At 48.6% G+C, this 144,179-nt stretch overlaps 1 protein-coding gene and 1 long non-coding RNA gene across 2 annotated transcripts; both read right to left on the reverse strand.

Annotated features, from left to right (window-relative positions):
* Nucleotides 1–17,193: 17,193 nt before the first annotated feature.
* CUNH3orf56 (chromosome unknown C3orf56 homolog) lies at nucleotides 17,194–17,628 on the reverse strand. The gene is made up of 3 exons (XM_045063246.1): nucleotides 17,548–17,628; nucleotides 17,278–17,348; nucleotides 17,194–17,206 (listed from the first exon to the last, which is right to left on the reverse strand). The coding sequence occupies exons 1-3, from the start codon at nucleotides 17,626–17,628 to the stop codon at nucleotides 17,194–17,196; spliced, it is 165 nt and encodes a 54-aa protein (XP_044919181.1).
* Nucleotides 17,629–61,837: 44,209 nt separating this feature from the next.
* On the reverse strand, nucleotides 61,838–119,554 carry LOC106005606. Its single transcript, XR_001179102.2, has 7 exons — nucleotides 118,775–119,554; nucleotides 118,005–118,145; nucleotides 113,815–113,870; nucleotides 113,189–113,716; nucleotides 92,814–93,021; nucleotides 91,724–91,818; nucleotides 61,838–65,889 (listed from the first exon to the last, which is right to left on the reverse strand). It is a non-coding gene; the product is annotated as an uncharacterized LOC106005606 (long non-coding RNA).
* Between the last annotated feature and the right edge of the window lie 24,625 nt (nucleotides 119,555–144,179).

Consider the following 144,179-nt stretch of genomic DNA (forward strand, 5'->3'; position numbering starts at 1 on the left):
TTTTTTTAACTTACTTCATTTGGGATCACTCATTTTCTTGAATCTGTAGGTTTCTGTCTTCTGCCAAATTTGGGGAACTTCCTGCTATTATTTTGACTCCTTTTTAAGCTCTACCCTCTCTCTCCTCTACTGGGCCTTCAGTGACCTAAATATTAGATCTTTTGTTATAGACCCACCTGTCCCTAAGATTCTGCACATTTTTTTCCCCTCACTGTTCAGACCATGTCATTTTTCTGTCTTGGAGTTTATTAACTCTTTCCTCTGTTCTCTCCATTCTAATTTGAGCCCATCCACCGAGGTTTCTTTTTTAAAATTTCAGTTATTTTTGAGTTCCAAAATTCCCATTTGGTTCTTTTTTATATCTTCTATTTCTTTGCTGATACTTTTCTATTTCTGTTTCAAGGGTGTTTTTAATTGCTCTAACTGCAACAAGATACATTAAATGGAAACCAGGAAGAGCAAAGACAGGACTGAGTCCTAACAATGATAAAAGCTTCTCTTCGGATGGTGGCTTCCAAGGGTCAGGTAATGTCTTCTTGAGTTCAGCCTGTTGATCAAATTTTTTCATTGAGATGGAGATTCTTGTTCTTAACATGACAAGTGATTTTCGGTTATATCCTGGATATTTGGGATTATGCTGAGACTCTGGTCATAATTTAAAGCTTCTGTTTTAGCTGGCCTCCTCTGAAACCAGGCCGCTGGTGGAAAGGGGAATCACCTTATAACGGCCAGGTGTGGAAGGAGGTCCAGGTTCCCTATCTGGTCATTCTTGACAAAGGTGCCTTGCTCCCCCGCCCCCCAGGGTGGGAGCAGGTTAGGCTCTCTCTAGGCCTTCATGGATATGACCTTGCTACGCCCAGGTAGGGCACCTCCTTATAGCTAGGCAAGGGTAGAAATCTGGGCTCTCCATTGGCCTTTGCTGATGAGCTGGGGGCCATGTTTGTTTGTTGTTGTTGTTTCCCATGGTGCTCTGCTGGGGGAGGACAGTTCCTGACACCTGTGGTCTCCAGAGGCACACCTGTGTTTACCACCTTGGCAAGCCCTTGCTCTATTGTCTCTTTCACCTGAATGTAATCCTCTCCCTTTCTCTTGTATGACAGTTCTCCTTGTGTAAATTCTATCTGCTGTAGATCCGATCGCCTCAAATTCAGTTCCATTTTGCATTTGCTCACTCCGTAGTTGTACCTTCGCGCCCTTCCTTTCTGAATCCCTATGTTGAGGATATTCCCCCTTAAGAGGCGTTGCTGAGTCAGGGTTTTTTAATGACCTGAAGTCGGTTTGCATTTCTCCTCATCGTTTTCAGGGCTCAGTCCCGTGGTCGGTCGTCCTGGTTTCTATCCAATGCGTCCTGTTGCTGCTTTGCTCTCTGCTACCTTCCCCGCGGGTGCATCTCGTTTCCTTCTGCTGGTTGGTATGCTCTTCTCAGGTTTCAAGGGATAACGAGTAACCTTGAAGACCTATGTTATAGTGTCTCTCTCCCCGCCAGCTTCCTAAGCTTCTCCTCAGGCTTATCACCTGACAAGACAGTTCCTCGAGCACGCTTTCAGCCCCACCAACCTGCAGGCATCTAGACTCCATTCTGGATCTTTACAGATTGAGTGCTGTCTCTCCCTCCCTCCCCTTTTACTCTTTTAAATAAAAGTGTTAGTATGTTACCAACTCACTCCTACCCTGCCCCCCATCTCAGCACTCTCTCGCTTTATTTTTTATTTTGCTCTATTCTTCCCACGTGCTTCCCAAGGGGGTCCGTGTGGGGCGGGCCCCCTGCAGCCATGGGCTGCCCTCATGGTCAATGACCTCTCAGCCGTAATCTCAGGCTCCGTGCATCTTCTGTCAGCACGCTGAGAGTTCAGTGGACCCTTGAGCAACACAGGTTTGAACCACGTGGACTCAGGCCCAGATTTGGTGCAGTACGGTGCAGTAAATACAGTTTCCCTTCCTTGTGATTTTCTTAAGTTCTTTCTTTTTGCTACCTTACTTTATTGTGAGACTACAGTATGTAATGCATACAACATACAAAATATGGGTTGGTTGGCTCTCCTGGCTATTCCAGGCAATGGTAGGCCATTAGTGGGTAAGTTTTTGCAGGGGGTCAGAAATTATCCACGGATTATCACCTGCGTGGGAGGTGGGTGCCCCTAACCCTGGTGTTGTTCAGGGGTCAACTGTGTTTGTTTTTCATCTTCATACCTGCCGTGGTGGCGGGGAAGTCCTGCTTCTGGTGGGTGGGAGAGTGTTTCTCCCAGGAACCTCTAGGTAGTCTTTACCCACTTAAGGATATAAAGCTCATCGTGCGTCTGCAGGGTGGGTGTTTTCATTCCCCATTCTTCTGTTTTTCAATCTTTAATCCTAGAAAACTTGGATCGTTTCTTGGCTCGTTTTTTCCTGCTCCACTGTGTGTCTTCTGCTGAGAGCCCAGCGCTTCGGTGTTGGAATGTCTATCCTCCACATCTCTGAACTTCTCTCTTATATTTTCCAGCTCTCTCCCTCCCGCCTTCTGAGCGTGTGTTCCTCTACCTCATCTTCCGGCTCATTAAGTCTGTTTTTCCGATCTATTAAGGTCTTCATTGTTTCCATTTATTATATTTCCATTCCGGCATTTTCTTAAGGTCTTCTTTTAACTGCTTGTTCCTGCTTCATATTAGCAACATTCTCTTGTCCCCCAGAGGGTATTTGTCACGACTAGTATGACTGTTGCCAAGTCCGGCTCCAACACTCTGGGTTTCCAGAGTTGCTTTTCCTTCCCGGCCTGCACCTGATACCTCGACTCTTTCCCTTTGAGCTCCTTACCTCTGGAAACAGTGGCCACTTTCATGGTGGCCCAAGTACTAGCTCATGCATGCCATTTCTACGTCACCTCCTCCACCTTGGGTCTCAGGGTTCTCACCCCTGTGCATTGTCCTGTCCCCTAGTATACTACCCTGACTCTGATCCCCATCCTTTGGGGTGAGTGGGTCTGGGAGGAAGTCTCTCTGCACTGGGGTTGTCTTTGTCCCTCCCTAGCAGGGCTCTGGCCTTTTGGGAGGGGACCAGCTTTGCTGTTCCACTGTTGCTCTGAGCAGAGGGACCCTCCTGGAGTTTTGTGACAGTGAGTGGCCAAGGCTTTGTCTGGGGCTGCGAAGCCTCCCAGAGACATCCTGAGCAGGAAGTGAGATCATTTAGTGGAATCAGTGAGGGAGTATATCAGCCTATGTACAGCGCTGTCTGGCTGCTTTTGTGCCGCATGAGGGTGGGGGGATTGACTAGAACATTGGAGGCGTGTCCAGGACCGTCCTGCCGGGGATGCTATCTCTGTGGCACACTCACAGTTCCCACCTGGCTGTGTGCAGAGCACCTCAGCGAAGGCAGCACCCTACAGACCAGCCCACCTTTGGCATAACAGTAATTCAAGTCCTCACTGAAAGTCACGGGGACGCCTTGTGTGTGACAGAGGCAGGCCTGGTGTTCCATCTGTCCTCACCGACTCTGCTCCTCCTCACTGCCTCCCCCTGCCTGTCCGGACCCTCTGAGACTCAGGGACACCACATGATGCTTACCTTGAACCTGCATGTGTCCTTTGTATCCCATGTCACTTGCTCATAGTCACATCTCTTCACTGAAGGTGTTCTTTCAAGAAGTAGCTTGTGTCTTTTGGGGAAACAGAGCTCGTGTCTATTAGCATCACTTGTTCTCAAGTTGCAGAAGTGAATATACTAGAAACATTGTTAATTCCGGATAGAAGCTGTCTCTGGAGGCCCAGCACATATGGAGAGGGGAGAGAAGACTGTGGGTCCCTGAGCTCACCCCTCTGAGCAGGAGGATGGGGAGGCAATAGGAAGTGTGTCGCCGCGTGAGTCAGTGGCCGTTAGCACATATCTGCACACCACCAAGATGCCTCCTGCCCTGACCTCCTTCCCCTGCCAGAGATCAGTCCTGACCTCAACCCAGAAAATGTCCCCTTTTAGACAAACCAGGCCCCTGGGCTGGGATGGTGGCAGATGGGTCTGAAGATCGGATCCGGCGCTTGCTGGCTGCGTGACTTGAGCATGTTATGAACTCTTTCCTGGCCTCCTTTTTCTTGTCTGTAGAATGGGGAGGCTGGTGTGGATTTTATTCGTACCTCCTAATAGGGCTGGAATGACCCATGCGGAGCTCTTACACTGTGTGCCTGATCAAAGCTAGCTGTGGCTTTCATTTTCCCAGCCCCTGACCCCTCCCACCCCCTCTCCTCCCTGCCCCTGCCCACAATCCAGTGATCTCAGGGGCAAGTGAGACTCATTGATCGCATCCGCCCAGGAGCCATCCCACCCCTTGTTAGTGTCCTCTGTTGCTGAGTTAGCCCACACCGCACCATCACCACACAGAGAGCCCACAGAATGGACTATATCACTGTGTGCCCAGCTCTGAGTCTGCATTGACCTGTTTATTTCCCCTGAGAGCCCTGTCATGCAGCTTCTGGAGGGACCCCACCTCCAGCTGAGGAGACAGCACCAAAGTCACACAGAGATACAGAGCCCCGAGTGGGACCCCCAAGAGCCTGCCCCCAGGTTCCCACTGCCACTCAGACTTCTCCAGGACTCCCCATGGGTGACCGCCCCGCTCTTTCTGCAGGAGGGAAAGGTGAGGCACATGTGGAAACTGGGCCCCACAGGCAGAGAGCCGAAGGGTGTGCTGTATACCTTATCACATTCCGGTCCCACGTCCTGTCTGCTCACATGCAGAGGGCTCTGTGTGGGGCCTGAACGTGTGGTGGAGGCCGTGCGCCGGGGGCTGGTGGGAGTCCACTGGCTACACGCAGATGGTCGCGGGAGCCCGAGGAGACACAGCTCCCTCCCACTGCTCTGGGCAAGCACGGCGACCCACAGGATGACGCGGGCTCAGGCTCTCAGCTCCAGCCTCCCTTATACCAGGTGACAGCAGAATTTGACAATCCCTATCCCCAAGTGTTAAGATTCAGTGACATCCGAGCTCTCAAAACCCCACTCACCAGCCCCACCGGCCCAAAGCGTTTCATTAACGAGCCTTCCCTATGTTCAAGCCCGGTGGACAATACAGTCCTCCCTCTGCCCATCGCCCAACCTGACCACCCCCTCATGTGGTCACTACCAGGCCACCGGCCACCTGGCAGTGCTGCCTGAGGGACAGGTGGGCACAGCTAGTTCTCAGCTCCTGGTAGGGCTCCCCTCAGCGCCTCTGAGGCCAACTACCTCACGCCTGTCCAGGCTGAAGGGCTCCAGGTAGACTACACCCCACTCTGGCTGGTTAGCGGTGGGGCATCCTCCCGAGGCTAGGCCAGGGCTCCAGCTATGTAGACAGGCTGAGGGATGGGCTGAGGACAACAGTTTACACGCCATCTGTAAGCTAGATAAATTCTCTGTGGTGCCGTGCCCCCAACCTAAAATCTCGCTTGGCAGCATCTTCACACTCAACAGCAGGGAGCCAGCATCCTTCCTGTGAAGGCTGGACAGAGGGCAGCTTATGGGTGGAGATGGGGAGAAGAGGGTCCTTGAGATTTGGGGCAGTCCACAGACCTGAGCCCCTGATGGTTTCTCCAGGGACAAGCAGAGCCTGCTTTTAGCATTATGCAGGCTAAGGAGTCACAAGTCCCACCACTGACTGCTCACCGCTAACCTCAGGAAGCCAATAGGTGAGGTGGAAATGGCAGCCATTTCGCAGTGCGGCTCTTCTTACAAAAGGATGGCTGCCGGCCAGACCTGAATTCTTAAATAGGCCAGCAAGTGCCCCTGAGCCTGGGCACAGTGTCAGACCATCCCATGTAGTCTCCTAGCCCTCCTGGCTCTCCGGGATGGGGCTAGGAGTTGGGGGCCCCTGCCTACTGCTCTGCCCCTCCAGCCCAGGCTGGTTCCTGGGGGGAGTGAGACCCCAATGATCCATCGGGCTGTCCAGCTCAAACTGGCCACCAGAGTCCATGAAGTCACAGCCCTTGTCCCTGCACCTGCTCCCAGCTTCCCGTTCTCACTGCAGCCCGAATCCGTAGCCTCATGTGTGCACCAGGCAGACCCTTTTCCTACTCCTATAAGCACCACGCATGACAATCTGTTGTCTACACTCTGCTCATACCCCGCACAGGGCCCTTGCTTGCCAGAGCAGCGGGGAAGGTGGACCCAGGAGCAGTAGCAGGATGGGTAGGAATTGTGGTGTGGGGGCAAAGGGACTGCACATGGGAGAGGGTCTCCCTGTGGGGGCAGTGAAGCCGGTCCTGCAGAGGGAATGGACTGTAGGCTGCTGGGCTGAGGGGGCCCCAAATATGGAGCCACCTTGTGATTTGGCGTCGACATCTGTGAAATGGCAAAGGAAACCACTGGGCTGCGGTACAGCCTGCGAGGGCTGATTTGGGCCAACTCGGCCCCGGGCACACAGCAGGCTTTCAGGTGATGCCAGCAGCTATTACAACGATTACGACCATCACCACTGTTACCGCTGTAAAGCTAAGGCATTCAAGGCAGTGGACACAAAGCACAGAAGCACAGAACTAAAGAAGATGGTGAGAGTCTGGGGCACCAGGGGGTGGGGGTGCGTGTGACAGTCAGGAGCACCGAGTCTGGAGTTAGCCATCCTGTCACAGAGGCCCAGCTTGGTTACTTTCTAGAACATGGCCCTGGCTCTTGTGCCTAGGTTTCCTCATCTGGAATATGGGGCTGATGATATCAGCCACACCGCCAGGGTTGCAGTGACGATTCAGTTAGCTGGCATAGGTGCTGGCATTGCAGTCGTCAGTCTGTGAGCCTGGCGAAGGGGCACCTGAGCTGAGTCCAGCTGGCCACACAGGGCCTTGCCAGGGCTGGAGCGGGGGGAAGGCCATACTCAGAAATGTCTTATATGATCCCTCTTGAGAAAGGGAAAGCAGCAGCTCCGCCATCCAGAAGCTGGTCTGGGGCAGCCAGCTGGCAGTGCTGGTCTCTGTGGGACAGAAATCTCGCAGAACACCAGCCTCAGGTGAGATCCCTCTGAGAGCACTCCTGGAGTGAGATGGCCAGACCACCCCACAGTCATGTCTCCTCCCAGATGAAACCCCCTCTTCTCATAGCTAACATGAGTTTCTGTCTCCGTGCTGGTTTCCCCTCCATGTAGATACGATTTATCCAGAAGCCCATCATGGAATGGTCTCTGCATTCTGGCAATAGCTACACAGAGTGACTCCACTTCCTTAGACGCCCCCACAAACTACCCAGCCAAAACCTGAATCCAGTCATGGTTTCTCACTGACCTCCTCCACTGAGACACCCTGTGGCCTCTGTTGCTGGAGACGAGAAAGAAGCCCACCTGTGCATGGCAGCTGTGCCCCTGGTGGCCTCTGGCTGGATGGTGGCCATGCCCTCCAGAAGCTGGTTGTGCCTCGGAGCACAGCTGCCCTGACTTCTCCCTTCCTTGCACAACATTTTCCCACCCTGATACTGCACATGGATTAAGTGCTAACTAGCCGAGGAGCACTGGGAGAGCCTGAAGGTTCTGGAATTCCTCAGACCCAGAGTCCAGTACCACAGCAGGGCTGTCCTGTCTTCCCCAGCCAGCGTCCTGTCAAGGGAGCAGGTGCTCACCTTCCTTCTTCCTCCTTGGCATTTCCACACAGTGCGGCCAGTCTGTCAGGGGATAAGCCCCTGGGGTCTTAGAAACCAAGGGGATGTGTTTCAGAGAATCAGTTTCATAGGTGATGGAAGAGCTGAGAAGCCTGGTGGGACAGCAAGGCAAGAGCAAGAAGCCCCCACTCTCAGCTGAATGACAAGGGTAGTGAGGAGGTTATCAGAACCCAGAACCCAGGGCATCAGAATGGCCTTAGAAGGGGCTGCCCAGGGGAGCTCAGGCCCAGGAGGCACACCGACTGGGAACAATCCTGCTTTGTCCCTTCTTCCATCCCTCTAAGGTCTCCCCAGTGCCTCCCATCAGCTGACCCTGTCAGGGAGCCTTAGTTCTTTGGTGTAGAGCAGAGCAGAAGGACCGGCACATAAGCCCAGCATGAGGCTCGCCCACCCCAGCCCCTGCCCCTGTGAGTTGTCCTCACTCAGGCCGTGGGAGATATGGGCATCAGAGGCAAGGTAGGTCAGCCCAGGCTGGCAGTGACAGTGTGGGAAGCCAGCTTCCCAGGACTAGGGGGTCAGCATGTCCAAGATGAAGTAACTGCCAGTGAGGGAGGGCATCTCGTTTGCAGGCCTGGCTTCAAAGGCCAGCAGGGTGGTGGGAGCAGGGACAGGGAAACCAAGTCAGAAACCTAAGAGGAAGGGAAATAGGGTGAGGAGCAAGTGGCTCTTTTTTTTTTTTTTTTTTTAATTTTTTATTTTTTATTTTTTATAAACATATATTTTTATCCCCAGGGGTACAGGTCTGTGAATCACCAGGTTTACACACTTCACAGCACTCACCAAATCACATACCCTCCCCAATGTCCATAATCCCACCCCCTTCTCCCAAACCCCCTCCCCCCGGCAACCCTCAGTTTGTTTTGTGAGATTAAGAGTCACTTATGGTTTGTCTCCCTCCCAATCCCATCTTGTTTCATTTATTCTTCTCATACCCACTTAAGCCTCCATGTTGCATCACCACTTCCTCATATCAGGGAGATCATATGATAGTTGTCTTTCTCTGCTTGACTTATTTCGCTAAGCATGATACGCTCTAGTTCCATCCATGTTGTTGCAAATGGCAAGATTTCATTTCTTTTGATGGCTGCATAGTATTCCATTGTGTATATATACCACATCTTCTTGATCCATTCATCTGTTGATGGACATCTAGGTTCTTTCCATAGTTTGGCTATTGTGGACATTGCTGCTATAAAACATTCGGGTGCATGTGTCCCTTTGGATCACTACATTTGTATCTTTAGGGTAAATACCCAATAGTGCAATTGCTGGGTCATAGGGCAGTTCTATTTTCAACATTTTGAGGAACCTCCATGCTGTTTTCCAGAGTGGCTGCACCAGCTTGCATTCCCACCAACAGTGTAGGAGGGTTCCCCTTTCTCCGCATCCTCGCCAGCATCTGTCATTTCCTGACTTGTTGATTTTAGCCATTCTGACTGGTGTGAGGTGATATCTCATTGTGGTTTTGATTTGTATTTCCCTGATGCCGAGTGATATGGAGCACTTTTTCATGTGTCTGTTGGCCATCTGGATGTCTTCTTTGCAGAAATGTCTGTTCATGTCTTCTGCCCATTTCTTGATTGGATTATTTGTTCTTTGGGTGTTGAGTTTGCTAAGTTCTTTATAGATTCTGGACACTAGTCCTTTATCTGATATGTCGTTTGCAAATATCTTCTCCCATTCTGTCAGTTGTCTTTTGATTTTGTTAACTGTTTCCTTTGCTGTGCAAAAGCTTTTGATCTTGATGAAATCCCAATAGTTCATTTTTTCCCTTGCTTCCCTTGCCTTTTGCGTTGTTCCTAGGAAGATGTTGCTGCGGCAGAGGTCAAAGAAGTTGCTGCCCGTGTTCTCCTCAAGGATTTTGATGGATTCCTTTCGTACATTGAGGTCCTTCATCCATTTTGAGTCTATTTTTGTGTGTGGTGTAAGGAAATGGTCCAATTTCATTTTTCTGCATGTGGCTGTCCAATTTTCCCAGCACCATTTATTGAAGAGGCTGTCTTTTATCCATTGGACATTCTTTCCTGCTTTGTCGAAGATTAGTTGACCATAGATTTGAGGGTCTATTTCTGGGCTCTCTATTCTGTTCCATTGATCTATGTGTCTGTTTTTGTGCCAGTACCATGCTGTCTTGATGATGACAGCTTTGTAATAGAGCTTGAAGTCCGGAATTGTGATGCCACCAACGTTGGCTTTCTTTTTCAATATCCCTTTGGCTATTCGAGGTCTTTTCTGGTTCCATATAAATTTTAGCATTATTTGTTCCATTTCTTTGAAAAAGATGGATGGTACTTTGATAGGAATTGCATTAAATGTGTAGATTGCTTTAGGTAGCATAGACATTTTCACAATATTTATTCTTCCAATCCAGGAGCATGGAACATTTTCCATTTCTTTGTGTCTTCCTCAATTTCTTTCATGAGTACTTTATAGTTTTCTGAGTATAGATTCTGTGTCTCTTTGGTTAGGTTTATTCCTAGGTATCTTATGGTTTTGGATGCAATTGTAAATGGGATTGACTCCTTAATATCTCTTTCTTCTGTCTTGCTGTTGGTGTAGAGAAATGCAACTGATTTCTGTGCATTGATTTTATATCCTGACACTTTACTGAATTCCTGTATAAGTTCTAGCAGTTTTGGAGTGGAGTCTTTTGGGTTTTCCACATATAGTATCATATCATCTGCGAAGAGTGATAATTTGACTTCTTCTTTGCCGATTTGGATGCCTTTAATTTCCTTTTGTTGTCTGATTGCTGAGGCTAGGACCTCTAGTACGATGTTGAATAGCAGTGGTGATAATGGACATCCCTGCCGTGTTCCTGACCTTAGCGGAAAAGCTTTCAGTTTTTCTCCATTGAGAATGATATTTGCGGTGGGTTTTTCATAGATGGCTTTGATGATATTGAGGTATGTGCCCTCTATCCCTACACTTTGAAGAGTTTTGATCAGGAAGGGATGTTGTACTTTGTCAAATGCTTTTTCAGCATCTATTGAGAGTATCATATGGTTCTTGTTCTTTCTTTTATTGATGTGTTGTATCACATTGACTGATTTGCGGATGTTGAACCAACCTTGCAGCCCTGGAATAAATCCCACTTGGTCGTGGTGAATAATCTTTTTAATGTACTGTTGAATCCTATTGGCTAGTATTTTGTTGAGTATTTTCGCATCTGTGTTCATCAAGGATATCGGTCTATAGCTCTTTTTTTTGGTGGGATCCTTGTCTGGTTTTGGGATCAAGGTGATGCTGGCCTCATAAAATGAGTTTGGAAGTTTTCCTTCCATTTCTATTTTTTGGAACAGTTTCAGGAGAATAGGAATTAGTTCTTCTTTAAATGTTTGGTAGAATTCCCCCGGGAAGCCATCTGGCCCTGGGCTTTTGTTTGTTTGGAGATTTTTAATGACTGTTTCAATCTCCTTACTGGTTATGGGTCTGTTCAGGCTTTCTATTTCTTCCTGGTTCAGTTGTGGTAGTTTATATGTTTCTAGGAATGCAACCATTTCTTCCAGATTGTCAAATTTATTGCCGTAGAGTTGCTCATAGTATGTTCTTATAATAGTTTGTATTTCTTTGGTGTTAGTTGTGATCTCTCCTCTTTCATTCATGATTTTATTTATTTGGGTCCTTTCTCTTTTCTTTTTGATAAGTCAGGCCAGGGGTTTATCAATTTTATTAATTCTTTCAAAGAACCAGCTCCTAGTTTCGTTGATTTGTTCTATTGTTTTTTTGGTTTCTATTTCATTGATTTCTGCTCTGATCTTTATGATTTCTCTTCTCCTGCTGGGCTTAGGGTTTCTTTCTTGTTCTTTCTCCAGCTCCTTTAGGTGTAGGGTTAGGTTGTGTATCTGAGACCTTTCTTGTTTCTTGAGAAAGGCTTGTAGCGCTATATATTTTCCTCTCAGGACTGCCTTTGTTGTGTCCCACAGATTTTGAACCGTTGTATTTTCATTATCATTTGTTTCCATGATTTTTTTCAATTCTTCTTTAATTTCCCGGTTGACCCATTCATTCTTTAGAAGGATACTGTTTAGTCTCCATGTATTTGGGTTCTTTCCAAACTTCCTTTTGTGGTTGAGTTCTAGCTTTAGAGCATTGTGGTCTGAAAATATGCAGGGAATGATCCCAATCTTTTGATACCGGTTGAGTCCTGATTTATGACCGAGGATGTGATCTATTCTGGAGAATGTTCCATGTGCACTAGAGAAGAATGTGTATTCTGTTGCTTTGGGATGAAATATTCTGAATATATCTGTGATGTCCATCTGGTCCAGTGTGTCGTTTAAGGCCTTTATTTCCTTGCTGATCTTTTGCTTGGATGACCTGTCCATTTCAGTGAGGGGAGTGTTAAAGTCCCCTACTATTATTGTATTATTGTTGATGTGTTTCTTTGATTTTGTTATTAATTGGTTTATATAGTTGGCTGCTCCCACATTGGGGGCATAGATATTTAAAATTGTTAAATCTTCTTGTTGGACAGACCCTTTGAGTATGATATAGTGTCCTTCCTCATCTCTTATTATAGTCTTAGGCTTAAAATCTAATTGATCTGATATAAGGATTGCCACTCCTGCTTTCTTCTGATGTCCATTAGCATGGTAAATTCTTTTCCACCCCCTCACTTTAAATCTGGAGGTGTCTTCGGGCTTAAAATGTGTTTCTTGGAGGCAACATATAGATGGGTTTTGTTTTTTTATCCATTCTGATACCCTGTGTCTTTTGACAGGGGCATTTAGCCCATTCACATTCAGGGTAACTATTGAGAGATATGAATTTAGTGCCATTGTATTGCCTGTAAGGTGACTGTTACTGTATATGGTCTCTGTTCCTTTCTGATCTACCACTTGTAGGCTCTCTCTTTGCTTAGAGGACCCCTTTCAAGATTTCCTGTAGAGCTGGTTTGGTATTTGCAAATTCTTTCAGTTGTTGTTTGTCCTGGAAGCTTTTAATCTCTCCTTCTATTTTCAATGATAGCCTAGCTGGATATAGTATTCTTGGCTGCATGTTTTTCTCGTTTAGTGCTCTGAAAATATCATGCCAGCTCTTTCTGGCCTGCCAGGTCTCTGTGGATAAGTCAGCTGCCAATCTAATATTTTTACCATTGTATGTTACAGACCTCTTTTCCCGGGCTGCTTTCAGGATTTTCTCTTTGTCATTGAGACTTGTAAATTTTACTATTAGGTGACGGGGTGTGGGCCTATTCTTATTGATTTTGAGGGGCATTCTCTGAACCTCCTGAATTTTGATGCTCGTTCCCTTTGCCATATTGGGGAAATTCTCCCCAATAATTCTCTCCAGTATACCTTCTGCTCCCCTCTCACTTTCTTCTTCTTCTGGAATCCCAATTATTCTAATGTTGTTTCGTCTTATGGTGTCACTTATCTCTCGAATTCTCCCCTCATGGTCCAGTAGCTGTTTGTCCCTCTTTTGCTCAGCTTCTTTATTCTCTGTCATTTGGTCTTCTATATCACTAATTCTTTCTTCTGCCTCATTTATCCTAGCAGTTAGAGCTTCCATTTTTGATTGCACCTCATTAATAGCTTTTTTGATTTCACCTTGGTTAGATTTTAGTTCTTTTATTTCTCCAGAAAGGGCTTTTATATCTCTTGAGAGGGTTTCTCTAATATCTTCCATGCCTTTTTCGAGCCCGGCTAGAACCTTGAGAATTGTCATTCTGAACTCTAGATCTGACATATTACCGATGTCTGTATTGATTAGGTCCCTAGCCTTCGGTACTGCCTCTTGTTCTTTTTTTTGTGTTGAATTTTTACGTCTTGTCATTTTGTCCAGATAAGAGTAAATGAAGGGGGAAGTAAAATACTAAAAGGGTGGCAACAACCCCAGGAAAATATGCTTTAACCAAATTAGAAGAGATCCAAAATCGTGAGTGGGGAGAAAGGGGATAAAAAGAGGTTCAAAAAGGAAGAAAAAAAAAAAAAACAAAAAGAAAAGAAAAAGAAAAAAAAAAAAGAAAAGAAAAGAATTTTTTAAAAAAGAAAACACCTAAGAAAAATGTAAAAAAAAATATATATATATATTAGATAAACTAGTAAAAAATCGTTAAAAAAGAAAAAGGTAACAGTTAAAAAAAAATTTTACCCGAAGGCGAGAAAAAAAAAAAAATGAAAAAGAAAAAATTAAATTAACTGCAAGACTAAAAAAAATCACAGGAAAAAAGCCATGAGTTCCGTGCTTGGCTTTCTCCTCCTCTGGAATTCTGCTGCTCTCCTTGGTATTGAAACCGCACTCCTTGGTAGGTGAACTTGGTCTCGGCTGGATTTCTTGTTGATCTTCTGGGGGAGGGGCCTGTTGTAGTGATTCTCAAGTGTCTTTGCCCCAAGCGGAATTACACCGCCCTTACCCGGGGCCGGGGTGAGTAATCCGCTCGGGTTTGCTTTCAGGAGCTTTTGTTCCCTGAGCGCTTTCCGTAGAGTTCCAGAGGACGGGAATACAAATGGCGGCCTCCTGGTCTCCAGCCCGGAGGAGCCGAGAGCCCAGGGCCCCACTCCTCAGTGCGCCCTCAGAGAACAGCGCCCAGTTACTCCCGTCTGCCTGACCTCCGGCCGCGCTCCGAGCTCACCGAGCCTGCGACAGGTTCAAGGTAACACGGAGCTGCGAGCTTACTGTCAGCTCTGCCTCTGTAGCCGGCTTTCCCGTTCCAATACCCGCAAGCTCTGCGACACTCAGACACCCCCGATCCTTCTGTGACCCTGCGGGACCTGAGGCCACGCTGACCCCGCGTGGGCTTCGCCCCGGTTTAGCCTCTGGAGCGATGTCCCTCAGCGGAACAGACTTTTAAAAGTCCTGATTTTGTGCGCGGTTGCTCCGCCGCTTGCCGGGAGCCGGCCCCTCCCCCCGGGGTCTATCTTCCCGGCGCTTTGGATTCACTTCTCCGCCGGTCCTACCTTTCAGAAAGTGGTTGATTTTCTGTTTCCAGAATTGCTGTTCTTCTTCTCTTCGATCTGCCGATGGATTTTCAGGTGTTTGCAATCTTTAGATAAGCTATCTAGCTGATCTCCGGCTAGCTGAAGCAGTCTCAGCTTGCTACTTCTCCGCCATCTTGACTCCTCGCAAGTGGCTCTTTTTATGGGCCTGAGTCCCTCCTGGGAATGCAGCAGTGATTTCCATTCAGCCCCTGCCCTAGTCACTGGGAAGAACTGAAACAGCTCGTGGGGAGCTTGGATCAGGCAGAGGCAGGTGTGGCGAAGTCCAGATGTCCCCAGTACAGTCTGTCAAAGAATAGTTGGGGATTGGGGACTCACAGGTGACAGTGGAGAGAGAGCCAGGCGTGGGGTGGTTGGCTCCAACTCATACACCTGCCAATCTCACTATCAAAGCAAGACCAGGCTGGAGACAAGACTTAGAGCTGCAGACATCTGGCCACAGTATTCTCACTCTGTTTTCCTTGCATCTATTTATGTATCATATGCATGGCGAGTGACCCTGAATTCTCATTTTCTTAGGTGATTATATGTAGTATGTAAGGCAGCCCTTGAAAGTGGAATAACTGAAGATACAAAAGCTAGTACGAAATAGAGTACAAGGTATAGGAATGTGGGAAAACTAAGGTTGGCATAGGAACAACCAGGCTTTATAATGAGTCTAGTGCCATGAGCTCAGAGGGTGAGAAGGGCTGGGCGAGGTGGGGAAAGCAGGCTGTAGAGCAGGACAGAGACAGGTGCCTGCATCCACTCTACAAATTAGGTGTCCGTTTTTGGCTTTGGTGCTCATGGCTGCACCCTTCCTTGTTTCCTCCCCTCCCCTGTTCTAAGGCTCCCAACAAAGCAGCTGCCCTTGTGTTCCTCAGGGAGGTCAGGGGCTCAAGGGGGGTGGCTGCACACCTCCCAAGCAGGGGGCAAGGGTGCAAATTTTATATGGTCCTCCACCTCCCTGCCAAGCAGCTCGACTGAGGCTCCTGTCCCAGCCAGCAGGTGACATTAGCAGTTCTCTGTGCTTCCTGTACTTGGTGGAGCTGGGTCTGTGGTGGGCTGTGGTGACAGAGGCTCCCCAACTGGGTCCAGGCTGGTCTTTGAGACACTGCAGGGGCGGGGTGGTGACGGCCAAGCAGTGACACCTCCTGAGGCCAATGCCAGACCCGTGGCCTCCTTGGGGTGTGTAGTCCCCATGAGCATCGGCAGTCTCTTGGGTCTGTTCAGACTTTTGCAATCTGTGCAAAAAGAGGAAGGTACCTTCACAGTCTGAGAGAAGCCTTAGTCTGAGTCAAAGGCATACGTACATCTTCTTTAGAGAAAGCATCCTCCAAAACACAAAGCCTAGACGGAAGTTGTAAAGAGAAGGAAACTTCCAGGTCGAGGACTGCGCAGGGTGAAGGAACGCTCACAGCTTGTGGACCCTCCCCCGAGGAAGGGACCTGGCCACTCCGGCTCAGGGTCTCCTGTCCCAGACCCCTTCCCCTCACACCCTGCGGAAGCCTGAGCGGACACCCCACCATAGGCTCGATTTGCCAGGCACCTGCAGATCCTGAGAACAGAGGCATGTTCTTCAAGGTGAATTCCACCTTCTACCAGACCGATTATATCAAATTCCAAATATATCTAATTTTAATGATCTCTCTTTCAGGATCAGCATAAGAAAACACCACTACTTACAGGATTTTAAGTTTTGTTTAGTGTGCTGCTTGATGGAACTGTAGCACGGGGTGGTAGCACACATGCTCTTGGTGTGTGCATGGTAGATGTGAACAACTTCGATGTTAACGTGCTAGCTATATTACATAATAAACATTGCTTTCACTTTATTAGTAGTCTATGGTAACAGCTCCAGCAAATGGAATCCTGATTGGGGTATTCTAGAGATCTACGGGAGACATTTAAAACCACAGAGAGGATTCTGGTTTGTCTGGAACAACAAGACCACTTAATGGTGATTGTTTAAAAAGATCCACAAATAAACATATCACATATCACTACTGCAAGGTGCACTTAAAGTGGTTTATTTAAAAGGAAATTTATAGCATTAAAAATTCATATTAGAAAAGAATGTAAGGGAAAAATGAATTGACTGAGTGTCATCTTTAAGAAGTCACAAAAACAAGAAGCTCACAATAAAGATGCCAAGAGACACTTCAGATGACATGAGAAGAGAATCAGGTCAACAGTGGGTTCTAATAAAACAAACCCACAGCAAGATTTTCTTTTCATCTATCCTTTAATATACACAATATTAGGAAAGAAAAGTGGAATACAGCAGATAATACAAATGACAGGAAGTATTAGTATTGAAAACCTTACAATAATAAATTTGAAAACATAAATGAACTGTACTGTATACATACACAGGTAAGGCTAGATCTTAAAATATACTAATAGATGAAAAATAAGAAAGATACAAATGCTAGCACACTAACATTTATTTAAATTTTAAAAACACAGTCACTATTCAATAATTATATGAATGTCTGTTTTACCGCTATCCGTTACAGGAGGACAGATGTACATTAAAATAAACAGTGCAAACACTCAGTCAGAGTGCACCGTAGCCCTCCCTGGGTCCCACAGGTCCATAACTGTTAGAGTGAGTGGTGCCCAAGAACCCCTGGGAGATAGAAGAGGCAGGGCAGGCCCTGCAGGGTAGCTGAGGGGAGCGGGGACAGAAGGGATCAGGCTGAGGGTCTGCAATGGGAGAAGGAGACAGAGGGCAGGGTTCTGGGCTGAAGGGAGGTGCAGGTACACAAACGTTGGACCTGGAGGCCCCTTCTGATGGAAGGGCTTGGCACCTCTCCAAGGGAGGAGTCCCTCTGGACAGTCCCTCCCACTACAGCCAGGGAGGCGGAGCCTGTGGGAATCTGCCATTCCACCTGGGGACAGTGGCCAGAGACATCCCCACTCCAAGCTGGAGGTTCTGAGCAGTATGGGGGTGGGGGGGTTCCTATGGGGTAAGGAAATACACTGGAGGTAATGGTGTCCAAGTGCTAGATCAAAGCTGGAGAAGTTCCAAGGCCAGACTGAAACACTGGGGCAGCTGGAGGGGGAAGCCCCATCCAGACAGAACTTCCTAAGAGCGCCCATGTGTAACTCCAAGGGGCTGGATACATCATCTAGGAGTGGACAGCACAGGGGATCCCCATAACCATCAAGAAGGTTGGGCCAATTGCAGACTGGGCTCCCAGACAGGCATAGAAGGCACAAACTGTGTGCACATGTGCCCAGGGGGTGGGGACAGCTGGAATCATGTGGTCTTCCTTGGGGATCTGGGATGCGGGGTGGATGCTGTGCTTGGCTGTTTCCATAGACACTCTCGCCCCCATCTTAGATAGAACTGCTCTCCAAAGCCAGACGGCCATGCATTTCCCTCCTGGGTTGATTGCACACGTCACCTCCGGGTGGCTACTTGTTGTTTGTGGGGTGAGCGGACAGTGTTAGAAATGGGGCAAGGAGAAGGATGTGAAGGGGACTGAAGGAGAGGAAGAGTTCCAGGTGAGGTGGTCACAGAGCCATATCTATCTTGGGGAGGATGAGGAGAGAGGGAATGCTGTGACAGCACTGAGTGACCTTATGCACAGTCCCCACATTGATTCATAATGGAACAACAAAATCAGAAATACACAGAAAGCCAAGTCTGCTTAGAAAGTTCCTGAAGAATTCCATCCTTGTTCCCTGTCCCTACACTTCCTCTCCACAACCAGGGTCTCCCCCAGACAATTTCCTCCGAAGGGTACAAAACATTAGGCCATACTCCCAGTTTTCTCCTGGGATGTTCTGGAATGTTCTGAATGGCATAACCAGCAGCCACATGCAACACAATGAGGAATTGGTATAAAAGAAGTAATGAGATGGTCCAGGGACCCAGAGGGCCCAGGAGAGGACATACTAGCTGTCCCAGCTTTTTCTCCATATAATAAGGGTCCCTCGAACCCCCGAGGAATTTCCGTACAATTTGGAGGTTCCTGAAGTAAGAAATGGTGCCCAGTTGTCACTGGGGTAGTCCCAAGTGGTATGAAATGGACAGATGGTCAAGAGGCCGGTGGCTAGGAGAGAACACCCAGCCCCCAGCACCTCAAGGAGCAGATGTTGGTGTGGTCAGGGCTCCTGGGGTCCTGAGGGGCCAGAGCAGCTGTAAAAAGTGGGTTTAAACATAGCAGAAGAGCCGCACCCAATGAACACATGCTGGCTGCACAAGACCCCACGTAAGAAGGAAACCAGTCAGATCCCCCCTATTCCCTGTGTATTCTCAGCAGGAAGGAAGGAGCTGACAGTTGAGCAAAGCCCAGAGCAGGTGAGGGCTCTGGCATAGAGGGAGGCAGATTGTGAGGGCCTGTGAATGCTGGCGAGACCCTCCTGTACACAGGATAGCAGGAAATGGGAGTCTAGAGAGGCGGTATGACCAGCTTCATGTTCCAGAAGCCTTTCTAGAACAAAGAGTGGACCCCAGGCAGGAATGGCAGGCCCGAGGGAGGATGACAAGCTGGGACACAGACTGAGGGACAGTGGTATTGGAGCTGGAAGAGGGAAGGCAGGTGGAGAGAAGCAGGCCCGTCCAAGATGTGTTGGGGAGGCCGGGATGACAGACTGGAGGCTGGAGGGGGCCAAGGGAGCAGGGGTGGGAGGATTCCAGGCTGATGCTCCTGTTGTGGCCTAGCAACAGGGTAGACCAAGAACGAGTTCAGTGGGACAGGGACACTTTCAGGAGAAAGACCAGAGTTTGGTCTGGGTGGGCCCCGTGTGATCAGGGTTATTCCTTTTCTTCCCCACCAGGGAAGAAGGAAGATTCATTGGGGAGACGAGGTCTGAGAGCTGCCTTCCTCCTTTTTCCTGATGCCCAGACTGAAGGACAGATTGGAGGGAAGCGAGGTTCAGTGCTCTTTCCTGGTGGGGCCTGGGAAGCAGGTGTGGCCCTGATGTTAGGAGCTGGAATTGCTGGGGACGGCAGAGGTGGGCTTGTCTCACCAGCCCTAAAATGTGTGGCTGGGGCACCTGGGTGGCTCAGACAGTTGAGCGTCTGCCTTTGGCTCAGGTCATGATCCCGGAGTCCCCAGATGGAACCCTGCATCTATCTCCCTGCTTAGTGGAGAGTCTGCTTCTCCTTCTTGCTCTGGCTGCCGCTCCCCCGGCTTGTGCTCTCTTTCAAATAAATAAATAAAATCTTTAAAAGAAAATGTGTGGCTGAAGAAGCAGCTCACCCCCTCCTGACCAAGAATGGGCTGGGGTTAGGGGGGCCTGGGGCTGAGGAAAGGGTAGCAGCCCCACAGAGGGACCTCTTTAGGGATAAAAAGGAGGCAGAGTAACAGCCAGAGACAAGAGGGGAGGTTGGTGTGTCCTCAATACCAGCAGGGACCAGAGGGAGAGGGGCCGAGACAAACACCAGATAGGGACGCGCAGACCCGCGCTCCCAGCATCTATATACAAAGCCACACCCACTCCAGGCCTGAGATGCAGGAGACCCTCCCAGAAAAGGGGTCTGAGGAAGCCCAGAATATGCTGGAAAGACCCAAGTGACAGGCTAGCCTGCACTGAGGAGGAGCCCCTTTTCCACAATGGTCCAAAGGAGGGCTCTAGAAGGAAAACAGGTTCGGTTCCAGGAAACCGTACCACTTTGTATCCATGAACTTGTGGGCTGTGACATGGGCACCCCATTGCAGGTTCAGAGCACCCTCTATGGAATTCATGCTCAAAAATTCCAAGGAGTGTTCTCAAAAACTGACTATGATGGAGGAGGCCATTTTGCATGATACTAAAACCAGGAAATATTTAAATTTAAAAATTAAATATCTAGTTAAAAAATAAAAGTCTGAAATTGGCATGTTCAAGATCAAAAGGCAAACCACAAAATGAGTGGGATTATTTCCAACATATGGTGGACAAGGGCCAATAATCTGTCTAACAAAGTGCCTATTAGTCAATAGTGAGAAAATAGGAACCCATCAATAAAAACGGGCCAAGGGCATCTACAAGCAAGTCACAGAATAAGTTACTGCTTGTCATTTATCCTTCACCAGCTGTTTAGATGTTTGAAAAGTCAAATTTTGAAAAGAGTGGAACTTTTACTTTTACGACCAATTTGATAAAGAATAAAGTCTTGTGGGATGCCTGGGTGGCTCATTCGGTTAAGCTTCTGCCTTTGGTTCAGGTCATGATCCTAGGGTCCTGGGATCGAGTCCTGCATCGGGCTCCCTGCTGAGCGGGGAGCCTGCTTCTCCCTCTGCCTGCTCCTCCCCCTGCTTGTGCACATGCGTGTGTGCTCTCCCTCTCTCTCTGTGTCAAATAAATAAACAAAATCTTAAAAAAAAAAAAGAGTAAATGAAGCCTAGAGATGGCATTTTAAAGGCTATGGAGAAAAGCTCCTGCTGTTTTGTTGTTAAAAGAGCACACACTACTCTTTGGGGTTCAATATAGTGATAACCATCAAAACAAAATCCTGACTTGCAAATTCCCCTTCTCTCATCCAGACACTGGGCATGCCTCAAGTGGGATTTCAGATTAACCTGACCTGGGCCTCCGGGGTGGTCATGAGAGCAAGGTTCTTAGGATCCTGGTCTCCAGAGAAGACTCTTTAGGGAATCACACCCATCTGGGACCCAACCCCTTTCTCCGAAGAGGCCCAGACCCCAGGAAAGATTGACCCTCCTGCACCGGGTACCATCAGACTAATTTGTTCTTCATCACAACATAGTTACTTGATTTTCCTAGAATATTTCCTTCCAGTGAAGTCCCTGGAACCCTGATTCAGTGGCTAAAATGGTCTCTGAAGAGGCCTTAGATTCTGCAGCAGCACTGTGGCCCCAGGTCCCAGGTCCCAGGTCCCAGGTCCCAGGACCCAGGACCCAGGACCCAGGACCCAGGTCCCACCCAGGTCAGGCTCTCTATGTTCCACAGATGTATGGTTGCCCTGCCCCAGCTTAGAGTAGGAGGCCATTCCTGAGCACTCCAGCTCCTTCCCACTCTTCTGCTCTTTTATAGAAACATGTGCCATTGGGGGTGGGACTGGGTTTCAGGAGTTCCTATCAGATGGACTCCCTCCATGTGATTCAATCATAGGAGTGTGAATGCATTCAAGGGTGGGTTGATTGGGTCATTTGCTTATCTCAGAAGCAGAAGGCAGAGCTAAACTGATTTAGGGGCAGGGTGTTACCAGAGTGTGAAAATGCCCTCTTCCTAGTGTTAGGTCCGTTATTATATGAAACAAGACTGAAACAAAGTTAAAGTTATGCAGAGCTTTATTTTATGACAAATATTAGAAGTCAGACTGACTGGCCAGGGCTGTCTCCAAAGAGAGCGACCACCCCCAGCTTACAGGCTTAAGAATTGGCTGACTGACTGGTCAAGCCCGCCTCTGAAGAGGGCGACCCCTCCCAGCCTCACAGACTAACTTTTATAGAGCAAAAGCCTGGGCACACATAGGTGGCCAATGAGATTGTAACATTGCATAGTCATGTTAGGCCACACGCAGGTGGCCAATTGAATTACAATTTACCCACTTTTAGTAGCTGTTTGAACTAGCCTATTACTCTGGTCAGAATTGGTGCTCAAGTTTGGCACCCATAAGGCAAGGTTTACATTCTTTGGTGGTTTGGGATAAAATATGTGTGCTTTTTACTGATTGGATGTCTCCACCCGGCCTGACTCATCCTTGTATTCTGGGCTCTGTTATCAGGAAATGGCCGACCTGGCTTTGTATTCTGGGCTCTGTTCTTAGGAACTGGCTGACCATATTTTACTGGTTTCCCAGACTTGCTTCTAAGTAAGTTTCTCTGGCGGGGGGGAAGGTGGGCAGGGTCAGTTTAAGTTTACTGCACAAACAACAAAATGGCTTTTAACCAAGATGGAGTCGCTCTGGCTAAATAGGTCCTTACACCTAGAGAAGTGATCAGCAAGTAATGGGATAGAACTGCTCCAATTTCTGTGCTTCTAGTTGAAACATCATAGGTATACAAAAACATATAAAGGTAAAGTTTTTACATGTCCTGTCAAAACCTTTTATATCCTGCACAAAATGCCACAGCACATGTCAGGCAGCCCTCCCTCAGAGCCCTGCTCCCTGTGGGTCTTCATGCCATTGCCCCTTCCCTGTCCTGTGTGTTGAGCAGGGGTCAGTCCTGCCTTTGACCGGTCTGAATGCGAATATTCTAAGTGTACATGCCCAGTTATCCCATTCCCTGCCCATTGAAGACCCAGAAATGGCAAAGACTCCCCACTGTCCATAGTCCCTGGGCATTTTACCATCCCTTCTTGGTTTCCTTACCTCTGTCTCTGCCTGCTTCTCTGCCTACTTGTGATTTCTGTCTGTCAAATAAACAAAATCTTTAAAAAAAAAGAATTTCTACAAATCAATAGGAAAAAGACATACAGCTTAATTTAGAAATGGGTTTGACTTGATAAAAAGAATATCCAACTGACCATTAGGCACATGAACATATGGTCAATATCATTAGTCATCAGGGAAATGCAACTTAAATAAGATAGCACTATACACCTGCTGAAATGGCTAACATCAAAAAGACTGACATTATTTGGTGTCATTAGGTGTGTGGAGGAACTGGAACCTCAAAAATTGATGGTGAGACTTTAAATTGAAATAATACTTTGGAACACTTATTGCCAGTACTCTATAATCCAGAAATCATGCTTCTAGGTCTATATATCAGGGGGAAAAGATAACTGCATGAGTCCACAAAAGATATGTACAAGAATGTTTATAGCTTATGTTTATAGTTTAAGATTAGTTTATCATTATGTTTATAGTTTAAGAATATTTATCCACAAAAGATAAAATTGGAAAAAACCCTCAAATATCTGTCAATAGTAAAATGCATAAATAAAACCAGACATAAAGAAGTTCATTCTATATCATTTCAGTTATATAAAATTATTATATAAAATATCTTACAGTGATAGAAGTTAGGATAGAAGTTACTCTCAGATGACTATGGGGATTTTGATAGGAAGGGGCACATGGGAGACTTCCAAAGGCTGGGGACAATAACCACCTGAGCTGTGGTTACATGTGTATCTAAATATATAAAATTCATTGATATAGGAGTCCCAGAGAGAGAGGAGAGTGGAAAAGGAATAGAAAAAAAATATGTGAATAATGGTTGAAAACTTAACAAATCTGATGAAAAACAACTCCATATCCAAAAAGTTCAATGAAGCCCAAGTTTAATAAATTCAGAGATCCACACTTAGATAAATTATAATCAAGCTATTAAAAGTCAAAACCAAAGAGAAAAAAATCTTGAAAGTGGCAAAAGAAAAGTAACTCACTATGTACAAGAGATCCTCAATTAGATTAACAGAAACCATGAAAACAATAACATGAGATATTCAAAGTTCTGGGATGAGAAAAAGGACTATCAATCAAGAATTCTATGTCCAACAAAACTATCCTTCAATAAACAAAACAAATAATTCATTGCTAGAAGACCTGCCCTACAAGAAATACTAAAGAGAGTCCTTCAGGCTGGAATGAAAGGACACTAGATAGTAACTCGAACTAGATAGGCAACAAATAAATAAATAGCACCAGGATATGTAACTACATAGGTAAATACAAAAGATAGTACAAATATAATTTTTGTTTGTAGCTTGCTCTTTCTCTTATCCATTTTGAAGAACAACACCGAATCCAATGCTTATAAATCTCTATTGATGGGCACACATATAAATATATAATGGGTACAACAATACGATAAAGGAGGGGGAGGGAATAGAGTTTATAGAAGCAAAGTTTTACATACTGTTGAAATGAAGTTCATATTAATCCAAACTAGATTATTATAATTAAAGGTGTTAAGTGTAACTCCTGGGTAACCACTAAGAAAATCACTCCAAAAAAATGACAAGGAAATTAAAATGGTACAGTGGAGGATACATATTTAACACAAAGGAAGGCAATAAGGGAGGACTAGAAGAACAAATGAACATATGACATAGAGCAAAATAGCAGACATAAATCCTACCACATTATGGATTACAATAAATATAAATGGACTAATAATTTCAATTAAAAGGGGAAGGTTGGCAGAATCGATTTTTAAAATTTAAAAACATAATCCAACAATATTCTGTGTACAAGAGATACACTTTAGATTCAGAGACACAAATAGCTTGAAAGTAAATGGATGGAAAAATATATACCAAACAAACAGTAACCAAAAGATAGTTGGAACAGCTATACTAATATCAGACAAAAGCACTTTGACATAAATTGTTACTAGAGACAAAGAAGGGCATATTATAATGATAAAAGACTCAATCCATCAAGATGATATAACAATTATAAATAGATATGCCCATAACAAGAGTCCCAAAATACATGAAGAAAAAAACTGATGATATTAAAGGGAGAAATAGACAATTCAACAATAATAGGAGGCTTTGATATCTCACTTTTAATAATAGAATAACTAGACAGAAGATCAATAAGAGAACAGAAGATGTAAGCAAAACTCAAAATCAACTAGATTTGACAGAAATCTATAGAACACTTTACAGGAGAGTAGTAGAGCACACTTTCTTCTCAAGTGCACATGGAACATTCTCCAAGATCAATCAGTTGTTACAGCATAAAACAAATCTCAATAAATTTAAAATGATTGAAATCATACAATGAATGTTTTTCAACCACACTGGACTAGAAGTGGAAATCAACAGCAGAAGGAAATTTGGAAAATTCACAAATCTATGGATATTAAACAACACACTTCTTTTTTTTTCCTTTTTTTTTTTAAATTTATTTTCAGCATAACAGTATTCATTATTTTTCACCACACCCAGTGCTCCATGCAATCTGTGCCCTCTATAACACCCACCATCTGGTACCCCAACCTTCCACCACCCCCCCCCCGCCACTTCAAACCCCTCAAATTGTTTTTCAGAGCCAATAGTCTCTCATGGTTCACCTCCCCTTCCAATTTCCCCCAACTCCCTTCTCCTCTCTAACTCCCCATGTCCTCCATGCTATTTGTTGTGCTCCACAAATAAGTGAAACCATATGATAATTGACTCTCTCTGCTTGACTTATTTCACTCAGCATAATCTCTTCCAGTTCCGTCCATGTTGCTACAAAAGTTGGGTATTCACCCTTTCTGATGGAGGCATAATACTCCATAGTGTATATGGACCACATTTCCCTTATCCATTCATCCGTTGAAGGGCATCTTGGTTCTTTCCACAGTTTGGCAACTGTGGCCATTGCTGCTATAAACATTGGGGTACAGATGGCCCTTCTTTTCACAATATCTGTATCTTTGGGGTTAATACCCAGGAGTGCAATTGCAGGGTCATACGGAAGTTCTATTTTGAATTTCTTGAGGAATCTCCACACTAAACAACACACTTCTAAAAAACCAGTGGGTCAAAGAAGAAATTACAAAGGAAATCAGAAAATACTTTAAGATGAATGAAAATAAAATGGGTTGCAGCAAAGGCAGTGCTCAGAAGAAAAATTTTACCTGTATGTAAGAGCTGAAACTATAAAACTGTTAGAAGAACATATAAGTGTAAATCTGGATGACTTTGGACTTAAGCAATGATTTCTGGGATAAGACATATAACACACAAGCAAGCAGTAAAAGATAGATTGGACTTCATCAAAACTAATTTTTTTACGCTTCAAAGGACACCATCAAGAAAATGAAATAATCCACAGAATGAAACAATATATTTATATATCATATATCTGATGAGGGACATTTATCTAGAATAGATTCATTGAAAACTACAGCTCAACAAGAAAAAGCAAAAAAAAAAAAAAAACCAATTTAATAATGGGCAAAGGATTTGATTAGACATCCCTCCAAAAAAGATATAAAAGTGGCCAATCACCTTCTAAAAAGATGTTCAATATCATTGGTCCTTAGGGAAAAGTAAATCAACCTCAAGCATGTCATAGCCACTGAGGATGGCTATAATAAAAAGACACTAACTAGTGCTGCTAAGGATGTGGAGAAAGTGGGACCCCCACACATTGCTGGTAGGAATGTAGAATGGTGCAGCTGCTGTGGAAGACAGTTCCCCACTTCCTCACTGAGTTAATTGCAGAGTTAGCATATGACCCACTAATTCCTCTCCTAGGTTTATACCCAAGAGAAACAAAAACATCTGTCCACACAAAAGCTTATACATGAATGTTCATTGCAGCATTATTCATAGTAGCCAAAAAGTGAAACAACCTAAATGTCTACCAGTCATGAGTGGATAAATAAAATACATCCATACAATAAAATATTGTGTAACCACAAAAAGGAATGAACTCTACCTGCTACAACATGGACAAATCTTGAAAATATTATCCTAAGTGAAAGAAGCCATGCATTTATATGAAATGTCCAGGGCAGACAAATCCATGTAGAGACAAATTAAATTAGTGGTTTCCAGGGGCTGAGGGGAAGTGAGAAAGGAGAGGCACAGCTAATGGGTATGCAGTTTCTTTTTTGCAGTGATGAAAATGTTAGAAAATTAGGTAGTGGTGATCCATAAGCACAAGCTTTAAATATAATAAAAACCATTGAGTAGTATAGTCTAAAAAGGTGAATTATATGGCATATAAAATATATTTCAATAAAACATATTAATTGAGCTGTACACTTAACATTAATGTACTTTACTGTATATATGCCATTTTGTAGAAGAAAGTAAAAAAGGGAATATATTTAGATTGATCTAAATTAAAAGAGGAGAAAAAAGTCCAAAGATCAATGATCAACTGCAATGCATCATTACTGATTGATTCTAGGATTTTTTTTTTTAGTCTATAAAATATGTTCTGAGAACATTTATGCAAATTTGAATATGGAGTAAAGTAAGTATTGATGCTATCGTGGAACTGATCACTGTTCCAGGTAAGAGAATGGTATGTGCAAACGTGAGAGAGCATCCTGATTGGTTGGAGATACCTCCTGGTGTATCTTAATATTTCTGATGTATTTTTCAGTAGTTTAGCATTGTGTATGTGGAAAGAGGGACAGAGAGAGAAAAAGGGAAGGCAAATATAGAAAAACGTCAATGTTTATTGAATTCAGACAATGAAGCATGGATGTTCTTTCTACTTATTCTCATGTTTAAAGGTTTTGTTTTGTCTTGTTCTGTTTTTAAGAGAGAGAGCCCATGTGAGCAGGGGGGAGAGGCAAAGGGAGGGGGAGAGAGAGAATCTTAAGCAGAGCCCAGTGCAGAGCCCGATGCAGGACTCAATTCCATGAGCCTATTTTGTATCATGACCTGATACAAAACCAAAAGTTAGATGCTTAACCAACAAAGCCACCCAGCAGCCCCTGTTGAAAGTTTTTTTATGGTAAAAATGTTAAAAGGAGAGAGAAGAGAGAGAATCATTGTGAATGTTTGAGTTCTCCTCCATGACCAACCCCACGGAAGGTCCTGTCCTGGTTGCCATGTATGGGTTGGGTTTCAGGCAGAGCACTGACAGCCTCTCCATCCTGGTAGTGCCCAGGGGAGCCATGGCTCCTGGGAGAGCCTTGCAGAACTGGCTCCACACCGATTACTGGGAAGCAGTGGGAAGTACTGGTCAGGCTGCTCCAGACCTGACACCTAGGAGTAGGGAGTGGTTGTGCTCCCACCTGTAGCTTTTGGCCATCATGGTCCATGTTCATTCAGATGAGGGCATCCATGAAAGGAAATGCAATTTTTTTAAAACCTTGTGGCCCTCATTTAGAAGTGAAAAATTCTCAATGAGCCTGGGGTCTGTTCAGAAATAGTATGCCACACTGGAGTCATCTCTAGAGAATGGAGAAAGACTGGAGAAAGACTCACCAGGAGAATCAAACCTGGAAGAAAATTATGAGGAGCTGGAGGATAAACTCAATCCCAATGGAGGAATCACCTTCCCAAAAATGAGAGGTGAATGGAGACAGCCCAAAGCTCAGCATGAAGGTTGGGGATGGTCCAAAACTAAGGATGATCCACCCACCAAAAGTGACTTGAGGTCCTGGCAGCACAATAGTCTTCTCCTGGGGGAGAATCAGGTCCTGGAGCCATCCCCAGCATGACCCCTCACCAATGCTTTTACTTCTGAGAGCTGTCTTCTTCCCTTCATCCTTTCTTCCTATGGATTTGAGGGAACCGTTCCTGAGAACTTCTGCCCTCTGTGTCCTTCTTAAGAAGGGCCTACGAACCCTGCCTTAAAACCCCCTTTCAGTCTGGCTGTCCATCCTCCTTAAGACCTTGAAAATGGAAATGAGTTCCTTCAGCTTAATTTAAACTTCAGAACCCAGAAATGCACCCACAACACTTTAGGTTCCATCTTTGTTTTATACTTGTTTTTACAAGGAATCTCGAGCTGCCATTAGATTTTGAGAAGCAGCCTGGATGTAGTGGCTCAGAGCTGGAGGGACTGAAGCACTGGGGAGGAAGGGTCCCATGGGGTAAGGAAATACACCAGAGGCCAGGGGGCCAGATGCTGGATTCCCATTTGGGAATCAAAACTAGAGAAGTCTCAAGGCCAGATTGAAGGTGCTGTGGCAGCTGGAGAGAGATACCCCATTGAGAGAAGACAGCCAAAGGGCACCTACATGTGTGTTCAAGGGGCTGGGCGGGCATGCAGTGGGCACCTAATGTGGGGTCAGTGACTTGGGAAGCATCCCCATGACAAAGCTGGTTACATGTTGAATTCCCCGGCAGACTGGAGGGTTACCATGGGGGCTGGGGCTGCTGCATGTCTGTGGGGTATCTTTGAGGGCTGAGAGACCAGCTAAGATCTGGAAAGATGTTTTGCTCACTAACAAAGAAAATAGAAGTTAAAAAAAAAAAGGAAGATTGGCTTTAACCAATTAATTTGGTAAGTCATAAAAGTTTGAACCCACCTGTTGATTCACAAGCTGGGGAGATAAATGATTTTCAGTGCATTGTTAAGGTATAAAGGGGAGCGTGGAGAAAACTTGGTGAAACACCCCAACCCTCAAATTCATAGACCAGGGTAGGAGGTGGGGAGGCAAGAAGCCAGGATACCAGACTTATCTACACAAGGGTCTCTGAGGACATTGCAGACCATTTAGAGGATGGGGTCTCCAGGGCAGGAGTCTTGGTGGTCCTGGTAGCTGCCTGGGTGGGAGCAGATGCAAGGGGACGGCTGAGCAGGTAGCCAAGAGGGGAAGGAAGGAGAAGGCAGTCTTGCAAGGGGCATGTGGAGAGGGAACTGTTGAGCAAAGAGGAGACAGCTGGGAATCAGGGCTGTGGGAGAGTGGCCCTCTGTCCAGAGTAAATTACCCCCATTCCATCCAAACAGGATCTCACATCTGACACCATCAGACAAGATGGGGTCTGATGTCTGATATCCTAGGATGTTCTTTTTTAGCTCTGTGTTTGGAAGGATTGGCCTCGAACATTCCAGGACAGAGAGGTGGCAACCACCGGGGCATTGTGAGCTCCAAGTAGCGCTGGCCTCTGCCCTACTTGTTGCCCTCACCTAGGGATAGAGGGGCCCAGACATACCAGGCAGAAATGAGACAGGTATGTTTGGGGGAAGGTGCTTTCAGGTGTGATGTAAAGGAGAATATAGTTTCAGAGTCCACTATCAAATGGTGTACCTCCCCTAACTTATTCACAGCCAAGAAGCTGGCTGTTCATCCAATAATCTATTTATTCCAGAAACAGAGGTACAGACAGAATTATGTTGGATCCTGGCAAGGAAAGAGTCCAGGATATGTAACTGATCTAGTTACCAGAGGTCAGGGAAAGATGATCAACCAGGGGGCTTTGAGCTGGGTGTGAAGGAGTAGGAATCAACCTTACTAGGAGAAGGGGTCAAGCAGTGAGGGCCTTATGGACAGAGGGAGGCCCATTTACCAACTCCCCAGGAGAGGAGCAGACCTTTCTTTTTTTTTTTTTTTTTTTAAGATTTACTTATTTGAGAGAGAGAGAGAATATGAGTTGGGATGGGGGGAGCGGGAGGTAGAGGGAGAGAATATCAGGGAGACCCCACTGCAGGGCTCCATCTCACAACCCCAAGGTCAAGACCTGAGCAGAAACCAAGAGTTGGATGCTTAACTGAGCTACCCAGACACCCCAGAAGACCTCTTCCAGGAGCCCACAGGACCAGTATGAGTGGAGCCAGAAGCTAGATGTGTGGAGTTAGACCAACAGGATGCTGACTTCTCAGACCCTCTGGCTGATCGCTGTTCTGCAAGGAGCAGTCACTGCAGAGTTTTAAGAAGGGGGTGATGCGCTCAGCAGGCTATGTCTCGGGCCTGAAGTTTATACAATTTGGGGGCCACTCCCCTAAAAATTCTTCAAATTTAGGAATGTAAAATTGCTAGCCACACCCACTGACCCTGGGCCTGGGAAGGGGCTTTGCCCTGACCTAGGACCCTATTTCATGCCCACTACCCCTGGGAAGTAGCTGCTGCCATGACAATTACCCCTCCCAGCAGGACTAAACCAGAGGGATCAAGGAAATAACCTTATTATTTGTTAGAACACATGGACTGCCACTCTTGTGAGGCTAATTCCTAAAATAGATATTTTCAGACCTCTCTCATGTCCCTAAAGCCCAAAAGTAAAGCGTTGCTTGCACTGTGAGAAAGCCGAAAGGCGCAAAGGGCAGAGACAGTCACTTCTTGCCCTAGTCCCACCCTCAGAGGTCCACAAGACAGCCTCCATGTTGGGGAGACACATGAGGCCAGCAGAGTCAGGAGTCCATCTCCCATCTCCCTAGCCCTACATGTGCATTTGAGCTGGTTCCAGGGTTACTGTCTCATCTCAGAGCTGGGATTACAGCCTTTGGCTCTGACCTCCCTGGGCTCACCACTGGTCTGCAGGGCTTGCGTGTGTGCTAATACCTTCTGTCTTGAAAAATGGAAGCTTTCATCCTTTCTCTCTTGTTTTTTACTTAATCTGTCACTTCCTGAGAAGGGTGTGTTGTCAAATCCCCCATATTTACAGTTTTATTTAAATATTTTGAAGCTTCTTTTTTATTTAGGCCAATAGAGGTGATTTTTTTTTTCTTGGTGGAATGTGTCTTTCATCAAAATTAAGTACACTTCCTCATTCTTGTTAACACTTTCACCCTCAATTATATCTTCCCACATAACTTGGTTACACTTTTTTTTTTGTCGACATTTGTCTATTGTATGTTTTGTATGGTTGTCTTTTTCCCATTTTTCTTTATCCCGTTTTGGGTACATCTTTTGTAAATGAAGCATAGCTCGATTTTGTGTTTTAATCCAGTTTGAGAGGCCCTATCTTTTAATAGATTAATATAATCTATTTGCGTTTATTCATCCTAGTTTAATTTTTCTGCTTATTACTTTTACCCATCCTCACATTTTTCCCATCCTCACATTCCTCACTCTTTTGTCTTTTGTTCCGTTTTTCCTTTCTACTGCCTTGAAAGTCATACCTTTTATTTCTGTTCTTCTAGTCATTATCTTTAAATTAACACAATAAATACATATTATTGAAATTCTGGTGTTAACTGACATCTCTACTCTTTCTCCCAAAATATACTAGTCTTTCAAAATCCTTTCTTTTACTCCTTCTCATCAGCTCCAGTGTTATCACTAGAAACTTTCATCTAGTTAGTAACATCTTGCTTTATTTTTTTCATTGATACTATTTGATCATATCATGAAGATTTCTGACGTTCTCACTATCTCAGTGTGAACGTTTATGAGAGAGCCATGTGGATTTTCCCACTTCTCCTCATAGTTCTATTAGTTTTGCTTTATAGATTTTCAAGTTTGTTATTGCATATGCTAAGAGCTGTGCTCATGATTTTCTTCAGTGGCTGTTCCTTTCATGTATGAAATGTACATCTCGTTGATGATTTTCTACTTTCACCCAAAAGCCCCCTTTTCTGTCCTGCTTTGTACCCCAGAGGCTGGCCTTGGATGGACTGCAGCTTCTGACCCCTGCCCTCTCTGGCTTCCAAGAGACCAGTAAATGGGAAGGGAGTGAGTTCAAGTTCCAGGTTCACCTACCACCCTGAAGGGGTGTGGGATGGCCAAAGCTGCAATTTTTATCAAAGACTGAAGCCAATGCACCCTCTTACAGCCACAACTTCCCTGGGTCCTGAGAACATCACCCTCTCCCCATCCTCTGGAGACCTAGGCTAGTCCTTGGGTGTCTCATCATCTCTTGCTGGTTCCTTTAGCCCACAAATACCTTTGCAAATAAACTTTAATTGCACTAGTCACTCTTCTGTTAACCCTTCAAGTGTTTCCTTCCAGAACATGACTGATCCGTTATCTTTGTGACTTTAAAATGGTTTTGCCTTACATTTTTTGTCCTATACTACTATTATACCTCCCTTCTTGTGTGTTACGTTTATCTGTCAGCCTTTATCTTTTAATAGACATGTTTAATCCATTCACATTTGCTACCCTTAATTTGTGACTCAAAACCATAATTCTTCCTCAACAGACTATTTTCTTGGCATTGTTTTACCCCTCTCTGCTCTTTTCATATATCCCAAACTATTTTCAATCAGTATTTCTGTAAACCAAATACCTTTAACATATGTCTCTGCTCACCTCTGCTTCTTGTCTTTCACAGCTTCCTCCTGGATTTTTTGTCATTACTCCAGTACCTGCTTTATTAATTTTTTCAGTGAGATCTGTGAGTGTGGCAAACATCTTAGAATACTTTTATATACAAAAGCACATTCACCTCATTATCAGCCTTTGCTGATGGTGTGACTAGATATAGAAAGCTAGGTGAAGAGTTACTGTGTCTTAGCACTTGAAGGACGCCATTCTTTAACTTCTTCCCTTCGCTTTTGCTGATTTCATTTGACTCTCATTCTCTGTAGATAGTCCATGTATTTTACTGATAACTGTCAGGGTTGAGTTGTTAATCCTTGGTGTAATGAAATTTTACCATTATGTGTCTAGTTCTTTGTTTTGCAGTGATCTGCTCTTTTTTACACTGGTGTGTTTTCAGTTCAAAGATAAATTTATCTCTTTGGTTCAACAGGTTCTCCACCTTTTTTTTTTTTTAATATTGCTTCCTGTATAGTCTTTCTTTCCTTCCATTCAGGAGTCCCTACTAGCTAGATATTAAAACTTCTAGATTCAATGTCTTCTAACTGTTCTTTCAAACTTTCCATCTATTTCATTCCATTGTGCTGCATTGTTCTGCAGTATGACCCATCTATTAGTCTTTCACATGAAATATTATATACTCCATTTCCACAATCTCTACTTTTTCCCCATATCCTCTGCCTTTGTTTTATAGATAAAGTAGTAGTCCTTATCTCTCTAGTGGTATTACTGATAGTGTTTGATGGGTGTTTTTTAATGACAGCTTTTAGAAATTCCTAAAGATTAGTCTCTTAGCTCCTCTTCAAGTGGGGGTTAAGGATGGCATCAGAATCTCCCAAAGAGCTTCTGACCCCTGCTTGCATTTCTCTGTTCTGGCCAAAACTCCTTACCCTCCTAGGGTGGCAGTTCTTTCCATTTGGAATATTCCTCACAGTTTCAGGGCCATCGTGGACTCTCCTGTTTATTTGCAAGAGGGATGGTCCTTTTTCTTCTAAATTGTTGGATATTTTCATTATCAGTATGGATATAGCACAAGAAAAGGCAACTCTAGCCTTTGGTTGTCCATTGTCCTGAACCAGGACTCTCTGCCTTCTTTTAATCCTTTCTATGGAAGTCTCTATGAAATTCTTTGCTATTTTATGCTTTCTGTTGCTATTGGAAATGGGATATTTCTCCATAGCATCATTGTTACATGTTGGATTTTCCAGGAAGCTGGCTTCTGGGACCACTACCATGGAAGAGAGAGGAATGAAGAAAGAGGAGGCAGAGAGAGGGCAAGCTGTGATGTTGGCCGCATGGTGAACCCATCAGAACTGTCTTGGTGACTTTGGTCCCTGCCTCCCTCATTGATTGGATGTGTGCCTCCTTGGATAGGATGTGTTCTTGATTGGATGGCTCTTTGCCTCTGCTGCCATCCCTGAGGGGCTTTCATCTGAAGGCTATCTGCTGACTGCACTCCCAGCAGATGGAGCAACAGCTCTTCTATGAAGGAGGCTCTGGGTGACACAATTTTTTAACTGGCTATGCTTATCACAGTTTTTTAACTGGCTTTTTATATTTATAGGGGGGTTATTTACAAGTGTATATTTAACCTTTGTTCAGCTACCTTACAGAAGTCCCTTAAACTGTAATGAACTTTTTATTTATTCAGGGAGATGTAATTGTACACACATTAATTAATGACAACTTGGCCCGCTTGTTTACAAGAGTAATACCTCCCATTGCAGTTTCTTATGTTACTGCATTAGCCAGAATTTACCCCAAAATAACCGTTTATAAAAATGGTCATATAGAGCCTGGGGGTGTTGTGGGAGAAGTGGGTGAAGGATGTCAAAAGGTACTAACCTCCAGTTATAAAATAAATAATTCATGGGGATGTAATGTTCAGCAAGGTAGAGATAGTTAATAATACTATGTTGCGTACTTGCAAGTTGCTCAGGGAGTAAACTTGAAAAGTTCTCATCACAAGAAAAAAAATTTTTTGTAACTATTTAAGGTGATGGATGGTGATCATTTTGAAATATATATAAATATCGAATCACCTTGTACACCTACAACTAATATAATATTATATGTCAATTATACCTCAATAAAAATTAGTTAAAACATAAATGGTCATAACTGAGAGCTCTGTTTTACTCTTGATTGCCCATGAGAATCTTGTATTAGCTATTGCCTTGAAATGTTTCTTCTCACCATTTAAAGAAAACTCCTTTCAAGCCACATAAAAGTTCAGTAGGTGGAGATTGAGAGCAGCTAGAGCAATATCTAGTGAGCGGCATTGTTCTCCTGTATTTAGTTGATGGGTACTGTCTACTTGCGGCAAATGATACTGGTTTCCAATCGACACAATCCTTAGTGAACCTGTGAACTCCTGATGATTGCTCTTTGACTTCTAAGTGTTCTTAAACTGTGTGTGGGATGATCTATGCTAGAATTGGGGGGGGGGGGATATCCTCCAGCTCATGGGGCTCTAGCCCCTCCAATCTACCCCTTGAAAGACAGAAGCATCTTTTGTCCATCTCCATCCTGGTGGTGACTGTGTGCTTGCTTCCCTCACATGGAAAGACTGGAAGAACATTGGTACTGGGAGACGTTGTTCCAAGGACATGATTCAAGGATTGGAAATTCTGGGATCTGGCTGGTGCTCTCTCCCCATCTCAGTCTGCATTTCTGTGACCCAGGTATAGGCCTCTCCCTTCCCATTTGAGGATAATTCCCACCAAAGAAGAAGGAGAATCAAAGCTGGAACCGACTCTTGCAGCCTCGGCTATACTGACTGGCAAGGCAGAGTCAGGCCCTCAAGATGGGAGAAGGAGATGGAGAAAATCCCTTGAAGGTGTCCCTCCCACCCCCACCGACACCCACTGCTGGTCTCCCATGGGTCAGCTGAAGGCTCTCACATCTTCCTCTTCTAAAGGCTCTCTCATCTCCATTTGCTCTCCATGAGTCAGACCATACTTTCCCTAGTAACGCACTCACTGGTTGTATTTTCTTCTTGCTCACAACCCTGCAGTGGCCTCGCAGTCCTCAGAGGCTCTGCCGTCAGTCCTGTATCTATCTGGCATTAAATCAGGCATCACGTCATGGAGATGTAAAGATCCTCTTAATTCTCACCCAATCCTACTTACTACCTTCCTCAGAAAGTCTCAGTTTGCTTCTAAACTGCCTTTAACATCTCTCTAACACGCTTTAATCTCCTTTTTGACACACAGAGAGAGTAGGCATCCGGCCCAGGGCCTTGGCAGGGTGGAAGAGCTGGCTGGACTTGACTGCTGTTGTAGGCATTTACTGTGTTTGGTTCACGCTTACCTTCAGCAACGGTGGTACCAGCTTTCGAGTTTTTTGTGAAGATCCACAGACACTTTCATTTAGGGTGTTTAAAGCAAACGAAATCAAAAAGAGAACTTATGGAATCAATAAACACGCAGGAGGTCCGATGCCATGACCAGACACACCATGACAGAGGTGTGGGGGACGCTGGTTTATAGACCAAAGCCTGACCAAGGATGGTCCCACCCCAACCTGATTTTCCCACATTCCCACCACACACAACCCCGGGTGCCAGGTAAGGGGGGTCCCTGACTTGGGCCTCCCCACCTAGGGTCCCCCTACCTGGACTGCTTGTTCCTCTCATTTTCTCGTGACAAAGCCATGCCACCTGCCTTGGTCAGCTCGAGGGTCAGCATGCTTCTTCCAGTTGAGCTGCAAGTGACTCCTGCTGAGACCACAGAGTGATATGGTCTCCCTGTCCTAGAGCTTCTCCCATGCCACCTCCCACTGCCAGGCTCTGGCCGGGTCCTGAAGGGCCAGCTGTGGCGGGGGGCACATTCCATGGCCAGTTCTGAAAGAGAGGAGCCTTGGCAGGCTGGTCAATAGATTCGGGAGCTGGGCTGGTGTGAGCAGACAGGTGTGTTTACCGAGCACCTGCTTGGTGCAAGGCACTGGCGTGGGGACTCTGCTTCTTGTGGGGTGGCATCACCTCATCTGTTTGGAATGCACTTGGCTCTAAGAAACAGAAGACCCCCAGCTTCAGAAACTTAAGCCATCAGGGGCTTGTTGCCATACAGTGAGATGTCCAGAAGCAGCAGTGTGGGCTCGGGTTTTTTGCTCTCTGGGGCAGATGGGAGGCTCATTCTCTCCATCTCTCCTCCATGCCATCATTACTTAGCATTCTGGCTTTGGCTCCCAAACCCGCTCCCTCGGACATCACATTCCAGTTGGAGGCAAGGAGCGGGAAATTGGGCACAGTGCCAGGCTTGACTTCCCAGAACCCCCAGAAGACACAGATGGCATTTCATTGGTTGGTCGGAGTCCTGTGACTACCCCCCAACTGCAAGGGAGCTTGGAAAAGAGAGGTTTTTTTGCTTTTTGGGTTTTGTATGTTTGTTTGTTTGTTTGTTTTTAGCTGTGCTGAGTTAATAGCCTTTTCTCCCCAAAAATGAGGAGAAAGAAGAGGAGAATGGATATTGAGCTCGGGGCCAAGGGTGCCTGGGTGGTGCCCATTTTGCAGATGAGAGCACTGAGGCTCAGGGTTGCAAATTGGAATTCTAACTGGATCTGCCTGATCCCAGGCCTGGCAACTGTCTTGCACAGCATCCCTTTTTATCTTATTCTCTGGGGCCCAAAGAAGGCCAAGAGGGAAGAATTCACATCATTCATTCATCATTCTTCATTTATTCATTCATCCAAGAAACGTATAGTCCCTGTACCTGCGTGAGGTCTTGTGCTGGGCACAGCAGACATGGAGGTGAATCGGTCTAGGCTCTGTCCTCAGACCTCCCAGGCCAGGGGATAAGCTGGACCCAGCATGTCATGCGTGCTCTAGAGGCTGAAGGCTGGCTGCAATGCCCTGTCAACGCAGGGGTTGCAGGCATGGTAGGAGGCAGGAGGGCCTTCCAGTTGTGAGTGCAGAGAGGATGTCTGCTTTCTAGGCTTAGGCCCAAATGTTCTGTGAGCATTAACTCATGTAATCCCTGAAATAACCCTACCCGCAGATACAATTCCTGTCTTTCCACACAGAGGTGGAGAAACTGAGGCACAGAGAGAGTAAGAACTGAGTACACAGACAAGTAGTCCAGGCCCAGGCAGCTGGCTCTGAAGGCCACGCTCCTGGGCCACCCCGCCTGGCCCACCTGAGTCAGCAGAGGGAAGTATGCGGTGAGCGGCATGTCACCGGAAGAGTGCAGGCAGGAGCCTCCATCAGAGATGCTATGTCCTGGGCAAGAAAACGCATAGTGTGACTTCCTGGTTGCCTCGTGGCCTGGCTGGTGTCTGACACAGGGAGGCAGGGGGCGGCTGCTGGGGCCCCGGGTGTCCAGCCCTTCTTGCAGACATGCAGGGTGATGTTTTATGTCTTAATTAAACGGAGAGGAGTTTAATTGATGAGCAGCCGGCTGGCCGCGCCAGCTTCCTGGCTCCCCACCCCAGTGACTCATGCACACAGCGGCCCCAGATGCCGAGAGCAGGCTAATAGATTTGCAACGCTGATCACTGCTCCAGACCCACTTAGCGAGGCTCCAGGAAGCCTCTTGCCACCCTGGGATTGGATTGAATTGCTTTTCATTTCAAGCATTGTCCCATAAATCCCTCACACATCAGCCCACCCCGCAGAGGAGCGGCTGCACTCAGGCCTCCTCCCACACCGGCACAGGGACCTCCAGCTCCGTCAGAGGGGCAGCTGGCCACTGGCTGGGAAGAGTCACTCTTGAAGGAGTGGGAGGTGCTGGGGACATCCGTGGCCCAGCCCTGTGCAGGGTATTCCTACCACAGTTGTCCAGCCCACCCTCACGGGACCCGCTTGCTGTCCTGTGTTTCGTAAATGACTGGGGAGAAACCCAGAGAGGGCAACTGACCTGCTCAGGGCTGCTTGGCTAGGAAGGGTCTACCTGGAGGTTTCCACCATGCCATTGAAATCACAGCACCTCACCCCCATGTCACAGGGTGGTGACTCTCTGCTTCCTCACGGGAGACCAAGTGGTCCAATAGCCCAGCCCCACGGTGTGGGGGTTTAAAGGCACCATGGATTCGCTCTGGGGAGGCAGTCTTGAACCAGACGGATAAAACTCCCACCCACGAGGAGCTGACAAACCCGTGGGGAGAGGCAGATGATAAACAAGCAAACCAGAAACACGATCAGGGTAATTAGAGGTTGTGGTGTTATGAAGACAGCCAAGCAGGTGATGTGATAAGGAGTGCCTGTGGGTGGGGTGTCTGAGAAGCGGGGAGCAGAGAGGCCTCTTTAGGGAAGGAGCATCTAGGCTGACACGTGAAGGATGAGCAGGGGCTCCCGTGGGAAGAGTGCTCTGGGCGGGGGGGCAGCACGTGCAAAGGCTCAGAGCCCTCGGGAAGGGAGAGACCCGAATGGCTGGGTCAAAGTGGACCGGGAACAGTCCCAGATGAGTCAGAGGCCACTGAGGCAGATTGCAGAGAAAGGGATTCTGTCATTTCAAATGCCAGCAGCAGCAGGTACAGTGTCCTTAAGGCTCTCCCTGAATTCCTGAGTGACTTCCCACCTCCTAAGTGCCCTGTGCTCCCCTCTCTGGCTCCATCCTCCCACTGAGTGCTGGACATGCACTTGCTCACATGGTCCTTTCTCCAGTGTCCTGCCTCACGATCCTCTGCTTCCTCCTCTCCAAATTCTCCCTGCCATCTGCAGTCCAGCTCTGAGCCCTGGCCTCCAAGGACCCTCCCTTCCTTCACCTGTGCCACCCCTAGAAGTCCCTCCAAGGAGTCCTGTGGCCCTTCTTCTGCCCCCTTGCTTGCACTGTTCCTGTCTCCCCACTGGCACAGCCCTAGAGGGCCTCATGCCCCAGCCTCTCCAGCACTATCCCAGGGCCCTCCATCACGCTGGGGTCCTGGGAGCTTTCAGTGTGGTCCCCAGTATCTCTCTGAATAGTCCTGGACCCTGGGGCTTTGGCACGGAGAGGTGGGAGCCTGACAGCCTTCCCTGGGCTTGGCATGATGCTGCTTCCCTGCCAGGATGGGACAACTCGCTGGTGCCCCCTCTCCTCGCACCCTGCCATGGCAGCACTCAAGGGGTGGGGCGGTGACTCCCGAAGTCCACACAGTTAGTGGGGGATGGCTCCAAAGGAACAGCTTCTGCTCTCTTCTGGAGAGAGCTTCCAGGCAGGAAAGTGTTTGGCTGACAGCTGCTAGCTCCTGGGCTTCAAGGATCCAGCACACCTTCCGCAGAGGGCAAGGACCCAGGCCAACAAGTCCTGGAGGCACCGCTCCTGCCCAGCCTGGCTTCCCACAAGGGCAGTCTGAGCTCTGGGGGTGTCCATCCAGGGTGACCAGGCTCTCTCTAAGCTGCCCTGCAGTTTGTGGCTCTCCCTCCCCCGTCCTCCCTCCTTCCCCCTCTCTTTTCATGGGTGCCGGCCCCAGATACCCCCACCCCCATCCTAAAGCTCTTCCCTGCCAATTCATGCTCCTCCCCTCTTCTCCTCATCCTCCACAGACACTTCCCCACAAGTCTCTTGCACATCTTATTTCATCTCTGTCTGCTCCTCAGAGAACAGGACCAACACACTCCATGGCCCTGCTTGGCTCAGCTTAGTGACATCCCCCACCTGGGGCTTGTGGCCCACCTCTGCTGTCCAAGAGGGACATACAGCCCAGTCATCCCCGCCCTGTGGCCAGTCACACTTCCTGTCCCCTCTGTGTCAATATACCTGGGTGCTCCTCAGCCTCTGACACATTCTGAGGTGGTAACCATAGAAACAGGGTCATCAGCAGCTATGGCTCCCTCAGGTGGGAGGGACAATGCCCAGGTGGGAGGGACAATATGGGACAGTGCCCTACACCTGAGCTGGTATCCATACCCCAGCTCTATGGGCTGGCAGGGACCCCCTCACTAGGGTGTTCCCAGCATTGCCAAGAGGGACAGAGGAGATGCCCTTGACTCCTTCTAGGCCCATCCAATTTGCAGGCTCAGTTACCCCCAGGGGCTGCTTTCAAACCCCAAAGTGCAAGCATGTGCTGAGTATCTATGAAGTACCAAGCATTTAGTGTGGGTGACAAGTCATACATTGCCTCTCTTTCCAGGTGGGGCTCAGAGAGCCTATGGGACTGCTCCAAGCACACTGCTGGTGGCAGAAATGGGATTCGACCAGAGTCCCTGATTGCAGGGCAGGGCGCTGAGGACCGTGGGGAGGTGCAGGAGCAGTTCTGAATCTGACAGGGTAGGGACTCCCAGGATTGCCAGGAGTCAGGATGTACTAATGTAGCAGTGACCGAAACAGGGTGTGGTGCTGGCCCCCAAATTGAGATGAGGCTAGAGGAAAGAATTCAGAGCCCTGAAATAGACTTCCATCAGTTACAGGAGTTGTTCATCATTCATGAAATAATCAAGACTAAATGATGGTGAAAGGAAAAATAATTGACAAAATGATGCTGAGACAGGTGGAGATCAAACTTGGGGGAAAGGATCCATACACCAAAGACTCAATTAAACCTGAGACGAAGATGTGACTATAAATAATCCGATCGTAGAAAAGCAAGTGTAAACACACTTGAAGTTTTGGCAGGTATTCGCAGGAGTTAACAGCTCTCTTGCAGTCAAAGAAATTAAAGAAGGAAATAATAGAATTAATAATGTCAACAGGGAAATTCTGGGGACATCAGAAAGTAAAAAAGATTAGGAGACATTTGCATCAAAAGGGTAGAAGGTCAACATCACCTGTAGGTCACAAAACAAAAGATGCTTCAGGTAAAGGTGTATGGGGCCAGGGACGCGGTTCAGGAGTAAAAGCAGTTACTGGTTCTCACCAGGCTTCACCCACCCCTTACCCAAGGGACTGGGAATGAAATAATGATAACTGTATACCTGTCGAATTAGTGACAGTGGAAAGTTGAAATGACTGCCCAGCGAGCTTGCCCACCCCACCTTCCCATGCTCACAGCTGGGCAAACCTGCACGGTCCCATGGAAGAGCGACTTGATGGCCTATTTCCAGAGCCAAAGTCTCCAGCCCTGGACCTAGCAATCCCACCCCTGGGGACTCATCCTTAGGAAACAGTGCAAAAGGAGTGCAAAAAGCCATGAGCAAGAGTATATTGGTTGAAGTACTTTCTAGCATTTTATTATGGAAAATGTCAAACCTGCACAAAAGTAGAGAGAATACGATAATGAGCCCATATGTCATCCTCAGCTTCAACCGTTATCAGCTCACAGCCAATATTGTTTCATCTCCCCCCTCAACACACACACACACACACACACACACACACACACTTTTTTTCTTTTAGTATTTAAAGCAAATCCCGGACATCATTTTATTTTATCCATACATAATTCAATTTGTGTCTCTAGCAGATAAGGACTCTAAAATCTAATCATAATATCATAATACCCAGTAAAATTAATAATTCTTTAATATCTTTTCATTCACAGGCCATGTTCAGATTTTCCCAAATGTCTTGAGATAACTTCTTAGGGTTGGTTTGTAGGAATCAGGATGCAAACAAGGGCGAAGTGTTGTGTTTGGTCGTTGCACTTCTTCTAAGTCCCTTTTATTCCATAATGGTTTCTCCTTCCTTTCTTTTTTCTTTATTGAGGTACTTTATAATTGTACCCCCCAAATGGGAACCCATCAATTTGCCTAATGCCAGGACCACTTAGGCAGCGTATGGTGCCTCTGCCTGGGACTTCCCAGTGCCCCTGCTGTCCTGGGCAGCAGCAGCTAAATATAAACTCGGAGCAGCTGGCCATCGGCTCCGGCCCAGGCTGGCCGTGGCTCACCCTGCTCTGCCACCCGCAGTGACTTGGCTCTTGGACTTGGCTGAGCCCTCAGACACCCTCCCTCAGATCTGGCAGCTCAGCCGCAGCACATTCCCTCATGGCATGTTGGGACCTGGCCCTGTTTCGGGACGTCCTTCCTTGGCGGTGACCATGCTCTTGTACTCAACAACTGTAGGTAAATAGCCCCCACTCTGCTCCCCTCTGTGACAGCACTCGGCCATCAGAATCCACCAACTGGGAGACCAAGGAGCACCACAGGAAAGGTCATGATGGGGATGCTAAGTGGAAGTTCACCACCCCGCTTTGCTCACGGCCAGCACTTACAACCCTGTATGTGGTGGCTATAGTGGATAGAATGGAAATGTCTGCTGAACAAATAAATAAGAACAAAAGAAAAAAACAAGTAAATAAACAAAATGGAAATGCCCTTTGGAAAAATAAAAGTAAAATTCAGAAAAAGTTTAAGGAATAGGGAGGCAGGGTAAACAGGCTTGGGTTGGCATGTTTGAATAATCTCAGAGCTCTGTGGCAGAGGGGGTCCTGCATCCAGGAGAAAAGAAAACAGTGGTTGTGTTAGAAATGGGAACATGAGGAGTATCTCCAATTTCTCCTGGAAGGTTTTTTAATGTAGAGCAAACTACAGCTATAAACCACCTAATTAAGAGAAACAACCCATTCATCCACTCTCCATCCCTCCATTCTCAGTTGAGCCCACTTGCTGGAGAAGGGGATTGGCCGTTGTCACTTGGTTGCCATGGGAACACTCCCACTGGAGAAATGGTCAGTGCAGCGGGGAGGTTATGGGTGGACTCAACACCACAGCATGGGCATTCTGTACCCTTTCTCTTCCATCCTGGAGTGCCAAAGAAGGCAGCCAGTTGGTGAAAAGAGAAGGCTATCTTCCCCTGACATAAACACCTGGGACAACTTGCACTTGGTGACTACTGTAATGTGTAGATTTTATTATTATTCACGTATGGTGAGGCCAACAGATCAGAAGATGATCATAACAAGAGATAGCTTGTTATTCTCCCTGATCCCAAAAGGTGGGGCAGGGTCCTCCACATAGGGCCAGAGGAACAGCCCCAGGGATAGTCAGGAGGCTGCGGCTAAGGGAAGATGGGCAAGAACTCTACTGTGGTGTCTTCGGAAGAAACAGGAGAAGCACGGTAATGACTTGCATAATATCAGGTGGCGGAGGGCTATTCCACATTGTCAATACCTAGCCCTGGATGATTAGGGCAGGTGGCTAGGAACCCCCAAGTGTGAGAGCCTGATATTGGAAGCAGGGGTGTGTGGACTCTGGATTGATTTTTTGTACTGGAAAAGGCACATTCAAAGATGTTCTTTTACTATCTAGGACTTGGCTAAGCCTGGAAGAGGCAGTCTTTCCAGGGTCAGCATGGCCCCGAGATGTTGAAGCATCAGAAGATAAAGGCATTGTTAGTACAGTGGCTGGAGCCACAACCTTGGGAGTCTTTCTTAACCTCTTCCTCCTCCTCACCCCATGTACTCAATCACCAAATTCTGTGGGGGCTACCATCCACATCTCCCTAACCTGTTCATCTCCCCTCTTCCCAAGGCCACAAGCCTAGCCCTGCACCCTCAGCTCTCTGGACTAACAACCTCCAGGTAACCCTCATTGTCACCCAGCGCCCCTTCACTGCCTGTGCTCTTCTACAGTGTGGCTCGCTGTCCCACCCCCATGAAGAGTGACGTATTCCTGCACCCCCTTGGATCCAGGCGGCCCCCTGACAGCTTCAGCTGATAGAATGTGGGGGGAAGTGAAGCTGTGCCAGGTCAGGATTTGGCTCTCACCTGGCCTGATGGCTTCTACTTCTGCTGGGTAAGAAGTACAAGCCCCCTTCCAACCCCTGGAGGGGAGCCCACTGTATTCAAGAAGCTCAGGACACTCAGGGATGCCCTGGAGGGTGAGCCCTGTAGGAGAGGAAGAGGCCACAGGAGCACCAGACTTGAGATGAAGAGGCTGGTACCTACCCATACCACAGGCAGCCCAGACGAACCATCCAGCCTCCCCAAATTTCTGACCCACAGAGCAGTGAGCAAAACAAAATGGCTGTTTAAGAGCTCTCAGAGTGGGGGTATTTGGCAAGTTCAGGTCCTGCTCCCCGCACTGGGCCCATTGGGGCTCCAACTGTGTACACAGCATCTTCCTGCTCACCCGCCCTGCTGTGGAGCTCCCCACCGCCCCCCATCCTCGTCTCTGCTCAGATGTCCAATCTCCCACTTCCCTAAGATGGCTACCATCAAACAACAGACAGCTGCATGTGTTGGAAGGAGGTGGAACCCTCCTGGAACTGGAGACCTGCCCTATTAGTGGGAATGTAAATGGTGCAGCCGCTGCCAGCCATGGGATTGTGGTCCTCAAAAAATTAAAAATACAGTTACCCTGTGGCCCACCAGCACTTCCACTTCCACCTCCACTTGGAGAGGCACTGGCACACCCACGTTCAAAGCAGCATCATCGGCAACAGCCAAGAGGTGACAGCAGCCCAAGTGTCCATCGACGGATGAATGGATAAACAAAATGTGGCCTGTGCATACAATGGGGTACTATGTGGTTTTTAAAAGGGAGGAAATTCTGACATAGGCTACAACATGGATGAACATTGAAGACATAACGCGCAGTGAAAGAAGCCAGTCAATACTGTCAGATTCCACTTCTGCAAGGTCCCTGCAGTATTTCCACAATTCACAGGGATGAAACGTAGAGCGGTGGCTGCCAGGGACTCCAGCAAGGGCAACGGGAAGGAAGGCAGTGTTCAGCAGGCACAGAGTTTCAGCTTGCGAAGATGGGAAGAGTCCCAGAGATGGATGGTGGGGATGTCGGCACAACAGGTGGAATGTGCTATGGAGCACACCCACTGAGCTATACACCTGAAAATGACTGAAATGGTAAATATTATGTTTTGTATATTTTATTACAATAAAAAAATGTAAAAAAAAAATTAATGCCACTTTCTCAGAGAGCTCTTCCATGACCACTCGATCCTATTCTTTCCAGATCTTCATTACTGGTTTTTGTTTTTTTGTTTTGTTTTTAAAGATTTTATTTATTTATTTGACACAGAGAGAGACACAGCAAGAGAGAGAACACAAGCAGGGGGAGAGGGAGAAGCAGGCTTACTTCCCACCGAGCAGGGAGCCTGATGTGGGTCTGGATCCCAGGGCCCTGCGATCATGACGTGATCCGAAGGCAGAAGCCTAAACCACTGAGCCACCCAGGCGCCCTTCATTATCATTTACTGAGCACACAGTCTATGTCAGGTACTTGGTCAAATGAGGAAGATGAAACACACAAGAATCCTGCTCTTGGGGCCAACATTCTCATGGAGGAAAACAGGCAACAGGCAAGTAATCTGAATAATTACTGGCTTTGACAGACACCATTGAGACAATAAAAACAGTGATGGGTTAGGGAATTGCACGCCCAGGCATGCCCCTTGCTCCACTTTTCACAAGCTATGTATCGTGGGCAAGTTGCTGACTCTCCCGGTGCCTGTCCCCCAACTTGAATGCTGAGATGATAATGCCCTCCTCATGGCATGGAAAGAAGACTGAAATGAGAGTGCACCTATTCCCACCCGAATGAGTAATTCCGACAAATATGCTGCACTGAACTTGCTGGCTAAAGGCCCAGTGAACTGGCCTCATCATCCCTCTCCCACAGGGAAGCCTGTCATCTCACTGCCTCATTGCCCAAACCACAGGGAAACGGGGGCCCAGCGGGAAGGTCGGCAGAATAGCTGAGACCCCCACACTGGGTGGTGGGGATACAGGGTTGCTGGGAGCGCTTTTGGGTGGCAAGGGTGGTTTCACACAGATGAGTGCTGCAATGGGGCTCTCTGGGCAGTCAGGAAGAAAGGGGCAGGCCCACATCCCAGTGAATCTGGGGCTTTGAGGGCAAAACTGGGACCCAGGGAAACAAGCTTCTAGCTGTCTCCAGTTTGTGCTTCTGCAGCTGGGAAACAAAACAGAAGGTATATAGATTCATATATATTGGTGCTGTCTGTAGTTGATGAAATGAAAAACAGGAGTGGTGCAGTTAGAAAGAGAAGCAAGGGTTAGAAAGTGAAGCAAGACAGCGACCAACAATAGTGGCACGCACAGGTGAATGAAGAAGGTGGAAGCAGAGCAGAAAGCAGAATCCTTCTCGGAGTTCGGGACACAGCCAGGGATGTAATGGATTAAGCCTGCTTAGGACATTTCCACAGCTTAAGGAGTTAAGAGGATTCCTTCAAGGGAGAGAAAAGGTGGACCAGGGTGGGGACCCCCTGCTCCTAAGTTCTCCATCCAATTTGAATTTGTAATCGTTTTACTCTGATTAAAAAATAAAAATCCAAAGTGGTTTTAAAATACTTTAGCAACTCATGATAAACAAAGGTTGGAAGTTCTGTTTGGAGCGTTTTATCTGAGGAGCCCTGCCTCACACCTGCTGCTCCACCTTCCTTCTTGCTAGCCCCTTGGGAACCCCAGGGTTTGAAAAGACCCTGTCAGAGGCAAGGGGACAGGCAGTGTTCTTGAGTGCGGGAAGGACTTACCAAGGCTGGAAGGGATGGAGCTGGGGTTGGACCCAGGCAAGGAAGGGGGCCATTCTTAGCCTGAAATGGGGCAGGTGGTTTTCCCTGACGACAGTGCCAAGGGGAGGGCCTCGTGTGTCTCATCGTTGTGGTCCCCCAGCCCTCAGAACGGTACCTGGGTGTGTAAAAAGCTGAGGGGTGGAAGGTGGCCCATTTGACCACTGCTGTGTTCAAGGCCTTCCGGTGTTCTAGACAGATATATGTGCTGACCTTGCCAGCCTGCTGGAAGCCTCCTGTTTACCACATTCTCCCACACCTGCCACCGGGGTCACACAATTTACTGATCTAATTATAGGCTGTTTCCCTTCTGAAAGCCTTGCCCCTCTCAGGGAAAGAAGCTGCCTTTAGGGCAGGAGGCCTCCTCTCTTCTGCTCGTGTGTCTGGCATAAAGCATAAGGGGCAGGACTCAGAACGGATTTACTGACAGAGTCCTGGGGCCACTCAACAAGTCATTGGCCTGCAAGGTCGCTGCCTGGCTGCAGGAGTGGGCCCTTTTTAGCACCAGGGAGTGAACAGCTCCATGGCTGTTTCTCCCTTCTCCACCTCCAGGCCCAGGGCAGGAGTTAGCTCCCTACATATAGGGAGCCAGGCCCCCCTGCAAGGGAAACACAAGACAAAGAAAATCCAAGCCATGTTCCATTCCATTTTCTAAAACAGATGTGTTCCATTTTTGAAATAGGATGTCCTAGCAGCCATACTTAAAGGAACATAGCAGAGGTGACATTAATTTTAATATCCAAAACATTATCATCTTAACATATAGTTAGTACAAAAATTACCAGAAAGCTATTTTACATTCTTTCTGTGTGTGTGCTAAGTCTTCAAAATCTGGTGTGTATTTTGCACACTGACAGCACATCTCAATTCAGATGAAGCATATTTGATGTTGTATCAGAGAACAAAAGATGGCATATGAGGAAAAATTCAGTAGAATAGCCAAATAGTGAGCGAGGAGGACATGAGAGGTGGCATTTAAGCATAATCTGAAAGGGACAAAGGGAATAGGGGGTGAAAAGGCCCTGAGGCAGAAAAGTCCATGGTGTATTCAAGGTGGTCAGTTGGCAGAAACAGAGCATGTTAAGTGGAGTAGGTAGGAGATAGTTCTGTGGAGGCCAGCAGGGCCAGGTCAGATAGGGTCTCTCTCGTAAGCTAGGGAAGGACACACAGCTCCATTTTGAATGAGACTGGAAATGACTGCAGGGTTTTGAGCAAAGGCATGATGAGGTCTGGATTACATTTTGCAGCAGGCACTATGGCTGCTGAGTAGACAGTAGACTGAAGGGGGTAAGGACGAGGCAGGGAGATGAGTGCAGAGTGCACGACTGCAAAGATCAAGTAGGAGACTCTGGTGGCTTGGACTAGGATTATGGCAGCAGAAGGGCTGAGAACTGGCTGGTGGTTTGAAGATGGAGCCAGAGGACTTTTGGATGAACTGGATGAAATATGCGTGAGAAAGAGCAAAGCAAAGGATGACTCCAAGATTCTCAGCCCAGTGTCAGAAAGGAGGGAGCAGGTCTCCGCTGATATGGGGAGACTGTGGGAAGAGCAGGTTTAGACAAGGGAGAGGGTGTGTCACCAGGAAGGAGATCAGATTGGGCCATGTTGAGTTTGCAATGCCTACTGGACACCCGAGTGCAGGTGTCAGAGAGCTGACATAACTCTGGAGGTTGGGGAGAAATGAGAGCTGCAAGACTGCATCTGCGAGTCATCAGGTTAAAGTTGGCATTGAGCCCCGAGGTTTTCTCTGGGTAGGTTCTGTATGATTCTTGCAGGAACCTCAATAGAACAGAAGTTCCACAGGGAGAGCAAAGTATTGCCTTGGCTTACCTGCAGGGAGCACTGAAGTGAATGTGGCCAGCCAGATGACTCCTTGTTGAGCTGAAATAGCTAACTCTTTCTGCAAAGGCTCTGAGACAGAAAAGGTCACTCAGCCACTGGATACAGGCTGATCTGGGAAGGGCAAGGCTTTGAGTGAGCTCTCTGTGACTTAGGCCAAACTTGAAGGAGTTGACAACCAAAGGTCATATGCTGTCCATCCTCAGAGTGGGGAGGACTGTTGGCCATTGTCTTGGGCAGAGCAGTGCCTTGGAAACAACGAGTCAATTCTGCAGGTGAGAACACAGACACAGAGAGGTGAAGCCACATGGGCAAACTCACCCAGGGCAGCACCCTAGTCTTCTCCAGTGCCAGGCATGAGGGGCAGGGAAGTCTGCTGATGTCCATGCCAGGAAGCACCCAGCCTTGGGCTTGGCACTGGGCAGGCACAGATGAATCCTCAGAGCCCCCAGGAGAATGGAATTTTGTCTGTGCCTTTCCAAATAAAGGGATGACTTTTCATAGCTAATATACACACACCAGGTAAGAATTCAAATCACAGCAATAACAATTATGATTACAGCTAGTATTTATCAAGGAAGCAGCTAAGTGCTTTACCAATATTATTGCATGCAATCCTTGTAGCGGTCCTAGGAGCAGAGCATTACTCTTATTCCTATTTTACAGCTGAGGATGCTGAAGTGAAGGTGGGTAAGACCCTTGCCCAGGCTTCCTTGGCTAAGTGTTGAGTTTTGGCAGCCTGGAACACAGCCCACTTGTTACAAAGGGGTGCATGGTGGACACCTTATCTCTCCTATGAGTCTCTTCTGCAGAGACCACCAGCTGCCAACTTCCTGCCCTCTCGGCACATTGCAGCACATCCCACACCTTTTTCCCTGGGCCGTCCCACTCAGAGGGAGCATAAGTTCACACCAGCCTGCCCTTTGTTTCTCTTACCAACACATACCCCACTTATGAGAAAACTGAGCTTAAGACAGTGAGGCTAGTCATTCAGGGTTGCAGAGCAGAGGCTGGGGGCTGAGCCCCTGGAGCTGCCTTCTCTGCCTTCCCCACTTCCCCTGGTGGCCTCCAGAGCTGCCAGACCCTTTCACCCTTCCCCCACAAGCCAGCCCCCTGCTCCCAGTCCCTACCCCCTCCCTCATCTCCAGTTCATTTTTCCCTTTTAGGGCATTAAGCACAGAAGTATTAAAAGGGATTGTTCAGGCCGGTTAATTAGCTTGGAAGAGGCCTCTGCGGCAGCCCAGGTCACGGCCATCCACCTCTCTTTATTAGCCGAATTGATGGAGACAGCAGGGCCCAGATGGGAATAAATTGAATCCGATGGCAAAGAGGCTCTTGTGCAAGCTCTTAACAGGGAGAGAGCAGGCCTTACACTTTACTCACCAGTTTTTTTTTTATAACACTTTTCTCCTGCCACTGCCAGAGCCTTCCAGATGCCCACTCAGCAAGCCCCTCCCCCCTCCATGTGGGGAGCAGCTGTGTTCCAGGAGAGCTCCACCTGTGTCCTAAAGTCCAGCCATGGGTTGCAGGGCAGCAAGAGGTGCCAGCCCCAATAATTGAGGGACATGTTAACCTCCAAGGAGAGAGGCCTTACCACAAAGCCAGAGTTCCTGGACCCCCCTGACAGAGATTGAAAGGACCCAGGGAGCCAGCATCCCTTGCCCTTGGGGGAGAAGTGCAGCTTTGGCGCACACACACACTCATTTGTCCTCCTGGCACCAGACTCAGGAAGCATCTTTGTTCCCACTTCCATGAAGGGCAACAGAATTGGGGGCCAGAGAGGGTGAGACACCTGTCCAGGTGGCACAGCCAGGAGAGAGAGTGGCTAACAGTAGCCACTAGCCAGTGATGTGGGCCTGCTGTGGGTCACGTCTTCCTCTTCTGTAACAGCTTTGGGAGGGGAGGGATAACTGTCACCCCCATGCTGCATAGGAGAAAACTGCTCACGAAGAAGCTTGAGGACTTGAACAAAGTCGCTCAGCGATAGGGGTAGAGCTGGTTCAGTGGCCAATGCGTGAGCCGCAGCCCTGTGGGGGCCTTTCAGCACCCTGGACGGAGCTCAGCATTGCCTTGGCATTGAGAAACTGGAGCAACCTGCCTTTCAGGATGACAAACTTCAGGTGACACCTACTCCCCTCCCCCACCCCCACCCCCACTCCTCACCTCCCACCCTGTGTGAGAGACATGGACACACACGCTGACACACACATTATTCTGCCACGTCCACTTCCTCACTTTTCTAGAATGTGCCAGCCCTTTCCTACCTCAGAAGCAGAGAGGAGGGTCTTGCCTTTGTAGCCCCAGCTGCCAAGATGCACCCATTCCCCTCCCTCTGCTCTCAGACACCCCTCCCCCAGGTGAGAGAGAACAGAGGAGAGGGTCACATCCAGGGATTCTGGACTTTCTCCCAGGTAAGCAGCTGGGGGTGCTCCTCTTGGGCACTGGGCCAGCAGGGTTAATTGCTCATACAATTTCAGCTTGCACAGGGGCCTCATTCATTACTGAGAAGCATTTCCTTGGGAGTGTTTACAAACCACCTGGAAAACCAGTGACAAAGAACCAACTCCCCACATTTTCCAACCAGCTTCCCACAGAAGACAGAACCAAGGATTGAGGGCGGATGGAGTCCAGAGCTGATGAGGGATGGGGGGAGGGGGGAGATTTCTGCTCCAAAGACAGCTGACCCCAGCAGGAACTGGGGGCTGCCTTAAGGACAAGAGCATCTTGATTTCCTCAACCAGGGGCTGGATTTTGAATGATGGTTTGTATGAGACAGAAAAATGGTGCTTGTCCAGTTCAGTTGTAGTGGAGGAGAGGGCAGAACAATAGTAGGAATGCAAACAGGGGGCAGAGATGAGCCCCAGGGAGTGGACTACCTAGACATTAAAGGCCACTGAGGCTTCTCACCAGACCTTGTTATGGTCACTCTCTATAGGACATCACCCTGTCCTTAGACTGCTCTCATCAAACTCAGTAGGTATACCAACACATGTCTGAATTCCACTGGATCAGGAAATGGGGAAAGAAAAGGGACATGGAGGGAGGGGAGAGGCAAGGAGAGGATGGGAGGGAATGAGGTAGGGCTTTTGTCCTTGCTGGTGAAAGGCACATTGCGGAACTACTCTGAATCATGACTGACCATTCTCATTCCAGAAACTCACTCCCACACCCCCCAAAATTATGTGCCCCGGGAAATGTGTCTAAGAAAGCACACAGCAGCATCATTTTTAAACAGAAAAAAAAATCTTGGAAGCAATCCATATGTCCACCCACATTAGAATGGACAAATAAATAATGGTATATTCAACCAATGGAATTCCGTACAATCCTGAAGATGATTGATCTGTAGGTATACACATCAATGCGAAAGAATCTCAGAAACAATGTCACCCAAGAGAATGAAGTCACAGAAGAATGCACAAGTCTGGTTTCATTTATACAAAGTTTTAAAAAAATGGAAAGCCTAAACAATATGTTGTTCAGGGTGCATTCATAGGTGGTAAGCTCTACAATACACTGAGGTGAATAACACAAACTTGACAACAGTGGTTACAGGTTGAGGGGTAAGAAACATGAGCAGGGAGGGTGCACAGAGGATGCCAAAACCTAGGAATATTTCTATTCATTATGTACTCATTTTAGTATTCTTTAAACCATACATATACATTTTACACCCTTGAGTGTGTGATATATTCCATAATAAAAAATTTTTAATAAGAAAAGAATATAAAACTGGGGGTGGTTTGAAGAAGAGTCAATATCAGAAGGGAGAGGAGCAGGGGAGAGGAAATGACAGAGACAGAGCCCAAGAACTACAAAGTGCATACACACACACAAACAAGATACAGGCAGGCAGCCTTAGAGGCTGAGACATGGTCTGGTCCCTCTTCTCTCTCACCTGTCCTCAACCTATTTCCTGCCAGCATTGGTGTCTGAAGAACTCTGCCCACCACCTCCCAAGCCAATCCTCAGTGTGTAGTGGCCAGGCTTTCCTACCTACCCCACCATGATGCAGTGGTTTCAACTCTGTGTCATTCCCCAGCTCTGTAATCACCTTCCCCCTTACCCTGCTTGCTTGCTTCCTCAGCCCACCTCCCAGCAGGGACACTATCTGAGGACTCCTGCTGTGCCATGCATCTTCTCCTGCATGAAACCCCTTTAACTATGGATGTCTACTCTGGCTGGGCCAACACTCCACCACACCTGTTCAGCATCCCAATATTGGCACACTTAACAATATTTAAGGAATGTCTTCTGCGTAGTCCTTCACCACATGGATGGATGGTGTCACTAGAGAAGAGAAACAGCTTTCCCCACATAGTGAGTTACAGGCAGCACTCCTAAAGCCACACGACTCCATGGACAATGATCCATAGCAGATAGGACTGGAGTCCCCACTATGCCCTCTTCAGCATCAGAACTCCAGCAAGGAAGGGAAACCACAAGATCTTCAGAAGGCCAGGCTGAAGGGCAGGAGGACCAGAGCAATCTTCCCACCCCGACACTAGCTCAGCCAGCGACCCTTGGGCCTCTGGGACCCAGAGTCACTCCTGCTACTGCCCTCCCCTGTGTCAATGCCTACCCGTTGTCCTTTGAGCTATGGTATAGGAGCCTGAGACAGCATAGTGTGGGTCACAGCCATGTGGTAACATTTGACACTATAGTCCAGCCAGCTTTGGTCTGCCTCTGCTCTGCACAAAACATGTACCTTGGCTGACCAGCATGTGCCCCATGCAGGGATCCCAGGGAATAGGCCAGAAGAACACTCTGGCTGGTGAACACCTTCAGGGAGCCTGAGGCATCCCTACTCTACCTGGGAGCCAGCTTCTCCCTACGTGACCTGAAGCTCCTGTCTGGGAGGTCCACATAGGTGGGCCAGTCACCAATTCCTAGTTGCCAGCAATGTACAGCCTCAGGGCTACAGTCTGGGATGACTGTTGATTGGTCTAGGTGGTTCTCAAGAAAACCCTTACAGAGAATTCAGGGCACATGGAGTCAGGCTAGACTTGAGTATGTGTAACAGAGCTCCTCATTTCTCAAGGATAGCCAGTGGCTCTCCTAGATAGCCACGTCTACCCCACTCCCCAAGATAGATGGCTACAGCTGCAGAGGAAGTCTGGGGCCTTGGCCCTACCTGTTTGCTTCTACAAGGAACGGCCTAACACCCCAGAAGCCCTGACACTTGAAAATTTATCAAGATACAACATGCATTATTGCACAAATCTTAAGGCTTTTCCCAAATAGAAGCTTACATGTGTGTACACTTACATAGCAATTGCCCAGATCCATATTTAGAACCCTTCTGGGCTCTAGGAGTGGCCTGTGCTTACCTTCCCACATCTTACCTGCTTCTGAACACGATATAAATGGATTCATGCTGAGTGTGCTTTTGTATCTGGATTATTGTTGCACATCATTCCTTCTGAGGCTTTCAGTGTCTCTTGCAACAATAGGTCAATCTCTGTCACTGCTGTGCAGCAGGCATTGCATTGTTCCATCACAGTCAACTTCCCCATCGTACAGTTGATGCACATTTTGGTTGCTTCTATTTAGTGGCTTTTACGAATAAGGCTGCTAAGAATATTTTTGTCCATGTTACTCTGGTGAAAAAAATCTGTTCACATCTTTTGGGCATATTCCTGTTGGTAGAATTGTATGTCATATAAACACACATTTAATTTTAGAAGGAAATGCCGAACAACTTTGCAAAGTGGTTGTATCATTTTACATCCTCACCAACAATGGAAGAGCTCCAGTTGCTCTGCATTCTTGTCAACACTTGGAATTGTCATTTCTTTTTTTAATGGAGCTATCATCCATGTACTATACGATTCATCTTTTTGAAATATACAATTCAGTGTTTTTTAGAATATTCACAAAGCTGTTGTTGTCACTACTATCTAGTTGAAAAACATTTCATCACCCCAAAAAGAAACTGTACCTGTTAGCAGTCACATAGAATTGCCCCCTTCCCTAGCTCTTAATAATATCTAATTCTTTTTTTGTCTCAATCATGGATATTATATATAAATGAAGTCATATTATATATACATGGCCCTTTTTAACTGACTTCTTTTAGTTAATTTTTTTGAGTTTAATCCATGTCATAGCATGTACTTCATCCATTTTTTATGGCTAATTAATCTTCCACTATATAGATATACCACACTTTGCTTATCCATTCATAAGGTAATGGACATTTGAGGGTGCCTGGGTGGCTCAGTGGGTTAAGCATCTGCCTTCGGCTTAGGTCATGATCCCAAGGTCCTGGAGTCAAACCCCACATCGGGCTCCCTGCTCAGAGGAGAGCCTGCTTCTCCCTCTCCCTCTGCCTGCTGGTTTGCCTACTTGTGCTCTCTCTCTCTCTTTCTCTGTCAAATAAATAAATAAAATCTTTTAAAAAAATGGACATTTGGGTATGAGTCTTTGCGTGGACATACATTTTTGGTTCTCTCAAGTATATACTTAGGAATGGAAATGCCAGATCATATGGTAACTCTATGTTTAACTTTTTGAAGAATTTCCAAACTGTTTTCCATAGCAGCTGCACCATTTTATTCCCACCAGCACTATATGAAGTTTCCAATTTTTCCCCATCTTCACCAACATTTGTTGTCTGTCTTCTGAATTATAGCCATCCTGTTGGGTGTGAAGAAATATTTCATTGTAGTTTTTAGTTGCGTTTCCCTTATGGATAATGGTGTTGAGCATCTTATCACGTGCTTGCTGGCTATTTGTTTGTCTTTGGAGAAATGTCTATGCAAGTCCTTGGTCCATTCTTAAAAACTGAGTAATTTGTCTTTTCTGTTGCTGAGTTATGTTTTTTAAAAAATATATTCTAGACCTCAATGTGCGAAAGGAATCCATCAAAATCCTTGAGGAGAACACAGGCAGCAACCTCTTCGACCTCAGCCGCAGCAACATCTTCCTAGGAACAATGCCAAAGGCAAGGGAAGCAAGGGCAAAAATGAACTATTGGGATTTCATCAAGATCAAAAGCTTTTGCACAGCAAAGGAAACAGTTAACAAAATCAAAAGACAACTGACAGAATGGGAGAAGATATTTGCAAATGACATATCAGATAAAGGACTAGTGTCCAGAATCTATAAAGAACTTAGCAAACTCAACACCCAAAGAACAAATAATCCAATCAAGAAATGGGCAGAGGACATGAACAGACATTTCTGCAAAGAAGACATCCAGATGGCCAACAGACACATGAAAAAGTGCTCCATATCACTCGGCATCAGGGAAATACAAATCAAAACCACAATGATGTATCACCTCACACCAGTCAGAATGGCTAAAATCAACAAGTCAGGAAATGACAGATGCTGGCGAGGATGCAGAGAAAGGGGAACCCTCCTACACTGTTGGTGGGGATGCAAGCTGGTGCAGCCACTCTGGAAAACAGCACGGAGGTTCCTCAAAATGTTGAAAATAGAACTGCCCTATGACCCAGCAATTGCACTATTGGGTATTTACCCTAAAGATACAAACGTAGTGATCCAAAGGGGCACATGCACCTGAATGTTTATAGCAGCAATGTCCACAATAGCCAAACTATGGAAAGAACCTAGATGTCCATCAACAGATGAATGGATCAAGAAGATGTGGTATATATACACAATGGAATACTATGCAGTCATCAAAAGAAATGAAATCTTGCCATTTGCGACAACATGGATGGAACTAGAGCGTATCATGCTTAGTGAAATAAGTCAAGCAGAGAAAGACAACTATCATATGATCTCCCTGATATGAGGAAGTGGTGATGCAACATGGAGGCTTAAGTGGGTATGAGAAGAATAAATGAAACAAGATGGGATTGGGAGGGAGACAAACCATAAGTGACTCTTAATCTCACAAAACAAACTGAGGGTTGCTGGGGGGAGGGGGTTTGGGAGAAGGGGGTGGGATTATGGACATTGGGGAGGGTATGTGCTTTGGTGAGTGCTGTGAAGTGTATAAACCTGGTGATTCACAGACCTGTACCCCTGGGGATAAAAATATATGTTTATAAAAAATAAAAAATTAAAATATATATATATATATATTCTAGATACATAGCCTCTTTCAGATATAATCTGTAAATATTTTCTCCCATTATATAGGTTGTCTTTCCACTTTCTTCATATGTCGTTTGAAGCACAAAAGTTCTAATTTCAATGGAATCCTATTTATCTATATTTTCACTGGTTAAAATCAACCAAAGCAAAGACGCTTTAGTTGTCATTGCCAGATCTAAGATCACAAATATGTACATGTTTCCTTGTAACAGGCTTCTAGTTTTAGCTCCTACATTTAGATCTTTGATCTATTTTGAGTTAATTTTTACATATGCTGTGAGGTAGGGGTCTAATTTTATTGTTTTGCATGCAGTTGTCCCACGATAGTTTGTTGGAAAAAATGGACTTGGCACCTCTGTTGAAAATCAGTTGGTCTTAGATTTAAGAACTCATTTCTGGACTCTTGATTCTAATCTGTTGTTTTGGTGGCACATTTAATCTCACATCCCCATTGGATAAAAGATTTGAGCGTGCTTATCAATATATGTACACTAATATATGCACATCAATATATCTTCTGATGTCTATCTAAAGCTCAATTTATGTCATTTTATGAGAAAATTCTAATACTATCTTTCTGCACCTTCACAGAGTGTGGAGGTCCTCCTAGGCACATCCCTCTCAGAGGTCTATGTCTATTCTATGCCAGAACCATATTATCTTGACTACTATAACTTTGTAGAGAGTTTTGTAATTGGGATACTGTGAGCCTTCCTACTTTGTTCTGCTTTTCCAACATTGTTTTGGCTATTGTTTCCTTGCATTTCTATACAAATTTGTGGTGACTAATTTTATGTGTAAACTTGACTAGGCTGTGACACCCACAGTACCCACTTTTTGTCAAACACCAGACTAGGTGTTGCTGTAAACATAATTTTTAGATGTGATCAACATTCAGATCAGTACACTTTGAGTAAAGCAAACTATTTTCCATTATGTGGATAGGTTTCATCCAATAAGATTCAGGCATTAAGAATAAAAGACCAAGGTCCTCCAAGGAAAAAGGAATTCTGCTTCCAGACTGCCTTCAGGCTAGAGGTACAACATCAACTCCTCCCTGAGTCTCCAGCCTGTGGGCCTACCCTGCAGAATTCAGACTTGTCAGCTCACACAATCACATGAGCCATTTCCTTAAAGTGAATCTCTGCCTCAGTAGATAGGTTGGTAGATAGATAGATAAATAGATATCAGTTTTATTGTTTCTGTTTCTTGGAGAAGCCTGACTAATACATTTTTTGGATCAGCTTCCTAACTTTTTCAAAAAGACAGCTAGGATTTTCATAGAGGGATTATGTGGAATCTGTTGAATCTGTAGAAAAATTTAGAAAATATTGCTATCTTAACAATATTAGATCTTCTAATCCATGAACATGGGATGCCTTTCCTTTTATTTTGATCCCCTTTAATTTCTTTCAATGGTGTTTTTATAGTTTTTAATGTACAGGTCTTACACTTCTTTTGTTATATTTACTCTTAAGTATGTTATTCTTTTGAATGCTATTGTAAATGGAATTTTTCTTAATTTTATTTTTGAGTTGTTTATTTCTGGTGTGTAAAAATATGTTTAGGGCGCCTGGGTGGCTCAGTGGGTTAAGCCGCTGCCTTCGGCTCAGGTCATGATCTCAGGATCCTGGGATCGAGTCCCGCATCGGGCTCTCTGCTCAGCAGGGAGCCTGCTTCCTCCTCTCTCTCTCTCTGCCTGCCTCTCTGCCTACTTGTGATCTCTCTCTGTCAAATAAATAAAATAAAATAAAATATGTTTAATCTTTATAAATTGATCCTATATCCTATAATCTTGATGAACTTTGTTTTTCAGCTCTAATAGTCACTTTGTGAATTCCTTAAGGTTTTTTGTTTGTTTTACGATTTTATTTATTTATTTGACAGGCAGAGATTACAAGTAGGCAGAGAGGCAGGCAGAGAAAGAGAGGAGGAAGCAGGCTCCCCACTGAGCAGAGAGCCTGACATGGGGCTCAATCCCATCATGACCTGAGCCGAAGCAGAGGCTTTAACCCACTGAGCCACCCAGGCGCCCCACCTTAAGGTTTTCTATATGCAATATCAGGTTGTCTATACACAAGAATAGTTTTACTTCTTCTTTTACAACTAGATGTCCTTTATTTCTTTCTTTCATTCCTTCTTTTCTTTAATATCCTTGGCTAGAACATCTAACATCATGCTGAGTACTAGTGGTCAGTGTAGTTCCACCCTTTTAGTTCTAACCGTTGTTTTGGGTGTGGCAGCTTCTCATTATAGCTTTAATTTGCATTTCCTTGCTGGGTGGCACATTTAATCTCACATCCCCATTGGATAAAAGATTTGAGCGTGCTTATCAATATATGTACACTAATATATGCACATCAATATATCTTCTGATGTCTATCTAAAGCTCAATTTATGTCATTTTATGAGAAAATTCTAATACTATCTTTCTGCACCTTCACAGAGTGTGGAGGTCCTCCTAGGCACATCCCTCTCAGAGGTCTCTCGGAGATACTGATGATCCATGAGGGCTTTGATCCATGGGGGCTTTCCTGAAGGAAGCTGAGTACTCTGCAGTGGAGGTGAATGGTGGAATCATCACAAGCCCTTCATCTGAGCTTTCCCTTGTGAGGTGGATGGCTGATTGGACTTAGGTTGCTCAGACCAGAATCTGGCCCCAGCCCAACCCCATTTGGCTCCTGGAGAGCATTCTTTCCCTGGCTTGCAGGCAGCCATTGTCTCACTGAGTCCTTATACAGCAAAAACAGAAACAGAGCTCCAGCCTCCTCTTCCTCTTCTTCTAGGAATGCTAATCCTATCATGGAGGATCGCCCAAACAATCTTACCTAAACTAGTCACCTCCCAAAGGTCCCCACATCCGAATGCCACCATGATCAGGGGTTTGGGCTTCAGCATATGAATTTGGGGAGGAGGTACATAATCATTCAGTCTATAATAGCTTAAAAGAACAAAATCTTCAAATTTCAATCTCTTTATATGGAAGACAGGACTAAGATGCCACCCACCTCTGGAAATTAGCTGGGAGGATTCGAAGTTTGGATTGGAAGTTTTGTAGAATAGCTGCTAGCCAACTGGCACTCTCTGCTGTTGGCTGTGCCCTTCAAGCCAGCCACAACAGGATCCCCAATCTCACATGCTCTTGCAGTGGCCTACCAACACTCTTCCCTTCAGGGGGTGGAGGAACCACACAGAGCCTCACCAATGTCCAGCTGACAGCCGGATCAACTAGCAGACATAGGAGGAAGTGACCCTAAGATGACTCCACCCCAGCCCCCATATGACTGCAACTGTGTGAGACCCTGAACCTGGGCGGCAACCATGCAAAGGAGCTCATCCAGCCACAGAACCAGGAGAGATAAGGATTAAATGATTTTATTTTTTTTTAAATATTTTATTTATTTATTAGAGAGAGAGATCGAGTGAGTGAGAGCAGCCACGTGAGTGGAGGAGAGAGGGAGTCCCGGGGTAGAGGGAGAGAAGCAGACTCTCTGCTGAGCAAGGAGCCCAATTATGGGCTCCATCCCAGGACGATGACCTGAGCTGAAGGCAGACGCTTAACTGACTGAGCCACCCGGGCACCCCTGATTCTGTTCTTTTATAGACTGAATGATTATGTACCTCCTCCCCAAATTCATATGCTGAAACCCAAACCCCTATCACGGTGGAATTCGGATTTGGGGAACTTTGGGAGGTGGCTAGTTTAGGCGAGATCATGTGGGCAATCCTCCATGATAGGATTAGCATTCCTAGAAGAAGAGGAAGAAGAGGCTGGAGCTCTGTTTCTCTGTTTTTGCTGTGTAAGGACGCGGTGAGATGGTGGTTGCCTGCAAGCCAGGAAGAGAATCCTCTCCAGGAACCAAATGTGTCTGCACCTTGATCTGGGATCCTAGATCTCCAGAACTGTGTGAAATAATTTCTGTTGTGTTAGCCACCCAATCTAGGCAATTTATTATAGCAGCCAGAGTTAAGACGTGAGCTGTTAAACATTGGGATGGTTCACAGATAGCCAGAACAGTAAGGGCTAGATATTGGAATACTGGAGTGTGGCAAATGGCTGGGTTTATAGTTTTAGCTGTACTGAAAGACCCGCGGATCCCCTTACCCAAGAATCCAACACTGCCACTGGATGCAATCAGCAAGAGGTTCTTTATTGTTACGCAGGCGCCTGCGGGTGGTCAGCGCGCGCCTGCGGGTGGTCAGCGCGCGCCTGCGGGTGGTCAGCAGCTCCTGCTAGCTGAGCACACCCAGCTGGGGTGGTGCCGGGTTTTTATAGACAGGTACAAACAAGTTTTGGGTGGGGCACAACTGATTGGTTGACAGAACTTTTGAAAAAGGCATACGTGGAGTTTGCTGATTGGCTTTGGGGACCCGTGCGTGTGAAAAAGAGAGGCGGGAAGGGGGAACAAGCTGATTGGTTCTGAGGGCCCACGCGCGGGAGGAGAGAGGCAGGGAGGGGGAACAAGAAGGGGGAAGGTAGGAATGCCATCATGGCGTCTTCTATTATTTCTATAAGCCAAGCAGTTACAGAAGGGCAAAAGAGCAATTAATAACCTAATTTACGCCTAAAAGCCAGCGGTTCACAGAAAAGCAAACAAGCGGTTAGTTATCCTATCTATCTTCTAGGGGAGGGGTCTTTCAGTACCACTTGCAAACACCAATTGGGCAAGAGACTGAGCCTCTGTTTTCTCATCTGTAAAAGGGGGTAATAACTGTTCTTCTCACATTGCCTGATGGGAGGGTAAAATGAGTAAATACGGGTCAAGTGCTTAAGAGGGCACCAGGCACATAGGAAATATGCCCAATAAATGTTGGGTTGTGATGGCAGATGACAGAGGGAGGTATGAGCAGCAGCAGCCTCATACGGATTAGAAATGATGTGTGGGCGTTCTTTGAAATCAGTGAGTCCGCTATGATGAGGGGACCAAGCATGAATGATAGGGTGAGCGCTGGGTAGGCAGTTTATCATGGAGAGGGGGGGTAGAAGGACACAGGCTTATAAGGCAGGAGCCTCAACTCAGGGAGTTGGCCCAGGGAGGTGGGAGTAGGGGGCTCTCAGGCCAACCTGAGCCCCAGACTAACTGCCCATCCCCTTGACTATCTCCTAGCTGTCCTACTTGCCTTGGGAGGGGTATACCTGCCCAGCCTGAGGCACAAAATAGGGCAAGAGACCTGTAGCTGGCCCCTGCTCTGACCTGTGCCCCCAAATTCAGACACCTGAGCCAATCTGACAACCTCTGAAACAGGGGCTTGGACAGAACATCTTTCCTGGGACTTCCTGCCAAAACCTCGGTGACACAGGTGGTCCCGGCAGGAGTCTGGAGGAGCAGAGAATATTTCCAAACCTGCTAGTAATTTACTATGTTTATTAAGTGGTTATTGTAGGTTAAATAACCAACCCTGCCTTATTAAAAATACTTGAAGATGCTAATCACCCAAGTCTACTGTTTGCTCCCGGCAGCCAGAAGCGAGCTGTCCTGCTGGGAGCGTCTTTAACAATGACTCGGCACAGAGCAGCACCCAGCAAGACTTCAGGAATCTCTGTCTCCATCGGCCTGACAGCTTTATGCTCCATAAATACTCAGAGATTATTAAAAACATATTTATTTAAGATGAACAGCTCTCCTGCAGATACAAATCTAAGCCGAAAAGGCTCATAAGCCCACTTACAATAATCAATGAGAGTATTTAAACACCCGAACAGCTTTGCTTAAACTTGAGGCCCCAGGCTTCATGGGGCAAGGGGAGGCCAGGCTAAGGGCAGGGATTACCCAGAAGCCAGCAGATCCCGGGAGACCAAGCCCAGCACCTAAAAGCTCTCCTCCCTCACCCCCTGACCATCCCATCTTTCAGGGCCTTGGTTGCTCATCTGAAGTGAGGCCCTTCAGCTCTCAAACCCTATCAGTGGGAAAGAAAGACCACCCGACAGAAGAGTGATGGTTAAATGAGGACATGGGTATTAAAGCCTTCAGGGCTCTTCAGACTCCTCCCTAAGGTTGGGTCCCCTTCCACCTCCCCATATTCATCCCACCCTTCTGCTCCCAGGCAAGACTATACACACATATACCTCCCCTCCCTAGAACACCACCACCATCACAATGTACACCTTGCCTGGTGTATACAGGTCACCTACAGATCCCCAGCAAGAACCGCTTCTTCCAAGAAGCCTTCCCAGGCACCTCACCCTACCACCCCCTTCCTGTGTGGCATGCCCACCCCATTTTTTCATCATGGCTCATCATCACCATTTGAAAGTGGCCATACAATTATTTTGTCCCCCGTGCTGGGAGCTCTGGGACCACTGTGTGCAAGCACCAAGCCCAGGGCTGGTTGGGCAGTCATCACTCAAGCTACACTGCCTGCATGAACGTAGGGCCAAGGTTGCTGAGCACACAGAAGGGCAGCTATGTTAAACAGGGACATCTGACACCTGCCTGTGCCAGGCCTGGGAGGATTTTTAGACTCATGTTCTGTGCCTGTGCCTATCTCTGTCTCTTAATGACCGTAGCTTTGCAAGGTGCACTTGAATCCGTTAGGGCAGGTGGGCCCTCTTTTCTCAGCCTTTTGAAAATAGGCTTCACTGTTTAAACAATTTGATCTTGTAGATAAATTTGAGAATAACTTTGTTATGTTCCCTAAATATTTTGCTGCAATTTTTTTTGTGATTGGTCATTTTTTGTTATTTTCGTGTTTTGTTTTGTTTTAAAGTAGTTGGACTTCAGGTGTAGAGGGTTGTATTAATGACAGTCCTTGATTTATAGCTAATTAGTATTGTCAGGCCCTAAAAGGCTCCTCTCTTTTGTTCTCTTTCGGGTTATGGATCATGATTCCCTTTCCGCTTTTCCTGCTTCACTACCTAAAGGTGACCAGCCTGTGTTCAATGGACTGTGTACATGTGCTTTCAAAATGAGCATTGCTCTTTCGTGTGTATTTTTAATTTACAGAAATAGTACTATGTTTAGATCTCATGCTGTCTTTTTCCCCACTCAGCACTATTTTTAAGATTGTTCCATGCTCATCTGTTGTGACTCCCCACTCCCCACCCTCCGTTCCCCTGTCTACTGCCTATGTGCGCATGTGCCCCATCGGCATGGTGTGAGGTCTCTCTGAGATGTGTACCAGGGTCGGCTTGCAGTTCAAGTCCTGGGTGCATATTCCACTTGACCAGGTACTATGAGATCTCCTTCCCCCGAGGCGGCACATACCCGCCTTCCCACCCGAGTTCCCGGGAGCCCACAGCCCCACCACACTCAGCAGCACCCAGCATTCCCATTTTTGCGTTTCACAGGTGAAGGTGACCTCTTCCGTTTTAACCTACATTTCTCTGCGTGGTGGTATGAGCCTGCTTGTGTCTGAATTTCCTGTAATTCTGGGTCATAGCCTTTGGCTATTTTCCTCTTTTGTTCTTGTTGATTTGCAGAGCTTTCCCTTGGAGATACTATACAGTCCAGCCGTGCACAGACCAGACTAGATTCACGTCTCTTGTCAGTTTCAGACATCACAGATATCTTCTTCCGGTCTACTTCCTGTCTCTGAACTTTCTTTAGTGTCTTTCAATGAACAGAAGTCCTTAATGCGGATGCTAATAAAGTCACTCATTTTTAAAAATCTTGCAGCCTATGCTTTTGGAATTGGGTTTAAGACCTCACCCAGCCCTTTATCACAAAGATATGCACCAAGATGGCTTTGAACTTAACAGATTTGAGGATAACTGATATTTTTTCAGTCTTAAGTGATGCCACCCAGGCCTGAAGTCCAGACAGAGGAAAACAGTGTTTTCAGTTGAAGCTATTGAAGGAATAAGGGATCCTGTAGCTGCCCCACCTGCAACCACGGGCCCTGGCCATCCCCTGCCCTGGACAGCCCAGTGGGGGCTGGGAAACTGGCCCTATCCCCAAGGTAGCCTCTCACATCTTTGCTCAAACAGAACTTACTATGTGCCCCCACGGTGATGGGGTCATTGTGGAGACAGAGAGCTAGCTTGGCCATTAACAGGGAGACAGACACTGTTGAAAAATAGTAAACACAAGGAGTATAATTTCAAATTGTTTTGTCCATCTTGACAGAGGCATATACAGCAGTCTGCCTATGTCCAAAGTCTCTGAGCTGTATACTTAAAATGTGGGTCATTTCCTATATGTGTATCATTTTTCCATTAAAAAAAAAAGTTTAGGAGCTCTCTCCCACCAAAGAGGTCATCAACAGGGAAGACAAGTCAACAGAGACTTCCAGAAGAAAACAGAACGAGAGACTCTCAGATGCCAGAACCTCAGAGGGCCTGTATCCCAAAGGGTTTATGGAGTCCTACGCAGAGGCAACTGATACAGGGGTAGGGGAGTCAGGCTGGGAAGTCATGCCCACCTGGACTCCAGTCCCAACTCTGCCGCTCAGCAAGTGTGATCTCAGGGGAGCTGGGTAACTCCCAGAGCCTCAGTGGCCCCGTCTATGTAATGGGCTGGCGCCATCTCCATTCCGGGTGACTGAGCTGAGTATCTTCCACAGGAGCAAGATGAGCTGGGGATTCCTCCTTAAACTGTGACATTTCTGCCACAGCAGGCCCTCCTTGTCCCCTTGACACCCGATGTCACTGGCAATCTTGCCTCCTCATAGTGAACAGCTCCTGGTGTTAAGAAAGATGTTAAGAAACATAACACATCAGCTTCATCTACAGATGAACCACTCAATAACTATCTGATCAGTCCCTTTCCAGAAATAGCCTCCCCAGAGGCAAAGACTTTAGGGCAGGGTCTTGTTTGCATATTGGGCCGGGCATGGCTGGGAAGAGCCGAGAAAGGCTGTGAGAGTAGAAGTGGGATGCCCCACCAGCAGAGGCAGCTCTCCTCACTCAAATGTTGCCCCAGGCAACAGAAAACAGTTCCCAGAGAAAAAGACCATCTTTCACAAGTTGCTGAAATATGGCTTTTTAGGAGAAATTTCCCTATTTTAAAATTTTGGCAAGTCGTTGAAATTGTTTATAACACTGTGGACCAAACAAAATTCATGTCTGGGCTGCCAGATTGCCACGTTAAAACATGTCTCTACCACCCCTATGCTATAAGGGACACACAGAAAGAATGGCCATCTGGGCCGGGGTTACACAGTGAGCAAGTCAGCAGATAACTGGCACCTAAAATCTATCCCTCCATCCATCCCTCCATCCATCACCCATCTATCCATTCATCATCTGCCATCCATCCATCACCAACCTTCCATCTATCATTTGCCATCCATTTATCATTTATCCATCATCCACCCATCATTCAACCCTTCTTCTCTCCCTCCCTCTTTCTCTCCTTCCCTCCCTCCATCTAACCAGCCATTCAACCATCCATCCATCATCCATACATACATACATACATCAACCATTCATTAATTCATTCAGGTATTTGTTGAGTGTCTACGGCATGCCAGGGTCCTTAGGCTAGAGGCAAAGGATACAACAATGAACAGATAAACAGATGAAAATAGGCAGATCCTTCTACCTATGCTATTATTTTCTGGGGGAAGCTAACATATAAAACATTAAGTTATAGAGTGTATCATGAGGTGATGATGTTGTGAAGAAAAATAAAGCAGGGAAGAAGTAGAGAGTGGTAGGGTAGAGTTGCAATTTTAAATAGAGTGGCCAAGGAAGGCCTTGTTGAGACGTGGCATTAGAGGAATCATTCACTTCCCTCAGGAAGTGAGAGAGAGAAGCTGGCAGGGCAAACACTGAGAGTGAGTGCCGCCACCATACTATGGAGGGAATGGTAAGGAGGCTGGGTAGGGGGAGACAGCAGGGGTGGGGTTGAGGGGGTGAAGGCAAGAGTGTACAGATCACGCACAGGTGTTGTGAGCATGGCTTTCAGTAGAAGCGGGACTTTCTGTAAGGTGCGACCAGGATATCTGTGCGATGGGAAGATGGGTCGGAAGGGAGTGGAGGGGAGGAGGAACCCAGGGAGGAGGGACAACTGCTGTGTGTGACAACTGGTGGGAGAAGGCAGTGGCTGAGAAGACGGCGGAGCAGCTGATATGGGGAAATTAGAGTCTTGGCAAGGTGAAGGTGCCCAACTGTGGACGAAAGAAGTCAAGGGTGGCATCAAGATGGCACCAAGTCTTCAAGACTGGGCATCTGGGGTCAGAGGGGTAGAGCAAGGTGGGCACGTGGCTCAGTCATGTGAAGGTAGAGAGGGCAACCTGGTGTTCCAAGTGGAGCCATTCAGGCAGCAAGGGGCACTCAGGGAGGGTCTATGTCACATTCCCTGGGCCTCCCCCTGGGCTACCACACAGTGGTGCCGAATTAATTCAGCTATCTCCCCAGAAGGCCAGGGCCCCAGCTTACCCTTATTCTCCAGGACAGCCAGCATCAATTCTTTGCCCTGCGCAGGGTGGCCAGATTCAGGGGATAAAAACCCAGATACCCACTTACATTCAAATTTCATAAAAGCAATAAGGAATTGGATAGGATATCCTTCTACTTAAAAAAAAAAAAATTGCTCTTTGTTGATCTGAAATTCAAATTTATCTCAAAGTCCTTTGTCTGGCAACCCTACCCAGAATCCCCAAGGGACAGGCCACACAGATGCCAGACAGTGGTGGTGCTGAGTCCCTCCCCAGGATCCTCACAAGGACTGGGATAGGGACGTCATTTTTCTCCTTTGAAGATAAGGGAGTTGAGCCTCAGAGAGAGGGCAAAATCTGTGAGGGCTTCAGAGCGGTGAGGAACAGGAGAGGGACCTGGGTGCAGGGGACCCATCTCTAAAGTCCAGGTTGGGCAGCTTGCCTGCACTTAGGGATCCCAGGTCCTGGCATGGACCTCTCCCCAGTGTTGGAGGTGAATGGCTACATAGTCCCGCACATAGAATACAGATTCACAGGTCACTGGCAAGTGCAAAGGGGCTGCCCAGGGGTCAGTCGGTACCAGGAAGGATCAGTAGAGACAGTGAGCAGGCATTTGGGAACTGTGGATGCCTTGCCTAGAAACACGGACATGGAGAAGACCAGTGTGGATCTCTGAAGATCTCTGAAGCTGCATTTGTTACTTCCCTTATAGGTCCTATACACAGTTCCCCCACTGAGTTCCCCCCGTCTCCAGACTGCCACCATTAGGCATGACATCAGGGTAGATTGTAAAAAGGCTCCAATCCTCACCCCCTCCTTCTACCCTGTCCTCTGCAATGGGATTGTGTAGCTCCTCCCATCAGTTTCCCCCACCCCTTTAACTAATAGAATATACTGGAAATAATACTGGACCTGTTCTAAACCAAGGCCTCAAGAAGCTTACATGTTTCTGATCTCAGTCTTCGAAGTCGGCCACCAGCATGGGATGAAGCCCAGGACAGTTCCCTTGGAGGTAAGAGGCCCCATGGAGAAAGTCCCCACCATTATAGCTGAGGCCCCAAACATGTGAGTGTGCCTGCCAAGAATGGATCAGCCCAAATGTCAAGCCACAGAGTTATGAGCTAAATAAGTAATGGCTATTTGAATCCACAGAATTTGTGGAAAGTTTGTTATGCAGCAAAAGCTAGCTGATACAGCCTCTACCTTCTCTCTGTTCCTCAGGTTCAAAACTTTAGACTCCTCTTTGACTGGCAAGAGCCCTCACTCTACCTCTCTGCTACCAGGCCTCTCCTTCCCACTCTAGGCTGAGTGTGCTCCTTTCTCTGAGCCAGCCGAGATCACACAGCTGGCCCTGAGCTGGCTAGGATTCAATGCCCCACACCCTGTCTCCAGAGCCGCCCTCCTGAGTGCTCTCCAAAACCTACCTCAAGGAAAGGCTGTGCACTTGATGTGCCCTTGGGTTCCCCAGGAGACCCTCAGCTCTGCCAGCCAGGGGGAGGACTTGTCTTGATCATCTCTGCTGCCCCAGGAGCAAGACTGGGGCCAGCTGTGTGTGCAGGGGGTGGGGGCTTTAAGGGCTAATCATACTAATGATACATCCAGGTGGAGTAGTGGGAAAGAGCAGAGGCAACAAGCTGCCAATCTTCAGATCCTGGCTCTGCTTTAAAACTGGGTGCCCCGGGCAGGTAGCTAAATCCTAGAGCCTTGGTTTCCCTCTCTGCAAAATGGGGAAACTAGTGTCTTCATCAAAGAGTTGTTTTCAAGGGGTAAATAAAGGAAATACTCGAACAGTGCCTTGTACACAGTAAGTTAGTTCTGACGGTTGTTGTCTAACAGACAACTACGTGGCTGGTGAAGGGTCTTGCTCAAGTTCACTCAGCAGTGGCAGAGGCATGCGGCTCTTCATAGCCCCGTCTCATCCTTGTTTCATCTTTGGGGACATCCTGAAATATGGGTCCTGCTTTTGGGTCCCAGCTGTCGTGAGTCAGATATCCAGACAAGGGCCCTCTCCCTTCTCCCCGGGGGTGGCAGCCCTGGCTCCCCCACTGCCCCCGCCCTGGTCCACTGCTGGGCCCTGGCTATCCTCCCCTGCTCCCTCAGCCTGTCAGCTCCCCTCTGACATCCTTCCTCCCCTCCCGTTCTCACCTCCTCCCAGGAAATGTCACTGCAACAACATTGATAAATATTTATAAAGGCAGCCGAGGAGATAGGGTGCAAACAAGCCAAATAAATAAGCACATTTTAAAATACTGTGCTTGACAGTTGACTTCCCCCAATTGAGGATCTGTGTGTGTGCATGAACACACGTGCACACATTCACACACAAGCTGCACGTCCTCACACATCAACTCACAGAATGCTGGCTCCTATGAGGTCGTCTGTGGGGACCCATGGGGGCTGCTCCCTCCACAGATGGGGAAACTGAGGCCCTGGGAGTGGGGGGGCGGCTGCCCAGGATGGCTTAGCTGGACAGCGGCAGTGGGGACCTATGCCAGCTTCATGCATGCTGAGGTCCCTGCTTGGCCTGGTGTCTCTAAACAGAGAACAGCTGTTAGCAAATGCATTAAGGGATTTCGTGTTTACTCTGCTCTTATCTGCGACAATAACTGTGGGTTTAGGGAGATAGCCACAGTCTGTTCCGCAGCCCTGCCCGGCAGCCAGCGGCCCGCACTGGCTTCTGTGCGCACACCCGAGTTGCCTGCAGCCTCCCGGTGGGGTTTTTTCAAGGACAGTTCCCAGTAGGGCTCAAGGCCGCATTATCCTTCTCAGGGGACCTGCACGCAGGCTTCCCTGTGCTTGGGAGGAGGCCTGGGGCCTTGGAGAAGTCCTTGCACCTGGGCCTATGTTTTCCCATTAGCTGGTGAGGTTTCTTTCTTTCTTTTAAGATTTTATTTATTTATTTGACGGAGAGAGATCACAAGTAAGCAGCGAGGCAGGCTCCCTACTGGGCAGAGAGCCTGATGCGGGACTCGATCCCAGAACCCTGGGATCATGACCTGAGCCGAAGGTAGAGGCTTTAACCCACTGAGCCACCCAGGCGCCCCTAGCCGGTAAGGTTTCTAAAAAGGCACCAAAGCTAACAGCCTCCGTGTGGGTTCCCTAATCACCATTCTGTCTCCACCCTCACCCCAAGAGGAAACCCAGGGCCATCTACATCTAGTTCACATCAGATACTAGTCTTTGGGCTCCGCGACCCCTGGCCACCCAGACCCCACCGGGCAGCTCAAGGAGAGGCCTGGCAGGGTAGGCAGGGTCACCTCTGGCTGATCCTGATGAGTGTCTTGTGCCAAGCTCGGCACAGGAAACTCATTTACCAACACTCTGCGACCCGGCCTTATCAAAACCAACCTCCACCCAATTAACAGAGAGAAGCCAGGGACTCTGAAATCCCCCAGGGACCCAACCCCCAGCGGCAGAGAGCCCAGCAAGGATGCCAGGCATGCGTGCCCAGAGCTTAGGGGGTGCCTCTGAGTGCCAGACCCACATGCTGGCCTGCTTCCCACCTGAATTGAACAGGGCAGAGTGACACTACTGTCGTTTGATCAGGTTTTACAGAAGGGAGCCCGGCCTCCAGGAGTCTGGGTCATTGGACAGGTGGGGTGGAGACACCGGTGCTCAGGCTTCCTGGGCAGGAGTGGCAGGCCTTTGCTTGTGGATAGGAGAGCCAGAGCCTGAGATGAGCTGTGTGGGAGGTGCCAGCATAGCTCTGGGGCCAGGACAGGCAGGACTAGAGTTTGCTCTGTCCTTCTCCCCAGATATGAGGCACAGGCTCCCACAGCACCTCGCCCCAGACTCTGCTCCCTCTAGCCACGCGCCCACCAAGTTAGCCCGCCCTCTGTCCCCCACCACATCCAAGGCACCTGCCACTGCAGAGTCTCCCTAGCATACACAGGCCCACTCTTGCTCACCCTCCAGCTTGCTCCCACCTACCCTCGGGCTGCAAGCTGCACCTGCCCACTCCATCCCCCCACCCACCACCACGGGACCCCAGTCCTGACTCCCATTATCTTTATTTCTATTTTTTTCTTTGTTTTTCTTCTTTCAAGATTTTATTTAAATTCAAGCGAGTTAACATACAGTGTGGTATTATTTTCAGGGGTAGAATTTAGTGATTCATCACACATCGAACACCCAGTGCTCATTCCATCAATGCTCCCCTTAATGCCCATCACCCAGTGACCCCATCTCCCCACACACCTCCCCTTCGACAAACCATAAGAGACTCTTAACCATAGGGAACAAACCGAGGGTCGCCGTTTTCTTGAATCTTCCCAGCCTGTCTTCACCAGGGCAGTATGACTCTGGGTGTAGAGATGTGGAAACAGTTTCAGGGAGGAGACCAGCAGCCCCAGAAAGCTGGGATGGGGATGGGTGGGGAGCAGGGCAGGCGAGACAGGGACCGGGGCAGCAGAATCCTCCAACCTGTCCAAGCCAGGACACTTCTGAGGTACTTGCAGGGGCAGCGGGCTGGCGGTGGGCACACCACCGCGTGTCACTTGGATCCTGTGGTTGGGATGTCCACAACAGCTGCCCTGGCAGAGGCAGCCTGAACCAGGAGAGAGAGAAAAGACCAGAGTAGGGGAGGAAGGGGGAGAGTGGAGAAGGGGAGAAGGGAGAAAGGCAGGGAGGATATATGCCCTGGGCGCTGGGCACAGGGCCCTATTTCAGTTCTGGTTCTCCGGGCGCTTGCCGGACTCCTTTGGCCTCCTCCTCCCTCAGGCCCCACTTTTCAACTCCCCCACCTCCACAGCACCCTGAAGTCCATCCTCAGGAGTGCCCCCTCCTGCCCTTCACCAGGTGGGAGTCCAAAATGTCCCATGTCTCCTCCCAAGCCCCCCTACCCCCGCTGGCTTTGGCTTCCTGTGGAGAAATGCAAGGCAGCTAGCTTGCTCCTGGCCTCGCCCACCCATCCATCCAGGGACAGTGCACAGAGCCCTGTCCTGGGCTGAACCTGGGCCCCTAGACATAGCAGAGGCGTAGTGGACACACATGTCTCCTGGGTCCTCTCTGTTCTCAGGATGGGGGAGGGCATGTCCTGGAAGAACTGCCCAGAGCTTCCCCTAATTGCCCCTGTCCTGGACCCCAGGGCGCATCCATACCCTTGAGCACTAGTCACTGGATTCCTGCCCAGTAGCTCCGAGGGGCCCACATAGCCTATAAGGCTGCGTCCCCAGGCCCCTCAGTAGCCCCATGCTTTCAGCCATGGTGCACAGCTGCTGCACCGGCCCCTGAAGGCCCCAGTCCTCCGGGGAGATGAGATTCTCTTTTATTGCCTGATTTTTTGTTTTTAATAAGGAGGTTATTTTAAAAGGACAGCAGCTGTGTGAAAAACAGGCTCTGAGCTTGCTGGGACCCCCTAGACAGGCCCACCCCATGCTCCTTGTCTAGGAAGAAGGGCAGAGCCACCAGAGGCCCCCCATATGTTCCTTTATGCAGCAAATGACCTTGGGGCCCTGGGGCAGCTTTCCTAGGAAGGAGCCCTGCGGGGGTCTGCTGCGGTTGCTTTGCTTGGGGACAGAGGAAGGGAGGGAGGGAAGGGAAAGGGCAGAGGAAGAAGCCGGGAGGTTCCAGCTACATTTGCCTTTGCCAGATCTGTGGGAGCAACGGGAGCCTGAGATGACCGCAGAGCCGTCCCGGGCGGGGAAGGTGCCGCGTTTGGAGTTTCGAACCCCAAACCCCAAATCAGTCCGTAATTGGCAATACACCATCCACCCCGCAGGAAGGAGGGGAGTCTCAATGCCCCAGAGGCCTCTCAGCAAGGAGGGGCCTATCATCCCTGACTGATGGGAGAAGGGGCAGCCGTGAGCTTCCTAGCAGCCGCCCTTCCCAAGCCCGGGAATGGGCCTGGGGCACCACCAGCAGCCATTACTGAGCCCTCCCTATGCCTGGTCCCACCTGTCCCCAGGTCTCAGGGAACACACACGTCCCAAGGACTGAGTGGCAATGGGGCATGGAAAGAGAGGCAACCCCAGCTGTGACATTTAACAGAGGCCGGCCAGCTCTGCAGAGAAGGCCTGACCCCAGTCCCTTCACTCCTTGCAGCGTGGTCCACGTGGTCCATGCAGCCTCCCAACCTGCCCTCCTCCCCAGAGCTGTGAGCCAACAGGGTCACCGAGAAGCAGTGCCCAACTCACCGCCCCCAGGTGCCTGCACCCAGCCCTCCCTGGGGAAGACAGAGTTCCCTGGCATTCATCCAGGAAGCCTTTGGCAAAAGGAAGACACTCACAAAGGACACCCAGAGAGGATACCACAAAGCTCAACAACTCTCACTGACCACGTGGCCAGGACAGGGTGGGCTAGGCTCAGGAAAGCTGCCCGGGCCGCTCGAGGGCTGGGCCCCAGCAGCTGATGGCCAGCAGTGACCCCCTTGGCACTCCTGTCTATCCCCAAACCCAGGCCTGGGATGCTCTGAACAACCAGTTTTGGCTAGGTCCAGCAAGGTGAGCCGTGAAGCCCATGTAGTCTCCCTGACCCTGCCGGCACCCCCGCACCCTAACCTGCCCCACCCCCGCCTCCCTTCAGCCCCAGCAGGGACTCTGCCTCCTCGGTCTCCTCATGCCTGGCCCCTGCAGTTGTCCCTCTTGGCCTCCCTGCCTCCCAACTCTTCCTCCTCTAATGCAGCTATAAGAGAAAAGGAGCCCATACCGAACAGGGCTCAGCACCCCCCCCCCCGCCCCCGAGCCCTCATCCGCTCCCTACTCCCAAGGCCCACTTTCCTCCCCAGCCTTGCTCCTCCCCACACCAGGCCCAGAGCCCATTCACTTCTCTGGCAGAAGGTGGGTTGTGCTAGAACAGGCTCCCCAGCCTCCTTTTGGCTTCAGCGCCCTTCGGGCAACCTGCCAGGTACCCAGGTACCCAGTCTGCAGGACTCCCCGGAAGGTGCTCTCCATAGGTGAGATCCTGCGTTTGTCTGTGTTGCTGTTTGTTCAGCGGCTGCCTTCTGCTCCCCCCCACCCCCCCGGAGAGCATGAGCTCCAGGCAAGCGAGGAGATTCCCCCGTGACTGGCCTGTTGCCCAGCCTTGAGCCTGGTGCAGAGAAGGGACTTCAAAGGTGAGGGTGGCTTGAAGCATCTACCCTTTGAGGTCAGAGGTTCCCTCCTCCAGGCCCCTCTGGTGTGACCCAGTGTGGCATTAGGGTCCACATAAGGGCACACTGTGGGTGTGTCCAGGATGTGGGCAAGGGGCTCCAAGTTTACCACGGGACCGGTGCAGGTGGGCCAGGATGAAGCAGGAGCTCAGAGGAGGGGCTGGCTGATCAGAAGGGCCATGATCTCCGTGGGGATCCAGAGAGTGCCAGCTGTCTCGGGGCCACAGCTGAGAGGGACAGGCCTCCCACTGCTACATAGGATGGGGTACTCTGCACCAGGGAGAACTCCAGAGCCACAAACACGCATGCACACACGCGCATACAAATTCAGGACATAAACACATACACGTAGACATACACACCCAGGGCACAAACCTCACCCACAGAAATAAATACATACACAAGAACCAGGACACATGTCTTAAAAGCTCGTTCTTGGAGACACACAAATTCAGACACAAACACATAGACACACCTAAGGCACAAATGTACTCACGCTCACAAAACACACAGAAATAAATAATATACAGGCACATGCCTGCAGGATACCAAAGACAGAAAGGCATACACACACGTGTGCAAATGCATGTATAAAACTTGGCCACAAACCTAGGCCGATCCACACACACACACACACACCTGTACCACGTGAACCTCCGTCTCTTGCTCTCTGTCTGTCTCCCCACCCCACCCCCGCCTCCCCCGCCCCCACATACACACTCGCTCACCATTGTCATGAGACAGCCTGGTGCCTCCAGTCTGAGCCCAGAATAGAGTGTCCCCCACCTCTGGCTCCCCCTCCCCTTCCCCAATTAGCCCTGGAAACAGGGGCTGCAGGAACAGCCGATTCAGCCTGGGCCCTGGGCGCGCCTGGAGCTAAGAAGCACCTGTCACTTCGAGGATCCCTCTCTGCTCGCTGACATCTCCCACCCCAGCACAGCCCAGAAATGTTCATGGGGCCAGAGCAGTTTCAGAAAGAGAGGCAGGAACACTCACTGTGGGAGCCCTCCCCAGCCCTTCCACAGCCCAGAAATCCTCCCTGCAACTGTCCATCCATCTAGCATATATTTACTGGGCACCTACTGTGTGACAGGTACTCACCAGGCTCTGGGGACAAAATGGGGAGCAGAGACAGACAACGCAGCCCTCACAGAGCTTAGTGCAAGACGGACAAGCTCATCAAACCATCACAAGAGCGATGGTGGGATCACCACTGGGCCTGGAGTGACCCCAGCCTAGGAGAGGTCAGGGTCGCTCTCCCTGGGTCTGAAGCACTGCCTGGGTGAGGAGGGTTGAAGAGGATGCTGAGAGATGCTTGGAGGAGGTCAGCGTGGGTGCACAGACCTTGACCTGGTTTGAAAGGAGGGAGAAAACTGGGCAGCCATCTCTCTCTCTCCTCACCGCTCCTCAGAACTGCAGGCTAGGCCTCGTTTTGCATCACAGCCCTGTTCTTCAAGACCCTCCCCACCTGACCACACGGCTCTGGTCCTTTGTGATCCGGGAACTTACCCCAGCTCTGGGAGCCAGGCTGGAGGCTTGGAGCTGGGAGATCCATCGCAGAGATGTGAACACTGAGACCCTGAAACCCAAGCGCCAAGGCACAAGTTCACAGCAAGGGAAAGAATCATCTAAGACAACAGAGCCAGTTAGCCATAGTGCCTTCTGAAGAAGCTGGTCCAGTCTCCTTGTTCAGATGGGAAAACTAAGGCCACGTCCACTCTCCCTACCTGGAGGACAGGTGGGTAGCAGAGACACAAGTGAGACTGGCTGGTATGGGCCTCGTGGGATGGAAGGGGTCCCAGTGGGGCACATATGTGGGTACATGTGTGCACGTGTACGTGACATGGCATGGAGGAGCTGGGGACATGAGCAGGCTGGTGTGATCCGATCGGTCCGTGCTCATACCACGACCTTGCTCCATTCTTGGCTCAGCACCCGGTCCCAGGATCTAGGGAGCCTACTGCCAGGGCATTGGGCCCCTGGGCCAGCTGAGACAGGGAGCTGTGGGACCTCAGCAGGCCAGGCACAGAGCGTGTGTGGGCTGCCATGTTTAGGGCCAGTGCTAAAACACACAAGCCCTGCGGAGGTCACGTGTGGGGAACTTTCTGAGTGGACTTCCCTGGAAGAGTCCTGCTGGGCTTCTGTGCACCCAGAGCAGGTATGAGATGTGTGGCAGAGAGGTCCTGACTGTGCATTGTCCATGTCCCCTCCTAAGTGCACAGTGCTGGTCAGCAGAACCTCTCCTGTAGAATTAGAGGGTCCCCTGGATAGGCTGGATTCAAGCCCACATGGGGACAGGACTGCCGGACAGTCCCATGGGAATGGTACTGGGAGGAGGGGGTGCCAATTGCCCTGGCAGGAGGAACAGAGACTTCTCCTGGGAGCCCCTTCTTCTCTAGGGGCACTGCTTGCTTGCTGGGCACAAACACAATACAGCAGCTAGTTTTTGCTGTGTAACAAATCATCCCAAAACTCAACGTCTTAGAACAATGATCCTTTCTTATTTAGCATTCCACTCTGCTGGTCAGCTGGGTGCTGGTCTGACCCCACTCTGCCAGGTGTCTGTGATTAGCACCAAGTTCAAGAGTGGCTCACTGTCATGTCTGGTTGGTAGCCATTCTTTTGGCCATTGCACTTTGGCTCTCCATTGGCTTCTTAGTCTCTGGCTGCAAGTTAGCTCAGGCTCATCCCCATGACAGTCTTGGGTTCTGGGGTAGCAAGAGAGAGCTGGCTCTAGCATGCAGGTCATTTTCCAGTCTCTGCCAGCAACACGTTTGCTGCTGTCCCATTGGCCAGACAATTGATGGGACTTGCCTGCGTTGCAGAGATGGAGAAGTAGACCCTGGCTGGACAAGAGGAACCACAGAGTTCTGCTGGGAATGGGCAGAAGGGGGTGGGACTTGTGGTCATTGCTGCAATCAATCAATCAGGGGACCGCACTAGAGGAGACAGATGAGATGAGATGGCCCCTTTCAGACCTCCTAGGGGTCGCAGCCAGATGCCCAGAAGAGCTGGGCTGGCAATGCACTTGGGGAAGATGTGTCAGGCATGGCACAGGAAGAAGTGGCAGGGACTGTGGCTTAGTTGGGTGGCAGCCCTACTGAGAACACAGGCCCCGGGTTGCCTGAGCTCCTGATGTTTCAAGAGAACTCAGAGACCTGTATTTTTATGTGAAATCTACTGAGTTGTTGTCAAGCAATTAAACATTTTTAGTAGACTACAGAATGCATTCACACATTGAGATCCTTACGTAACAATAACGTGGAGCAAAGGATTGACGCACCAGCCCCCCAGGTGGAGTTCACAGATGTGATGTTTACTGAAAGAGCCCGGAGCACCTGCTCCAGAGCACCTCTGGCCAAATTAGCCTAGTGGCTGGCTCCGCTGGGCAACCATTTCCCTGAGACCCTTCCGAGGTGCAGGCAATGTCCCCTCCCTCGATCGGGCTGGGCCTACCCCAAGGGATACACACGTGGAGCATCAGTGCATTTGCTGGAATTTAAACCTTAATAAAAATGAAAAATACAAAGCTCATTCTACCTGGAGGCTAAGCACACCTTCAGACTGGCCATGACGCAGGGAGCAGCCTGTCCTGCTCTAAGCTTGAGGCAGGACAGGGTCGGAGGGGCTGGGGTTGGCTTGCTGGAGGCCACAGAGGGGAGTTACATATGCTGGTGCCTGGCAAGGAGAGGCGTGGGACAGAGGAACCTTGACGGAAAGTTCACCATGTGCTGGCAGCCTCCTTGCAAGTGCAATTTGTGAACTCATTTAAGATGGACTTCGCAACACCTGGGTGAGGAAGGATCTATTATTACCATCATCATCATCCCATTCTACAGAGAAGGAAACTGAGGAGAGGAGCGGGGAGATGAGGTCATAGGATCTGGGTTATGGCTGAAGCCTTTTGCACTCTGCTTCTCCAGTCAGGGGCTGATATATGCCGTATCGGTCAGGTGGGGGTACTGAGGTGGCCTAAAAGGGATAGCTCTCCAGTGACACACCAGAGGGACACAAGGGATGGTGCACATGGCCAAAGCTGGTCCCCCTTGCAGTTGCCCTGCCAGGAGGTTGGGGGCATTGTTCTGGTGGTGTTAGAGGCACAGGGATAGGACGAGGCTGGGTGTGGAGGCCCAGAGAGCAGGTGGGAGGCCAAGATCAGGGGGCGAGGGGGAAGCGGAGTTAAATACCAAGAGAGTCCCCAAGTCCCTAGCAGCCTGCACTTGGAGTCTCACCTAGTGAGGCCTCTTGGGAGATGGACATCAGGGCTTGGTTCAGCTCCATTTCCAGTACCAGAAGTCCATGCACCAGGAAGCGGGGCATCTAATGCCGTCCCCATGGCTCTCCTGCAATGACGCCATGCACAGTGGGGCTTTACCTGGTTTCTGGGTCCCAGGCAACCCCAAGCAGGCATCGACCTTCTCTGGGCTCCCACAGGTATTCTAGTGTTCCTGGAGCCCAGCGCCATCTAGGACAAGGGCTGCTTGATGCATCCTGCAGGAAGGCAAGGGTTCACTGGTCTGGGGAATGGTGCACATTGCAGGGTAGTGCGGGGTTCTGGGGGAGGAACAGGGTCCCCCTGGGGAAGTAAGAGGCTCAGAGGCCAAGGTGATGGGTGGGAGGAGCCAGAGACACTAACTGCCCATTTCAGGCCCCTGGCAGGAATAGAAAAAGCCTCTGGCCAGGCCATCCTCTAGGAGCTAGTAAGGATCCAATACCGGCCCCCTCCCCGCTCTCCCAGGGAGAGGGCCCAGCCACGGGGAGGAAGACAAAGTGCTTTTGTTCCTGGTCATGTTCATCAGGAAGCCAAAGTTAACCTGAACAAAGCAAAGAAGGGCGAACCTCCCACAGGGGACCCACCTGGGTATCACCACTGTGCCTTGAGCTCTCCATTTGCCCCTAAGAAAGCGGCAGCCTCATGATGGTTTATCAAGCTCAGGCAGAGACCCAGGATTTCAAGGCCTGGAGAAGTGGCCCCAGGGCCCTTGATCTGCCCCCAGGATAGTTAGCTTGCCATCCCAGACCCCATCCCAGAGCAGGGAGCAGCCTCTCCCTCAACCATCTCCCACAGTGGCCTGAGGTGGGGGGGAGCCGGGGCTCAGAGCCAGCCTACTCCAAGTTTGAGAGAAAATGACGAACGGTGGAAATTAGGTCAGCTTCTTAAGGAGGAGGAAAAGAAACCGGAATCCGTGGGACTGCGAAGGGGCGAGAGGCGGGCGCCGCGTTGCAGAGACAGCGGGTAATGGGAAAACTTTCTTCAATTATGTGAAGAAGAGCGAGCGCGCATCAGCCGGGCTACAGGCGAGCATGGAACCGATAACAGATGACTGGGAGAGGCAGCTGCTTAATGGGTTTTTCCCTCCATCAGTTAACCCGAGCCAGTGGCCCCAATGACAGCGAGGGGCAAGGCGCTGGGGGAAGGGCACCGGCTCAAGGGCCTCTCGTGCTAGCTGTTTTCCTGTCCTCCACCTGGTGACAAGGATATCGGGGTGGGGGGGGCACGGGGCAGGGTTCTCGTGTTTAGCACAGCATCCCGGTGGGGAGGCGCAGGGCTTGGCGGGAGGGGGCTGCCGGGGCACCCAGGCTCCCTACCTGAGCTGAGCGCACCTCCCCGGGGCCACACACAGTTGCGACTGCTCCCACCTAAATCACACGTGCACCAACCTTCACACACGGATGCCCAGACCCAGACATGTAAACACACAGCTGGACAGGCAAAGCACATCTGCTCACACTCTCTCATGGCCACACACACGCTTGTTCCCAGATACTCACTCAACACACCCAGACACCAAACACACACATGCATGCTCACAGAACACCCCCAGACATAATCCTCACGAAACACTCTCAGACCTGGCCACAGAGATGCACAACCAAATGCATGTGAATGTACAGGGACACAGACCACACACATGCACACACGCATACGCAGATGCTCAGACTCAAACTGGCAGAAACATAGACACACTTATGTACTCACAGAGCTCACCACACAATCAACATTCCTAAATACACATACACGTCATACCCCAGACACACATTCCTGAAGTCCCCACTCACGTGGACATAGGGGCCAGAGCACTCTCCTCATGGGCAGGTCCACAAAGCCACGTATACCAGACACCCGGAGCGCACAGTGACTTACATCCCTCACTGACCTGTTGAGTGCATGGTCCTGAGGACCTATCAGGTTCCAGGACTATATTCTGTTCCAGGTATGTTGCAAACAGCATGGGCCACACCACACCTCATGAGACTCGCATTCTAATGCGGAAGACAAACAGTGTGCGGGAATCAAGACACTGAAGGGGAACCAAAGCACGTGAGAGGAGCCAATTACACTGCAAAAGCGAAACAGAGCCGCTGAGGGAGGGCCCCGCAGAGTGGGGGACCAGCAGATGCTCCTGAAGGGCCCCCCCGCCCCGAGAAAGGGGCAAGGTGTTCCAGGCAGATGCAACACCAGTGCAGAGAGCAAGGGGGCCACCCTGGGAACACTGAGGGGTCAGCCAGAAGGAACAGACAGTACCCAGTGGGAGGCTGAACGGCCGCTCTGAGGGTCTGGCCGCAAGAGACCAGCCAGAGGGCTATGCTATTAACCAGTGCAGGTGATGGGAGTGGCTGGGTTCTGGGTAGATTTCCATGGCAGAGCCAAGAGCTTTCCCTGAGGGACAGGCATGAGAGCAGCAGAGAGCAACAGAGAGCAAGTGGAGGGAAGCTGGCTGTGGCCATTGTCTGAGAAGAGGAAGAACTGATGGGGACAGAGGACAGGAGTTCCCTTGGGACACTGGGGCGGGCAGAATAATGCCCCCTGCATAGCTATCCTGACCCCCAGAATATGTCACCCCCCAGGGCAAAAGGGACTCTGCCCATGTAATTCAATTGAGGATGTTGAGATGAGTTGATTATTCTGGATTATCCAGGGAGGCTCAGTGGCATCACATCGGTTCTTGAAAGGAGGCATGAGGCGGCAAGAGGGCCAGAGTCAGGAAAGGAAACGGAGAGAAGCAGGTTGGAAGCTGCTTCCCTGGCTTTGAAGGAAGGAGGCCAACAGCCAGGGAACAAAGAGGTCTCTAGAAGCTGGAAAGGCAAGGGAACAGATTCTCTCCTAGAGCCCCCAGAAGGGATCGCAGTCCTACTGACACCTGGATGCTGGGACTTCTGACCCCTAGAACTGTAAGAGAATAACACATCGCATAAGCCACACCATGTGTGGTCATTTGTTACAGCAGGGGTTCCTGGGAGGGGGCCTGGCAGAAGCCGTAAATCTGGGAGGAAACACCCTGCAGCATAGCTGGAGGGGGCGTTGGAAGGCCCCATACTGGGTAAGGCTGGGGAACCTGTGTGACAGGCATGGGAAGGGGATCCAGCCTGAGCATGCCCCGGCATGAAGAGGTCAGAGAAGAAAGAAATCAGAGGAGGAGGTGGAGAAGGAGCGTTTCTCCTGTAAGCCAAATGGAGAAAGTACTTCAAAAAGAAAGAGGAGACGAGAGAAAGTGTGGTTCATCTGTTCATGCGGCAGAAACGGCTTGGCAACAGGAAAGACTTCACCACCGATACAAACCATCCCCTGGGTGAGCCTCAAAACCACGGTGCTGAGCGAGAGAGGCTCTAGATAGAGGAATGCGTGCTGTGTTGTCCCACCCCTGTGCCGTCTGGCAAACACAGAGTGTCCTCTAGTCCCAGAACGCAGACCTGCGGCTGCTAGAGCTGGGGTTGGGGTCGTGGGAAGGGACTTGGGGGGCCGATGCAGGCCTCCTGCAGCTCAAGTGTGGTGGTGGTCACATGGGCAAATGCCTCTGTAAACACCCATGAACTTGCACACTTCTATGGGTGTAATTGTTTACATGTAAATTACACCTCTAGAAAGTTAACTTTTAAAAAATCAGCAGAGGGCACGATCTCCTTCAACTACTGTCGGTTGGGAAAGCAGGATGAGGCCAAGAATCCCTAACCCTGTGCCACCCTGTGGTGGATACCAGCCAGAGGGAGGGGGATTGTGACCGTCTAGGGCCATCAGGACAGTCTGTCATGGGGACAGGTGGTTGGCTGAAGCATGGGCCTGGGACCCAGCAAGGGGCACTGCTCTGTGGCATTTCTGGAGGAGAGTCTCTCCTAGTATAAGACCTGGCAATGCAGGAAGTTCCCATCTTTCTCTGCCCTGGTGGGGAAGCTGTCAGATGAGCCTGGATGCCTACTGCTGTAGCAGACACCTTCCAACCACAATGAGAAGGCAGGAGAATTTCGGGGATTCTGACACACACTCTGGTTTTGTAGATCCCCAGAACAATCCCAGACTGGTGTCCCTCCATTCTCCAACCCCTACCTACCCTTTTGAGCCAGGAGGCCCACCCCACACAACCCCATCAGCTCAGGGCCCTCCCAGTGACACTGGCCCATGGGAGGTAAGGAAAGAGATCAGAGAGAGGTACAGAGGTCAGGATGCTTCTCCCACTCCCTCCATTCTCTGGGCTCTCTTACCTGGAGTGGCTGCACCCCTCTTTCCCAGAACACATCTTCTGTTGAAGACTTCCCCCATCCTCCCCTTCCTCTGGTTTCTGGCAACATGATTTCCTTCCCTGGTCATTTGGGCCTGGAGGAAGCAATAGCTCCCAGCTCCTGCTAATTTTTTGATGACACTGTGAGTTCCTTTGACCCCGTCCATCCCACAGAAAGTCCTTTCATTCAATGCCACACAACTGTCTGTCTCCAGACTTAGAGTTAGCTAAGATCATCAAATATGAGTATGTCTCAAAGTGCAGCCAGAAGCGTTCCTAACAGACTCACCCAGTTAGGTTCCCCACTAGTGGGGAGACAGAGCTTCAAGCAGGTAATTATAACATAACATATGAACAGGGCTGAGGTTGTCAACCCAAGCCCCCTAGACCTGGTCTCATCGGAAGCCACCAGATTCCTGCATCGGTGATTAAGAGAGCCAAGGCATCCACTTCGAATGAAGGCACTCTGTTCAGACTTCTGTCTCTTGCAACCAAAAACACACAAAAAAATCTGATAGACGGACCCCAAAAGTGCTATGTTTGATTACTGAATCTGGCAACTAGAAAAGAAGGGCAAAAGAACAGATCAAAAAAGCTGAAAATAGTTAAGCTAAAAACAGAATACGTAAACTCCCCCAAACCTTGAAAGACATAAAAAGCAAATAGAATAGCAATAAAATCTTAAGGGGAGCAAAAAGCAGAAACCAGAAAGTAAGGTGACAGCAGCAAGCCTGAATTACTAATTACAACAATATGAGTTTAACTTCTTGTTTTACAGTAAGCCTAAAGCACACCCGAATATAGAATCCACTTTTCATATTGAGCAAAACAAAATCAAGCTGCACACTGTTCAGGAGAGACCTTTCCAAAGCAAAGTTACAAAAGATAAATATACACCAGGGTATAAAATCAGGAAGAAAGCATGGGTCAAATATTAATTTCAGATGTAGCCACAGATAAGACAAAAAGCATTACACGGACAGGGAGCACCAAACAGTCATGAAATTTTATGCACCAAATTACATTGCATTTAAATATAGAAAGTAAAAACTCGTGGAAATATGAGGGAGTTTGGTGAATATACTCGACTAATTGAGGACTATAATTCATTTCTCACCATCTTGATAGACCAAGTAGGCAGGAAGAAAGAAGGCAATAAAGATTCTGAATAATATTATTAACAGCGTGTGTGGGTGTGTTTGTGGGGAGGGAGAGGGTACGTGTTATAAAACTTGAACCTAACAAACAGAAAACATGTCTTCCTTTGCAACACCCCTGGAATTAACTGGCCAGATATTTTACAGTCAGAATTTGTAAACAAATACCTGTTAACAAAAAAGACAAAAACAAAAGAACCATAGAGACCACCTTCCCTGGTCTCGCTGCAATTCAACTAAAGATTTCATTTTTAACTACAAAGGTTTCCAGAAAGATCATTCAGAAATTTTATTTTTTTTTTAAGATTTTATTTATTTATTTGACAGAGAAAGACACAGAGAGAAAGGGAACACAAGCAGGGGGAGCAGAAGAGGGAGAAGAAGGCTTCCCGCCAAGGAGGGAGCCTCATCTGGGACTCGATCCCAGGACCCTGGGATCATGACCCGAACTGAAGGCAGCCGCTTAACAACTGAGCCACCCAGGCATGCAAGATCTTTCAGAAATTTTAAGGAAGACTTGAATACATAGAGACATGTGCCTTATCCTTGTTTGGCAAGACTTAATCTTTGTGTGGTATTTATATAAATTCCACCCAGACTGACCTCTCAAGATGATACAATTTGACTTGAAATCCAAATGAGATTTTTATCTTTTTGACTTTGAAGAAATCACTGTAAAGTGGACCCGGAAGATTTAGTTCATGAATGGACGGGGAAATGTTGAAAAGAAGTCAACTGAGGAGGCGCTTGCTCTCCCAGATATTAACACCTGTCATAAAGCCGTAATCTATGAATGTTGTGCATTGAAGCAGAGCCATGAGGCCCACGGAATGGGCCAGAGCGTGAGGAGACTGCCAGGCGTTCACACGATACCCCTGGTGACAAGGGGCCTTTCTAGGTGGTGAGAAGTGGTAGGTCTAGGCAATAATCAAATGAAATCAAAATGAAATAAATTCCAGGTAAAAAAAGACATATTAACTTAAAGACAAACCATAAAATATCAATGAGCATCTGTAAACCTTGGGGTGGGAAATGCTATCTTAAGCATGAGACCAAAAGCAAAAGTCACAAAAGATTCAAACGTTGGACTACAAAAATCTTTAGCTTCTGTATGTTTTAGTTTAAACAGATGAAATGAACAAAAAGAAAAATGACACAGAATGGAAAGGAGGGGATGAATTTGGGAAAAGAATTGCAATCTGTATATCCAGGTAAAGGGTTAATGTTCTTAACATACAAATAATCAAGCCAGTATTAACATACAAATAGAAAAATGAGCAAAGAGCGTATGAACAGTTTTCAGTAGGAAAAATACAAATACCAAAAGGCATTTGAAAAAATTGTTCAGCCTCATTAGTATTCAAGTACATGCAAATTAAAGCAACCAGCTATCATTTTTCACCTATAAAATTGGCACTTTATTATTACTATCATTATATTCAGTGTTAGCAAGGGTATGGAAGTATGGGCGTTTGTACTTTCTTGGTGGAAACATAAAGTGGTAGAGTTTTTTAGAGGGCAATTTCATTTTCCACGTCCGAACGCATTTTTCCTACCTTCTGACCCACCCATTCTTCTTGGAGAAATTCGTACTAAAAAAATAATTAGCTACAAGGCTGTTGATTGCAGTGTTTTTTGAACGGTGAAATAAGGAGCCTAAATGTCAACTAATAGGCAATCATCGGTTATTTAAAATCATGTATTTTCAATACAATGGAATTCTCTGCCACCATCAGTAATGGTGTCATACAAGCATGGACACGACCATTGTATTGTGAAGTGAAAAGAGTGAGTAATAAAATTGTATGTACCAGCAATTTTCTCATTTTTGTAAGGAAAGTAAGAAAGGATATACACTAAAATATTAACACCAATTATTCATGGCTAGTGAGATTGCGGGCGATGTATACTTGCTGCATTGTTGTTATTTAAATTCTATCTAACACTTTCCTACAATACATATACATTAATTGCTAAATAAAAATAAATGTTTAAGGAGCGATGGGGGATTGGGTAAATTATAATACAATCACACAGTCACAGTCAACAGCCGGGAATATTTGTGTGGCAGAATTATATTCGTTGATATGAAAAGATGGTCATCATACATCACTCAATGAAAATAGTACATTACAAAACAGTGTGTGCACTATAATCTCATTTTGTTTAAAAATAGAAAATGTGTCTATTTATATGCATAGAAAAATGGCAGAAGATTATAAAATGAAATATTAAGAACAGTTATCTCTGGTGAGTGCAGTGGGGTGAGTCTTTTTGGGCTTTGTGGATTTCTGCATTTTGTAAGTTTTCTGCTGCTACAACGTATTAATTTCGTTTTTAGAAATTACACTTATTTTTAAGAAAATGTTTATACTCTCACATCCCATAATTCTAAGATTTTCATCCCAAGGAAATAGCCTGTCCTTATACTTGTTTCATCGAGCCAGCAGTTCTGACCTAGGAGGATAGTGTCCCCCAGGACTGGTGGCAGTGCCTGGGACATATCTGGTTTTCATACTGGGGGATGGGAACGCTAGTGGCACTCAGTGAGAAAGGTCAGGATTGCAGCTAAACATCCTGCAATGCACAGGACGGTCCCTACAGCAAGGAATGATCCAGCCCCAAATGTCAGTGGTGCTGAGGTTGAGACACTTGCTTTATACCATTATTTCTTCTTTTAGCTCTCAAAAGACAAAACATGCCTCTCCACCTTGCCTCAAATCTTTCAAGAAAGTCACATACAGAAAAGCTCAGAAGCTAAAGGCATCTAAAAAGTCTGCCCAAACTTGGCCTCCATCCACAAATAGGCTTCAAAGGTTCATAACCCAGGGACACTTCTCAGAATCACCACCCCTTTTACCCCACGTGGACTGCAAAGCCAGCTCCCCCATACCCTCCCAGGGGCACCCTAGGTCTCATCCCATCCCTCCCCAGCTCTCTGCCAAAGTGGCCCACTTTCCCCAGTATCTCTGGCTCTACTCGCTTCTGTTCATGCTCTAGATCCTTCACCACACAGACAGAGCAGGGAAGGAAAGACAATACTTTCTTCTTTTCTTTTCTTTTTACTGGAGGGCAGGAGGCACCAGCTGTGTGTGACAAATAAAACATCTGGAGATATATGACCCAATGAGCAGGCAAGAAACGAAGCTCTGCTAATATTTATAATATGGATTGACTTTAGGATATGTTTATAATTTGTGCATAAATGTATATACGTTCGGGTGTCACACTCAAAAAATCATTTCTGGTGAGTTGTGCATCTCTAATCATTTAAGGGTGACAGGGACGGAGGAACAGGGCAAGGGAGACCTCTGCTCTTTGGGGAGTAGACTGGGATAGAAGGCAAGAATACAAAATAATGTAACTCTTGTCCCAACACAGCATGATTCTCAGAGTAATTCTGAAATGTCTACAACTTAGCCATAGCTAGTACGCATTAATTCTATCTGCTTTGCCATTCAGAAATTATTTCCTCTAACCCCAAAGCCATCCTGGAACTGAGACCATAGCACTGGGTTGTTCATCTTTGGTTCTGAGCCATGGCTTGTTCCTTCCTCCAGGCTGTGTATGGGATGAGAGAAAGTGACTTCTGAATGTAGCTGTGGCCAAACCTAGTTTTCGCTCATCATTTTATCCCTAGTGCCTAGCACCGCAACAGCCACTTAGGCATTCCATACATATTTGTTGATTGGGTGGCTAGATGAATGGACATACAGGTGGTTGGATAGATGGAACAATGGATAGATACACAAAGGGAAGAATGGGTGGATGGTGAGTGGACAGGCAAATGAGTGGATGGATGGACAGATGGATAGGTGGGTGGATGAACAGACAAGTGAATGAGTGAGGGGCTAAATGGATAGGCAGATGGATGGGCAGACAGAGAAACAGACAGACAGTTGATGGATGGATAGATAGACACACACAAGCAAATGGGCTAATGGATTGTCCTGAGCATTCAGTGATATAAATACAGCCCTGAACACAGACCCAGACACACAATAGGCCCTAAAATAGTAAATGATCCCTATAAGGACAAGCTGTGAGAAAATAAAGGAAGCCTCTAGTTGCAAAGGTGGCTAGAGGACTCCTGAAGGAAGTGATGCTTGAAGGATAAGTAGAATTTTCCAGGCATGTGGGGTATTTGGGGGAGGCTGCCCCAGGTAGAAGAAAACCCTTTGCGAGAGGGGGAGGGAGCCCAGTAGAGGTTGCTGTCAGAGAGATCTGTGGGGGTCCTTGCAAGGCACCAAGTTTAGGTGGCTGATTCCCCCATCTATTCCACCCCATGAATAATCTAGCCCAATCACAGAGTCCCATTCCCTTGCCAGTGACTGGTTTAGGATGGGATTGGCAACTCTAATCTGACCAGTGAGACTTGAAAAATCTGTGGGAGGAGAGGAACTGCTGGAAAATGCTTTCCCACTCCTAATGGGTACATACATGTGAAATGGTATCTTCCCCCTTGAGTCATTCTTGGGTCTGGCCATCAACCTGGGACCATGAAGATCCACCCAGGGGGAGGGCACAGCAGAGAAAGGGAAGACCTGAATCCTCAGTGGCTTCCCTGGACTGCTGAATTAACCAGCCTGAAGCTAACTTGACCCCTAGATTTCTTTCCACCTACAATAAATTCCAACATTGTTTCAGCTGCCGGGAGCTTGGAGCCTAAGACATACGATCTGCTACACCAGACTCAGGAGTCAGGACTTGAACGTATGTCTTCCTGCAATCTCCTCGGAGGTCTTGTTCTCCCTAAAGCATTAGCTGCTGGCCTTCCCTCCAGCCAGTTTGAATGGACACACGGGTTCTGTGCAGAGCTGAAGCCTGCCAACTAGCATGCAGAAGTATCTGTAATCTGTGGCCAAGTTTCTTCTTTGTCTATTATGTGGTCATTTGAAAATTTCCATGAAGTCATAATTTATCTTCTCCCGGGTCAAATTCTGGACTTGTTTCCTGGAGCCTACTGGGTTCTGAGGATAGCAAGCAGCACAGGATAATACTTGGGGAGAACAAGCACCCTCTTGCAAGGAGATTGGTTCATGGGAGGTTGTTGTAGGTTTTCCAAGAAGGGAAGGATGCGTCTGTTTAGACAAGGAGAAGTGGTTATTTTTGGGCTCTTCTGAGTTCGTTAAGATCCCCCCATTCCAATTCTCAGTGTTTCTCTCCTTCCCAACCAGTGCTTCAACATTTATGTAACAGATCTGTCACAGCTGTTAATTCAGTTTACGCTGTGACTCTGCAACCCCGTGATCAAATTTGGAGTCTGATGTTCAGCTATCTCAGCCCTTCGGCTACAAAGGAAAAGAGATTGTTCTAGGGATGTTGTTAAAGCTCTCTAATTCTTTGACTGTGTCTTGAGCTGAGATGTTAAAGCCCTGATCTCGTCGCTTTCCTTCCATAAGCCTCCCAGAGCAGCCAGGGGCAGCCAGCCAGTTGCAGAATTCTTGTGGCCGTCGCTCCCATTCTCCAGGCCCAACAGCTCTTTGGTCCCCACAGCAGGACCCTCACTGGGGACCTCATCCCAGGAAGCCACATCCGTTACCTGGAGGTGACTTGATGGCCCATTTGCTGACTTTAAGACTGCTTTCTCTACCTCTGACAGAAGGTAAGTTCCATGAAACTTTAGGGTAGTCACGTCTACCCTAAAATAGTACCACCTACACAGTAGGCACTTAATCAATGCAGAAACCCATTCCTAGCCAGTTGACGGAGGAAGGGGAGTGCATATCTGCAAGAGCACAGAGGAGCTGGCCTGGAGCACAACCAGATCCCGACCCCAAGAAGCACAGCGCATGCTCTTTGCCCACTTAGCTCCCCTAAGTGGAGCTGCTTCTGCATTCAGAGGGACTCAGATTGGCCCAGCTTGAGCCCGAGACACTCCTGGACCCCACAGGGAAGTGGGATCATGTCCGAGCCAGGCCCCCACCTCTGAGGCCAGGGCCATGGTCCCACAGAACCTCATGGGAAGGAGTGGGGGTGGCTCCCAAGGAAGGGTTCCTGTTTGAGCAGAAGAGAAGAGGGGATACTGAGCATGTACATATAAACACACACACACACACACACACGTGTGCGCACGTGCACACATACACACACACACACACATGCACTCACTTGCACACAATGTGCAGACGCACACACACAGTCTTTTATTCCAAAGAAAGAATTGGTTAGGGGATTGTTAGAAAATTATAACATATTCTTAAAAAGAATGTGAGAAAGATACATTGAGATTTAGAAAGATCTCAGAAGCATATTGTCAATTGAAAAAATATCAAATTAGAGAATAATAATGCGATCCCATTTATTTTTCGAACTACAATTATATATGTATATATATGTGCATTTAAAAAAAGGTCAGGACAAAAACAGATATTTAAAAAAATGATCAAGCCAGGGAGAGGAATACAAACCAGCAGAGGGAGGGATAAGAGGACTTTCATCTTTTATTCTAAAACTTCTCTGCTGCTTGATTTGGCACGGTGAGCGGGATTCAGGTATTGTTTTTAAACACAGAGGAATTTTCCAGGCACGTTTGGTGCGTCTGAGCATCTCCTGGTCTCCAGCTTCCCTCTGTCCACCCCCTCTCCTTGCTCATCTTCCCCATAACCCATATCTTTCAGTCGAGATTGGCCATATCAAGGGAACAGAGCATATTTCTTCTGTCACTGAACGATCTGCAGAGAGCTCTGGGTTTGCTGTTCTTCCTGCTGAAAGCAAACAATTGGGCCTTTTCGGGGCTCCTCAACAACAACCAGACAGGGCTGCAGCTTTGGCTAGTGTGGCCCCAGGGGTGTATGTCCCCACCGCTGGTTTCCTGGGTCAAGGAGAGGAAAGATCCTCCAGCGCCTGGCAGCTTGTGCAGCCCCAGCACCCTGCGCCCACCGTGTGCAATGGGAGGGGCGTCTGTGGGGCTCCACCTCTTGGGGGAGGGGACAAGGAAGGAGGCCAGGCAACCTTCCAGAAGCCCTGGTAGCAGGGGGACTAAGTGGAGACTAGAGGCTCAGCCCTGACCCCCATCTCCACTGCAGGTGAGAGCCTCACAGGATGAGGGCCAGACCCTGCTGAATATGCACAGAAACCAAGAACCAAGAAGGGAAAAGAAGTGCCCCAGTCACAGCGCCTGTGCAAACAAAGCCCATGAGTGATCTTTCTAAGGACCCTGCACACTCTCTAACCTTCCCAGGTGGTCTGGCTTCCATCTGACCTGCCCCATGCCCCCACACTCCAGCTGCAGTGGCCTTGCACACAGTACTGCCAGGAACCCCCTCCCCATGCCCTCCTGGATGCTCCTCTGCTTCCCAGTTGGCAGCCTCCAAGGGCTTCCCAGCCCAGCCCACCTGGTGCTCCTCCTTCCTGCTCCCTGGTGCCTCCACTAATTTGCTTCCCAGCACTCACTTCCAGAAGTCTTCTTGTTCACTTGGTTGCCGGTCCACGCTGTTGGCTCCCTATGAGCAGGGCCATCTTATCTTGCTCACTGCTCACTCCTGCACCTGGAACAGAAGCCAGCACACAGTAGGCGCCACATCACTGTGGGTGGGGCTAAGGGGTGACCTCGGTCCACTATAGCTCATCACCGAGGCTCAGGGAGGTGGACAACCTCCCTGGTTGCCCAAGGTACCGAGTCCTGGGCTGTCATGAGCACATGGACTGGTTACAGTAACGCCCTCTGGGCAGGGACCCTGGGCCCAGGCTGCCTGGGTCTGCTTCTCAGCTCTGCTTCTGGCTGGTCATGTGACCCCTGGCATTTCACTCAGCTTCTCATCTGTGAAATGGGGCTGTAGAAAGCAAACCTCAAAGGGTTGATGCAACAGTCAAAGGTTGATGCACATTAAGTCAGTGGTACGTAGGACGCGCCATGCTTACGACTTGCTCTGTGCAGGCGTAGCATGGTGGTTAGGCAACAGTGGGAACTGGCTGGGTTTGACTGCAAGGTCCTTGCTCTTCTCCAGGCAGGGGAACAAGGACTTGGTATGGAGTCATGGATGGCAGGGTGAAAACACTCGTGGAAGGGGTTAATAAGCAATGCAGCCAAAGGTGGGGCCGGACCAGATCACCTAGAGCTTGACTTTGACCCTGAGGCAGGCGGTGATGGGTGGCCACTAGCGAAGTTAAACAGGAGATCAGCTGTATGCTTTTCAGAGATTCCTCAAGGAGGCAAATTTGTTGAGACACATTGGAAGCAAGTGGTGCAGTCAAACAAACAGCCTGGTTCCCCACTTTCTGGATAGCCCTTTTCCCCATTCAGGAAACCCTCTTCAACATTCAACAGAGTGTTCTTCTCTTGATGTATCTGCTTAACTACATACAGCACCCTATCCTTCCTCCCTTCCTACTCAACCAGGATGTACATAACACGGGGCCAAACCAGGACATCCAGGAGCCCCCCCCCCCCTCCAGGAGAGAACACCTGTCATTTCTATCTGCCCAGCATCCTTCCTCCTTCCCCAGCAGCAACTCCCCTCGGAGTACCCCCTTTCCCACTCACAGCCAGTGGTCCAGGTGCAGCTAAACCTCAGCTCCTTCGGCTCTCCTGGTCAGTAGCTGGTTCAAGGATCGGTACAAGACCCAGACTCATTTCTAGGAATGTCTCCCAATTAGTTGGGTAGGAGAAGTTCTCCTCCTGCTCTGTTGTGAGTCTAGAATGGCCAACAGTCAACTTGGCCATGAACCAGGAGAGGATGAGCAGGGCTGAGCTGTGGAAGGAGACAGATGACCAACATCTTTTATACATCAGAACATCTTTGCGGAACATCTTTGAAGCCTGACAAGATCTACCCTTGGACTTTAAGTAACCCAGACTGATATAAAATAATTCTTTCTTCTTAAGAAGTTTCAAGTTGGATATCTGTTGCTTTTCACCAAATACATCTGATTAATAATGTTCCATAGTGCAACACCATGGAATGGACCAGGATCCTGAAGCTTGAAACTCCAGACTCTCCAAACGTGTCCATGGGGCGCTGCTGGTGCTTCAGTCTCCCCAGATCATTTATAAGAAGGTAGAGATGCTTAGGTCCCCACCAGCCAAAGCTTTGGTTGGGGATTTCTATGCAGGGGGTCCACACAGGGATTGGCTCTCAGCCACTGGGGAACAAGTTTCTCAGAACCAGGTCACAGTGGAGAGAAGGAAAAAGGCCAGCAGAGAAGAAGGGAAGAAGGAGGAAAGTGTTCCTGGGTTCTCAACCAATAAAGGTCACATCAGACCTGAGCTGGGCAGCCTTAGAACACAGAACCCCCAGGCCAGCAGGTGCCCCTCTAGCCATTGCACTTCCTGGGCTTTGTGGGGGCATGGAGACCAGCATCTCATCCCACCTCCCTTTGTTGTTAGGTGAGAAAAGTTAGGCTCAGAGAGCAGATAGGACTTCTTAAATCACACAGATGCTGGCTCAGACCTATGGCCAGAACCTGGTCCTAATCTCACACCTGTCCCCTACCCCCACTCTCTTGGCCAATTCCCCACCCCCTATTCCTCCAACTTGAACTAAGGGTCCTCCTTCTTTTCTCTTCTTTTCAAACACTCCCTCTCCCATTCTCCATCCAATCCCAGGACTTAAAGGAGACTTTTTCACTTTTTGCATTGCAGGTCCAAACACCCACAGCAATGCCACCGTGCCACTCAGAACCGACCTGGCATATAGGTGCCAGTGTCTCACTTGATCCAGGTGCTTCCTTTCCCTCACCTCAACCTGGGCACTCAGGACCCAGCACAAGAACTGGGTGGGACACAAGAGGCCACAGACGGTAAACACAGACACAGTAGGTAGGCAAGTGTCCTGGGTCAGCAAGGTTTTGCCACACAATAAGCCACCCAAAGATGAGTGGCTTAAAGCACCCGCCATTTATTTAGCTCGTGATTTTGTGGGTCAGCAATTTGGGCCGGGCTTGGCCTATGGTTCTTTGGCCTAGTCTGGGCTCGGGGGGCCAAAGCTGGGCTGGCTCATTCACCTGCAGTAACCAGGACACTGGCCCAAGCAACTGGACTGAGGATGGCTTCAACTCCACCTGTGTCTCGTCCTCCAGCGGGGGATCCTGGGTTTGGTCACATGGCAGCTGGGCAGCTCCAAGAGCCACAGTGCAAACATACAGGGCCTCCGGAGACCCAGGATGGGAAGTAACGAGAACACTGTTACTTCTGCCACATCCTACCGGCAGGTTCCAGGCCAACCCAGAGTCCAGAGTGGAGAAAGGGACTCATTCCACCTTGCATCACACCCCAAAGATGCAAGGGTCTAGAGAAGGGAATAATTCTGGATATTTTTGTAAGCAATCTACCACAAATTCTAAATATTTGGTGAACATCAAGGATACGCTCTCTATAAAGCATTTACATCAGGGCTTTAACAAACCATTTGCAGTTTCATTTTGAACAAAAACATGACTGAGGGCCAGATCCTGCTTGGGGCTGCCAGCTTGAGCCCTCGGCAAGACACAGCTAATGAATGTTTTTGAGTGAAAAAATGAATGAAAGCACTTCCCACTTTAAAAGTGGCTTGGAGACTTCTGGTACCAGCCACTTGGCAGACAGTAAAACCTAAAAATCCCCCTGCTGCAAACACACAGAAGCAGTAGATAAAATATAACAAATATTCCTTTAAAGCCAAAAGGAAGAGAAAGAAAAGGGGACAAGAGCAAGGTAACTGAAAGCCGGCACACCAAGCAAAGGAGGAGAAGGAGCCGACACAGAAACTATGTCAGTGGGGAGGCTCGGGGGCGTGAGGGGCGATCTGGCATCAGGGGAGCAGAGACCCAAATTCCGATTCTTGTTCAGCAAGAATAGGAGTGGGACTGTGGGGTTGACACCGAGACCCTTCAAAGTAGGACACTGAAGATAAAAGCAGATAGTGGCCAGCTGTATATATGGAAGTCAGCCCCCCAACCTGTAGCACCCAGCCCAGAAAGCTGACCCATTATCTAGACACCAGCCCAGGGGGACAGACTCCTCTCTAAAAATCTCAACAAGTTGGATTTGTGGAAGTCAGACCAAAATCCCTAGCAAACAGTCCAGGAAGCTAAACAGTAACAGTAACTCTTGTAACAATCAACCCCAAATGGGTAGGACTTGACGAATAACAGACAATTTCTCTAATTTTGTCCCCACTTCCAACTTAGGACCAACCAAAGAAAGTCAAAAAGCTCCCCTAACCAATCACAAGGATGCCTCCCTCCATTTAGCTCCCTCCATTTAGCCAGCAACCTCCATCAGGGCACGCCTGAAGGCCTCCCTTTTTCCACTAGAAAGCTTGCTTGCTCCTCTACCCGCCTTTGAGTCTCTTCCAAAACTCAAATGGTGGTGGCTGACTCCTCTAATATAAGAAGCTCTGAATAAATAACTTTTGCTTTTTCTCGTTTTGCTTGGTCTTCTTTTATTTTCACAGAGGGAAAAACAAAAACAAGCAAAAATAAAAAATGAAAAACCTTCATAAAGGCTGAGTCACTTTCAGATATTTTTTCCAAGTATGTAACCCAAGTAACTCTCTTCCAGCAATGTAAGAATGTTTGCATTAGAAAAAACTACGGACATATTTATTCTCAATTGACTAAAGGAAAAACCATAAGATTATCTGAATATATGTGGAATTAATGTCCATTCACAACAAAGATGCTTAACAAAACAAGAATAAAATGGAAGTCCTAAGTATGATACAAAGTAAACCCACCATACATTTATGAAATGATAAAATATTAAAAGCATCCAATAAAAGTCAGGAATGTGACAAGGACACCTACCATCACATCTCTTCAACATTTTACTAAAAGTCCTTGCTTGTGCAGTAAGACAAGAAAAAGAAATGCAGTGTATAACGATTGAAAAGGAAAAAGCAAAAATTTTACCATGCACAAATTATAAGATCATCTACACTGAAAGTCCTATAGAACCTACAAACAGCCTACTGCTACTAACAAAGATTTGAGCAAAATTGCTGGATACAAGGTCAAAATACAAAGACAAAATGCATCTCTAGACCACAGCAACTAGCAATCAGAAATTTTAATTTTAAAAAGACACCAATAACTATAACAATACATTTATAGGATTCAAAAGAAACCTAAAAAAGAGATGTGCAGAATCTTTGTGGAGAAAATTATAAAACTTTATTGAAAAACATAAAAAAAAAGGCCAAAGTAAATGAGATAGATATGTACGTGGGTGAGAAGACTCAGTATCATAAAAATGACAACTCTCCCAAATTGATCTATAAATTTCATCTCAAATCCCAATAGAAAATTTTATAGAACATGACAAAGTAATCCGAAAATTTATGTGGATGAGGAAAGGACTGAGAGTAGCTAAGACACTCCTGAGCAAGAAGGTGGGAGAACCCATCAAGATAGTTATTAAGATCAACCACGAGGCTTTAGTAACTAAAACTGTGATGTTGACACAGTAAGAGAGAAATACAGCAAAGGGACAGGGAAGGGGACCCTCCCCCCCAAGACACAGACTCAGACACAGAAGGAAAGAACCAGCACTGCGGGACAGTGAGGAAGGTGACAAAAAACAGAAAGAGTTGTCCCTCCAAAAAAAAAAAAAAAAGTTAATCCTTAATTCAAATCATACAATAGATATAAAAAAAAAAAGACAGCTACATTACAGAATTAAATGGTGACTAAAACTATAAGACTTATTAAAAATAGAAAAAATACAACTTCTGGTGGGGAAAGATTTATTGAATAAGACACAAAATCACAAACTACAAAGGGAAAGATTGAGAACTTTGCATACATTAAAATTTAAAGCCTGCTGTAAGACAAAAGACACAATAAACAAAATAAAAAACAAGCTGCAAACTGGGAAAGATATTGGCTATGCACAGAACTGACAAAAGATTATTATTCAGAATATGTAAAGAATTGCTACAAATCAGAAAAAAAAATGCCAAACAACCTAGAGGAAGAAAAAAGAATGGGCAAAAGATAGAATGGAGTATTTCACAGGCAAGGGAAGTGGGGTGGACTGTTAACATATGGAAAGATGCTCCGCGTCAGCAGCAACCAAGGAGTTGTAAAGTAAATAGAATTTCATTTCATTCCGCTCATACTTACTGAGCACCTATTACAGACCAGACATTATTTTGCCATTTAAAAGTCTGGAATTCCCAGACAGGACTGTCTTCTATGTAAACCTAGACCAGATGTTAGAATAGATCTGCGGGATGCGTAAGCTTCAAAGTCAAAGATCTGTGGCATATAAGTAAGATCAACTGATTGATCCCACATGCAGATCTTTGAGTGTGCGACTGGGGCTTCTTTGAGTGAAGAGATAAGACAGGTGATGGTGCTAGGATCTTAACAAATCTTTGCATCATGAATCCAGCACCCAGACTCCAGTAACGGGACTGTTGAGGTCAGGTCGGAACTTAGACTTCCAGACTTGGGGCCTCACAAGTCCTGCAGGGGTTTACTAGGTGACCCTGCCTGAGACTGATGCTCTCCTAGAATAACATGGAGAGTCACCTCCTTAATGTTCCAGAACCTCCCTCTGTGGGAGTGAGAGGCCTGTCCCTCTACTTCTCTGGGCAGTGCTGCAGACTCTCTTCCAAATCATTCACTAAGTGGGAGTAGAGTTGGGATAAAGGCCCCTGTGGGTCTAGGCCTGAGGGTCATACCCCCCCCCATTAAAATGAATGAATAGAAACATCAGTTTTTGGTGATAATAGAGAGAAAATGGAACTCTCTTACGGTGCCTATTTTTTTTTAAGATTTTATTTATTCATTCGACAGATAGAGATCACAAGTAGGCAGAGAGGAGGAAGCAGGCCCCCCGCCGAGCAGAGAGCCCCATGTGGGGCTCGACCCCAGGACCCTGAGATCATGACCCGAGCTGGAGGCAGAGGATCAACCCACTGAGCCACCCAGGCACCCCTGGTGCCTACTTTTTGACAATATCTAGGTAGAGCTGCTGTTGACCCAACCGCATGATCCAGCAATTCATCCCTAATTCTCAAAACGGAACAAGAAGACAAGGACAAAAATTTTCACTGCAGCTTTGTTTAGTATGAGAAAAATGAGGAGCATCCTGGCAATGTTTATCTGCCAACCAGATAATGAGCAGGGACTGTGGTCTATTCATCCATTGGGACACCACGCAACACTTAAAATTAAGGGAACACAGTTAAATCTAAAACACATGTTTAGCAAAAGAAAAAGAGATGCAGAATTGTACGTATAGTCTATTATCATTTATGAAATTTTAAAACGTGTAAGACAATCCTATAGATTATTTAAAGGTATAAGAACATATGCAGTAAAAGGAAAGGAGAAACACCAAATTCAGAATAGTAGTTTCTGCTAAGAAGGAGAATGAGGTACTAGGATGTGGAAGAGACACTCTGGAAGATTTATCTATATTGGTGAGGTTTTTACTCCTTGAATTCACACACACATGGACACAGACTCACAAACTGAAGCAGAATGCTGATAAATCATATTGTTTACCAGTGTTTGTTGTTTTATTCTCGATGATTTTCTATGTGCAAGCAATACCTATAATTTAAAACATTTTAAGTCAACTGTGAATGCATATGAGACCAGATAGGTGAAGCATTCACACACTGGGGTGACACATCTGAGAGTGGACATGTCCCTTGGCCCAGAGCCATGCTCATCCAACTGCCTCCACAAGCGATCTATAGTCATCCCTAGGACAAAAGAGGGCAAGAGGTTGTATGGCCAAATTAGCTCATCAGACACCAGATTTTCCTTACTGCAGGACTTCTCAGAGCCTTTAACAAGCTAATTAAGATGATGAATCTCCAAGAATGGGGAGGATTTTCCAAGCCTTTTAACATCAAACCTGTTTCTTACAGAACACCGTGTAGAAAACACTGGTCAAGGATGAGCACATTCTCACGTTTTCCAAACACCCAACCCTAGGGGCTTCTGTGTGTCGGGATCCACAGCTCTGCAGCCACCAGTCATAAAGCTGTCAGGTTTCCATCCTATCCCTTCACCATCCTGACCAGCATATGAGTATTCCCAGCAAATCCAGAATCCCTCCAGAGGTGAATGGGTAAGCAAACTGTGGTACAATGGAACACCACTCAGCAAGCAGAGGCGCGAGCTGTCAGTGTAAGGGGCAACATGGGTCAACGTCAAAACAGCCATGCTAAGGGGAAGCACCAGACAAAACAGAGCTCGTGCTGTCTTGTTAGAGTTCTATAAAACGTTAGGCAATTCAAGCAAATCTATAGTGGCCCAAAGCCGATCAGTGGTTGCCTGTGGGTGGGGGCAGGGTCAAAGGGAAGGATGACGAAATAATAAAGGGGCACATGGAAACTTTGAGGGTGACGGATATGCTTATTATCCTGATAGGGGTGATAGTTTCACAGATACATATTATGTCAAAACTAATCAAATTGTACACTTTAATTATGCACAGTTCTTGTATGGCAATTATACTTCAATAAAGCTATTTTTAAATGAATTAATTTAGGGCCTGGCAAGGAGAAGGGGGTCCCTTTGATTTGGGGCCATGGGAGACCAATTTGTCTAAACTTCTGCGTTTCCTAGGACGGGGTCTTACTCATCTTAGTTACTCAGTGAATAGGTGTTGGATGAATGGATGGAAAAGCAGGGGAATACAGGAATGTATAAACCAATGGATTAGCCAAGATCTGAACACGAAACAGCAGACTGACTCAGCTGAGGGTCTGCTTTGGGGTCTAGATGGGACAGGGGTGAGGGTGTGATGCGAGAATTCTGAGGCTGGGAGCTGCCCTTGAGAACAGCGGCTCAGGGTGGAATGAGGTCTGGCCGTCAGGGACCCCCAAGCAAAGCCAAGAGTCAGGCTACCAACAAGAAGGATGCAAAGCTGTCACTGGGTGTGGCCCAAACGGTGGGACCTGGTAATGCCATTCTGTGGGTCCCTCTTAGAGACTGATTGGTGCCCCCTAAATTTATATGTGAAGCCCCAGCCTCCAATTTGATGGTATTTGGAGATGGGGTCTTTTGGAGGTAATTAGGATTGATGAGGCATGAGAGTCGGGACCCCATGAAGGGGTTAGTATCCTCATAAGAAGTGACACCACAGAGTTTGCTCATTCTCTCCTCCACGTGAGGACAGAATTCGAAGGTGGACTTCTGTAAGCCAGGAAGAGAGTCCTCACCAGAAAACAAATTTGCCAGCACCGTGATCTCGGACTCCCAGCCTCCAGAATGTTGAGGAAATCCATGTCTGTAGTCGAAGCCCGCACGCTGTGGAATTTGTTAGGACAGCACAAGCAGACAGATACAGCACCTGATGGTTTTGCCTCCCCAGCATCCGGCTGGTAACAGCACCCTGAGCTCTTTGGGGAAATCATCCCCCTGGTTTCATTTCATGTAGTATGAAGGAAGGGGAGATCCTTCCCCAGCCCCGTCCCACTCTGTCTCCGAGGAGAGGTACATGGTCTAGGGCTGAACTTTCAGACCCACGCACCTGGTTCAGTGATGAACACAGAACCCAGTGTAGACCAATGAGAGGCTGGGACTAGGTGGTGGGGCGGTGGGTGGGAACGCTTTTCTCTGGGTTTGGTAAGTCAGTAGAATGGAAGCCGTGGCCATCAGGACTCAAAGTGATGTGAGCCTATTTGAGAACAAAGCTACACAGAGGGAAGGACAAAGGAAGAATATGGAGAGACTCATTTCTACAGGAGCCAGCCTGGACCAAACACACCTGACCAGATTTCTCAATATTTTCCAGCTATATGTGCCAATCACATCTGCCCTTTGCTTAAGCCAAGTCAGATTTCTTTCCTTGCAGCCAGAGGAGTCCTGTCTGACACAGGACCCCTAGCCAGAACAGTCAGTGTGGATAGTCAAGTCACCTTGGAAAACAAGGCCATTCATTCCAGCATCTCACCTGTACTTGCTTCCTATGCGCAGGGTACAACCCCTCTCTGACTTTGGACTTCATCAAGGTGAAGAATCACTATTCCCATTTCAAATTTGAAAAGGTTAAGGAAAAACAGAGAAACAACAGGTGCTCAGACTTCTATAACCTTGCTCCCATTCAAGGCAGCAGGTACCCTCCAGGAAGTGTCTTCCATGAACTGATCTGCTGATTCATTTCCTAAGGGCTAGGCCTCCTGCACTCCTCTAAGAACCTCCTTTCTCCTTGACTCTGTAAATTTGCCTTTGCCCTTCCTGACAGCACTCAGGCATGTGTGACCTACCTAAGTTCCTATCCTAGACCCCTCCCAGACTTCTGAATGCTGACTGATGCCCAGATCCCAGACCCCACCAGTCTCAGAGGTGGGGCCTACCCCACACAGGAAGGCAGAACATACATAGCTCACTCAGGTGATGGGAAGATGGTGGCCTCGCTCCAGGGTCAGCTCCAAGCCCACAGAATCAGGCGGTCCTGAAGAGCAACTCATGGGCATCTTCCTGGACCCCCAACCAGGTTTGGACAGATGAGACTAAACCAGCTGTGTGGCTGCTGGTGGCAGATTTAGTCTTTCTTAATGGACTGACATCCTTGGGGAATTAAGTGCAGGATGCGCTTAATAAAGTCATTATTCTGCCATCCAGCTGTGCAGGATAGGAAGATGACAGGGAGAAGCGGGGGCTTACACTGAGAGGTCTCCGGAGCGGGGACAGAAAACTGAGTTGGCTAATTGCCAGAGCCACAGACTCTTCAAACCTCCAAATGGGAAGGGGTCCAGGCCTATAGAAGGGGGCCTGCAGAGCACAGGACTCATTAAATGGAGCAGGGACAGACGAGGAGCTGAAAAGCAGGTCTTTCCCAACTTTACCTGCTCAATACATCTAGATTCCGTTCTGATATCCAAGCAGGTTTTTGTGGCTTGAAAAGAAATGGGGAGAAGGAATACTCACTATGGTAAAGAAAGCATAACTATAGCACCCACTTTCTGTCCTTCCAATTGCTGCTGTCTAAACACTGTTGATGGGGAACCAATCTGATTACAATTGTATGTAAAGTAAGAGTCAAAAATCACTCAGAGAGGTGACAGCAGTGAAAAATGGCTAAGTAAGGACATCCAACGTTTCTCTCCTGCATAAAAACAATGAGAAATCTGGCAAAAATGGTGAGAATCAACACTTTGGAACTCGAAATTAACCAAAGACATGCAGCAATCTGAAGAGGTTTAATCAAGAAAAAAAGGCTGACTCTCAGTAAAAACGATGAGCTTTGTGCTATTTTAGCTTATCCTAGCCCATTTTTCCCTCCCCATAGTTCTAAGATACCTTAAAAGCCAAGAACCCACAATCCTGGTCAAAACCAGCAGCCTGGCAGCCCAATGAGGCAGCACGATAAGATGGGGGTTCCTTTAAAGCCCTAGCCCCAGGGGCACCTGGGTGGCTCAGTGGGTTAAAGCCTTTGCCTTCGGATCAGGTCATGATTCCAAAGTCCTGGGATCGAGCCCCGCACCAGGCTCTCTGCTTGGCAGTGAGCCTGCTTCCCCCTCCCTCTCTCTGCCTGCCTCTCTGCCTACTTGTGATCTCTGTCTGTCAAATAAATAAATAAATTCTCTGGGGAAAAAAAAAAGCTCCAGTCCCAGAGAACTGTCATTGTTTGGTCTATCTGGCTATTCCCTGGAAGACCCCACTTGCAAAACAGTCTTTATTTGAACTGACTTGGAACTCACCCAGTGTGAATAGACTGTCTCCTGGAGTTATTTGTCAAAAACCATCAATGGCGATTGTCATGCATTGTGGATACCTGGATAACAGTTGTGGAAAATTATATATTAACCAAAGAACTTAAAAGGAAAAGCTGAGGGGTGCCTGGGTGGCTCATTTGATTGTCAGACTCTTGATTTCAGCTTAGGTCAGGGCTCAGGGTCATGAGATCAAGCTCCAAGTTGGGCTCTACACTCAGAGGGTAGTCTGCTGGAGAATCTGTCTCTCTCCCTCTCCTTCTGCCCCTCCCGACTGACACTCTTTTTCTAAAATAAATATATAAATCTTTCAAAGAAATAAAATCTGAGGAATGAAATGTCCATAATGACACTGAACCTACAGGGCACTAGGATTCTAGGAGGCCATGAAGGTGTGCAGGACCGTGTGGATATTCAGTGCTAAAAACTTGTTCAGAAAAGACCCTTAAGGAGCCTTTAAACTCTTACCTCTGGCTAAGTTTGAGAATCTGCACAAGCAGGAAGAGAAGGCTAAGATGGATTTGTAAACTGCCTGAGTAAGTGTTGAAATAATGGCATGCCCCAACACACACACACACACACACACACACACACAGCCCCTCAGCAAAAAGTACAGGTCATGATGGTTCCAGGTATTTAGAAAATCTCTATCCAAACATTAGCCGACCATTAAGCCAGCCCAACAGACAAATCAGTGAGCACACATGACAAAGAATACAAACATTACAGAATTAGTTCAGAAAAGTCACAAACAACAGTTTTTAAAAGCCACCAGAAAGAAAGAAAAGAAAAGAGAAAAGAAAAGGAAACTGTATTAGAGGGAGAATATGATTTCCAAAGTTTCCATATACATATATGTATATGTATATCATAAATATGTATATAAAACAAAGCACAAAATGGAAGAATTAAATCCCACATTATCAGAAATTATCTTAAATATAAATGGAAAACACTCCAATTAAGGGGCAGAGGTTGACAGAATGAACTTTTTAAAAAAACATGATTCAACTACATGCTATTTATAAGAGATATACTTTAGATTCAAAGACACAAATAGGTTGAAAGAATGATGGGCACCTGGGTTTCTCAGTCGGTTAAGTGTCTAACTTTGGCTCAAGTCATGATCTCAGGGTCCTGGGATCAAGCCCCGCATCAGGCTCCTTTGCTCAGTGGGGACACTACTTCTCCCTCTTCCTCTGCCTGGTGCTCCCACTACTTGTGCTCTCCCTTTCTCTGTGTCACATAAACAAATAAAATCTTTAAAAAAAAAAAAAGACAATCCCTACCTCACACAATATACACAAAAATTAATTCAAAATAGGTAAGACCTAAATGTAAGCACTAAAACTATAAAACTACTAGAAGAGAAGATAGGATAAATCTACATAAGACACAAACAGTCAAAGCAAAAAAGATGAATTGGACTTCATCAAAATTTAAGTTTTTGTTTCAGAGGAAAAATGTGAACAGACAACCCATAAAACTGGAAAAATATTTGGAAATTATATATCTGATAGGTTCTAGTATCCAAAATACATGAATAACTATTATAATTTAATAATAAAGAGACAAATAGCTTAATAAATAATGGTCAAAGATTTGAGTAGACATTTCTTCAAAGAAGATAAACCTCAGCAGGTTTCTCCCTAGGTCTCATGGCACTCAAGTGTGTGGGCCATAAGCTACCCAGGTGCGAAGAAGACTGGGAAATAAACTGCTCTTCTTTTTAGCCCTTACTGTAGACCACTAAAAAGGTGATTGGGAATGGGTGTTGATTGGACCCATGTCTAAGGGAAAACCTACCCAGTTTCCCACCTGTGTGTCTTCCTTACTACTCATGTAGAACACTTCACTTCTACTCACCAAATGTGTGGGGGATTTTGCCCACACCAAGCAGTTCTCTGTGATACCAGCTGCGTGTCTGACAATTTAACTCAATTCTGACATTATTTGCCTGGAGATAGCATCACACCTGTCAGGTAAAGGGTTCAGTCCTATAAGACAGCAACCCCCCCTCCAGATGCCAGTCACAAGCTGAGACTCTCACCTGTGTTTCCGACCAAACAACAGAGATTGAAGGTTCCAAAGACCCCCTACTTGTTTGAGTAATATGCTAGAGTGGTTCACAAAACTTAGGGAAATGTTTACTTACATTTTTCAGTTTATTAAAAGATATGATGAAGGATATGGATGAACAGGCAGATAAAGAGATGCATAGGGTGAGGTGCATAGCGTGAGAAGATCCTGAGCACAGGACTTTCTACCCCCATGGACTTGGGGTATGTCACCTTCCTGGGTGTGTTCTCCAAGCTGGAAGCCCTCTGAACCCCATACTATTAGGGTTTTTATGGGGGTTTTCTCACAGAGGTGGTATCAAATATTAACTTTATTTCCAGCCCCTTTCTCCTCTCTGGAGGGTTGAAAATGGGGCTGAAAATGCCAAGCTTCTAATTATGGCTTGGACTTTCTTTTTTTTTTTTTTTTTTTTTTTAAAGATTTTATTTATTTGACAGAGCGAGATCACAAGCAGGCAGAGAGGCAGGCAGAGAGAGAGGAAGGGAAGCAGGCTCCCTGCTGAGCAGAGAGCCCGATGCGGGACTCGATCCTAGGACCCTGAGATCATGACCCGAGCCGAAGGCAGCGGCTCAACCCACTGAGCCACCCAGGCGCCCTGGCTTGGACTTTCTGATGACCAGCCCCAATCCAGAAGCCATCCAGGAACCCACCCAGAATCACTTCAGTAGAACAAAAGATGCTCCTAGTGCTCTTATCACTTAGGAATTCACAAGAGTTTTAGGATCCCCGTATCAGGGATGGGGTCAAAGACCAAATACTAAAATAAGAGATACTCCTAATGTTCTTATCACATAGGAAATTATAAGGGTTTTATGAGCCCTGAATGCAGAATCCAGGGGCAGAGACCAATATCTGTTTTTTTTTTCTATGATCCCACAGCCAACTTAGAGTGTCTGTCTGCAAGCATAACTAAAAATCTAGAAGACTAGCCACCAAAATGTCCACAGGCTTTATTTCTAGGCATTAAAATGTATCTTTTTGTGCTCTCTGTCTTTCCTAGAAGAAACTCGGATAACAGATGATTTCTGCTGACTTCTTAAATATAGATAAGACTGACTTGAACACCTATTCTGTGTTCCATGGAAACCCATAGCTCCACCAACATTACTGCCAAGATGTCTGTAATTTCTCAGGGGCTTATGCTCCTGTGTTCACCTCTGAGACCAGCTTCTCGTTCCCACTGAATTAGTTCTATTTATGAACTGTGTCTACCCATGCTTATTGTCACTATGTTGTATTTCATGGAGCAGAGGGAGGACCTAGCACTTTCTTCAGTTTGCACACTCACATGTACACACAAACATACAAATACACATGCTGCTCACTATTGTGTGCTTTACTGAATTCCAGGGAGAATTCAACTTCAAATTAAGTGCCTGTTCTGAAACAGAGACAAGGAGGGTGGAGGATGATCACTCTCTATTCTGATCAGCTCTGCCGGTATACATCCTGGTAGCCATCTCAGGCTTTGACCACACCTACACTGCCTCATGACCCAAAAGGTGGTCACTTTCTGACCATTCAAAACTGCAAGAGTTGTGACAACTTTCTGACTTGGCTCCTAGGACAAAGGCCACAAGAGCTGACCGCATAGGTTGGTCATTAAAGGGAAGATCTAAACTCACCCCTGTTAGCCAAATGTACAGCAGCTCTCTGCTGACTACTTTCTCCTTCACAGGAAACCAAAGAGAGACCCCTTGGGAGTGAAACAAATGTCACCAACCTCGCTGTCAAAGCACTTTGAAAATAGTCATCAATGCCATTTGCCCAAGGGCTAAAGCCACCAGAAGTCATCCACAAAATACAAAGTCAAAACACTCCCATAAAATGCAATGTTTCCCTTCTGCCATGATTTCTTCATCATTCTCAGGACACTAGTGCTCGTGAGTTCTGTCCTTCTGGCCTGAGAGGCCCATGATCTTCCCTTTCTGAAATGTGGACCCTGCTTTTGTTCTCCTAAGGATGGCAAATCAAGTAGAATTTGGATCATATCCAAGCTTGGCCTAGAAATTCAGGGATGGTTCAATATTAATAGCATCACATCAATAATTCAAAAAACATAAAAATCATCAGATCAGGAGTTTGAAAACTCATTTTGTAAAGGCCCAGATAATAGATATCTTAGGCTTTATAAGCCCCATACAACCTTTATTGCATATATATTATCTTATAGTTTTGTTTTTCAAGAGAAAAACAAATGTTTTTCTATTTTAAATTAAAAACAAATGTCATTCTCAATATTCAAAAACACTATTAGAGACATTTCCATTGTACAGAAATGAAGCGAGGATGTCTGCTATTACTAATATTATTTTAAGCTGATCTGAAAGGTCTAGTCAGCTAAATAAGACATGAAAAATAAATTTTAATTAGAAAAGAGGTACCTAAGTTATTTTCTGATAGTATCAACTGGATAACTACTGGAAACATCACAAAGTTTCAGTGGCATAGTCATACAAAGTAAACATGTAATAAAATTGCAAAGCACAATTGAAAAAACTCCCAAAACCATAAATTATCTAGGAATAACCTTTTCACAAAATGTATGTGAGTAAGGTGTGTCTGGGTGGCTCAGCTGGTTGAGCATCTGCCTTTCGCTCCACAGGGAGTCTGCTTCTCCATTTCCCGCTGCCCCTCCCCCTGAATCATGTGCGCTGTCTCTCTTTCTCTCTCAAATAAATGAATAAATCTTTAAAAAATGTATGTGAGGTATAACAATAAAATCGCAGAGCTATAATGGGCATATTAAAGGAGTCATCCAATATTCCACTAGGGGAGGGGTAAATATTCTATGGTTGTCAGTACCCCTACAAATTAATTTCTAGAATAAATTTCATTTCTATCAGAACTAAATTTTTAGCAAAGTAATCTGCAAGTATATTTTTTGCAATAAGCAAATTAGGACAGCCAAAATATTTTAGATTTTTTAAAAAGCTATAATGAGGGGATTCCTTTTATGAAATAACAGTTATGAGTGTGTCACCTAGAAAGAACACGAGGAACAATAAAAGAACACAGAAGAACACAATAGAAAGTCTGACAAAAAAGAACTTGTTAAAGATAAAAATTTACTATACACTAAATATGACACTTGAATTCAGCAGGGAAAGAACAAACTATTGAACAAATGGCACTGGAACAACTGGCTGATAATTTAAAGGAGAAAAATGAATGACCTATTCACCTTCTGCTGTACAGCAACATGAATTCTGGATGGATAAAGGAGTTAGTTGCATACTTGCTCAACACCGGGGACTAAAGTAATTCACCCCTCATCTTCCCACACCCATTTCTATGGATAGGATCAAAGGAATATGGGCTCAAGGAAGTAAATATCCACCCTGGAATCTACCCACATGTTAGAACAGCCACCAGGTTAAAATCACACCTTCCTGTTTCCACTGTATCTTCTTAAAATGGACCGTAACTTTCCTCAGGGAAGCATGGTTCCATCCATCTTCCCCAAGGGTCACACTGCTGCATACATTAGACAACAATTTCTTAGCATGTAATGTAAACCTTAGCCCCACCCCCTACTCTGGTTCTGCCCAATCTTTCCAACTGTATTCAGTACTGCTCTCTCGTGGAGACCCCATAAGTACTCTGTGCTTGATCCAAATTAAGCTTCTCTCTGTTATTCAAATGTGCCCATTTTTCCTGCCTCTGAGCTTTGGCTCATGCTATGAGTTCTGTTCTACTTGGAACATTCTCCTACCTTCCACTGGATTTCAAAATATTGCTTATTTTCCTGTTCCATGCTACCTTTTCCATGAAATCTTTTCTGGATCCTCACACCTGAGGAAACTACTCCATATTCACCCCCATGGTATTTGTTTTGGACAGGATTCTATAGGATGTACGTGACAGACTCTCAGCTCAAAGTGGCTTCAGCAAAACAAGGAATTTATTGACTCCACAAACTGAAAACTTCAGGCCTATTTTGATCTTAGTGTTTGAACAACATGATCAGGAGTATCACAATCTCTTTCTGAGTTGGTCATGTTTTCGGTAAACCCTCTACCAAGTAGAGGGTTGTCCCAATCCTACATTCTTACCAACAAAAAGAGAACTTTCTTTCTTGACAATAGATGTTCCCAAATTGCATCTCATCAGCCTAGCTGAAGTCACATGTCCACCCTTGAACCCATCACCATGGGAATGGAGGAGAATAGAACATTCTGATTGTCTAAGCCCATGTAATGTGCTCCCATCTGGACACTTGGAGGGAAAGACAACTCTACCTCTACCACAAAAACTGAGTGTAGAGAGCTTGTGATTCTCTACAGAAAAATCAAGATGCTGTGCCCAAGTAGAAAGGAAAATCCATCCAAAACAGGAAAAAACAAGAGAACACAATCCAACATGTGGGTCATTCCTCTCATATGAAACACTGTATTTTGTTTAATCATCAAGATCTTAATTGTATCCTGTCTTTACTGCCTGCCAGACTGGGAACTTGTTTAGGGCAGAGAATGCTTGACTCTTCTGTGTCACTCATTGCCTAACAGTTTCTTCTCAGAGGAAATAATCAATGGGTGGGGATCAGACTAAACCAGACCAGACCAGATCAGATTAGACCAGACCAGACCATATTAGAATAGAGCAGACCAGAGTCAATAGAACAGACCAGACCAGACCAAACTAGAACAGGCCAGACCAGACCAGAGATGATAGACCAGATCAGACCAGACCACACTAGACCAAACCAGACCAGACCAGACTAGATCAGATCAGATCAGACTAGAATTCCTCCACTCACCAACAAGTGCCTGTGCTAGGATGCAGGATCCCAGGACCAGATTGGATCCTGAAAACAGATACTCAAGAGGTCAGAGGTAGTCCAACAGTCATAGGGGGATCCAACTCATAGTATTTTTTTATTTGGCCCACAGAAGGCTGTTGTCCTCCTCCTCATCACTGAACTACTGTTAATATTGAAAAATTAGATATTACCCAGAAGTCTAGATTTCCAACTTCTCAATAGAAAGGAAGCCCGGCCAGAACTGAGCCCACATTACTCTGTGACAAGCATGGACCTTGGCTGCCCCTTGGATGGACCCCAGTCTCCATTTCACTGCTCCTGGCTGTTTTGGAATGTCAGACTTTGCTCTGTATTCCCTGCCCTCAATGGGCCTGTGAGATGGTGCTTCCTATTGAAATCAGAAGATGAATGAGGGTTGTGGTCATTCCACTTTTGCCTTTCCCACTGTGATGTATAGACCAATGCACATGGAACATAGGAGTAAAGAGCAAAAGTGTGGGTGGCAGCAAGTGTGAGCCCAGAATCCAGGCCAAGACCCCAAGAAAAGGCTCAGGGACCAGGCAAGCCCGAGGCCCTAGACTTCTCTTGCCCCTGCCCAGAAGGGCCTCAGGAATGAATGCCTGTGAAGGCACTGAGGGGGGTGACCCCCTCAAAGATGCAAGGCCAAGGTCATGCCCACATGTATGCCCACATGTCCCATCCCTTCACTGCTCAGAAATGCTGATACTCTGCTTCTCACAGAGCAAGACAGGAGCTGGGGAGTGTGTTGGACTAAATGGGGCTCTCAACCGGCCAGCCCACTCCTTGCAGAAATGACTGTGGTTGGCAGCTGTCAGTTCATCACATGCCCCTCACCAGTCCTCCCATGGAGCCAACCTCATTTTCTTTCACAAATGGCACCTGCTTGCTCACCAAGACCATGGGCCACAGAGGCACAGGACCCCTCCCCTTCCTGACGGTGGTCTGTTGCTACAAATGCAGTGGAGACGTTTCTGTCGTGAAACGGTGTCAAGGACCCTAGCAACCAAAGCCCCATCCCAGGACCCGCTGACAACCGTCCCTGTTCCTTACATTCAAGAACGGTCACCTTGCCCCATGGCCTTTGGTGTCACAACCTCCAGTCATGCTCACCAGAAGCGCCTCTCATTCTTTCTATCTCTTCTTTCCAACTTTGTTGGTGACAGCATCCCAGAGGACAGGCGCCACCGTGTGTGCCCAGCAGGTGTCAGGTGGGTGCATGGCTGGGGGGTGGGTGGGGCATCGGCAGACATTACTGGCCCCCTGGCCCCCACTGGACAAAGGGGGCCCTTGGTTCTCCTTCCTGCTTTTGCTCTCTGCCATTCTTCTAAAGCTGTGTGATAATAAGCACTAATTATTCTGAGGCTATAGGATTCTGGGTTCTAAGAGGCTGAGATCCAGTGCTGCCTTTGAGCAGCGGCTTTCTCTCTGGGTTTCCTCAGGCAGCGCCCATCCCCCTCCCAACAGGTACATACATTTGCATACAATTGGGCTGCTTTACAACCTGGGCTCAAGCTGCTACAACCAGCATTCTGCTGAAGGGAGCTATTCCTTTTTCTTAAAGGAGCAAGGCAGATTTCTTTCTAATGAATTATCAGGACGCCTTTGGGTGTTTGTGTTTGCAGAAGGACAGAACAGTCACTCCTCCCGCCCCCCACTACCCCCGCCCCCTCCCAGGGGCATGAAGCAGCTGTGAAAGTGACCAAGAATCTGGGCCACTCCTGATCTTTTGTTTCTAAACTACCCTGTCAAGAGAATGAGGTACCCTGCCAACCCTGGGGTCCCTCCTGGGGTTTCTCCTGGGGTGGGATCTGGGGCTGGGCAGGTAAGCTCAGACCAGCTCCGGCCTCAGGACTGGAGCCGGCTTTGCAGACCAAGGGGACCCCTTCCCACCCCATTGCAATGCTCAGCCCTGGGCCACCGCCTGGATTGAAGGACCAGAAGAACAAATTTCCAACTGGCCGCTAGAGCCCCAGAAGTAGGGATGCCTCCTAGGACACGGGGCCAGGCCTGTCCCTTATCTGTGCAGACCAGAGATTGGGGGGAGGGTGGCCTGCTTGTGTGGCAGGGATATTGCTGTCCCAGGTCTTGAATCCTACCTGCTCACCCCACACCATTCCCCTTACCAGGGCTCCCCAAACTCTGTCCCCGCAGCTACTAGTATTAGGATGCATGCCAGGACCGACGGCCTCTGTCCATTCCCTTTGCTCTTATTCTTGTTCTTGTGTACTGACCACAACTCCATCCAACCAAAGAGCCAGGCTTCTGAGCCCTTACCTAGCCCTGTGCATGTACTTCCTGGTAAAATTCCATTGTAGAAAAACCCTGCCACGTTAGCCTCATCGGAACCCTCCCTCACTCCCCCAGCCCCCAGATCTGATCTGGTTCCTCTTCCAGAACCCTCTGCTAGGCTCTGTCTGCCCCTCACCCCCAGGGGGGCCAGACTTCAGCAAGAATCCCCATTTCTCCTGATGCTTCCTTTTCCTCATTTCCCATCCGAGGACCAGCCCCGCCCCCTGGCTGCAAATCCCCACTGGCCTGCACTCTCACACGTATCTCCTTGCTCCTGAGTGAAGTCGGCTTTCCCATCTTTTACAAGTGGTATCACACATTTCTGCTTTAACATGACCTCAATACCCCAAGGAACAATAGCCCTGAAATCCTACTGGGCATGTGGGCCTGGATTGCTAAAATCTAAGAGCAGGAAGGCACTACTGCTGAAAGATATTTCGTACCCCAAACTGCCCTAGATGTCAAGACCAGTGGGGCTGGAGGCCAGGAGAAGGGCCACCCCGCTGCGGAGAGCCTTGCCAGCATTCCCTGCCCGGCTCTGGCCTCAACCACGCACCAGCTGCAGCCCCATTCCTGTCCATCCTGACTCCTCTCAGTCTCATAACTGCTAACTCGGCCTCCTGTTTACTGCCTTCTCCCTTCCCAGCCCAACCCACCCAGCGTATCCTAGAAGCAAGGCTGAGGGGGTACCAAGGGACATGACTTTTAAGGGAGGGCTCTTATAAGAAAGAAAGGGAGACACATAGGATAGGCAGGGTCACACGGCCAGACAGGATCACATGGGACAGGTAGGGTCACACGGGACAGACAGGGAAGAAACGGACTCTCTCAGCTGGAGCCCAATCCCCACAGAGATCCAGGGCAGGACCACAGCACAAAGCTCTTCATACACTTAGGGCTGGCCTTCTGCACCCCCACAGTGGTCCAAGTCATTGGCCAGGGGGCTGTTGAGTTGGAGGGAGTGTGACATAAACCCCAACCAGCAGCTGCCACTAGCTCCAGGGCCCTTCTCCTGAGGTGGGGGAGGACTGCTCTGAATGATTGGCAACACCTGGTCCCCAGCACTGGCGGACCCCATAGAGCCCCTGCCCTGACTCCCCCACTTACACAGAATCCAAATGTGACCTTGGCCTCGGGTATCCTCCAAACACATCCCAAACTCCAGGCCTGATGTGTGGTCCATTGATCGCTGACCTCTGTGTCTGACCGAGGAAGGGCAGGCTGGGGACAAGGCTCAGACAGACAAGAGGACTTGGGACAGGCAAAGGCATGGAGCAGGCAGCTGTCACTGGGATCACTGAGCATGTGGTGGAGTATTTGACCCCACTGGTACCTGAGTCTGTATGTCAGCAGAAAGCAGGTGGCGCAAACCACGGAGGAGACAGAGATATAGCAGAGATGTTGGTGTTGAGAATTGCTAAGGGTGGAGAGGAAAAGCCGCAGTCGGCCTGAGAATGGTTCCAGCCTTGTCCGACCTGCCCCTGGAGGAGCCCATCACAAGCAGTGTCAGACTCAGGGCTCGGTCACACACACGGAGCAACCCCCCCAGGGGGACGTCACAGTTGGCCAGCATCTGTGGGCCGGAGACCAGCGATGCTCAGCACTGTAGGCGGCAAGGCTGCGGGCAAGATGAGACTGGTGACAACCAAAAGAAGAAAAAAATGAAAGAAAGTCAACATTTCTGTCAGGCAGTGACTGAACCAGTTGGATTTCCTGGAAGAAAAGGTACTGACCTTATACAGAGGTGTTTCTCTCAACAGTGTTCTATGTTACCGTTTAAATTCAGTTGCTAGGAAAAAGTCATAGTGATTAAATTAGTCATCAGTGTCGTTTTGGTTGCAAGCAACAAAATCCCCACTTGAACTTGCTGGGGCAAAATGTCCTTGTTAAATTGAGGACATTGTGGTAAGTGAAATCAGCAAGTCACAAAGGATACCCGCTGTGTGATTTCACTTACATGAGATCCCTGGAGTCACCTCGGAAGATTCCTCGGGACAGAAAGTAAAATGGGGGGAGGATGCGGGTGACAGGGGGAGTTAGTGTTTCATGGGGACAGAGTTTCAGTTTGGGGAGGATGAAGAGTTCTGGGGATGGGACGGCTGCACAACTTGAATGTCCTTGATGCCACTGAACTGGACACTAATAAATGTCCAGTTTTATCTCATGTGTCTTTTTAGCACAGGTTTTTAAATTCAAGTATAAAATAATTTTTAAATATTTTTTAAAATTTAAAAAAAATAGTTTTTAGAAAGATCCAGGTGTCTCATAAAAAGAGGGACGGGGACACATCAGGGACCAGGGCACCCTGCCACTGGGACACCCCTGCCAATTCCCATGTGGGTGCCTCTCTGGTTGGGTTCGTGCTCCCTCACTGCAAACTGGCGTCTTCTGCAGTGTGAGATGCAGGGCCATTGGCAGCTTCCGCTGCTCCTGTTGAGTTCCAGTTGAAAAACCTCCCAGGGCAGCTCTCTGTTCGGCCAGCCTCAGGCCAACAACCCATCAGGGCACCCACCATGCCCAGCATGGTGGGCTCATATAAAACATGGCCGCAGCTTTATAGCGGAGGGTGCTCAAGACCACAGTGACAAAACCAGTCGGCGCTCATGGAAACAGCTGCATGGCGAGTACATAGGATTTGCATTTCTTTCGGTCTTGCTCTGTGACACACGTCTACGTATGTGTTCAGCATGAAGGATGTGTCTGTTCAATGCTGCTAGAGCTGCCCCTTACCTGCCCATGGGAACCCCACCCAGCACTGAGGGTCGTGTGAGGAGTGCTGGTGCCTCAGTGAGCACTGATGACATGGCACAAGCCACAGTCTCCCTCCCTATTCTCCCATCTCCAGAGTCGTAAAGACAGTCACCCATGGGTGTCAGCTCACCTTCCCCCAGGGAGGACAGCAGGGTATCTGGGGGGCTCATGAGATCAGGGAGACATCCCCCAGCACAGTGCCTGGCTCCACTAAGTGTTGGACCTCTACCCTGTAGTTAAGTCATGACTGGTGTGGTCATTTGTGTCACCACAGCTCCCCACTAGAACACGAGCCCTGGATTTGTCTAGTTTATCTCTGTATCCTACTGCCTCTATGAGCTTACTGTTACTTATAACTGCCAGATGTTAAAATGTTTCTGCCCCCCCTCCCCCTCTACTCAGGATTTTTTATCACCAACCAGTCCCTTTCTCAAGTGAAGGGCGCTCCAGCACAAATCCAGCCTGCCGACCCTCTTCAAGTCTTATAGAAATGTGAACAAGTTGCCAATGTGTAAAAACGTGAGGTCTTTGTTTAAAAATTGGAATCGTCGATTTCCTTTGAAATAGCCAAAGACTTATGCCCTCTCCCCATGGCGTGGCAACAGTTGCCTGGAAACAGCAGGGGTTTCCCCGTTAAGTCAAGTGTTTACTACAGTCTCCACTATTCCCTATAGTCTCCCCCACCCATGTTCTTTGTCTGTGCCACCTACTGGCCCCTGAAGGCAACTGAGTTTTTAAGTCCTGAATTCAGGTGTCATCCACTATTAAACCCAGTGTGTGCGTACGTGGGCGGGGGGTGGGGGGGTAGGTGAAGGATTCACACATCAAGCTGTTATCCCCACTGAGCCCCAGTGTATTGAATTTGTGATTTCATTTTGCAATTTAGCTCTCATCTGAGAAGGGCGGGTGGGCTGGTGGGTGAGAGAAAACAAAACTGTGGCTGGAGGGGCTGGCATGAGACAGGGGCTTGTTTCAGTGGCCCTGATAGAGGGTATGACATCTTCGTCCTTGACTGCTCCTGACCCCCTACCTTCCAGTATGGGCCTGGTGCTCTCCCAAGTGGCAGAGGCCCCTGATCTCATCTCCTGTAGGGCGATCCTCTGCCCCGCAATTACCCTATCTGTTTCCTGCATTCACTTTCCCCAATGCCCGTAGCTCTGAGCAGGTAGCTTCCCATCTCTGGCCTCAGTTTCACCTATAGCATGAAAGGCATGACCTAGCTGGATCCTGGAGTGAGCCATCTATCTCAAAATCGTCCCTGGGCACGGGAAGACTTTGGGGAGAAACGACTTAACCAGCACATTTAAAATCTGTGGTTCGGGAGAGCCGGGAACAGGAGCAGATGGCTCTTCCCTCAGCGATTCTCTGCCCCCGCCCCAGGATTCCCAGCCTTGGGTTCTGACACACCAGGGGGCCTCCAATTATCTCCAGAGAGTTTGCAAAATTGGAAGAGGAGAATTCCCAGCGCAATAGGACTTCTAATTCACTCTGATTATAAAACACACACGTCTGCCCCTCCTTTGCGGGTGTGCTGGGGTCTCGGCTGAGGTGGTCTGCCTGCCTCGGGCCCACCCAGGGGGATGGGGAGTCAGGGGCACAGGAGCAACCCTGCCTTCTCGTCTCAGAGTTGCGCAGGCCTGGCCCTGGGATGCCAGAGTCTTCCTTGAGTGCCACAGCCATACCCCACATCTAAGGGATTCTTGGATCGTGTGGGAGTCAAAGTCATCTGCTTAGCCAGCCCCTGTCCCCAGAGTGCTTTCAATACTCTTAGGAGACAGTCACTCGAGTTACCTGCCTAATTATCTGCCTTCATAAGGTGTCTGCATTATCTCTACAACCCCAGTGTCCAGAGTGGATTCTGTTGAATGGCCCCACAGAGACTTGAGAGCTGGTCCTGGATGCTCTTCAGGGTCTCCACAGGCCTCTTCCAGACTCTACCCAGACTCCCCGCAGCTAGGGTCCTGGCTCAAATAGCCATCTGCCACCTGCTTTGCACAGGCTTGGCCCTGTACCCATCCCCTCCCACCAGGTGATGCTAATTCCCTACACCTGCTCAGTCACTGGTCAAACCCATGTCCCCTACTGCCAATGGCCTCCTCTCAGTTCCCAGAATCCAGATGGCAGCTGAGGAGCTGCCCTGATGGGAGGGCGGGGTCAGGAGGACCGATGACTCAGGAACGGGGAACCACGATGAGACAAAGGCTACATGGCAAGGCAGGAAACCCAGCAAAGCAGCCAAAGACAGAGCAGCACCAACTTGATGCCAGCTGTGGACACCTGCTCTGGGGGCCCACTCTCAGGGCTCATGGCCCAGGTGGAACTGACCCAGCCCAGTTCCTGACCCATGCCTGTTCAGTCAGACCATTTCATACCCCTGCCCTCAGTGACCAGTGGAGCATTTTCACACTTAGCTCACTGGGAACCCTCTATAGGACTCTAATGGTAGCTATTGGGAATGAGACATCATTTTTCTTTTGGAAGACTATCACCGTGAAGTTACCAGTCATTCCCTTGGCTACTACATGGGGAAAGCCTGCCTGAGAATGAATCCGACCCAGAAGAAAGCAGAGCCAAGAAGTGGAGAGGCATCATTTGGACACCTGGATCCAGCCATGCCTGAAGCCAAAATCATCCTGGACTTTCAGTTACACGAGCCAATAAGTTTTCATTTTTGTTAGCGCTAGTTTAAATGTTCTCTCACAGTACAACCAGCCTTGAAAAAAAATACAGGTTTTATTCCAGAAAGTGATCAGTAGGTAAATGCAAATCAAAACTATGTAGAATAGTGATGAACATAGAAATAATTTATGACCCAGCAATTCTGTTCCCTAGAGCAGTCAGATTCCTAGAGACAGAAAGTAGAAGGGTGGTTGCCTGGGGCTGGGGGAGGGGAATGAGGAGTTCATGTTTATGGGCACCGAGTTTCAGTTTTGCAAGATGAAAAAAGTTCTGGAATTGGTTACACAACGGTGTGAATGTACTTAACTATATCCACTTAAAAATGGTTAAGATGGTAATTTTATGCTACGTAAATTTTATCACAATTAAAAATTTTGAAAAAAAACAATAATTAGACTGTATCTTTCTTTAGATAAACCTAAGGACAAAAGAACTACATAAGATAAAATAAAAATAATATAAACAAATTAACAGTAAAAAAAAAATTACCCACCATGGGGCTGCAACTCCCATCCTTTATTGAAAGGAGGCTGCTGGAGGGAGGCAGGTGTACAGAATCAATAAACCTCCACGCTGGTAGGCTCTTCTGACACAGGAGAGGGACCTCAGGCAGAGGAGCAGAAAGACGCAGGCACTGCAGGGGGTAAGCAGTCAGTGTGCACGTGTGCCGCACTAGGCACCCCCAGCCCCAGGTCCACGCCGATGGTGGGACAAGGACAGGAGCTGGGTCCACACCTGGCACTGTGCTCTCTCAGGCATTTTCAAGAAGCTGCTGCTCAGGTGAGGAACCATGCTCAGAGAGGTTGAATGACTTTCCCAAGGTCACACAGTCAGGAATTCATAGGCTCAGGGTCTGATCTCAGTCTCCATGCTGTGCTGCCCCAATGGATAAAGGTTCTGGTTTGGGGAGGAAGGGCCAGGGATACCCAATCAGTTGGGTCTCACATTGTTTTGTCTACATCCTCGTGGCACAGCCACGGAGATAGTCCCACACTGCCCAGCATGTCACACAGACATGCTGACCAGGAAAAGAAGCTGGAGGATGGATACAAGGTGGGTTGCCAGAAAGGGCAGCTCCGGAACACATTTGTTCCCTTCACAACCAGTGGATCAGAAAATAACAACTAGCAACCGTGGTCTAAATTGCCACCCTCGGTGAAGACACAGATCCCACCCCCCCGCGCCCCCCCCCCGCGCCCCCCCCGCCCCCCTCCCCCGCCCCCGGGGAGGGTCAGCTGGCCATCCCATGGCGGCTCTGCTTACCAGGCTGACGGGGCTCCTCCAATCAGCACTCTGTTCTTAATTAAAGCGTGCCAAGCTTGGGGTGTGGCCAGGAAGGTCAGTGCCTCTGAGGTTCTCAGGCAGGCTGCAATTAAATCTCTCTCCTGCTGTCTCTCAAGGCTCTTTGAGACAAAGAGAGACACACAGTAGCCCTAGGAGGTAACCGTTCCTCCCACTGTCCCGGGCAGTGGCATGAGGGACAGGGAGGGGAAGGCTCACTGTCACCCACTCCCACCCACGGAAGGGTTGAGCTGTTGTGCCCCAGCCCCCAAGGGAACAGAAAGGCCAACCCCCATCCTAGCACTCAGGGAAGCAAAGGTCTTAGGGTCCGGCAGGAGTTCAGACTGCCTTAACCCGAAGCCCAAGCCAGGTGCTCACCCTCAGAGCTGGGGCGGCGAGTGGCTGTCCTAGAATGAATACTCGGGTCCACAGGGTTGGACAGGAGGGGACCCACTCTCCTCAACCCAAGCCTCCGATATTCAGGGTGGGTGGCGACCATAGTGCTGGGCGGGGTTCCTTGGGTCAGAGGCTGTGTTTGGAGAGCCTGGACCTCCATCCGCTGCCCCCTTAACCTTGCGGGAGCAAGTGCACTGAGGCTTCACTCACTGCCCCCACCCCGACACCCTGGCCAACCGCAGGTCCCTGTTGCAGCTAAAAACATGGTGTAGTCCTCCTCACCCTGAAATGAGACAAGATTTCATTTCTTCATTTAGTTCTAGGGGAAAAAAAAAAAACAGTCCTTGAGGACACATTTCTTTTTAGTTCATTATATACACACACACACACACACAAAACACAACACACATTGGCCTCAGGGCCCTTGCACATGCCATTCACTCTGCCTGGAGCTCCTTCCCCTGACACTTTGCCTCAGATCTCTGGTAAAATGTTACCTCCTTTAGAAAATCTTCTGTGACCGTCCTTCCCCAAGACAAGTTCCAATAGTACCAGACATCAATCCTTCCAGTACTTAATAATAACAGTGAACAGTTTTTAGGCATCGACAGTTTCTCAGACACGTTCCTTACAGGGACCATCTAACTAACTCCTCGCCATGAATATTAGGGTAGCAGATTGTGTCTTCCAATGGTGGTCACACCAACATCCTCTGTCTTACAACATGACATTGATATGCAAAGGTCAAACAAAGGAATACAATAGAAGTGACTCTTTGTGTCTTCCAAAGCTGGGTCCTAAAAGGCAATGTGGCTTATGTGACTTCTGCCTGGCACTCTCTCTCTCCCTGGGACACTCATCCTTGGAACCCCGCCACCTTATCACCAGGAAGCCCAGGCCATATGGAGGAGGAGAAGAGATAGGTAGGCATTCTGGCTGAAAGCCCCAGCAAGACCAGCACCATGCATCCAGTGGGTTCTTACAAATTATTTTGGCTCAGATAGCGGACACTGTGCCCCCAGAGAGCACATACTTACTTCGGGAGCCAGTGACTGACAGGGACCAAGTTGGGAGAATGAGCAAAATGGCAGAAGGGTGCCTAGAATAGGGAGGGGCTGGACTTGCCCAAGGGACACTGGGTCTCAGCAGAGGTTTCCCAGGTACAGAAAGGGACAGGATCCGAGTCCTGGCCATGGAGAAGGTACAGTGTGAGGAGTGGAGAAGGAGGAAGAGGGTGCAGGAGAGGTGAATGGGCTTGACTGCCTGACTTTTATCCCGAGGAGGCTGGGATCTGCCAGGGGTTGACGCAAGATCTTTCTCAGAGAGGATCCGAGGCCGTCGTGATGAAGAAGGCTGACGGTGAGACTTTTTTTGGGATATAACATTTTTAACAGGGATCAAACTCTCAAGTCAAAGAAATGAAACACTAATTGCAGAAAGTCAAGCATCCCATTGAGGAGCTTCTGGGCGGGGGGTTCTGCCAAGAATCCTAGAAAGTACATAGTATGCCAATTCGTGCACAGTGCCCCTCAGTCATGTCTGCAAATTCCTTAGCACTGCTCCTCGTGAGAGGGGGGCCCTGGGTCCCCACTCTGGATGGGCTTGGGACCGGCTCAACCAATAGAGTGTAGGAAGGGTGGTGCAGCATGGCTTCTGAGTCGCAGTCAGGGGAGGCTTAGAGCTCTGGCTCTCGGAGCCTCGAAGCTCTATGGAAAGGTCTGTGTCCCCGAGGCCACCACATGGTGAGGGACTCCAGGGTCCATGAAGCAGCCCCACAGGCATCCCTGGCCCACAAGTGTTCCCCACCAAGACATGTATAGGAAGAAACCTCCAGATGAGTCAGTCCCTCCAGATTCAAACTTTCCAGCTGAGGCCAGACATCATGGAGCACCTGTCTTGTGTACCCTTCCTGTGGTCAGATCCAGACTCTGGGAGCAGAATAAGATGGATTTATTACCCTGACCTTTGGGGCAGTAGGTTATGCAGAAATAGCAACCCAAAAAGGAACAGAACTGCTCTCAATCAGATACTAGAGCTGCCTAAGAAGAGATGACACTAGCCCCAGTCCCCCACCCTGCCACTCTGACCTTCTTCCTATGGTACTGACCCTCCCTGGGGAGGAGGACAGAGCTGGGCTGACTTGTGCCTGGGGGCAGAGGAGAGGAAGCTATTAGCATTTTCCCTCTTCCTCCTGGGGGCCTCAAGGGGGCCAGACCTGCCAGGGATCTCTGTAAGCATCACCTTGACAGGAGTACCACGATCTAAGCCCCCAGCAGATGGGACCAAACTTAGCCTGCTGTGGCATTTTGTCCAAGTCTTCTGGAAGCCCCTGTAGTGGTGTCTAAATGGACAGTCCCTGACTCAAATGCTCACTGGCCCCATTTCACAGATGAGAAAGCTGAGGCTCAGAGAGGGATGGAACATGCCCAAGGCCACTTGGCTAGATGCGGAGGGGCTGGGTCAGAGCCCTGGTCCCACCTCTACTCGCCTCAGTTTCCAGTGGCACGATTGGTGCCATTGGAAGAGGAGCTGCCTGTGCCTGTGACCCTTCCCAGCCACAACTTCGTTGCTCATTCCCTACCCCTAGACCCTCCTCCCTTCCTTCCTTTCCGCCCCAAATTCATTGCCTTCACATCTGCCACTCCTGCTGCCTGGAGCTCACCCTCTCACCTTTCAAGCACATCTTCCAAGACTCTCCCCTGTCCAGGGAGCCTTCTTGGTCTGCAGGCTGGGTCAGGTCGCAGCAGGGACCACCTCCCACTCTGGGTTCTAATAGTCTGTGTCCATTTGTGTGTTCCCCAACCCATCCCCCCAGCCCAGGCATTCCTCGAAGGCTGTGTCCACCTTTATGTCCGTAGCCCAGCCTGGAGCTTGGCACAGAGCAGGCAATAGGGAGAATGAGCCAGAGACCCCAGTGGGCCACTGACCAGACGCTGGGGCCAGACACTGCCTGCAGGACTTAGCAGAAGCTAAGGCCCATCACAGATGTAGCTTGCAGGACCTCCAGAGGCACAATGAAGATTTCAGAGTGAGACAGAAACTCAGGGACTTCTGGGTGGTCATTAATCAATGGAAATGGTGCCACTCACATGCTGAGAGTGGGGACAATATGCGGACGTGCAGAAGGACCCCACAGAAACAAAGAGGCAGGATGTTGACTGCGGGAGGCCATGGGAGCTGTTGGGAGAAGGTGCTGGCAGCCAGCGGGCAGGGGACATGGGCTCAAGGGGGATGGGGCTTAGCCTGTCACCTCTGGGCCAGCATTAAGGTCAGCAGGAAGGGATAGCCGCTTGGGGCATCAGCAGGGCACTTGGAGCTCCAGCTTCCAGCCTGCTGCCTGCCAGCCTGAGGGCCACTGAGCGAAGGATTGTGTCCCTCGGGCCTGGAGGTCACCTCTATTGCCTCCTGCAGGACCTGGAGGTCAGGGGTCTAACTGACACTGGGGCCACTCCCAGAGGCAGCCCCGTGATGTCACTACTCCTGCTCGGCATGCAGGTCTACACACCCAGGACTCAAACAAGACACCAAGGGGGTAGGGCACCTGGAAGGCTCAATGGGTTAAAGCCTCTGCCTTCGGCTCAGGTCATCACAATCTCAGGGTCCTGGGATCGAGCCCCGCGTCGGGCTCTCTGTTCAGCGGGGAGCCTGCTTCCCCCTCTCTCTCTGCCTGCCTCTCTGCCTACTTGTGATCTCTCTCTCTCTGTCAATTAAATAAAATCTTAAAAAAAAAAAAAAAAGACACTGTGGGGGTAACAGAGAGTGAGATTTAAGCCACCCCTCAAATCTTGGGACTTGCTGTCCTCAGGGAAGGTGGGAAGACAGGAGCTGGCCATTTCCTGAGCCCAGACAGCTAGCACCTGGTGTGGGGACAGGATGGCCTCCCCAGGGACCCAGGGCTCAGGAGAGATGGGGACCCTGTGAGCTATCTATGCCTCCCCTCCTTAGTTCTGGGCACCCCACAGCTCACAGAAACTTCAGGAGACCTCTGTTCTCAGAAGGCCAGTCACAGTAAGGACTGCAGGTCCCACACCCACAGGGCTGGCTCCCAGACCCTAGCTGCATCCCCAGGTGCCAAGCCCAGCCCCCTGGCTCCAGTGGTTCAAGGGAAACCAGAAGTTAAGACTTGTGTGAAATACGCAAAAGTCTAAATGTTAGCCCCAAATCACAGACAGACAAAGCATTAGGGCTGGAGGGTAAGGAGGGGACAGTGGCGTCTAGCCACCAGTTCACAGCGTGGGGCTCAGGGAGAATGACCATCCAGATGTGGGTGGCTCAGGGGCTAAACCAAGTACAGCAATCCCAACCAAGGGGGGCCCATCCCAGGTTGGGGGACAAGACTTTCCACATCTATAGTGCCCATCAAGGCTGGCACAGTGCTGAGCTCAGCTCCTGCACTGCCTCACTTACTGGACTTATTGGTAAGAGCTGCCAATGGCCCCGTTTCGCAGATGAGAAAGCGAAGGCACCAAGAGGCAACTGCTCAGAGTTCCAGCTCCCAGGGGTAGGCAACTTTTCCTATTTAGCAACTGGCTCTCAGAACCCAGAATGAGGGTCTCAGGTATGGCAGACAGGCAGCCTTTTGCGTGTGTGTGGATGTGTGTGTAAGCACATGCATGTACTTTGGGGAAGAACTACTTTCCGAGTCCCCGTTAGAGATGCCTGGTCTGAAAGGAGGGGCCAGGCTTGGGCCCAGAGAAGCAGCAGAGAGCCCCCTGCACCCTTCTCCCAAGCTATTCATGAGACCCTCCCAACTTCTCCTGGGATCCCTACCACACAGAGAAGGGGGAGCCTGTCCCCGGAATGGCTGAAATAGGATCATCCATCCTCCTTTGCCCAAACCAGATTCAATTTGACTTTTTAAAATTTAACATTTGTTTCTCAAGTCCTGAGGCAGGACGCATGCCTCACTGTGTCCACCCGTCCTGACAAGGTGAAGGGGGAGGGAGGTCTGTCATCAACCCCACTGTGCAGCCCCAGACTTCAGGGTGCAGCAGGGGCTGGAGAAGGAGCCCATGCCTTGTGGGATTCAAGGTCAACAGGGAGTGGAGAGGCCAGGAGCACCCCCAGGGCCAGTATGGGGCGGGGTGGTCAGAGGCTGCAGAAGCCACAGGCCAATGCACACAGGGCTCTGACAGACTCTGGCCCAGAGGCAAGGGTGGTAGGAGCCACCCCGTGTCTGGGGCGTCAGATATGTCCGGCTTCAGCTCTTCTAATAAAATCAAGATCTGGAGGGTGGATTATAAAAGGAATTCACATTCAACACGGCAAATTTGAAAAGCACAGGGAGAAAAACAAAGAAAATGTTAATTGCCCAAAATAACACCAACCAAAACACACTGTCCATGGTTTGGCATATTTCCCACCAGTCTGCAGTTTTGTTAATTTTTATAGTCAAGATAAGACTGGATATATAATTATATAATCGGCTTTTTTTCCCCAGGTAAACTCTCATTAGTCGTCTCCCTGTCATAATAAATAATTTGTAGGCATCCATTTGGAATGGGTGTTCCACCAGACAAATTACCATGCTTTATCTCGACAATCCCCTTTAATTGGACAGTTATGTTGCTTCTTATTTTTTGCACTCATGAATAGCAGTGAGATGAACACAATTTTCAAAAGATTGTTCTTTTTTTATTGTCTTTCAAATTAAAAAAGAAAGTATATGATAAATACTTCCAAGGCCATAACAGAGTATATAGAAGACAGTAAGTGTCCCTCCCGACCTTGAACCCCACTTCTTTAGCCTCCAAGGCAACCGGTGGTACCCAAATTTTCCGTGGGAAAACAGTAAACACAGACATGACAATACGCACTCTGTTTTCTCCATAGATGGTAGCATGCAGCTCGCTTTGCTCAGTTAACAACATGCACTGCAGAGTGTTCCTTGCTGGTATGTGGAGAAGAGCCCCATTCATTATGGGGCTATGGAATACGTCCAGGGAGCCAGAGGCACCAAGCCACACCAGCTCTGAAAAAAGATCCAAGGCTCTGACTTGAACATCTGCCGCTTTCAGTGGTGTAAATACGCCTCCTGCGACAATGTCAGGCGACCAACAGTTTAACAGTTGGCTGGCAAATTTTCCCGAATATCTAACAATTGTTCCTCAAGAGCTGAAATACACTAGCTCACGCAACAAACATACAGCCTCTTTTTTGGTACTGGGAAATTATTCCTTGTGATTGATCCCCAGATGTGGAATTTCTGGGTCCACAGGTATAAACGTTCTTATGGTGTTGATCCATTTACCAAATTGACCCCCGGAGCAGGGAGCCCATTTTCCTGCCTACCAGCCCTCCTTGCACATGTCCTTGTGGGAACCTGCACTCCTCCAGGTTTGTCTCCAGGCTTTAATCCTTGCTGAGTGCATGTGAATTACCAGTGTCTTCTGTGCCTTTAGTTTGGTGGTGGTGGTCCAGAAGGCCTTAATCCAGGGTGGCCTTCAGCCCTACTCCCCGCACTGGAAGGGGCAGCAGGGCAGAGTCTCTGCAGAGACTGGGGGCTCAGGTGTGAATGACTGACAGTCAGGCCTGCCCTTGAAACATAAACAGAACAATCAAGCACCCCCCTCCACGGGGTCTCTGATGAACACGGAAGGACCACAGGGGAAGGACAGGCCTTCCACCTGTGAGCACTGACATGCAAGGGTGGCACTCCAAAGCAAAGTCAGCTTCAAAGCTTTAGTCTGGAAGGAAGTCAGGCCACAGTGTGGGTGAGGGGGTCTCTGGGACCATCCCTTTGCCTTCCCCCCCAACATGGCCTGGGCTGTCAGAGGCTCCTTCAGCAGGCTTCCCACCCAGGCAGGAGGAGGGGCTGTGTCTCTAGAAGGCTCTGTCTTCCAGGAGATCTTCCCCAAAGGTGCTGGCAAACTTCCCCAGGCCTCAGAACTGGGTCCATGCCTGTCCTGACCCTTCACATGCAAAAAGATGGCAACTGGAGTCACCAACTGAGGAGAATTCTCTGCCACTGAGGCAAGACGTCAATGGGCCCCAGGAGAAGCAGAGCTGGATTCTCCAAGGAGTTCTTTGGAGGGTCAGCCCCAGCTCTGGGCAAGCAGGGGAGTTTGGGGTCATCTGCAGCTGGGGCAACACTGAGGGCCCCTGCTGACAGCCCCCAGCACCTGGGACAGCATGCCCTTCAAGGAGGGGTCCGTTGATGCCCCCACCTCCAGGGACCCCCTGGGGCCCACCTGTCTCAGCCCTGCCTTCCTGGGCGGGCAGGGACTCTGTACTCACACAAAGCCAAGCTCCCACCGCAGCAGGGCGAGAGCCTCCTCCAAGTGCAGTCCCTCCTCTACAGCAGGGTAAGACAGCGCTGGCTCCCCAGGGCTAGAGCAGTTGGCCCAGTGCTGGCTGCCAACTCCGGCACCTGTTCTGATGGCCCAGCGCCCGGGTCACCAGTGGTCACATATAGGGACCGGCTCCCTGGCCCAGCCCACAACAGATGGTCCCCTCAGCTCAGCATCCCCCCACACCACTGCAGCCTCTGCAGCTGGACCCAACCCAAGGCCTGGGGGCCCCAGGAAGCCACATCAGCATCACCCACTTGACCAGAGGATCCTGGCACGGGAGATGCTGGCTGCACCACGGAGGGGCTGGGTTTCAGATCAGAAAGCAGGCCGACCGAGGGCAGCTGCCTGTGGGCTGGTTGCTAGGGAAACCATCAGAGGAGAATTTCTAGGCATATTGATCAGTGGAGAGGAAAGGCCCCATGAGAGCGCTGCCTGGAGTGAGCTGAATGGGGAGGGGCACAAAGAAAGGTTGCTCCGGAGTGAGTGGGGGTCGGGCGCAGCTTCGGGCCAGAGCAGGTCTTCCTGGGTGAAGCTGGCTGAGAGGCTGCCCCTTTGTGAGCCTGGCATCTTCCCTGGGGACAACTCCCTGGGCTGCGGTGGGGACAGCATAAGCTGGAGGAAGGCACAGGCTTAGAGCGGGACCCTAACATAGGCATCCATCATGGCCATCCCAAAGCCAGGCTCAATGCTGAGTATGTTCAAAGACTGTGCCGTAGACTCCCCACGCGAGGAAGACATCCGATCGAAGTGAACAGTGCACACGTGGGCACACACTCACGTGCACATGCATAGCAATGACCATGAAGGGCGGGTTTCATCCCCTCTGCACAGGAGGGAGCTAGTAGGCTGTCTTTCGGGCATAATCAGGGGCAGGCCCTGCAGAAGGAGGGGAAGGGGATCTGCATGACTGAGCGCTAGACACCGGGCCTCCTCACAGCCACGTGGGCACTCTGGACCAGGAGGTTAGGGCAGGGGGTCCGGTCTCCTTTGCTATTGGTCCATGGGTCTGGGGACCCTAAGGGACACGAATTCCAGAGCACCGGCTGCCTGTCTTAATCTCCCCCATCATGAGGCCACATCGTCCTCCACGACATCTTCTAATGGTGGAGGGAAACACCACCAACAGCCCCCAGAACTTTGGTCTCTGCTAACGCGCCTGGAAAGAGCCTTCCCCAACGCCTACCTCTGCAGCCAGGAGGATGATGTGTCCCGACCAACTCAGATTTGGAGCAAGCCAGTGAGGCTGTACCTGGTAGACAAGGAAGACCCCAGGGCACTCACCCCTTTCCCCCCTGGGAGTGTCCTAACTGGGATTCATGGAGGACTCTACAGTTTGCAGAACGCTGTTGCCCCATGATCTGCTGGGCCTTAGACTCTGTACTTGTCACTCCAGGGCACCCCACCTTTGCCTCCCACTGCTCCTTCAGTCTGCAAAGATCACCCCTCCTCCCCTCATCCTCCTGTGTGGTTCTTCTTCCTGCTCATGGCTTTCATGGTCTCTGTCCACCTGACATGAAGAGTAACTGCCCCGTGTTCATGATGACCCCCCAACTCCCAGGGCATGTAGTTGTCTTGGAGCTGCCTTCAGCCTAGCCAGGCTGGGCATGGTGTCTCTTGGACCAGAGGTAGTCATTGGGCCAGATGCCAAGCGAGGCACAATTCTGGGGCTCATGGCAGCTGCCTTCCCTCTCTTTGGAGTGTCGCATGTCATGGCCTGGGGAGAGCTGCTCAGGAGAAGACCCAACACACAGGGAAGCAGAATAGAGGGCTGGAGAGGAGGCCTCCAGACACCAGCCCCCAGCCACACCCAAAGTGCACCTGCTTCCCCTTCTGCCATGAAAGCCCTTAAACGTTGTGTTCTTGGGCCAGAGTGAGCTAGCTCACTGTCCCTCCTGTCCCTGAAACAACTGTCCTCTCTTCGATGAAGTCTCCCTCCATACTTGGATGGAGTTCTCTGCTCAAAGCTTCCCGCTCATGCCCCCTGCAACATTTTCCCCATCCTGTTCGTGGCCATCTGCCCCAATAGGTTGTAGGCTCCCAGGGCAGGGGCCATGCCCTTGTCATCTGGGAAGCCACCTGGCCTGGGGGAGGCAGAACTACGTTCTTGTGGGACACACCAGCCTCATTCTGCCCTGGTGTTCTCCAGCTCTGCCACCTTGGGAAGTGGCTATGCCTCTCTGAGTCTCCTACTCTGTAAGAGTCAGAGTAAGGCCGTGCTGAGCATTTGTGGAGAACACAAAGCATGGGCTGGATTTAGTTTCATGTATATGTTTAATAAGCTACAGTCTGGCACCTTGTGGGTGACAGACAGGGTTCTCTGGGCCGAAGCAAAACTTCACAGGTCCTGCCTTCGTGGAGCTTACAGTTTGGAGGAAGACAGAGAAGATAAGCAAGTGCACACACAGAAAAAAATTGATGCAGGCAGTGGCGAGTGCTATTCAGACAGGAGCGCAGGAAATGTTCTGGAACAGCAGAGTCCCCTAGAACCTTCCGTGAGGATGGAAATGTTCTGTATCTGCTAAACATGACTATTGACTGCTGGTGATATGGCCACTGAGACTGGGGACCTGTGTTTTTCATTTTATTGAATTTTAAGTAATTTAAATCTGTAAAGAGATGTTTTAATCAGGTAAAATATTTTGGAACAACTTGGGTATGTAAATCTACCTTTTCAACAGTACATTTTATCAAATCTAAGTGCAGATCAAGTACTTCCAAAGAAAATGTAGCTTCTGAAGTTACACGTGCAAAAAGCACAAATTATACACCAGATTTCCAAGGCTTAGTATAATAAAAAGAATGTAAGAATATATCATTCATATTTCTATATTGATTACATATTAAATGGTAATATTTTGGACATATTAGGATAATTAAAATATATCAAAGATAAATTACATTAAATATGTAGATAAATATATAAATAAACTTAATTTTTTTAATGTGACTACAGTAAAATGTTCAAATGATATGTGGCTTGCATGATCTTTCTCTTTATGGTGCTTTTCTAGGGCTTTCTTAGAGAGGGGCACTGATTAGATTGATAGTCACAGAAGGCCTCTCTAAGGAGGTGATGATTGAGCTGAGAATTGAGTGGAAGGAGCCAGCCATGTGGAGAGAGCAAAATCAGCAAGTGCAAAGGCCCTGAGGTACCATGCATTCAGTGTGTTTGAGAGATCATTGCCTGGAAACAAGTGAGAGAGAGAGAGGGCCCGGGGGGAAGAGAGGGACTCGGGTTCTGAGAGTAGCTCCCTCAGATGCATGCATCAGGGCCAGAATGTGTGGACGAGACAGCTGCATATTTTCCAAAGACAGCCACCCGCTATCTCCCATTGTATATGCTCTTCTGTGATGTGACCCTGCCACTCTTCCATGTGTCTCCTCCCCTTGACACTGAGGGTACCTGTGCCTTCTTCAACCAACAGAGTACCATGAAAGTGCTACATCCTGTACCTCCTGGGACCAGGTCAGGCGAGACCCTATAGCCTCTGGCCAGTCCCATGCCCGGCTCTCCACACCCAGTCGCCAGGCTGTGAGGAAGGCCAAGCTGCACAGAGAAGCCACCTGTAGTCACTCCTGCCGATCGTTCCATTGGAGCCCAGACCTGACAAAGCAGAAATGAACTGCGTCCCCCCCAGGGCCTGCCCAAAGTCCTGACCTGCAGAAGCCAGGATTACAGTGGAATGGTGTTGTGTCCCTCCACTAGGCTCGGGTAGGTTGTTACCCATCTGGATTCTCCAGAACGTGGGACACAGAGGAACATTTCAGCTGCATGGTAAGCTTCTTCAGCAGCTTTTAAACATTTGAGAAACATGATCAGACTTACAACGTGGAAAAGGCTCCTTAGGCTGCTGGGCTGAGAAGGGTGGTGGTGGGATAAACACGGGACCAGAGAGGCCAGGGAGGAGGCATAGGCCTGGGCATAGCCAGAAGCAGGCCACGTTCACAAGGCTCTGTGCTCTGACAATATTACCTCCTTTAACCCAGCTGGTCGGGACCAGACCATGTGGATGCACAGCCTTGTATTTTCTCGGAATGTGCTTTGGCTCCCCGGCACCCCACCCCAGCCCCCCACCCCCGCACATCATGAAGACAGAGAAAGGGCAGCCCAGGGAAGCTCAACAACTAGCCCAAGATCACATGGCTGGTGACTGGCTGGGAAGGATGGGAACCCAGGCAACGTGACTCCAGAGTCCACTCCACTGGCAACAGTGCTGTGCCAACCCTCAGGAGGAAGACAGAGCCCTGCCAATAGAGCCCGAGGTCAGGGCTCAAGTGCATACCAGCTGGGGAATGCCAGCCACTGTCCCATGCTGGATGAGTGCAACTGGTAACCAAGCAGCGGATGGGGCTGGCCGCGAGGGGTGCACTGCCTCCCTCCTCTCCTCCAGAAGGTCATACCTCATCCTGCCTCTGGCTGCTCTCTGCTTCTGGGAAGGATCCCAACTACATCCCACCCCCCATGTCCCACAGAAGGTTCTCTCCCAGGAAGGTAGATATAAGTAACCAGAGAGCACCATTAACATTCTCACCAATGTTAGGCTCATCACCTCCCATCTCTTGGGCCTCAGTTTCCCCATTTATAAAATAGGAGAGGGATGGAAGAAAAGACCTCTAAAATCCTTCTCAGCTCCAATGCTTCCAGGGGCAGGAGACCTGAGATCTGGGCTGCCCATCAGGATCTTGTGATTGCGATGGCAGAGACCTGGTTCCATGTGAATAAAGCAGAAAGAGGGGAATGGACCTGCTCACACAACTGAAAAGTCCAAAGAGAAGCTTCAAGTATGGCTAGATCCAGACGCCTGCCGGGTGTCATTAGAAACTCATCCTTCTCTCTGTCTCCATCATCCTCAGGGATGGCTGGGATGGTGTTTCAGGCAGGGTCTACAGGGCCTAGAGGTTTTAGGCTTACTGTTTTGGGCCTGGGCCCTCCCTATAGCTTTGACTGGCGCTTCATGGCTCCTATGTCTGCTCAGAGACCAACCAGCACCCCTCCAAGGGATTAAGGTGTTCATGGTGGCCAGCTTGGTCACATGTCCTGGTTGACAAGGAGATGAAGTCTGGGCATTCCATCACTTGGGGCGGGGGTGGGGGGAACTTTTGAAAGGCAAGGAGCAAACAGACAACATCTACATAGGCCCCTCCCTCTCCTTATTTATCACCGGACTAGGGAGAAGTCAGGATGGCCTGTGGGGCCATGTGATCCAAAGTGGCCTCCTGGCCAGCCAACCCTGGCCACCACAAGGTGGCCCACCCCCTGGAGTCTGCCATCCCCCCAGCCACTGGAGCTCAGGTCTGCACACAGTAGGATCAAAGTTGCCCAGCGTGGCGCCTCCCGTTCCCCAGCAGCCACCCAGATCTGTCTCCCGGGCCCCACTAAAGAGATTATGGGCCTGTCTTTTAGCAGAAACCCCAGGCCTCTGGGCTGGACCCACTAATCCCGACAAGGATAACAGGCCCCTAATTAATTCTCCGAATCTGATGGCAGTGCGAACACCAGCCAGTCCACCCGCCTTAATGAGTTTAATCGACTGGACTTGATGATTTTATTCGAAACCTAGGGCCGCAAATTAAGCTCTTAAAAATGCACTTGAACTTGATTGGCAGTGGTAATCCCAACAAAGTCTGTTTAATCCTTGGGCTGCCTGTGCAGGGACAGCCCGTGCATGACCGTGGGCTCTGGAGTGCCTGCTGCATGAGCTCCCTCCTACCTCAACTCTGGGCTGGGCTAGCTCTGCCTTCTACCTCCAGGCCCACAAGAGGGCCCAGGAATCAGGAGGACCCTGCTCGGCCTCTGCTGCCTGCAGAGGAGCTCCTACACGCTCTTCAAACTCCAGCCTGACCCTCTCCCGGGGAACCCTTCTCTCGCCTTCTCCCTCAGAGCCTGCTGCCCTCCCACTATTGGGTCTACAGTGGTGTCCTCCACTCCCCTCGCAGATGGCCCATGCCAGGCGCATCCTGCCCATCACTGGGGCGCCGCCCCAGGTTAGGGACCGTGTGCTGAGTGCCGGTGGTCGGCTCTGCACAGACAGCCATGAATTCCTGTCCTGCTGCAGGAAATGGATTGCACAGCCAGCCACAGGCCCCCTGCCCCTCACCCCCTGCCAACACTCTGGGCACTATGACTGTGCAGGGCCTTAGGCAAGGGGTGGGGTCCTTGTGCTCACCCTGTGAATCTGGCCTGGCCTACGGCTTGCTCTGGCCAGTAGGATGTGGTGGGCACGACGTTGTGCTGGTGTCAAGCCTCTGTCTCTTAGAGCCTATCTCTGGGCACGACGTTGTGCTGGTGTCAAGCCTCTGTCTCTTAGAGCCTATCTCTGAGAACTAGCCCGCTAGCAGGATCAGGAGGCCTCGTGAGACAGAGCTTAGTCACCCAGTGGAGATCATCCTACCCTAGTCAACCCCAGCTGACTCAGCAACTGACCACTTTGTTTGAGGAAGCAGAGCCCAAGGTAGCCCACCCTAGCCCACCCCAGCTCAGCCCACACGAGCCCCAGTCCACACCAGCCTCAGCCTGGCCCACGCCAGCCATACCAGCCCAGCCCATACCAGTCCTCAACAGCCCCACCCAGCCAGCTCAGCTCACTGATCTTTGCAGAAATATTATCCACTACTGTTGAGACCACTGTGACCAGAGGCAGCAGGCCCCACAGCAGCTGTGCACAGGCTCAGCTCCCTGGCTAGCCAGCTCTCTGCGCAGCTGGGCCGGGCTGCCTTTGACCTCCAAGACTGCACGTGTTTAGGAGCGCCCCACCTCAGCGTGCCCTCTGCCAGAGCCAGGCCAGCCCCGAGCCTTAGGGGTGCCCGTGTCCCCACCCCGCCCTCGACTTACAGGCATCCTTTTGCCCACCACCTGCTCTGGGGCTGGCCCCTTGGCACACAGACCCTCCCCCAGCCAGGTCACCCTAACTTCAAGTCTTCCCACCCTCAGGAAGTCACTGGGGCCCCCTTCTCCCCTGTGACTGGATCCCACAGATCCAGAGGTGGGGGTGCTTTCAGTGAGACACACACACGCATGTGCGCACACACACCCTGACGTGCTTGTGCATGCGTCCATTCATATCAACCCGCATCTACGCACACGCAATCCAGACAGCCATGTACTCTGCTCACGGGACTACTCATCCTGTAGCTGTATGTTTATATTGTTTCAAGTGTGTTTTCCCTATCAGATTGGCAAGTGGCCAAATGTTTGCAACACACTCTGTTGGCGACAGCAGGGGAAGCAGACACTACCACAGGAGCTGAGTGGCCAGGAGGGCCTGCAGGAGCACCCCCCATGCCGAGGAGGACGTGTCAATGCCATTGAACTTGCTCTGGCTTCTGCTCTGCGACCTGGCCATCCCGCTTCGGGATTTTACCCGAAACTACGTACCTGTGCACATATACCCCATCATCCCGGCAAGGGACCCACAGGATGCTGCTATGATAGCAAAGGAACAGGAAAGGCCCAATGTGTCCATCCTTCTTTTTCAACCTGATCCCCTCTGTGCACTCAGCCCAGGGGCACCCCTGCCCCCCACTTGCCTGAGCAGCTCCCCATCCCAAGGCCTGTACAACTCAGAGCCATGTCCAGCCCTGACAGAGGCGCACTACTGCTGGGGCCCGCGGGGCTCCCAGCACCGGCCTCCCGCCGGGGAGCCAAGAAGGCAAGCAGCTTTGATGAAATTTTCAAACTGCATGCATCTTTCAGGAGGAAGCTAGGGAGGAGGAACATATCAGAGAGAGAAGCTCCCCGGAGGCTTCCATGCAAGATCCGGGCATGGGGGCAGGGCTGGGGGCCCGAGCAGCATCAGCCAGAGCAGACCAGCAAGCCCCACCATTCACGCTCAGTCTGCTGGCCTTGACCCTGTGCGGGCCAAGGGCAAGGCCCTGCCCTTGCCCCATGCATTGGCCCACACGGTGGGCAGTGAGCAGGCAGAGGGGCCGGCACCTGGTCATCCGTGTCCCAGGAAGCCCCCAGATCGGTCCCTGACCCTTTCTAACGGTGTGGGCCTGGCTGAGCTCACATGTCTCTGTCTGGGAAGGGGCAGGACACACACCTCCAGCAGCTGGCCAAAGCAGGAGGAGGCATAGCCACCCCCCATCCATCCATTTCCATAAACCTGCCCTCTGTGTTCGCCTTTTTCTCCCTCCCTCTGGGCTTGGCGTGAAGCCCTGGGGGGAAGATCCAGTTCCCTCCCCTCTTTAACACCCAGAGGCCTCAGCATAGACCTGCCAGGGCCAGATGCTTCTCCAGGCTACAGGCAGGCCACCTGCACAGGTGGGACCTCCCTGCCTCACCCGTAGCAGAGGCAGCTCCTCAGCCCCCGCCCCTCCCAACCCTCACTCAGACCAGCCTCCTCCATCAGCTTCCTAAAGATTCACTGCGAGTTGTTTGCCTGGGGGGCCAGACCAGGCTGCCTTCGAAGGGGAGTGGAGGATTAAGATGGGAAGGGGAGGCTTGTGCAGAAGGATGTGTGACCGAGGAAGTGTTCACAGAGGGAAGCTGGGCTCCATCCTGCTGGGGACACTGGAGACACGTAGACATACGCCTAGTCTATCCACTGGCCCTACCGCCTTTCACAGGTGACAAACCAAGACACAGAGAGCCCAAGTGATCTGCCTGAGATCTCCCAGTATGTAAGAACAGAGCCAGGGCTGACACCTGGCCTGTCCATACCAGACACTACACTGGGAGAACACTCCAAGGGCTCCATGGGACCATCTGGGGAACAGACTCTCTCTGGCTGGTGCCCTCGTCTTGCCTAACTGTGCAAGCCCTAGGCTTCCGTCTTTCCAGCCCTGGCACCACTACATTGAGCCACCCCAGCCCCCGGTCCCCCTAGATGGGGCCTGGGGCGTCTACAAGACACCTTCTACTGGGCATCTTCCAGATCCTAAAACATGGAGCCTGTGAGTCCATTCAAGGACCAAAGTGGGCCACACAGAAGGCTGACAGGCCCCTCGGTCTCCTCCCAGCCTGACTAAGAGCACCTGGAGGACAGGAGCCGAGCCGTGTCTCGGGGGTAGGGGGCGGCTGGCCTCTGCGTGGGGCAGTGACCGTCTCTGTGATTCACGGCCTTTGGTTCTTGGCCAAGTGGTGGTCCTGCTGGCTGCAGGGATCCCACACCAGGGCTGAACAGAGCACTGGGAATGGCTACAAGATTTCCTCTCCTGAGTAGCAGCCCCAGCACACTCCAGTGTGGCCCCCGCTGCTAGTGTCACATCCCCTTGCGGATGACCACAGCTGCATCGCAAAAACGAGGCTCAACACACCCACCCCCAAACCTCTTGGCTGCAGGCTTGGCCCCCAGGACTCCTGCCTTCTGCACCGCCATCCAGCTGTCCACCTGTCTGTCAGAGAAGCAGGACAGCCATAGATCGGCACAGTCCACGGGGTCCACGCCCAAGGGGAGGGACACAGGGTTCACAGGGATGATGCCAAGCCGCAGTGTGCTTGTGCCACACCACTGTGCAACGGGCAGTCCTGCCAGGGCTGAAACCTGGCCTGTCCACACTAGACACCGCCCTGGGACCCACGCAGCAGGTGGGAAAGAGTGGAGGGCATTGAGGGTTTCCGGAAATTTCCCCTGTTGTGGGTGTGGGCTTTGGAAGGAAGAAAGTGGGATTTTACCAAAGCTTTGCAGCTCGTTACCTTTATGTTACTTCCCTGGTACACGAACTGACATCTCCTGCCTTCTTACTTGAGCGGACTGTTTCTCGTCTTTCCTTCCTGACGTATTTGCTTTGAAGGTGGGCTTGCTTTTTCATTATTTGAAGGGGAGGAAGAGTTTCAAGTGATGTTTTTTCTCTGCAGGTATCCTATTCCTCTTCCCTCAGAACGACTTCGCCCTGACTTCCCATTTCCGATCTACGGCTTCATCTACTTCAAAAACTATTTCGTGGATATTAACTTACTCCTTGTTCTGCATCTTTGCTCCTTTGTGCCCCAGCCTCTGCTTGGTGCCTCCTTGGTTTCTCGCCTCTCATCCCTTTGTCCTAAATCTCTTTTTCACAGCTTTTATTTTCCTATTTTTTACGTTCCAAAGTTCTTGTCTTTGAAGTCCTTTGTTTCAAAAGTTAATGTCATCTGTGGTAGTGATCTCCATTCTTTTACTGGTTTGCTTACTTCTTTACTGTAATCTCCACCAGCTGCCCTGCTGGCTTCCCTTAATTTGCACGCCCCCAGTCTCAGACACACTATTGGGCAGACAGGAAGTGAGGGTCACAGGGTCTGCAGCGGTGAGAGGAGCCAGTGCGGTGTGGGGAGGGGCCTCTTGGACTTCACCCAGCTCTGCCTGCAGGATCTTCTCTGAGATGCCAGCCCCATGAACCCTCTCTCTAAGGAGAGAGCTTATGTTTTCCAAGAGGGAAAGTCTTCCCAGATCAACTAGACCGCACACAGGAGCGGCTGCTCTCAGGCTCATGCGTGGTAGCCATTGTCCTGCAGGTCAGACATGGCCATAGAGTGGGGAGGCAGGTGTGCTGCGCTCCTGACACCCTTGTGGAAAGGGGCCTGAGCCCACGGGCAACCTTGGTCCAGCCTCTACCCATGCCCTGTGCTCTGGGTAGATCTTTCCTCAAAAGGTCAGAGAGAGATTTTCTCTAGTGGAATGTTCTGGGATTCATTTTCAACATATTTGGAACAATAGCAGAGAAAAGGGAGGTGCTAAGTACCATTGCTAGAAAGAGATTCCAAGAGAGGATGATGCAGCCTTGAAGAAGAATATGTTCATTTGCTCTAACGTGGGAAAATGCCCAAAATATATCACTATTGCACAATAATATTTGGGTGGTCCATTATGTGTTTAAAAAAAAAAAAAAAAAAGGTGTGCACACACATGCATCTACACACCTGCATAGAAAAAAGACAGGAGAGAGTTAGACCGAACCACCATCACTGGTTATCTAGTCACGTTGAGAGGGGTGCATTTTTATGCTGGGTTCTATATATGTCTTTATTGTTTAAATGTTAAAGAACGTGTATACATTTATTATTTTGTAATTAAAATTTTGATTTTTAGTAGCATATCTAAGAAAATATCTAGAATCAAGGTCATTCAGAACAGTTGTCAAAGAACCTCTGTTGAAAAGCTCAAAAGTATCAAGGCCTTTCGTGGGCAACCCCCACTCACCTAGAACATAAGACCCCCAGGGGAAAAGGAGGTGCCTGGCCATCTCTTGAATTGATTGCAATTTTTAAGTCGAAGTGACTGAAAGTCTAAGTTGGTCTAACAGGTCCTGACAGACAAATCTGAGTGAAACACCCTCAGAAAAGCAGGGAGATAGCTTTGTCCAAGTGGCCTCCCACTTGGGCCCTGTCGCAGCCCCCCAGAAACCCAACGGCCAAGCCCCGCCCCCCAGCCCCACTCCAGAAATGGGGTCTGCACCCACTCCCAGGCTGGTCTCCTGCAAAGGGGCACAGATAACTGGGACTGGCTTCTGCCACCCACCACTCTGCCCTTGAACTAGGCACATAGTCACCCAACTGACACTGAGTTTCCTCTGTTGGCAAAGAAAGAAGGAAACGGCTGGCGGGTTGTCACCACTGGCAACATCAACTGACTATAACTCTTCACAGTTTACAAAGCACTTCACAGTGTATAAAGCTTCACAGTTTGTAAACCACTCTGTGGTTTCGGAATACAAACACTTTGCCCCCTGAGAAGCTGTAGGACCTTTGAAAAGCTCATTTCTTCTATAAGTTCCCATGATCATGCCCAGGAGAGGCGTCCTCAAAGCTCAGAGTGTCCATGGCACTCACAGCTCTTCTCTGAGCAAAACACACATTCCTTCCTCATTCCTCATGTTCGTGCCTTCCTCCCAAGTGGCCACCTTCCCTGGTCACTTGATGCCACTCCTTGGGCCACGATATTTGGGCCAAGGACAGACACCCAGGCAGGCTGTAAGGTGAGCAGGGAATAGGGAGGAGCTCTGTACTGGTTGGGCTTGGACCAATCAGAGCCCATTGCTGGCAAAGCCTGGGTGTGAAATGCACACCTGAGTGGGCCCTGGGGCCAAGGCTGGGGGTGGTGAGGGAGGGGATAGGGACACAGGGGCACAAGAGCAAGGAGCACAGACAGTGAGGGTGGCGTCCAGATCTTGGCTACTACCGTTCTCTGGTGTCAATTAAGTTGTCGAATTCCTCTGTGCCTCAGCTTCCTCTTCTGGAAACCAGGATGGTGACAGACCCAAGTCAGAGCAGTGTAGCACACAGCAAGGGTCATTCAGTTACCCATAATCATGCTTGTTATTTTTCTAAGGGACCATGAGTGGGCAGGTCCGCAGAGCTAGCACAAGACGTTTTCCCAGCGTCTGGAGTCCTGCCAGAGGGATGGAACTCACCCATGATCGCACTTTGAGGCAGCAGTCTACCAGGAATAAACTTGAGGGCCCTGGCTCCCAGCCTGCGGCCCACCAGCCAGCCACCTCTCCGTCCTGCCTGAGGGGGTGGGGGGGTTGTCCAATGGTCCAGAGTGAAGACACTCCCTATCCTATCAGGGTTCCTTGGTTGCAGATTTGGAGGGAAATGGCAACATACAGAAGGATAATGGGCTATTCACAGAACCAAAGAAAAGCAGAAAGTGCAGACCTTATGAAGGACCAGGCTCAGGTCAGCTCCAGAGGTCTGTAAGCAGGACAATTTGGGGTTAGGGTGTCAGGATGAATCAGCCTGGCCCGGCCATCCCGAGGCTAAGGGTCCTATGAACAACGTCCTCTTTCCCCACCTAAGGGGGGTGAGGGGCAACAGGACAGCGGTGGGAATGTCAGCTTGAGACAGACAAGAGCTGGGATGGAGAACATGGCTTTGAACATTCTTTGTCTCAAGCCCTCCTTCCCAGTCTCAACCTTGGGGCAGCCACGGTCTGCAAAGTGCACCTGACCATCTAGAGAGTGGGGGAAGGCAAAAGCAGATGACCCACAAGGGCAGCCTGGAAGCAGTTAGTTCTACCCTACCCAAAACCAGGACCATTGGTCTTCTTCCAAGTACCAGGGTCCTCGAGTCCTCCTCGGGGATTCAGGAAGGAGAAGGGGTATACCCATAGAGAAAGACCTTCCTGTGGAAACCACAAGAGCAGAGAACAAATGTTCCTACTTAGTACTTGTGACCCTTTGAGCAAGATTCCACCTCCAGAGGATCTGATCAGTCTATCTTGGTGACAGATCTGCACTTGGGGAGATAGTGACTGAGGGCCCTGCCCAACTATACGCACTTCAGGAGCACCCTCTGAGAAAACTGGAATGGTCCAGAAGCTTTGTTTTGCCAGCCTTCCCACAGCTCTGCTAGACCTCTGTGTGGGTTCCATCACCTTGCCCACCCCATGTGGAATTTTCACCCTCAGATAGCCCCTGGACAAGCCTTGCTCCTCCTCGCTGTGTGACCTCGGGCAAGCGACAGCCCATCTGAGCCTCATTGCCTCATCTGCGAATGGGGGTCAGGATTCCCACCTTGCAGGACGCTCCTGAGAGCTCGTTTGTAAGATGCTGGGCACAGCCTGTCTCCCTTGGTGCCTCTTGGTACCAGCAGCCAACTGCAGCCCCAAGGCTATTCTTAAAAGCTGACTCCCCATCCCCTCTTCCCAAGACTCATGTATGAGTTTTCAATGCCACATGAAAAATTACCAGAAATGCAATGACTTAAAGACAACACCCCTTTGCTATCCCATGGCTTCTGGGCACAGGTTAGCTGGTCCTCTGCTCGCAGTTTCCTGGGTTGAAATCAAGGTGTCAGCTGGGGCCGCAGTCTCCAGCGAGCTCCGCAGTTGTTGGCAGGTTTCTGTTCCTTGAGGTAGCAGGATCGAGGTCCTCATTTTCTCACTGGCTGTCCGTGGGAGACCCCTCTCCGATTCTGGAGGCCATCCTCGTGTCCCAGATATGCGGACTTCAAGCAGCACAGCAACAGTGGCCCCCACAGCTGGCAGGGCACCTATCTCTGGGTCGCTGTTACCCAGTCTAAGAGAATGCACTTTGACAGCAGGAGTGGCTCCCACCGCTCTCTCTACCATGTCCAGTCACCTCATTAGGGCATGCCCTCCCATCTTACTCACAGCTCCTGTCCTTTCCTGAGGACAGTAGTGTATCTAGGGCGTGCACCCCAGGGACAGGAATCTCAGGGCCATACCAGACTTCTGCCCACTTCTCAGCCTGCAAATGCCTCGACATTCCTGAGGGTTTCCAATCAAGAACCCTGAACTCTTATTAATTATGAATTTCACCTAGCAACTGTTGCCAAGCAACAACTCTTCAGAAAGAGACATTCAGAGAATTTGGTGGTTGCTCACGAGAGGGATGGAGGAATGTGGGTTGGTGGATACTTGGCGCAGGCCTGCACACAGGCTGCCCTCTGACCAGGCCAGGCTGGGTGTGGAAGAGTCTGGCTGGTGGCATGAACCAGCTATGTGACCCGGGAAAGTCACATCTCCCCGCTCTGGATGTCAGGTTCTCACCTGTCAAACTGGGATCACATCTGAACTATCACCCTTGAAGAGTTCGGGAAAGCCAAGATGCTAGGCTCAAGGGTGTGCAACACTGCTGGAACTCTATAAGGGTATGGCTTTGTCAGGAGGAGCTCTGGGAGGGTTTTCCCCATCTGTGCCAAGAGAGCGGCTTGGCCTTCCCTCAAATATTCCCCCCGCTCAGCGCTCGGGACCTGCTTTGTGCCTGCTTTGTGCCTGCTGTGCTGGGCCCTGGGGACAAGTGACCCTTCTCTTTCACTCATTTATGGATTGTTACTGAGCACCTGCTTCCAATTGCCTTTTGGGGAGCCAAAGTCAGTCATCTGGGAAAGAGGAGATGGTGTTCACAGAGGGTTAGGAGGCGGTGATTTGAAGAGTGGCCTGAGAAGCTGTCACTGAAGGAGAGATCTTTGAATATAGACCAGAAAGAGGTGAGGGAACTGTATAAGCATCTGGGAAAAGTGTCATAGGCAGAGAGAACAGCAAGTGCAAAGGTCCTGAGGTATAAACTGTGCCCCGCCTGAAGGAGCAGGAGGCAAGCTTGGAAGGCAGATGTGCCCACAAACAGTGCAGTAAGGGCATCTGTAGAAGCAGCCCCCAGGAAACCCCTTAGGGAGGGAAAAAGAAAACACATGAGGAGGAGCCGGCCCGCTGGCCTAGCTACATCCTGCTTGGGAGGCAGCTCCCAGACTGGTCCTTGCTCCCACACCAGCCCTCTCCAAGCTGCAGCCATAAAACAACCCAGTGAACTCTCAAGAATCACTTGTTGTGATTCTTGAGCTACCTGCCCTGTTACTTCCCAGATGAAAATTTGTCTGTGGCTTCCCCACACCAGACCCTCATCGTGGCCTTCCCATCCTCCTCCTCAGTCCTGGCTGCACTGGGGCCAAGGGAACCTGGACACCCCTATCTTCTTCTGACAGTGAGAGAGAACACAGCCCCTCCCACCACAGCTACCCAACAGGGGATCCTGCCAAAGAGACAATGGGGGTAGGAGGAAAGTTGTTCACTGAGAATAGTATAGAGCCCAGAAACAGAGCTGCAAGTCTAAGGAAACTTGATGGCTAACCAAGGTGACATTGTGGATCAGTGCGAAAGGACAACCAGTCAAAAGCAATTAGTAATGCCCATGAAAACCACAAATAATGTTAGATCCTGGCTTACTCCTTATACAAAACCAACTACAGGGGAATCAATGGCTTAAATGTGAAACTTCCAGGAGACTGTATGCGATAATGTCTTCATGACTTTGGGGTTAAGAGTGGTCCTTTCAATGAATAGAAAAAGGTAAAAACAAAGTCAATTATATTAAAAGGAAGAATCTCTGTTCAGCAAAATCCCATAACAAAAAGTGAACTGATTGGGGCGTCGGGGTGGCTCAGTCAGTTAAGCAGCTGATTCTTGATTTTGGCTCAGATCAGCATCTCAGGGGGTGGGATTGGGCCCCATGTGGGGCTCCATTCCCAGTGGGGAGCCTGCTTGAGATTGTCTCTTTCCCTCTGTCCCTCTCCCCATTCGTGTGCTCTCTCTCTCCCCTTCTCTCCCTTTCTTGCTCCCTCTCTCCCTAAAAATAAATAAATAAATCTTTCTATAAAAAGTGAAATGATCAGTCACAAACTAATAGAAGATGTCTGTAACATGTATCTGCAAAGGATTTCTATCCAAAATATACGAAGGGCTCGGACAGTCAATAACAAAATAGTATAATTAAAAAATGGGCAAAAGACATGAATAGACATTTCACACAAAGAAAATCTAAATGGCTAATAAACGTTATTAGTAACCTTGGAAACTTGAGTGAAAACGATGGTGAAATCCATTTCACACCTACCAAATGGGCAAAAATAGATGTTGGACAAAACCAAGAGCTGGTGGAAATGGAGGAAGGGGGGTGGGCACGCACGGCTGGTGAGGTGAGTGTATTGCCTCCATCCCTCGAGCAAACAGGCTGCTATTGTCCAGAAAGGTCAAAACCACAGCACCAACCGCCAGCCATTGCTCTCCTGGGAATAAACCCAGGAGCACCAGGGGCTGTTTGGGAATTCCACAGTGGCCCTGTTCAAATAGCCTCAGAGCAAAAGCATCCATGTGTCCGTAGATATGTGGGCCATGGTCCATTCGTGCCACAGAGCACTCCACAGCAGCGACAATGAGCAATGCCTTTCCCAGGACTGGCCCCCTGGAAACCCCAGATCCCCCCTAAAGAAGCCCCAGCTACATACCAGCACGACTTAATCTCAAAAACCGGATATGAAGCAAGAGAGGCAAATCACAGCAAAGGCACAAAGTATGACTCCATTTATATAAAATCAAAAATGGACAGAGCCGGGGCCCCTGGGTGGCTCAGTGGATTAAGCCTCAGCCTTCAGTTCAGATCATGATCTCAGGGTCCTGGGATCGAGCCCCGCACCTGGCTCCCTGCGAAGCAGGGAATCTGCTTCCCCCTTTCTCTCTCTGCCTGCCTCTCTGCCTACTTGTGATCCCTGTCAAATAAAAAAATAAATAAAATCTTTAAAAAAAAATGGACAGACCCAACAATATATTGCTTGGGGATGAAACTATCAACAAATGCCAATAAATATTCAGCATAAATTACGGGACAGGGAGTTACTTTTGGGGGAGCTGGTGCTCACCGGGACTTCGAAGGACTGTCCATCGCCTCTGTTCACCTGATATGGGGTACATAGGGTTTTGTTTTGTTCTAAATGTACATGTACGCATCCACGTCACAGACACCCTGATGTGTACAAGATGTTACGTAGTTTTGTAAAACAGTTCAGAAGGAAGATTTTTGTTAAGAAGATTTTTGTTACGTGTGCTTGTTATACTGTTTAAGAGCGTTTAACTCTGCTAGAGAAAGAAGGAAGCACACACGGGAAGGGTGATGTTCAAGAGCGAAGCACAGATAAGTGAGGTAGTGATTCATGAGATGTGTCAGAGGACGTGAGAACACGCATGTGCTGAACAGAGCTGAAAAGGGGCCAAAAGACCAAGAGGCACTAAGTGTTCATGACACACTCTATCCAACATTGAATTTCCGTGATACATTAAATGCATGAATCCCTTCATTTTGGGGAGGTCTTAAATTGGTTACTGTGACACGCATTCAGGAGCCTCTTGTCCTCCTCCAGATAAAATCCACAGCTGTCGGTTGGCAAGCTGCTAAGTAGCTAGTTGGCAGGTGGAAGCCCTTGGCCAGGACTCCTGGCTCGTAAGCTGTCAGCAGAGCAAGTATGTGTCCTTGGCCCCAGGCACCTTCTG

The sequence above is a fragment of the Mustela putorius genome, unplaced genomic scaffold, assembly GCF_011764305.1.
Source record: "Mustela putorius furo isolate JIRA1106 unplaced genomic scaffold, ASM1176430v1.1 tig00003850_pilon_pilon_pilon, whole genome shotgun sequence".
Lineage (NCBI taxonomy): Eukaryota > Metazoa > Chordata > Mammalia > Carnivora > Mustelidae > Mustela > Mustela putorius.

Bases quoted from the DNA above. Each gene is read 5' to 3' on its own strand.
- CUNH3orf56 (XM_045063246.1), bottom strand. From the start codon at position 17,628: ATGTATCCAGCCCCTTGGAGTTACACATGGGCGCTCTTAGGAAGTTCT. The intron at 17,349-17,547 runs GTGTTTCAGTCT...CCCTGGCTGTAG, and splicing joins TTCCCCCTCCAGCTGCCCCA to TGGGAGGGACTGTCCAGAGG.